General features: G+C 49.8%; 3 protein-coding genes and 1 long non-coding RNA gene across 7 annotated transcripts in view; 3 read left to right on the top strand and 1 right to left on the bottom strand.

Moving 5' to 3' along the window:
* LOC128095614 (uncharacterized) overlaps window positions 1-33,811 on the bottom strand; it is a 39,412-nt gene extending 5,601 nt beyond the window's left edge. The window contains exons 1-2 of the long non-coding RNA XR_008213278.1: window positions 32,256-33,811; window positions 10,414-10,569 (exon numbers count right to left, since the gene is read on the bottom strand). This is a non-coding gene — a long non-coding RNA (uncharacterized LOC128095614). The remainder of the gene's footprint in view (window positions 1-10,413; window positions 10,570-32,255) is intronic.
* Window positions 21,593-65,126, top strand: Adgra1 (adhesion G protein-coupled receptor A1). Of its 2 annotated transcripts, XM_052714747.1 has the most exons (8): window positions 21,606-22,100; window positions 22,774-22,971; window positions 28,086-28,654; window positions 33,835-33,962; window positions 35,812-35,935; window positions 39,954-40,099; window positions 61,248-61,346; window positions 62,224-65,126. In XM_052714747.1, exons 3-8 carry the CDS (start codon window positions 28,643-28,645, stop codon window positions 63,449-63,451), a joined length of 1,737 nt encoding a protein of 578 aa, XP_052570707.1. In that variant the 5' UTR covers window positions 21,606-22,100; window positions 22,774-22,971; window positions 28,086-28,642; the 3' UTR covers window positions 63,452-65,126. The 2 variants fall into 2 exon arrangements, with proteins under 2 accessions (XP_052570708.1, XP_052570707.1); XM_052714748.1 differs by lacking the exon at window positions 28,086-28,654 and having other exon boundaries at window positions 21,593-22,100.
* Window positions 65,127-80,257: 15,131 nt separating this feature from the next.
* Kndc1 (kinase non-catalytic C-lobe domain containing 1) lies at window positions 80,258-130,181 on the top strand. 3 transcript variants are annotated; one of them, XM_052761687.1, is made up of 31 exons: window positions 80,258-80,886; window positions 86,692-86,890; window positions 87,602-87,660; window positions 93,312-93,458; window positions 93,837-93,954; window positions 95,314-95,838; window positions 95,956-96,050; window positions 100,352-100,466; window positions 101,142-101,213; window positions 101,338-101,399; window positions 106,704-106,862; window positions 107,341-107,418; window positions 107,967-108,060; window positions 108,658-108,820; window positions 108,897-109,510; window positions 109,792-109,936; window positions 110,597-110,682; window positions 111,718-112,115; window positions 115,657-115,750; window positions 115,836-115,933; window positions 116,154-116,374; window positions 118,913-119,026; window positions 119,544-119,691; window positions 119,794-119,973; window positions 120,681-120,887; window positions 121,488-121,570; window positions 121,807-121,957; window positions 125,698-125,820; window positions 125,903-125,962; window positions 126,849-127,006; window positions 128,260-130,181. In XM_052761687.1, exons 1-31 carry the CDS (start codon window positions 80,785-80,787, stop codon window positions 128,489-128,491), a joined length of 5,100 nt encoding a protein of 1,699 aa, XP_052617647.1. In that variant the 5' UTR covers window positions 80,258-80,784; the 3' UTR covers window positions 128,492-130,181. The 3 variants fall into 3 exon arrangements, with proteins under 3 accessions (XP_052617647.1, XP_052617646.1, XP_052617645.1); XM_052761686.1 differs by having other exon boundaries at window positions 95,314-96,050; window positions 108,703-108,820; XM_052761685.1 differs by having other exon boundaries at window positions 95,314-96,050.
* A 110-nt stretch (window positions 130,182-130,291) lies between these two features.
* Utf1 (undifferentiated embryonic cell transcription factor 1) lies at window positions 130,292-133,848 on the top strand. Its single transcript, XM_052761688.1, has 2 exons — window positions 130,292-133,178; window positions 133,275-133,848. Exons 1-2 carry the CDS (start codon window positions 132,620-132,622, stop codon window positions 133,718-133,720), a joined length of 1,005 nt encoding a protein of 334 aa, XP_052617648.1. The 5' UTR covers window positions 130,292-132,619; the 3' UTR covers window positions 133,721-133,848.
* The last annotated feature ends 8,856 nt before the right edge of the window (window positions 133,849-142,704 follow it).

Here is a 142,704-nt window from a genome sequence, read left to right as displayed (position 1 = left end):
AAGCAGGCTGAGCAAGCCAGGAGAAGCAAGCCAGTAGGTAGCCCTCTTCCATGGCTTCTACTTCTGTTACTGCCTCCAGGTTCCTGATCTCTTTGAGTTCCTGCCCTGGCTTCCCTTGGTAGCAGACTAAATAAATAGATCCTTCCCTTCTCAAGCAGCTTTTGGTCATGGTGTTTCATCACATGGAAACCCTAAGACAATGGGCAGAGGATGGATGGGGAGGTGAGGGGGAGTGGATGGATGGGGAAGTGGCGGGGGAGTGGATGGGTGGGGAGGTGGGGGGAGTGGATGGATGAGGCCGTAAACGCACAAGAGGAGATCAGTGACTGCTGAGGTGACAAGGCAGCAGGTGGGTGAGAACAGGAGGGGAGGACAATTGTCTCCAAGGAAGACGAGGAGCCCTAACAGCTTATTTCATCCCCCAAATTAATCACACCTTTGTGAACTCAGACACATGGGAGCGTGTTTTATTATTTATTGTTGTTATTGCTATGTTTCACAAGGAATGTTTCTTTACATTCAAATATTGGGTAAAACATAATGAAGTAAAATATGATATAGCTGAGTTGGTAGAGTGATTGCCTAACATGCAGGAAGCCCCGAGTCTCATTCCCAGCACCACATAAAACCAGGCATAGGGGCTGGAGAGATGGCTCAGAGGTTAAGAGCACTGAATGTTCTTCCAGAGGTCCCGAGTTCAATTCCCAGCACCTTCATGGTGGTTCACAACCATCTGCAATGAGATCTGGCGCCCTCTTCTGTGTACATAATAAATAAATCTTTTTTTTTTTTTTTTTTTTTTTTTTTTTTGGTTTTTCGAGACAGGGTTTCTCTGTGTAGCTTTGCGCCTTTCCTGGGACTCACTTGGTAGCCCAGGCTGGCCTCGAACTCACGGAGATCCGCCTGGCTCTGCCTCCCGAGTGCTGGGATTAAAGGCGTGCGCCACCACCGCCCGGCAAATAAATCTTAAAAAAAAAAAAAAGGCATAGTGGTGCACCCCTGACGTCCCAGCACAGGTCCAGAGACATCCTCAGTCACATAGCAAGTTCAAGGCCTGCCTGGGCTCCAACAAGCAAACAAGCAAATCTGTTAGCTCCTGAGTAACAAGGAATTACAGGCATTTAAGGAGATGTTCTTACTCCCTCACATTAGCTCAGAAAACAGGCCTGACAGAGATGGAAACTCTCCACACAGCCATGGGGACTTGTGAGCCAGCCTGCCACAGAGGACCAAATGGGGCTGCAGAACGTCCGTGAACGCTCCTCACTTCGTGCAAGTGCTAAAAAGAAAGGGGCTGAGGCAAACGCAGGAACAAATGATGGTTGTTCTACAAACGTTTCTTCAACAAGGTCAAGTATCGTAAACATACAAATTAGTTTAACATAAACAAACATGTTTGGGAATTCCTCAGCTACTGTGTGAAAATTAGTCTGTCTTATGCAAAGAAATTATAGGTTTAGTGTTTCCAAAAATAGTCATTACTAAATGTGCATGTAAAAGGTGATGACGGCATTTGGCTAGTTCTTGTGGTTCACACAGTCCACGGATAGGCGGGGATGGGTGGGTGTGAGAGACATAAATGTGGAAAATGTGGACACATGGACACAAGGACACGAGACAAGCCCTGTGCAGTTGGAGGCCCTGATCTTCATCAGAGCACAGGAGCAATAGAAACACCATGGCTCCTGTTCTCCTTGCTCATTCATGGTCCCTTAGAGGGTGATAGACATTGCTTCCCTGAAAGAAGAGCCCTACCCAACTATGTTGGGTCATCTGCCAGCTGACCTCTTCCCACCAAAGAACTAAACTTCACCAAAGCCAGCAGATAACTGACTGTCCAGTGCTTACCTTGGCGGAAATGTGAGCCTAGCTTTAGGACAGACCACTGGGAACAATGATATACTGATCCACGGGATGGATGGAGGTCAGTGAAACACACTGAGTCTCATGTACTCGCCTGGAAGGTGGACTCCAACCTTAAAGGCCCAGCCACCGTCTGCCCAGCCTTGAGACATACTCACCGCATAAACACTCATGTATGCAGCTCTGTTGGCAGTGTGGATTGGCATGCCTTGGGGCCAGAGGGTTATTCAGCTCCCTTGCCTCTTCCTGGAATCTGGAGACACCTCCACAATGCTCTGCACTCTGGGGTGGACATCTGTATGTGAATGAACATCCAGTCCAAGCATGCATGGTCACAGCTGGGCTAGGGATCTCAACAGACCGATCTCAGGCCCTCAAGCCTAGTGATATACCTACCCACTGACAGAGTGGCCCCACCTGTTTCTGAGAGAAGTAAAATGGCTTTTGCCAAAGTTGGTTCTTCTTCATGTCTCCATATATCCTGTTTTTTACCCACCTTGTCAGCACCTCCATACTCTTGAGATGTCCAAGATCCTCTTTTTTCTTTTTCCCCCCTGTCCCCCCGTTTTCTGGTTTTCAAGACAGGGTTTCTCTGCGTAGCCCTGTATGTCCTGGAACCTGACTAGTCTTGAACTCAGAGATCTGCCTGCCTCTGCCTCCTGAATGCTGGGATTAAAACTTGTGTCGCCACGGCCCACTTGGCATCCTCTTTTTCTAGGGTTCAGTGTCCCACTCTGAAGCCATGGTTCTGCCCCTTGGCTAGACCCAGGCTGGAAGATATTGACTGTGGTGCTACAAGGTTACCTGAGGTCAGGGAGTGATAACAAAGACATGGCAGCCCCCTGCGTCCAACCACTGCATGGGTATACCCTCCACACCTCACCCCTGACCTTCAGCACAAGGCTGCTGAGACCAGTGGTCACCTCCAGCTCTGGCCCAGGCTTCAGTGGAAAGGATGAGAAGTCTGAAGTGTCTGGCGGGTTCTTCCAGAAAAGGTAGTGGACCCAAGTAGCCCGAGCTTGGGGAGGAGGGCAACGGTCATTTGCGAGTGTGACTAAAGTACTCATTAGCCATTTCAGAAGAAATGAAGCCAAAGGGCTTTGCAAATACCTGGGACTCAGGGAAAATCTCTGCTTGGAATGGAACATTCTAGCTGGTGAGGGGGCTGGCTCAGGTGAAGCCCTGAAGGTGCTACAGAGAGGAGACCTGCCAGAAACGAAACCGCTTGCAGGGGCCACATCCCCCAGGTGGTACACTCTTTCCACGTAGTAAACAGCAACTAGAAGTGACAAGGGGCAACCACGTGATAGAGGCCTCAGCTTCAGTTTGAGCTCTGGCAGGAAGACATATGCTATATCGACCCCCATACCACTGCGAGCCTGCAGAAGCTGACTGGATGCAGAATGTGTGGAAGAGAGAAGATGCTGAAGCGTGGCTCAGATCCTCTCTGGTCTTTTTCCAGACCTGCGCATGACCTTTAGGTGCCAGGGTCCCTACAGGGAAACAACTGCAGAACCAGCCTTCAGCACTCAAGACTCCAGTCCCTTGGGGATGGCTCTCTCATCCTGAGACCTAGAGATGAGACTTTTCCTGGATCATCAGGGGCCTTAGCTCCATGAGGCAACAGAGTCCTTAAGCCACTGGCACTGTCCAACCTTGGGTACTGTGAACCCCACTGCCTGGCACCTCAGTGACACACTAGGAGGTACTATAGACTGAAGGGCCATTAGATTTGGAGATATCGAGGCCAAAGCTGACGTTTAAAGGCCATTGTGAGGAGCTAGATCGTGCAACAGCGGAGCTGACTGATGCATCCTGTGCGGAGGATCAAGGTAGCTCTGTTCATGACATCCAAGGACAAAATTTCTTTTCACTCCTGCAGCAGGAAGAGAGGAACAGGAAGGGGCTGAAGTAGGCCACAGGTCACGTGGGCTGCCAAGACTTGGGGAAACCCAGGTGAATCTGAGACAGGCAGGTTCAAGGGCCTCTGGAAGGTGTGTGTGTCACTGCTGACCCCCAGCCAGATGAGGCTGCCTCCACGGCAGTAGAGCTTCAGGTCAAAGCCCAGAACTCTTGGCTTTCTCCCTCTGCTTACATGGAGCTGGGTGGGTTCAATGACATGAGTGAGTAACAAGGTATGAGAAAGGATGCTCTCCTTCATCCTCACAGGCAGAATACCTAACCGGCTTCATGTGAGTATCAGCTCTCACTGTTGCCCTGGGAACAGCCAATGAGGAGTTCTGACGTGTGTCATTTTAAAGATTGTCAGCCAGGTGATGATCTGTGTAGACTACAGGATGACATTTCTTGACCTGATCCTCCCCTGAGCACTAGAGATGTTGTCTGGGGTGGGGACCACTCAGGTGTGATCTAACAGGAAGTCCTGGATCCCACTGCACTGTGTAGCCATTGTCAATCCATTCTCCACCCCAGGCAGCTCCTTCAGATCAGAATGCAGCAAAGCCTCCTCTTTCTGAGCATGGGAACAAATTATAGTCCTGTGCAGCCCAAGCCTGGGCCTGCATTTCACACCTGCCACTTGCCCAGGCTCTCCAAGGCTCCTGGGAATTCTGGCACTTTATCCTTTTAATTAACACATGGCTACTATGACCTTCTGTCACTTAGTGAAGCTGATCGGGTGTTCCCTCAGGAGGCACAGGAGAGTGGCTCACTGCTGGAGATCACCACAGCACTGCTGCCGGATGGCTGGTTTTCATTACCATAAAACCCTTCAGTGACTTTTCATCATTTCAGACCAAAACCAATAAACAAATTCGCATATGTCTAAGGGGCCCAATCCAGGGTGCAGCACATTGTGACACAGAAAACCCTGGAGGAGCCCAGCCGTGTCCTTCATTGTCCTAATCTAGGAGATAGCAGTCTGGACTCTATTCCAATCCCCAACCCTGATATCTACAGCTGAGACATGGTGACATAGTGACCTGTGGTTTGTCCTGGGCAGGCTGAGCAGTGCTCACACTAACCATGCTTGACCCGGGCAAGTGGATCAAGTGTGCATTACTTTCCTCGTTGGTGTGGTAAAACACAGAGTAGAAACAATTTAGGGAAAGAGCGGTTCGTTTGGGCTGACAGTTGACAGGGTTGGTCCTCAAAGTGTGCAAAGCACGGCGGTAGAAACGGCTTGCAGCTGCTGTTGCAGAAGCAGGAGGCTTCTTTCTCACAGCTCGAGGTACTGGGAAGCAGGGAGAAGGGGCTGCTGCTGCTGCTGCTCAGCTGGCCGCCTTCTTTTTCCCTTTATGTCCAGTCTAGGATCCCAACCCACCAGGTCTAAGATCCAAATAGGTCTTCCCTTAGTCCTCCCTGGGAGCACTCTTGCAGAAATGCCCAGAGATGCGTCTCCTAGGTGATTCTAAGACCAATCAAGTCAACAATGAAGAGTAATCCATCAGAGATGGCTCAACTACGTAAGGAAACAAAGAAAAGAAACACACTGGACGTTTTCTTAAATCACTGAGAAATTACTAATGCTTCTAGGTGCCCTGGCCAAGGATGTTTCTATTACCCACTGCAGAGTAGAGAATCCCACGACCTGGTTCCACCAAGAGAACCAGGTATTGAAAGGGCAGGCAATTGCCAATGCACAGGCCTGGAGATAAGATAGTCTGTCTTTCTGGGCCCTGTTTCTACACTGGCTGTATAGTGTGAACAAATAGATTCAGCTCCCTTTTTCAGACAGGTCTGGTTGGGGGGAGCAAAGCCCCTCTCACACTAGGCCAGACTGAGGGAGGCCAAGAAGGAAAGAAAAAGGAGGAGGGAGGAGGGAGGAGGGAGGAGGGAGGAGGGAAGGAAGAAGAGGCAGCAGGATGGAGGGGGAGGAAAGAAGACAGGGAGGATGGATGAGAAGGAAAGGGGAGATGGGAGGAGAAGAAAGAGAGTGAAAAGGAAGAGGAAATGGGGAGAGAAGGGAGGAAGAAGAAGGGGAAGTGGGAGGGAGGAGAGGGGGAAAGGAGAAGGAGGTAGAGGAAGAAGGACCAGAGAGGCGAGGACAAGGAGGGGGTAGAAAGAGAAGGACCAGAGAGGAGAGAACAAGAAGGGGGTAGAGAGAGAAGGACCAGAGAGGAGAGGACAAGGAGGGGGTAGAGGGAGAAGGAAAGGAGAAAGTGGAGAGGAAGCTGAAAGAGATGAGCAGGAGGGGATGCGGAAGAGGAGGGGAAATCAGGGCCCTGGTTCAGTCTGCACTCTCTAGATCTAAGCAGAGAGCCCCAGATTCAAGAGCCCCTGCCCACTCCAGGAATGTCACAAAAGTATCACCACGGGCACCAGTTAGGACTGAAATGCAGGTGTGTTGACTTCGGTCACATCTCTCACTGCACACAAGTGTGCATCGCCAAGGGTTCACCTGGCCAGCATGCACGGGGGGCGGGGGGGGGGGGGGAGCGGGGGGATACTTGGGAACAGACAGATTTTTTTTCCATTTTCAAAAGTATGGTATGTTTTTTTTCTTTTCCTTTCTTCCTTTCTGCCTTGCCTTCCTTTCTTTCTCTCGCTCTTTCCCTCTCTCTCCCTTCCTTTATTTTCTTCCTTTCTTTCTTTTACATCCTGACTGCAGTTTCCCCTCCCTCCTCTCCTCCCAGTCCCTCCCCCACCCTCCCCTCTGCCCCATTCCCATCTTCTCCTCCCATTTCTAGTCAGAAAAGGCCAGACCTCCCACGGATGTGAATAAAGCATGGTATATCAAATTGCAGTAAGAATAAGCACCTTCTTTTGTATTAAGCCTGGGCAAGGCAATCCAGTATAAGGAATAGGGTCCCAAAAGCCAGTAAAAGACTCAGAGACAGCCCCTGCTCCCACTGTTAGGAGCCCCACAAAAAGACCAAGCTACACAACTGTAACATACATACAGAGGGCCTAGGTCAGTCCCATGCAGGCTCCCTGGGTGTCAGTTGTCTCTGTGAGCCCAGGTCAGTTGATTCTGTGGGTTTTCTTGTGGTGTCCTTGACATCTCTGACTCCTGCTATCCTTTCTCCACCTTGAGAACAGATAGATTCCAGTCCCACCCAAGGACTACAGCCACATTTTTTCTCTCTCTCCTCCAATAGATAAACCACAGGATTTCTGCTCTATGTCTATTTTCAGGGCCCCTAGAACATTCAAACCTGGTTAGCTCCTTCCTCAAGCCTACAGGCCTACAAGAACATCATCGAACTAGGTTGTAGAGGCCAGAGCATGTATCAGCTGATATATGGAAGGTAGTTGATGTGATAAACACCACAACCAAAAGCAATTCAGGGAGGGAGAGGTTTATTTCACCTCACTGGTTACCGTCCATTACTGATGGAAGTCAGGACAGGAACTCAAGACAGGAACCTGGAGGCAGGAACTGAAGCAGAGGAGACCATGGAGGAACACCGCATACTAGCTTGCTCCCCATGGCTTGCTCAGAACTACCTTTCTTATACAGCCCATGGGGTGTGTCCCTTTCTTTTACCTGCCCAGGGGTGGCACTAACCACAGTGGGCCGGGTCCTCCCACATCAATCATTAATTCAGAAAATGCCTCACAGGCTTGCCTGCCAGCCACTCTAATGGGGATATTTTCTCAGTTGAGGTTCCCTTTTCCCATGTTAAGTTGACAAAATGCTAAGACAGAAGGCCACAGCAACAATGGAGAAAGTGACCCAGGCACTGGTGAGAGCCTCACAATGTCCACCCGAAGACCAAGCATAGCGCATCCTGACAATCAAGGACACATTGAGACTTCTCCTAGGAGTAAATACAGAGCAGTGTCAACAGAGGGGGTGGTGTCAGGAGGTGGAGGCAGGGGACAGTGGGCTGACTCTCAGAAGATAATTGGATCCACCACTGGTGAGGCCTTGAGGCAGGGTGGGAGCCGTGCTGCATAGAGCTGCGAGAGCCGAGGCAGACAGGAGCTGAAGTGTAGCCTAAGGGGCTCAGAATTGCCCACAAGAGGTAGGAGACTGTCCCACTGTGGCTGCTTCTACAACCTCTTCGTCAACTTCCACACCAAGAGCCAGGTCTATGTGTGTTTGTTACACCTGGTTGAGAATTTAAGAATCATAATATCACATTTGCAGAGCTGCACGTCATGCTTTTCAATTTTGTTTCCAGTTGAATATTGTCTTCCCGAAAGCATTCTCCCTCACAGACTGACATTAAGCAGGAGTGACGGAGAGCTTTTAGACTTCCTTCCTGCTGTACCCATTCTGCCTGTGCTCTGCAGCTACCTGCCCAGGCAACAGGGCCCAAGAAGACTGCTCAGAAATGGGCATCTCTATCACCAGAGGCCACAAGCCCACCTGAAGAAACAGCTCCTGGGAACAGTGTTTTTTAAGTTGTATCCCATACTCATTGTATACACTCCGCATCCCACCACTTGGTGACAAATCCTTCAGAAAATAACCCCATGTTGGTCCAGGGCCACTGGGTAGCCAGTGAGCCTCCAAGAGGCAGGCCAAAAGCTTGGTCAGTAAGCACTCTACATTAACTCTGTTTGGCAGGATGTGGGAGCCGTGGGCACTAAAGGTTCCCTCAGAGACCAGGGCTCAGGCTGCAGAGCTGAGCCAGTGGGGACAAATCTGTCACCCCAGCAAGTGGCCAGGCTACCTCAGAGACAAGAGTGCAGTGGCCTATCACACACACTCAGTTTTGTCATGACATTCTCAGGATTGATGTTCATTGGCAGAGAAAGTGGTACAGGAAACATAGACGCCACAGCCGCCCAAATCTCGGTCAAACCTCCTTCTCTTCACAGACTATTTTGAAACAAACCCCAGACATTTCATCACTGTCTATAAATACTCATCATGATAGCAGAAAGGTAACGGCTATTTTGTAAACACAGCCGTGATGGCACTACCCAACACTCAAACTGCCAGAAAGTTCCTTTGTAATCAAGCGTGAAGCTTGCTTCGGGCTGTCTAGACTGCCCTAACCTTTGCCCCTACATCTGGAAGTGGACACATTGTCCAGGATCCTCTGGCCAAGTCCCTTTAGCTTTCATTTTCTGCTGGAGAACCAGGCTAATCGGTCTTGCTGGCACCCCATCTTGGCATTGCAGTGACCTCTCGGCCTTGCCCTCCGACCCTGGTTTCACAGTGCCATTCCATTCCTCTACACCAGTCACTGTTTCTTGGATGTTTTTTTTTTTCCTGGACAGATTTGGAGACATGAGACCTCAAGCACTGGACATTGCAGTGGGGGCAAGAAAGGAAGGGAGGGATTCAAGGACCTCAGATAAGGACTCATCGATTTGGGGATACTTGACGTCTCCTGGGAACATAACTACTGCGGGCCGCAAAGTGAGCAATGGGGAGGTAAATGCATCCTGGTCTGGTCCCGCTGGAGAAAGGTACAGAAGGGTGAGCCCAGGATCGAGGAACTGGGTCCTAGGAGGTAACGGGAATAGGGCCTGAGCTGGTCCATCTAAACTCTTTGCAAACTCTGTGTGAACTCGGAGCTGAGTGGCCATCCTGGAGCATAGAAGTTGCTCGGGGAACCCCATCAGATGTTGAGAGCTCCAGGATGTCGGGGGCAGCTATTCATTCACACCAAGTCCTCAAACTTAAAATGTTGTTTAGGGACATTTTCCCAGTAAGAGACACTTGTAATGCATTGCTCGGGGGCTATGGCAAAGGAGAGCTCCAGGGTGGGCTGGGCTTGTGTAGAGTGGATCTTCAGAGATTTGTTTCCTGCACAATCAGATCACCTCAGCCTAAATATACGGGTGAATCAAGTGTCACCACAGCTCCAGGAACTCATCAAATATCCAAGAGTCCCCTTGATTCCCCATTTCTCCCAAGAATGGGATGGGTCCTCAGAGCTCTGATTCTGCACTCACCTGGAGGAATGTGGTAAGGGACCTGCTCTTGGAGTCACAGAAGGTCTGTAGTAATAGCAGGGAGCAGGCTGTGACCCCTGCCCAAGACTCTCAGCAGAAGCCTCCAGCAACTGTCCTCTGTGACCAACACTTTATCAAAAGCACTGTGCACTGCCCTGCCCAGACCCAGCCAGCCTCATCTACCCTCCTCAGATAAAGGTAGGGAGCTAGCAGGAGCCACCCACCACAGCATGGCCCTTTGGGGTGATGATGCCTCAGGTGCTGGAGGAGGAAGGGCAAGTGCAGCCCCTTTCCTCCCACCTGCCAATAGCTCAGATGATGAGGGTGAGGGACACAGGAGCGCCTCTGACTCCTCACCCCCCACCCCTGCCTTCTCATCCCTACTGCCACTGCCCACTTCCCTTCCTTGAGCTCAGCAGCGGTTCCTGGTGTCTAGGTTCCTGGGGACCCTGCTGCTGGGGCACCAGCTCACCAAGATCAAGAAGGAGGAGAGTACACAAGACTGTGGCTGCACCTTCTCTCCCAGCAGCTCCATCACTCACCACAGCTTTCTTGGTGCTCACTGGAAAAACTGTTGAACATATGGTGTGACCGGTCAAATATTTGGAGTTTGTGAGATGTGTTTTAAAATTAATGAGGATTTTAACTTTTATTAACTTCTAAACTTCAAAATACACCAACTTAGGGGGAAAAAAAAGAGTTCCCAGTCATGTGAAGCCAGCTCACACTGACCTGTTTTCTGCCCTGTAGTCCTTGGAATTTCACTGAGCTCCCATCCTTCACTGTGACAAGACACCCTAAGGTATCAACTTAGAGGAGGAAGAGTCCATCGGGCTCCTGGTTGCAGAGGTTTCAGTCCATGGCCACTAGAGTTCACTGTCTCTGAGTCTGTGGGAGACAGATAACGGTAAGGAGAGCAGCGCAAAATAGCCCCATAGCAAAGAAGCAGGAGCAGAAGGAAAGAGGGAAGAGAGAGGAGAAGGGGCTGGGAATAAGCCACACCCATGGGTACCTTCTCTTTTTTCCAGGATCCACCCCCATGTTTCTACCACCTCCCAACGTACCAGCCAATGATGACCTTATCAGTGGATCTGTCCATCAGTAAGGTCAGAACATTCAGAATCCAGTCCCCGCCCCATCCCCAGACATCCCACCTTTGACCATGGGAACCATGCCCCCATGCGCAAGCCCTTGGGCACATTTCAGATCCGAACCCCTGCACACACTGCACCTTGGTTTGGTTCCATTAGCGCACTCTACCAGTCCTGCCTCTAGGGTGGGAGCACCAATGGCTTCTCTTACAGTGTGGCAACCGCACGGCTCCTAAGAAAGCTGGATCTCTTAGGGAGAGTTTGGTATTGCTCCACCTCTACCGTCACCCCCCATGGCACCCTACAGGGTGTCCCCATCCAGTGGGACATCCCTCCTCAGTCCTGCCTTGCCACCTTCATGGCTGTCCCTACTGGTAGGTCCCGCCATTCTGTCCCCCAAGCCCTACCTCTGACCACTCCCACACTGTTGGAACCTCCTGCACAAGCGAGGGGTGCTGCTTCTGCTCCCGTGACATTTACTTTCCCCTTATTTCTTGACTTTTTGCCTGGAATTAGTTTAATTGTTTTTCCTGTCCCACTTTGTAGCATGGGCAAATACTAGAGTGAACTCAATCACCAAAATAAGAAGTTAACTGAAGAAAAAAAAAAACTAAATGTCTCCACTATAAATTTCTCATTTTTATTGTTTAAGCTACTTTTATTGGGTTTTTAACATGGCAGTGAACAGGAAGAAAGTAATATCTGAAAATATGGCAGCAGAGCATGGGGTGAGCAATCATCATCCACCAACTGACCAGCCATGACTGTACAGACATGGTCAGTGCAGAGGACTCCCATGCTGGCACAGTTTTAAACACACACACACACACACACACACACACACACACACACACACACACACACTCAAACCCATAAGTTCTTCTATTCACACTCACATACATTCACACCTATATGCTCACACACTCATGCATACTCGCACACACTCACACAAACACATACACATGCATACTAACATCCACACTCATAGCCACATGATTCACCTCCATACACGCACATTCCCATGTTAACACCCACACGCATTCATTCACACCTGATGGCACACACATATGAGCATACTCTCACACATGCTTGCACACTCAGATACGTTCCCATACTCCTAATAACACCCGACTACACATAATCCGGCCTGCATGTTTATGAATGTTCATGCACAAATGGTGCACACTCATACTAGTACACTCACACTCACATGCTCACATGACTCACATATACACACACTCAAATCTGCACTCTTAAGCACATTCACACACACACACACAAGTATATTTATGTCCTCACAATATGTGTGAAAACACACATACACGCTCACTGTGATGACTAGTTTTATGTCACAAGCTAGAGTCATTTTGAAAAAAGGAACCTCAATTGAGAAGATGCCCTTACCCGACTGGTCTGTGGACAAGGCTGTGGTGCATTTCCCTGACTAAAGATTGATGTGGAAGGGCCCAGATCACTGTGGGAAGTGCCATCCCTGGGCTGGTGTTCTGGGGTGCCATAAGAAAGCAGGCTGAGCAAACCACAAGGACCAAGCCACTAAGCAGCACTCTTACAGGGCCTCTGCTCCACTTACTGCCTTCAGGCTCCCGCCCTGAGTTTTTGCCCTGGCTTCACTCAGTGATGGACCCATAAGCTGTAAGGTGAAATATACTGTTTCTTCCCAAAGACGCTTTTTGGTCACAGTGTTTTATCATGGCATTAGAAATCTTAACTAAGAAATGAGTACCAGGAGTGGAGTATTGCTGTGACAGACCTGACCGTGTTTGGGGGAAGACTGTGGTAGCATCTGAACTTGGAGCTGTAAAAGCCGTTTAGTGTTCAGCACCCAGTGGGCTTTTCTGTGGCATCTTGGAAGAATATTGAGACATATGCAGACAATGGGGACCCAGCTTGTGTCATTTCGGAGGGAAGATTTGAAGGCCTCTTAAATAAGACTCCACCAGGGCCATGTGTGTGATGTTTTAAGAATCTGTGTGTCTAGTCCGTTGGAGCTGAAGAATCTGCTGTGATTACCAAGAGACTAGCACCATGGGAGTAAAACCTTAACTTTCCTAGGGCAATTGATACTGATCAGCTGAGACTGGGGAATTACTACAACTGAGAAGAGACCAGCTTCATTGAGGTAAAACCATCTGATAGTATTTCCTCAGGCTCAGCACACAGAACCTGTGGTCTAGGGTAGTCACGGCTGCATTTCATGGGGGCAGCTGAAGTTGGTAGTCACTAGATACTGGTTTTGAAGGCATGAAGGGGTCATGGAGAAGAGCTGAGGGTTGGCACTGTGTGGCAGGCTTAGAGTCCCCAAAGACATTCCAGGAGATGTTATTAGTGAAAGTGCGTCCCAATTGCAGCAGGAGACTCCAGCATTGCGGAGCTGTCTATAGCACAGAATGACTGCTCAGGACAGCAGCAGCAGTAGCCATGGAGTGGAGCTAGCCTGAGCTACAGAACAAGCTGTGTATGCTTCAGGTAACAGACTTGAGAAGTGGAGCTAGCTATCCAGGCCATGGGAGCCTAGATGATTGTGAGTGAATGCCAGACATGGGATACTGGGTTATTTACACTGTTAGAGTCTGACTTTGCTTTGTTCAGATTGAGATTGTATCCTGTTTCTTCCTTCTTGGAATAAGAAAGTATTTAACTTATTTTTTATTTTATTTATAGGGGTCGATTGGGATTTTTGAAGAGATTTTGGAGTTTTAGAGACTATGAATATTTTAGAGACTTGAGATATCTTGGGGAGGCTTTGAACACTGAAAGTGCCTGGGTATTTTAAAGGAACTGTGCTTTAAAGGACAGTCACAATCATTTGTGTTTTCTATTGTGATAGTGATATTAACATGCCGTCTTGGAGACAAACAAGAAAGGAAGGGTTCTAGTGGAATAGTTATTTCTCTGGGTGTCAAGTTGACAAGGGATCAATTGTACTGGCTAGTTTTATGTCAACTTGACACAAGCTAGAGTCGGTTTGGAAAAGGGAACTTCAATCGAGAAAATACCACCACCAAATTAGCCTGTGGGCAAGCCCATGGTACATTTTCTTGATTAATGATTGATTTGGAAGGGCCTAGATCACTGTGGGTGATGCTGCCACTGGGCTGGTGATTCTCGGTGCCATAAGAAAGCCAAGTCAGCAAGCCACAATAAGCAGCACTCCTAGAGGCCTTCTGCTCCAGTTCCTGCCTCCACGTTCCTGTCCTGAGTTCTTGCCCTGGCTTCACTCGGTGACAGATCTGTAAGTGATAAAGGTGAAATAAAGCCTTTCTTTCCTCCCCAAGTTGCTTCTTGACATGGTGTTTTATCACAGCAATAGAAACTCTAACCAAGACACTCACATTCACACTAACATGTACATACACACTCATATACATTCATACTAACGTGTACATACACACTCATATACATTCATATTTATATGTTTGTACACATTCATGTTCATTTACATTCCCACTCACACATCACACACTCCTATATGCTCATACACATTCACACCCACACACTCATATGCACACTTGTGCATATTCACACTCTAACATTCACTCACACATTTATTCACATTTACATGATTACATACATTCACACACACATTCTCATGCACATTCAAACACATTTGTGCATGTTCAAACACACATTTGTGCATGTTCATACTCCCACAACCACACAATTCACACTAACATGTTTGCACAAACCCACATTTGCATGCTTACGCACATTTGCACTTGCTTGCTCATCCACATTCACACTCATGCATTCACATACATCTGTATTTGCACATATGAATATACATCCACACTTATACTCACCTATTCACAACTATATACATTCATATACTTACACACATCCACCTGAGCTTGCAAGTTTTCACACTAACAAGCTCACATGTTTGTGCGCAGTAGCGTACTGGCACACCCACAAACTGGCTTGTGTGTTCAGGAGCTCACTTGTATTCAGGTGCACTTGTACACACTTGGACTCTGAGACACATTTGCACACACTTTCACACTCAATCATTTGAGCACACATTTTCTTAAACACATTTACACAGTCTGCTCATACATTCTGGCTTCTTCATTTTCACACATACTAACACACATATTCACACACAGTACTCATGGTGTCTGTGAGGAGAGCTTACAGAGCAGAAGTACTGCCCTACATAGTGTGATTTGCTGGCCGCTCCCCAGAGTGGGTATTCAACTGCCTCCAACCCATCCCTGAGCTGGATATTTAAGATCTTCCAAACTTCTGCTCTCACCAAGAGCTCAAAGCACGAATGACTGCCTGGAAAATTATTAGATATTTAAAAATATAATGATATTTTTAGGCTTAAAGATATTTCTGAAACAGAGAAAGAATTATTTTACAATGTAAAGAAGTAGACGACTGCCCTGGGTTGTGCCAAAATTGCTAATACTAGGAAAACCAGTGACTCAGAAACATTAATTTTTAAATAAATAATTACTTTAACAAAATTGCCAGGTGGAGCAACTTGCTTTCCACCACAGCTAATTTAGTTAAATTGCTCTGGCCCAACTGCCAGAGGACACAGCAGGAGCCCCCCCCCCTTCCCGGGATAGGCAAGCAGATAGCAAATACCTGTCACACTGATGAACAGTCCAGGTAGGGTTTGGCCAGCAGCACCCAGAATGCTTAGAGGATGGAGGCTTCGGGCTCCAGGCTCCAGCTATAGTCTAGCTGCTAAATGGAAGGTCTGCGACAGGAAGAGGACCTTGGGCATCAGACAGTCTAGTCAGCACCATGGACAGTTCCTGAGCACCCAGACACCTAAGAGGGACTATCCTCTGCCTTCCAGGACAGATGCCCTGTCAACTGGATCTGGGCCTGACCTTCATGTCATCTTTATGCCTGACAGTGGCCAGAAAAGAGGATGGATGAACTGGAGAGGTGGGATGGAACAGGTGGATGAACTGGAGCAGGAGGAGGAGGAAGGCTGGGAGGAGAGTGTGTAAGAAGCTTGTCCACTGAGAGGTTGGGGAGGCATAACACGCCCTGCAGTCACATCCACTCCTGGAAGGGCTGCAAAGGTGACTTCTGCCCACAGCACACTACCCCCCAACACCCTCACCCTAGAAGGTGGCATCTTTTCATAAAAGCCATGCTGTTGGCTCATTACTGGGGTCTGGAGACCAGAGTGGTCCCTGAAAACTTAAAGCCATCTGGGTAACTGGATGCCTCTGTTCCATCTTTAGCTCACATTCGAGATGAAGATAGCAGTAGAGAGTGTGGTTGTGTTGCAGAAAGTCCCAGCAGGTCTGGCTAGAAATGCTGTGTTTAAAAATGTTCCTGAGGAGCCAGGTTAACTCCCGAAAATGGAGGATACTGGGGTGCCCCACAGTGCTGCAAGTGCCTGGTGTCTGTGTGCCTCACTAGCTGCCACAGTCATCGCAGCTATCAGTCTAGCCTGTGAGGACAGGCTCTGTGTATTGCTTATCTCCCCCTGTGATTAGCTCTTATTGAAATTCTGTGCAGAGCCAGAGGTTTCTGCAGCTCCTGGGAATCGTCCTCACCCTGTCTGTGGCCACATGTCCAGGCCACACTTCAGTCCTGGGAGATGAAAGGTGCTGGTGCTAGCATGTTTTGGTGACAGGTGAGACTAGTGTCCTCCAACAGGCACCAATGGGTCTCTTATTTGGAGACCCAAGTCCGTGTACAGAGATTTATCTAGGCCATCCATGCGCATGCCCAGAGCTATCAGGGGTCAGGGCAAGCAGCTAGAGATCAGACTGTACGTCTGTTTGTGCCTCAAGGTGGGGGTGGCAGGTGTGCCTTGGTACCAACCGAGGCAGCTCCTCTTACCTTCCAGAAGGAGCTGGGTATGTCTCCAAGGGGAGGGGATACATGGATCCTGGAAAAGGCTGTGGACTCACTTCGTGGTGTGGCCACTTTAGCTCCCTTGCTCTATACTCCTCCGGTGCTGAAGACACGAGTCAGCAGTGTGCTAGGGCACGGTAGACATGTCCCATCAGTGAGGATTCCAGAAGGCTGTGTCTGAAGCTTATGAGGCCTCAAGGGATAAAGTGAGGGAGTTGAGAGCCACAAAGTTGTATCATATCACCCATCACCATGACAACTAAGAACAAACCTGCTTCTTACTCTCTCCCTCAGATACATCATTCTATGGTTCCCTAGTGCCTGCAGAATAAGCAAGATTTCCGTGCCCAGTCCTCCCTCTACTCCTGGGCCCAGTGTACCAGGCTCCCTGTCTGGAGTATGGGTGGGCTTGGTGGGCAACGAAGCCATGTATCTCTTCTGGAATCTACCATGGAGTTAGCAGGAATGGAGAGAAGCTGCGTGTGTCCCAGGATATCCTGCTGCCTCTATGATCTTGGTAGAATGAGGCAGGTTCTCCACAGGGCAGCCTTGCCAGTGTCTCCCTCTTCCTGCCAGCAGCTCTCCAAACCTCCCCAAAAACCAAAGGGCCCCAGGGAAGGAGAGTGGCCTTCTGAAGAAAGAGGAAGGGTCTGAAGCTGAGGAGGTGGAGCTCAGTGAGACACCAGGCACTTGGGGTCAGGGGTCAAAGTGAAAACTCCATAACCTGCAGTCTTCACAGCTCCCAGACCAACAGGGCCTGAACTCTCTTTGCTGCAATCTAAACAACCCAGGGTCCCGCATCTGCCCAGGAGGCCTTCTAGGTGCCTGCGAAATGCCAAAGTGTCTGTTTGTTACCAAGCAGAAGCTGCACGTTACCTCCTTGTCCTCCAAAGCTGTGATGGGGGCTGGACTGGCCCTGGGCCTCTCAAGGGTCCAACTGTGCTTTGTTAAAGAGCCAGCAGCAGGAGAATACTGGAAATTGGTGATTTCATTATTTGCTTCTCAAACTCATCTTCCCTCGAGGTGAGAATGAGTTTGTTGGCTTGAATCTGTTAGGAATGGTCTGTACAGATTCAGACTGATGCTGTGGGGGTTGGGGGTGGGGAGATGGCTGGTTTCCACAGCAACTCAAGAGCCTTTTTAATTCTGCTCTGCAGCCCAGATGCCGCACACGGAGAGGCCAGGGCCACAGTCCCACCCCCTCCAGGGCCAGGCTGCATCCCCCAGAGGCCACTGTTTCCACATCTACCTGTTTCCCATTTCAGTTTCTTGGTCCCCACAAAATGGCTGGGAAGCCCACAGCTATCAAGACTCAAGTACTCGGAAGAGCTGCATCTAGCCAGGGCACCAGCAGTCATCCAAGGCCATCCCTATTCTAAGATAAAATGTTTCTTGCAAGTACCTTGCCATGTCCTTGGTAAACTCAGCCACTCTGAGAGAGGAAAGATAGTCTTGATTCCACCAACCAGGTGCATGACTCAATCTTAGCCTCTTCATCAGACTGTTTCCTGTTCTCCCACTAATAGCTTGCAGATTCCTGAAGCCAAACAATACAGAAAGAAGCCTGGCCTCCTGCGGTCCTGGGTTCTGGATGTTTGGGTTTCCTGTTAGCCGCTGCAGGGCAGCCAAGCTTTCTCCTTCTGAGCAATAGGGTGGGCTGTAACCCATCTAGACTCTGTCCCTAACCAGGCAGTACTCGCAAGTCCATTTGAGTTTGACAAGAACTCCCAGCTGCCTGCAGTCAGCATACATGTCTCTACGACATCAATAAGCCAGGTTCAAAGGCTGCTGGGAAGGCCACAGCTTTGATTGAGATCCTAACACTTCAGAGGAGGCCAGAGCCACTAGCTCAGTCTGTGAGACTGGCTGGATGATCTCACAGTCCAAAAAACTAACCTCTCTGGAAGAGAGGCAGAACCTGAGGGCACTGAGGGAACCGGAGCTGTCCATCAGTGGAGAAACCTAGGATTATGCTTTAAACAGGACACACAGGCTTGGAGCCTCTGTACCTTTATTGTCCACTGACGCTCCTTTGGAGAGGATATCAGTGGTAAGATTTGTGGCAGGAAGCAGCTGAGCAGCTAGGCACTGTCCTGTGCCAGCAATGGTGGGAACCTAGGAGATGTGACCAAGTCCTGAGGACATGTTTCCTGGGATAATGGCCCCAGAGCCAATACAGCCACAGCTTGTCACATACAACCCATAAGCAGGACATCCTCTCTCACAGTTCTAAAAGGTTGGAAAAAATAAGAATAACACGTGAGAACTGTGTATTTTTCCAACGTTGGCACCCAGCCAGCCCTTTGCTGAGAACTTGTCTCCACCAGCAGGGTGGAATGCTGTGAGGAGGATCTGGCCTGTGGAGCCTGAGAGAGGTGCTGTCTGGCCCTTTATGAAAGTGGCAGCCTGGTAGGATGGTCCATGCTGTGTCCCCACAGGGGCTGCTGTCCTGTCACAGCCAAAACCCGTGGAGACATTACACAGAGGAGACTTTGTAGATGCTGCAAATGCTAACCAGCACTTGCTTTTTACTCCACGTGAGGAAGATGGCCCTGGATGACCAGGTAGGATGACCTGCCTGGCAGTGGACAGGCCTGAAGACTGCAGCTGAGGTCTTCTTGAGATGAAACCTTTAAGGACAACACTACCAGCCTGTGCTGGCGACTCCAGACAGTCATTTATATCCCTGCTGTCCTGTGTGACTGTCATAGGTGCAGAAACTCCCATCTTCTGCTGGTGTCTCTTTGAGCACTAGCTTGGGGAACTTTGATAAGCAGAATGTGCCTTGAGCAAAGACCCCCACACGGGGCAGAAACTGGCATTTCCCTGCAGGGAGGTATTTTACTTGTCCTCAGTGAGGGCCCTTGTTGCCTGCATCCTAGTGGCCTCGGATTAGGGGTTATTTCAGCCCTCCTCCTGTGCTTTCCTCTGTGACCAGTTTGCGGAGTTAGCAGGTATTCTGAGATGACTGTATCCATGATGCCCAGAGGTCGGGCTGTGTCCCATAGCCACACTGAATCCACGCAGCTGGGGGTGCCCAGAGGAGCAACCTAAAGGAGGGATTAGGCTTCATGACCCATGCAGGCACAGACACTTGGGCCCATGGCAGATATTTCCCAGCCCCCCCCCGGGGGGGGGGCAGGTTCCTAACTACAGGGTAATTTACATTACTCCAAGTGAGTGTTGAGAGACAAGAGACCAGAGGCTTGAGCCACATGGCCAGGCCTCCTTAAATAGAAAAAGCAGCCCCATAGCCAAATACGCTTTCAGTAAGAGGCAAGTGTAGCCTGTCTAGCAAATAAGACAGGGTGGTTCCCAGAGCAGCAGCAAAGGCTGGGTGGTAACCAGAAACATACCTGACTATGCCATGACTCCGTTTCTCCATCCCATAGAACAGTGGTTCTCAGTCTGTGGGTTGCAACAGATATCTACATTATAATTCATAACCAGAGCAAAATGGCAGTTATGAAGTAGCAATGACATAATCTTATGGTTGGGGGTCACCACCACATGAGGAACTGTCTTACGGAGTCACAGCATTAGGAAGGTTGAGAACCACTGCCATAGGAAAACTCTTCTGTGTTGATATAGAGCATGAACCACCACGTAGGTCATCATGGCACCTCTGTCTCCAGGGCCACCCCAGAGATCGGCTCTGAAGTGATGCCCTCCTTGGGCAGCTCCAACCCTAGGCCCTGGCACAGCTGCAGAGGGGCATATGTGGGTGGGTGGAAGCCATTAGTCCAGTGCCAGTATTCATGAAGCCAGGTGCTGGGCTTTGATTCTGGAAACTTCAGCTAGGGCCCCAGCACAGTACAAGCACAAATTCTTGGTTATGGCCACTCTAGGAAGAGGCTGGGGGACATCACTCAAGTTGTGCATAGATTGAAGGACCAGTAGCCTGTGCTATTCTGCCTCTCCTGAGGCCCTGGGCCACCTGTGATAATTCTGGAGCCATAAGCAGGAGATAGGTGTCAGAGTCCACTCTGGTCCAGAGCCAGCACACACGCACACCCCATACTGCTTCCTTATCTACCCACTTGACCATGACCATCAGCCAGAATCTATCAGGGAGGGACCTTGGCTGGCCTCTAGTCCCTGGAGAAGCCACTCTGAGAGTTTAGAACACAAGAAGGTCTCCACAACTTATAGGGTGCTGAGCAGGCAGAATCCCCTCTGGGTCTCAAGTCCCTTTATCTGAAGTTCAGGGTTCATCTCAATGTTCCCACTGAGCTCTGGGACAGAGGACACTTGACCACACCCCACCCAGAGGTTACACACCACAGGATGTACAAAACCAAGAATTACAATGTCCCTGGATCTAATTCTGCCTTCAAGATTCTTAACAATCTCTCCCCCGGGAACTCTAGCTTCCAACCTGGGGACCCCCTTGGAGTAGGCAATAGCTTGAAAAGCAGAGTAGATGGGTGGGGCTGAACCAGAGTGGCCCCCAGACAGGTGTCTCCCAATCACAGTGCCATGCCAACACTCCCCAAAGGGTTAACCTTATGAAAAATCTAGACCTGATCCTGGTCCTCGTCTCAGGCAGCAGCCTGGGTCAGGCCATCCCACTACAGTTGAGAGCCTGGGCTCTGGCCTCTGACAAACACCGCTGTACACTTTCCTTCACAGTGCTCAGTTCTTTTGACCCGGGCTGGGAGAAGGGGTTCAACATTGGGGTTAGGGAAGACACTTCCTGCCCAGCCAGGCCCTGTCCACAGGCAAGACCAACCCTGCTGACTCATGCTCAGATAGACTTCACCCCAGTTTTGGCACATTTGGATTTGAGAAATATTTTAATACCAGGGTTGTGGAGATTCTTCCAAAATCAATTTCCTTTTTCACCTTCCTGTTCCTGGAGCCCTCAACCGACAGCGATCTCTTTTAAAAATGAAGTAACATCATGCTGTCCTCCTTTTGGGGGAAATGCTTTAATGTGAGTTGTCTGAATCTGTTGGAAGCAAGCAGCAAACCCTAGTCGGTTGTCTCTTTAAATCGACTCTGCAGTGTGACGGGCAGCGGGCCGCCGGGCTGGGAAGAACCATTCCCGCTCTGCCGCAGGGAGCCAGGGCACGGCGCTGCCGCGGTCCGCGCCTCCCCCAGTCCCCATGGTTACAGCTCCTGCTTCCCGGCCGGTCCTTCATTCCCCTGGCTGCTGCTGCAGAAATCAGGCGCGCAGGCGGCTGGCGTCCCCCAACCCAGAGCTGGAAACTGCCTGCAGAGAGCGCATTGGATGCCTGCTCTTCTCGGCTCTGACTCACTCCCTCCGGGTGCAGAGCTCCGTCCCCAGCGCAGTGCTCTGACCACAGCCAGTCGCCAGGCTGCAGCTCTGCAATCTGTTGATAACTCCACTCGCAAGCTCCAGTCGAATGCCTTCCGTCACAGAAAGCTGTTCCCTAGCACGAGGGACATGCCACATCTCGCCTATGAGAAGCAAGCGTGAGACCTGTGCCTCTCCTGCTGCCTTTACCAAAATAGGTGAGAAGTTGGGTGGCTTCCTCCTGGTGTCTGAGAAGGAAAGGGGAGGGGTGGAGCTTCTGGCCAAGCTACTGGCCCACCACAGTGTCCACTCATGAGGGCCATTTCTGGGGCTATGAGGGGTTGGACCACTCTTGCTGTTGGAAGGTGGATTCTGAATAACTTTGGGTAAGTCCAGGGCTTAGAGCCCTTGCAAGACCACATAGTTCCAGCACGGGCAAGAATGTCCATGTGGGAGACACTAGCCCTCAAGGTCTGGCCGTGTCAAGTAACAGAAGCTTCTGCCAGCCAGGTCTGCTGGGCACTGAGAGATTTATTCAGGTTTATTTGATTCTCTTGATTTAAATTGATAATGTTGGTCTGGCTTGTGCAGCCTGAAATAACCAAGTGGCATTCTTATGTTGGGATGGTGAGCAGGGACTACTCAAGGGATGGTTTCTGGCTGCCAGAAGGCAGGTTTCCTCCAGAGTCCCAAAGCTCAGATTGTCACCACCTTTCTGGATGCCTCAGACGGAGCCTGAGCCAGGGACTCCAACAGGCTGGCCAGGTTGATAGGAGCCAGAAAGGGGCGAACTTGGAAAGGGACTGGGTGCTCCCTGAGTGTACCTGGGTACTGGCCTGTAACGGGCTGGGAGAGTCCTCCCTTCACTCCGAACGGGCATTGTCTTTGCAGGTGGGTCAGCCTGCAGATCCCCAGCCATCCTGTCACAGTCACTCTGAGGTCGCCTTCTCAGGAGCTCCCCGGGGACTGCTGTTTGGGACTTGACCTTCCAAATGGCCATGGAGGCTAGAGGGGAGAAGGGCGCAACATAGTGGCCGCTGCCAGCAACCCCACCGGTGCGCTTGCCTCTCTAACTCTGCAGGGCTCATGGTGAGTACGCAGCCCAAGGGGCTAACAGCTCAGGGCACCCTGCGTCCACGCCAGATCAAGCACTACCACCTCTGCTAGGTGGAGGAGGCCTGGCCGGGGAAGTCACTTACAGGGTGGTTAGGTCGTTAGCAACTGTCCAGCCTGTGCTCATTCCTGGAGTGGGAGAACTCTCCGGGGCTGGTGCTGAGGGCAGCGGGGTCTGGCTGCCCTGGGTCTCTGGCTGCCTGCCAGGGTCTGTCTGCTCACTGGCTCACTTGGTGCTGTTCATACTAATTAGCTGCAGGCACACGGCAATGTCGGATCATTTAATCAACAGAGTGGCATCCATCCATGGGGCTCTTGTCCATGCCCTGGGAAACCTTGTCTTGTCCTAGACAAGGTTCCCTCCCACTCAGAGGGGGCCTCAGTCAGGTCACCAGGCCCTTCCTACTGTTCCTGCTCCTCAGAAAGTCCAAGGGCTTCGGCAGCTACAGCCACAAGAGGAGTGCGAGGGTGTTTCTCTCACTAGAAAGGGGTAAGGGCAGTGTGGTCAGCGGGTTGGAACAGTGTCCAAGACATGGCGGGGCCCTTCCTGAAGGCTCCCACAAGCTTTTATTGTGGTTGCTGCCTATCGGTCTCCAGGAAGGCTGACAGCTGAGTAAATAATGCATTGTGTATGCTCCTAAGGGACAGCTGACAGGGCAGCTCCGGCTGGGGTGCGTGCCGAGAATGCCAATGGCCACCAGGATAACATGTCCATAGCCCAGACATGGGCATGGATGCCTCAGGGCAGACCTGTGTGTCTCCCTTGCAAGGAGCATTCTGTCTGAGACACTGTCTCACTTGCTTCTTGCTCCATTCAAAAATGCCCCGGAAGAGAAACCCCTGATGCCCAAAGCCACATCACTTCAGCATTGGTGGCTGAGGCAAAGCTTGTGTCCACGCTCTCTCCTGACCCCAGCAAGGTTACCTGTTCCAGGCACTGGCAGCTCTCAAAGGAGAGCAGCCTGGGCTCAAGGGTACCTTGGCTTCTGACTCTCTCTCCTGCTGCCCCCAGGTGCCACACCCAACATGGCTGTCGGCCCTAGGTTGGAACGGTTTGTGGCTTTCCTCCTCAAACTCAGGATGTTTGCAAAATGGAAACCTGCCCTTGGCAGATGATAAGTAAACTGATTGGAGCTTCAGGAGGCATGGGTGTTTGCAGTGCCCACCCTGTGGGACCCACTGGGCAGAATTAGCTGCCTAGCTCAGCCCTGCCTTCCCCCACTCCTTACAAGCCCCTGGCCCTTGCCTACACTCATCTCCCTCGGCACAAAGTGCCTGCCCTCTGCAACCCCTGCCTCCATATGCAGGACTCACAGCAGGGGCCAGCAGCCCCCGTAGGGAATCTCTGTTCTACACGAGGGCCATGTCAGACTTCAGCAGCCCAAGGCTGCCCATTTAAGAGCTTATACTGCAAATGTCTCCTTGACAGCTTGGCCCAGAACCTATGGGCTTTCGTGGGTTTTTTTACTTTCAACTGATAGTTTACAGATTAGAATAGCTGAGAGACACAGAAGGTAGACCACCTGAAGTGCCACATCTTCTGTACATCCACAGACTGTGGTGCAGGTGCTGGGCAATTCACCTGGGACCCAGGGACAGAATGGTCAGTGGTTCTGAGACTGCATGGCCTTAGCTGATACTCCATGGCTACTGGAACTTCCCCAACACATGTCCAGCAGTGAACTGCCACCTTCCTGCTCCCAGGCGTAAGACACAGCCACATACCCTGGTCTTCTGAACCACATACCAGGGCTTAAATGAGCCCTGGATTCAAGCCTCCTTCACTTAAGCCATGCCATACTCCTCCTCCTAGACATTGTCTTTGTCCGATCCTCCCTATGACCATGTCCAATGTGGAAAGCCAAGGGCACCTCTGTCCTTCTCAGGGCATCTGTGTCACAGAAGATAACAAACTCAGAAGCAAACTAGCTTATTTCTACAACAGGTACTGCTGTTTAATTCCAGCAGACACCCAGACACGGTTGGTTTTGCCCTCTGTCACCTGAGATTCTCACAGTTAGCACCAAGAAAGCAACTCTCAAAGGGAACAAAGTGATACCTGTCAATGACAGGGAGAGTGGTCCAGCACCTGCCTTCTCTCTGCTGCTCCTTGAGAGCATCCACATCTGGGGGACAACTAAGGCACTTTCCACGTGCATAGCTCTTGTTTTCTGCCAACTAGAGGTGAGGAACTAAACAGGGTAGACTGATGTGACAGCCATATTCTGTTGTGGGGAGGGATGTGTGGTATAGAATAGTGTGGTACAGAATGTGCATTGTAGAATGGGGTGGGTTGGGGTGTGGGGTATGAAATGGTGTGGCCCAGAATAGGTGGTGTAGAATGTATGGCATATAGTATAGTATGGAGTCTGTGGTATACAATAGTATGAAATGTATAGTATAGAATGTGTGGTGTGGGATATATGTTGTAGATGTGTGGTGTGGAATGTGTGATGTGGGATATATGGTGTAGATATGTGATGAGGGATGTGTGGTGGAGATGTATGGGTGTAGAATGTGTGGTGTGAGTGTGTGGTATAGAGTGGTATGGATTGTGATGTATGTTATGGAATGGTATAATATAAAATGTATGAAATATGTGATATAGACCATGATTGTGTGGAATGTGTGGTATGGATGGGGCTGTAGGTATGTGGTGTGGGATTTATAGTGCACGTGTGTGGTGTGGGATGTGTGGTGTAGGAGTGTATTGTATGGAGTGTGGGATATAGAATGTGTGGTAAGGATGTGTGTTGGAGACATGTGGTGTTGAATAGTGTGATGGGGATATGTGGTATAGAATGATGGTGTAGATATGTGATATAGAATGTGTGGTAGGGATGTGTGATGTTGACTAGTCTAATATGAGATAAATGGTGTAGAATGTGTGGTGTGGTGTGAGATATATGTCATAGATCAGTGTGGTATGAAATGTATGGTATGATTGTGGTATAGGATGTGTGGAATAGACTAGTGTAGTGTGCAATGTGTGGTGTGCAAGATGTGATACACAATGTGTGGTGTGGAATGTATGATGTGCAATGTGTGGTATAGATGTGTGGTGTAGAATGTGTGGTTTGGGAAGTGTGGTGTGGGATGTATGGTGTGGGATTGTGGTGTGGAATGTGTGGTGTGGGATGTGTGGTGTGGGATTGTGGTGCTGAATCGTGTGATATGGGGTGTGTGGTATAAAATGTGTGGTGGGAAGCAGAGTGGTATAGTATGAGATATATGGTATAGAATAGTGCAATATTAAATGGTGTGGGGTGTGTGGTATGGGATGTGTGATACAGACTAGTATGGTGTAGAATGTGTGGTATAGATGTATGGTTTGGAATGTGTAGTAGGGATATGTACTGTGGGATATGTGGGGTTAAATAGTGTGATGTGAGGTGTATGGTATAGAATGTGTGGTATAAAGTTGTATGGTATGGGCTGTGATGGGTGGGGTATAGGGTGTGGAATGTATGGTGTGAGATGTGTGATAGACAAACAGTGTGGTTGTGTAAACTGGGAATGGTGGGTCAAACCTATCATTTCGAAATTCAGGAGGCTGAAGCAAGAAAACTGACATGCATCTGAAGCCAGCCTGGGCTGCATAGCAAGACCCTGTCTCAAAAACAAGAGAACGGTGTGGTATAGAGTGGTATTGCATGAGACGGTATTCATTTGGATGGTGTGTAGAATGATGTGGAGTGGATGGCAAGGAGTGAGATGGCAAGGAATGATATAGTCTTGGGAGGTGGGTTATTGTAGAGTGCCATCATGTGGGATAACATAGGATGGAATGCTGTAGTGTGGGATGGTGTAGTATGGAATGACATGGTGAGGAATGGTGCGGTGTGGAGTTGCATAATGTGGACTTGTGTGGTATGGGATGAAATGGGGTGGTTTAGGATGATGTTCTTTGAAATAGTATGACTTAAGATGGTCTGGAATAAAATAGCATAAAGTAGGGTGGGGAGGATTAAGGTGGCATTATGTAATGGGGTACTCTGGGATGTCATAGTGAGAGAACCCATGGGTGGGATATAAGAGTGTGGTGGGAAGATGTGGTACCGGATAGTGTGATGTGGGATGGCAGGGAGGGGGTGACATAGTGTGGAATGCTGGGATGCGGTGTTGGTTCCTGGATCCCTGTAATTGTCATATTTGAGTCTAGCTGGTCAGGTGCTACTCTAGTCTGTTGGTTGTGACAATGCCAGGGCTTTGCATTGTTCTAAGCACTATTAATAGCAGTAGCAACCACAGAGGTTGGAACTTTCACAGAGAGCTCAGTTGGCCCTCACTTGCTGTGGCCCAGAGCTTACCTCACTGCCATTGGATGGTCCTTAGCCACATTTGACAGGGACACAAGGCCTCGCCTAGTCCCTACTTGAGGTCAAGGATCCAGATACATGATAAATTCACAACGCCCTTTGTGTCTGCTATTTCCACATTCAAAAAAGACAAGAGAGGAGACTAAAGACCAAGGAAAGCCTAAAAACCGGAGTTCAATCCCCAGAACCCACATTCAAGTGAAAGGAGAGAACCAATACCACAAAGTTGTCCTCTGGCCTCCACATAAGATCCATGGCATGCGCATACCCACCCCCATACACACACAATGATAATAACTGATTAAATCAGCAAATATACAAGACATGACATGATTTCAAATGCCGAAGGCCCTGGAAAGGTGTCTAAAGGGTAAGCCCACAGACAAGCCTCAAGGTCCCCCCACAGTGCCAGAGGGTCTCAAAGGCCGGTGGTGGGCACTTTCAGATGCACAGGGGAAGCTTTACCTGTGTGAAGTCAGCTCTGGGATCACGGGTGAGGGGATGTCTGTAGCTCTAAGCTATGGAAAGTATATGAACCTAAATGTCATGGGTTCATTTCAACCTAGCCTGGCTGTGGTTCTTAAGAGCCAGCGAATGGCCTGGCCTGGCCCTGCCCCACCCCCCTTACAGGCAGCCGGAAGACGGCTGTGTTTATGAACAGCTCAGAACTTTTGCTCCCAGGGTTTGGTGGGGTTTTGTTTTTTGATTTTCATTTTATTTGACTTGGTTTGTTTCTTTGTTTGTTTTCCACTTTCTTTTGTTTATTCCAAGGTCTAAATGACTAGAAATGTCTCAGAGCTACCTTCCTGTCAGGTAGAGCTATTGCCATCTACTCAACTTCCCCTTAAACGATCCACACTGAGAAAGTAACCAGCAGCCTAGAAGGAAGTCCCCATAGTACTCTTCAAAATGCCTTTCTTCATGATTTCGCCATCCCATGTATCCCCCCTAAAAAGGAAATCACAGCGGACTCTATTCACGGACCATCCAGTTGGCGTTTTGAGCATTACCTTCTGCTTTTCCCACGGAAGGCTGATCGATCAATAAGGCCCAGTTATCACTGAAAAGACAGGCAAGGAAATGCATCAGGCTCTAGCGAAACCAGTCTGGGCTGGCACAGACCCAGAAAAGAAAACAGAACCAAGAAGAGCAAGACAAGCAACCAAGCCGAGCACGGGGACTCACATGGGCGATTCCAGCACTTGTGCAGCTGAGGCAGCTACAGAGTGAGAGACCCTGTCACAAACCAAACTCAAACAAAACCACAGATGCAGATGAGGAAGACTACCCCGGAAAACTAAGTAGGAAGAAGAACCGAGGCTGAGGAGATGACCCAGTGGGTAAGACAACTTGTTGAAACCCAAGAGCCTGAGTTCAAACCCCACCACCCACATAAACAGTCAGGTATGGCCACGTGCTCCTATAACCCCAGTGCTGGTGGGGCAAAGACAGGACTGTTAGAGCTAACTGGCCATGAGGCTAACTCCAGGTTCAGTGAGAGATTGTCTCAAAGAGACGGTCACTTGACAGCCTCCTCTGGCTTCTGCACACACACACACACACACACACACACACACACACACACACACACTAGGCACATACTTCTGCATATACATGTAGGCACACATCACACTCACATATAGGCACACACATGCATACACACTGACATACAGACCCACAAGAAAATTTAGCGGAGGGAAGGAATGAGGGAGGGAGGGAGGGAGGGAGGGAGGGAGGGAGGGAACAAACCAGAAGAGGAACCAGAAAGATCCAGCTGCTCCCTCTATTCGAAGCTCCCAGGTCAGAAAGGAAGGAACGTGCCTTCAGACCTGGCATTGCCAGGTTCAGGAGATTCCTTTCCACCTGTCACTGTCTCCAAGAGCTGTCACATTACGTGATTGAGTTCTTGTCCCCCTTCCCTCCTTTCGTCTGTCCTGTGTAGCTTCCTGGCTCGTTCCATTGGCAGAACAAGCCTAAAAGATACATCAACTAAACTAAAATGAAAATGTGAGAGGAAGCCATGACTTATGGCAGGAAACCTGTTGCTGTATGTTAGGGCAGATGTGTTAGTCGCTGCTCTATTGCTGTGAAGAGACACCATGACCAAGGCAACTTTTATAAAAGAAAACATTCAACTGGGGGTTTGCGTACAGTTTCAGAGCTTTAGTCCATTATCAGTATGGCAGAGACCGTGACAACAGGCAAGCATGGCTAAGAGCTGCATCCTGATCCATAGGCAACACTGGTTTTGGCATGGGACTTTGAAACCTCAAAGCCCAGCCCCAGGGACACACTTCCTCCAATAAGGCCACACCTCCTAATCCTTCTAATCTTTTCAAATATGCCACTTGTTGGTGACTAAGCCTATGGGGGCCATTCTTATTCAAACCACCACAGTGGGGATATTCATAAGACTGTTGACTGGGCAGCCATCTTAAGAGAAAGGGACTCTGGGATTTCCCAGTGAGCAGAGACATGTCCACAGTGGCTTCTGGAACAATCAGTCCATCCTATAAGCAATGCACATGGTTATGTTACCTGGACCTAGATAACTGGGGGCAGCCTTTAGCCATCATTGAAATGCACCCTGCCTCTGAGGGTTCTCTGGGGTGGCCCTTCTTCTCCTGCTATTGAATCTCCCACTTCTTTTCTTACTTAGTGCCGATAGCATCACCCAACAGTTCTGGGGAACAGGCAGGAAGTGTTACCCAGTGGTCAATGAACGGAAAGGGGAAGCTCGACTCTGGAGGCTTGCAGCCTGCTGCTCTAAGGTCTGGGTTTTTACTAGGCTTGCATTCTGACAGTGAAGTATTCACGCTGTCTTCAGAGAAGGGAGGAGACTTCCAGGAATCAGGGTGCTGCCTCTTTTCTCCCCTGACTTGGTTACATTCGGATCTGTGACAGCAGGGTGGGTGTATCTGTATCATTATAATGAGATTCTAATGAGCTCGGCATCCTCTGGAGTGTCAACATGACCTCCACACCAGACCTCATTGATGTGGAGTTCTTGTGGAATGAGAGGGGAAACTGGGTAGCCGGCAGCCAGGAGCATGTGGATATCAGCATGCTAGCTGTTGTTTGCTGGAGCGAGAGACACAGCTGGACAACAGGCTTTGGTCATTTGAGAGCTCTTATGTGGTGACCTGGGAGCCAGGCTCTGCTCACCATCACTGCTCCAAAGAATGTTCTGGCTCCACAGCTGCAGAGGGACTCTTTGTCCTCAAGCCAGGCAGCTCCTGCCTGACCCCATGTCAGATCACTGGAATCTTGCCCAAGGAACATTTGCACAGTAGACTCCTTGAGAGGAACTTGCCCATGTGTGAACTTTAAAATATGAAATGCATCTCCATTTTGCATTGCCTACTTTGAATTTTAAATGTCACCTCTAAAAATGCAGAAAGGCACTGCTGATCGTTCTGATACAAACAAGCAGGAAGCCAAGTCAAGTCTCACTTCTTACCAAGCCCATTGGTCATCCCCTGGCTCATCCTGTCCCTAGTCTCTGAAGTCTGTCTTCACATAGGTGACTCCACCCCTTCAGGCCTAGTCTCCCAAGCTTACAGAGCCACTAAAGGGTTAAAGGCCACCCCTGGGAATATACAGCTGAGACTGAGCCCCTCAGCCCAAAGTTCTGTGACCCTTGTCTCGACGGCATCCTTCAAAAAACATCAGTGCGCAGCAAGCTGGCTCTCTGAGCATTCTGTCTGCTACGTGGAGACAGTCCTGCTTTTTTATTTGGCCGCCCATGAGGCTTTATTATGTGAATTCAAGCCATGGATAGGAGTATCCAAATGCAGGTGTTCCTGTAGGGCCTGGGGATGAGAATGTGGGACACTGCTCCTGACTCAGAATACCAGGGATGCTGCAAACACTGCTTCGGTTAGAACTGAGCCCTCTGCCCTCCATGGCTGTCCCCAGATCCTTCCCATCACAAGAGTCTGATACTGTCAGGAAGGCACCCTGTGACATCCCCACACCCCAGATGCACAGTGACAATGACCCTGAGGAGGGCCATGGAAGACTCGTAAGCCACAGGCCTTCAGGATCATTGTAGAGTTTTAGTTCCAGGGAAGAGACCTAGATGCAAGGAAAGAACTGTGCTGGAAAGCTCACTTGCTCTCTCCCTCTCGTGCGCTCTCTCTTTCTTGCTCTCTCTCTCTCTCTCTCTCTCTCTCTCTCTCTCTCTCTCTCTATCTATCTATCTATCTATCGCTATCTATCTATCTATCTATCTATCTATCTATCTATCTATCTATCTATCTATCTCTATCTCTATCTCCCCTCACTCACTCACTAGTAACAATGTCCAAAATGGATCCAAATTCTAAGACACCCCCCCCATGAAAAGACCCGTGTGCACAAGAACCTGGAGATGTCAGCTGAACCCATTTGAACCCAGAGCTCTTAGAGCCCCACGAGGCACCCCACCTTCTAGTAGCACAAGCTCATCAGGTGTGTGGGTATCCTGATCTCACCAGCAAGCGTGCTTTCCATGACTCAAGAGCTGACTCCTGTCTGACAGGAAGCAGCTGAGCCTAGACAAACAGAATAATGGCCTTGGTGCTCACAGGGGCTGCAGAATGTCCTCTCTCAGTCCATAGCAAACACAAATACCCTGCGGACAGACCACCAAGGAAGGACATGTGAGCTCCCTAAGAGAGCAAGTGTCCTGGGGGAGGAGGCTCTACACTGAGTCTGGGACCCTCTGCTCAACACACTATAGGAAGCAGCTAGCCTTTGAAGTCAGGGGCACTCAGGCAATCTTAATGAAGGCTCTTGTTTCTTAGAGAATGAAGTAGACTCTAGCCATGTTCCTAAAAATACCCATGGGCAAATGTCCTAAGTATGCCATGTAACTGAGCTGAACCACCAGACTAGATGTTGGCTGTCCAGGAAGAAGGGGCCAGTTGAAGACACACTCGTTGGGGAAACAGTACTCACCCTCTTCAGAAACTCCCATCCCGTGACAGGCGCCTTATCCTCACTCAGGCATGGCTCCTCCTGCAGTTGATGCCGGCTAGCATTTCTAAGGCTTCCTGGGGCACAGATGTATGGTCCTATGGGGCATCCTTCCTTAGCTGGATCATCCTGTAGATATCTTGACTGTCGAGTTCCCTTCCTTGGGCCCTGTGTGGGAAGTTTCCTAGTCAGGAGGGTAGGATATGATGGTGCCCAGTGGAGAGCACTACAGTGTGCCTGTACTAAGGATAGCTTTCCAATGTGTTGTTTTACCTCATTACAGCAGCTGCGATTTAAACTACTAGCGGCTGGCTGTTAAGGCCGTAGCCTGGGGGGGGGACTTCTGTAGCCCCAAACAATGGTGATTCAAAGGCTAGGGTGAAAACTCATGAGCTCAGAGATTTAGAATAGCAACTGACTAACTCTTCGCTGGCATCCCAGAAGCTACCCACTTCCACACTGCCCCAGCTAAAACAACACCCACATTAAGCTCCTCCCTGCTACTTCCGGTCAACCAGTTGCTGACCCCACATCTCTGGGCCCACGTTAGTTTTATTCTATTAATGCAAATGCAACACGTCTTTACATAGCGTGAACAAATGTGAGACATCTTTGCCTGGTTTAAACAAATATTCCACAACACTAATGTCTCATTAGGAAATCATTATCTGAGAGGGACACATGGCATCCCACCCATTAAACCCCATGTCTTCTAGAGAGTTGTTCATGTGTTACCCATGTCCACACCCGCCTCTCAGTCTTCTGCCCTGCACTAGCTATGACCCAGAAATGTGAGACATATGAGGACACTGTGGACACTAGCCCTGGCTGCCCACTGACCAGGTGTCTCTTCAAGGTCAAGCAAAGACTTGACCCTCTTGCCCTAAACATAGGAGCAAGGACACCTACCCCCAGGGCCCCAAGGATTTCTAAGTGTTCCCATTCCAGACATCCATTCCTCTGTGTTTCTCTACCACAGGAAAGCCATGCTTTCATTTGAATTGTGACCTTTAACCTGTTACTACAGTTCTGATACACAGTAAAGTGGGTAAAGGTGGAAAAGGTCCTGAGGCCATACCTACTGTTCATAACAACTTCTCTCTCTCCATCTGCTCAGGTCAATGCCACTGTCTTAGTGCTGCTGAAACATGGTGCAGAATTCCCCAGGGAGCCATTTAAAAGCATAATGTCAATGAATGTGGGGTGCAGAAGTGGGCTGGGGAGGCTGAGTGTTCTATAGCTTCTCTGAAGGCAGCAGACATGCATGCATTTGAAGCTGGTGACATGGATAGAAAGACGGCTAGAGGCAGGTGTGGGCACTGTAGAAGTGGTACCTCTAGGAGCTGCTCTCAGAGTCATGGGAAGATGCTCTCAGCTGAGCAGCCCTGGGAAGACACCAATCCCAGGTGAGCTCCTGGGATACTATGCCCTACACCCTGCACAAGTTAGCCACTGAGCAGAGTGTCTGTCAGCTACCAGCCTGACCCCTCCTGAGATACCTGACAAATCACATAAAGAATCCTGGCCATATCAGTCACTCAAGTCTCGGCTTCCTTTCCAGGATTTGAAGACTGTTCTCTCCCTGCCCCAGTACCCAGGGGAGTTCCTGCACCCCGTGGTGTATGCCTGCACTGCGGTCATGCTCCTGTGCCTCCTTGCCTCCGTCATCACCTACATCCTGCACCAGAGGTAAGGGAGCCTACCTCACCCTACCTGGAACAGTGGCCACTAGGGCATAGTACTGGAGAAAACCCAATCCTTCCCTCCTGGGTCTCTGGCCTTCTTTTTTCGTTGTTAATTTATTTTTATTTTATGTGTGTGAATGTTTTGCCTACATGTATGTATGTGTTCTTTATGTGTGCTTGGTACCCAAGGAGGCCAGTAGAGGGTGAAAGATCCCCCTAGAACTGGAGTTAAGAATGGTTATAAGCTACTATACAGGTGCTGACAACCGAACCTGAGTTCTCTGAAAATCAGCAAGTGCTCTTAACTGCTGAGCCATCTCTTTAGCCCCCTCTGGACCTTCTTTTACACCTTTTTTTTTTTTTTTTTTTTTTTTTTTTTAGTTTCTCAAGACAGGGTTTCTCTGTGTAACAGTCCTGGCTGTCCTGGATCTTGTTCTGTAGCCCAGGCTGGCCTCGAACTCATGCAGATCCTCCTGCCTCTGCCTCCTGAGAGCTGGGATTATAGGTGTGTGCCACCACTGCCTGGCTCACTGGACCTTCTTAATAGCAGCCTCTGTGTTCTTGTAAAACTGTGAAGTAAGTCCATCCTGAAATGGAAGCATGCTGGCTCCAGCATCCTAAGAGGCATGGTCAGGCTTGCAGAACCTTGAAGTCTTTTTATTTAGTGAGAGCCTTCTAGACAGAGGTCTACTTCTGAGTTCATTTCTGGCTGCCTATGTCTGGGAATGGGGATGTGTGTGACTGCTGTGTGTCTGAATTTCTAGAAGATGCACTAGGACATAAAAGGAGGGGATCCCAGCCATAGCCACAGCCAAACCCATAACCAACAGTATGAGTAATGCCTAGGCCTGGTTCACAGCCAGTCACAAGTGGAGGCTTGGTAGGACAAGGTCCCTGTTGTGGGAGAGGTTTGAATAGGTTCAAAACTGTTCTTAGTCTATTCTGGCAGCTCTAACAAGTTACCACCCAGTGACTGGTTGATAATAATGGATAAAGTAGAAATTGTTTTTTCATGGTTCTAAAAATTAGAAGTCAAGAGTGAGGGAACAGAGCAGGTTTGGTGTCTGATGAGAACCCATGTCTTGGTTCATGAATAGCGCTCTCTCTCTCTCTCTCTCTCTCTCTCTCTCTCTCTCTCTCTGTGTGTGTGTGTGTGTGTGTGTGTGTGTGTGTGTGTGTGTGTGTGTGTCCTCCAGTGGTATAAAGAGAAAGGCAGCCCCTAGGGGTCTCTTTTATAAGGCTCTACATCTGTTGGTGAGAGCTCTTCTCCAACAACCATCCTCTAATGCCACCACGCTGGCGGTTAGGTTTCTACAGGGATTTTGAGAAGCACGCTCAGACCACAGGAGCTGTAGGAGGAGACTTAGACATGTCCACAGCCATGATGGAGTCAGAGCTATAAGCTGAGCAAGGCTGGCCCTGCCCCAGCTGGCTAGGTAGAGCTTTAGACACGCTGGTGACTATGGACATTATCATAACCAAAGGCAATCATACTCTTAGTCACTTAACCCGGTCCTCTCTGTGCATCAGACATCTTCTCAGAGATAAAGCTGACGTGGGAATCAGGAGCATGACTTCCCCCTCTGAGTCCCTAGACAAGTCAGTCTCTGTCAAATGGGCAGAGGGGTAGAAACTCTACAGAAGCCTTTCCAAGCATTGTACAAGTGAGAACCTGCTGAGGTTCTCAGCTGAGGACAAGGCCTAGTTGTCTATCTTTCCCGTGGTCTGGTCCTTTGGATGGGTTGCCCCCAGTCCGACTGAGGGATTACTGTTCCCACTGTGGACAAGGTGTGGTATTTCCAAGCTCTTCTCTGGACCAGTAGTTTTTAATGTGAAACCTCTGTCTCCCACAGTGCCATCCGGATCAGCCGGAAAGGCCGGCACGCGCTCCTCAACTTCTGCTTCCACGCAGCTCTGACCTTCACAGTGTTTGCCGGCGGCATCAATCGGACCAAGCACCCCATCCTATGCCAAGCGGTGAGTGCTGCCTTCCCTATGCTGAAAAGCAAAAGTGTGCATGCCAGCTTTCTTACCGAAGTGGAAACGAATGTTAATTTGCTTATAAAATAATATCTTAGTGTGTGTTCAGCTGTTGCTCCTGGAGAGAATATTGAAGCTTCTATAGTGGGTTCGTATTATAATCCCACTTCATCTGAAAGCAGGTTGTTTTGCTCAACATTTGGCCATATGAAACAATTTTGTTTTTTACTACAGCAACTTGTCTAAGGACTAGTGAGCCATATACCTAGACATACACTGTCCAGAAAATGGTGATCTTCACAAGAATGGGGACATGATGCCTTTCCTGAAGACCAATAAGGCAGGACCCAGGGGTGGGCTGAGTGAGACCTTCCAGGTGCTAACCTCACATTGCAAAGTAGATCTGCCAGCTATAGGTACCAGTGGCAGCAGAGGCTCTCTCCTCACATGAATCAGGCAGAGCATCCCTCTTTCTTAGGGAGGAGGGAGCTTTGAAACACCAAGCATGGAAAAGAATAGCTCAAATCACAAGGCACATCATCTTCACACATGTGGCCTGGTTTGACTTGCTTAAACGGGAAATAGAAATAACCTGTGGTCCTCAGCTAAAGTGATGCTAGAGAGCCTCCTTTCAAAGTCAAGCCCAGGACTGCCCTGTCGGGTTGTGGCTCTGGGCCAAGGAAGAGAGCCATCTGCACCCCCAGTAAGGAGTCTGTGTTTGTCCTGCCCCCAGACCTGCTCCACACTTAGGCTCCATGAGTGAGGCCAGGCAGGAACCCAAGGACCCAAAGCAACTTACCAAAGACCTTGGTGGTTTCTGTCATTTCATGGCCAACAACTTCCCTGCACCATGGGTTCTCAGGTATCCCTAACTGTTGCAAATTCAGCAAATAGCTATTGGCTGCTGCAGAAATGACCCCCAACCAATACCTGAAGACCACAGGACCCACATTAATGACAATAGCCACACTAACTGGCTCCTCTGTAATCCCGCATGGGTAGCTAGCTGAAGGTGAGGCTTATCCTGTGGATCAGCGGGTTAAAGGCTGTCCCCAGAACAGCCTGGCTAAGAGAACACACCCTCCTACCTACCTGATTCCCACCCAGACCCACCTAGCTCAGGGAAGCTTCAACCAACTCAATCACTGCTACTTTGTTTCCCTACACTGATACCATTTGAGGCTCGGAGTGTTCTGTGAGCATGACACCCACACCTGAAAGACACAACCCGTGCTCTGGTCCTCTGGGCACCAAATGTGTGACTATGTGACACATCCAACCCCAGCAAGCCAGGCCACTACCCAGGCCTGGGCCAGACAAGCAGAAGAGACAGTACCACATGCCTGAATGGAAGGGAGAGAAGACAGCTTCCTCCATTGCTGCCTCTGTTGAGCTGGAAACAGCCACAGTGAGGGCTAGGAAATCCCACTCACTCCTGTTATAAAAGCCTGTCCAGAAGCCATCCAAAAGGCAGTTGAGTGGGTCATTATCTTTATGTCTTTACTCTGATACCAAGTGCTGCACAGCTGGGGCCTGCTGGCCACACAGTCCATTGCAATCATCTTAGTGCCTCCATGAAGTCTGGCACTGGCCCGAGGCTCAGGCCAGCCCCATGAAGCCCCAGGAGGCAGGCGTCGTCCATGGCATTCCAAAATTCTACAGGTGCAGGACCTGGAAGAGAGGTTTGGTAGGTGGGGACAAATGGGCCTGGAAATATCATCCTCCAAGCTAAGATCTGTAAGGGTCATGCTCAAGTGAGAAATCCTTAGTAACAAACACTGGGACTCCAGATGATGGACAGGTCCCTGTGTGCTAGAGTAGGATGGACTGCAGAAAGCTGACACCGTCTGGTCTCCTGTGGCTTTTCCTGGAGTGGCCAGCCTCTATCCATCCCTCACTTGGCAGCATACCATCCAGGCCCAGGCAGTGTTAGGGATGTGGGACCAGTGGAAACATATCTGCCAGGCTATGTTGGGAGAAGTTACGGACAGCAGACTAAGGAGAGAAAAAAAAAGCCACAGGCAGATGAGCTTTTGGAGACACAGAACCACTTCAAGGGCAGTGGGGAAGAGGGAAGAACTCAGGTAAATAAGAGCTAAAGGGTGGGGACCTCAGTTCCCACAAGGCACTCCAGGTGACAATCTCCACCACACCAGGACATTTAATTCCCCATGCCTATAAGCAGAGGGGAGGTTGTCTATTGCTTCTGAGGCCCCCCTGAGCTGGAAGCCAGGCTGGTTTTAATCAGCAGCCTGGTAGGTCAGGAGCTGGCCCAGCTCACCCAGCACGATTGCTCCCTCACCTGCTAAGAGGGAGACACCTGAGAGGAGCAAGCTAAAAGCTAGATCACTGAAAGCTAGATGTGTCCCCACATTGACTAGCAACCAACCAGGTGACTGAGTAGAGGAGTCCCAGCCCCTCCCCATCCAAGCTCAGCATCACCATAGAACAACCAGGAGAAGTGGTCCAGAGCTCTGGATGGCTGGCAAGAACAGACAGTTGTCATGGCAACAGAAAGATGACCGTGCGTCTCATTAAAGTACTAAGTGACATCATAAACAAAGCAGACGGCTGCTGTTAGTCCCACATAATGAATGTGCGTCAGTGCTGGCCCTGGGTCCGGAAGCAAGGGAGGGTGTCAGCCTGCTTCTCCCTTTCAATAGCACATGCTGTCTGGAAGCCAGGCGGCATCTCCCTTGACCTCCCTGTGTGTTCTGCCTCAAGTTGGTGTTTAAGAGACAGAGCCTCCCTTTGTACACCTTCTCCTGCTCCCTGATCATACAGCCTGGATGAGACACAGCTTAAGGAAGGAAGCAGCCAGGCCTCCTCTCTCTCTCCTCCTAGCCGGGCTCCCTCCTACCTCAAGGCCCCGGGCCAATGCTTCAAGGCCAAAAGCAGGAGCCCTTCTGAGAATGAGTCTGACATTTCTGTTTACATATGACAATGACAGCCACACTCCAGACCTTCCTTCAAACCATGACTGCCCTCCCCTTTTCTGGTTGCCCTTGCCCTGAACTCTTAGATGGCAGATAGCTCTTGCCACCCAGGTCCAGGACCTCCTACTCTCATCCAGGAGGGGTGAGCCCAGTGTGCTTAGGATGTTCATATGGCCCATCTCACCTGAGCAGCAGCGAGACCAAAGGGAAGGCTGAACTCACAGAACATGCTGCACTGTACCTACGAAGCCATCTGAAACCATAAACAGTTCTTCGATCTTCCTACCCCCCACCCCGCCCCAAATCCTCATCAATTATTACAGCATTTGCTCATAAGTAAAAATTGAACTCTGGATTTGATAAATCATTATAATGGTGCAATGTTAGCTTTATTCAGGAAATCTCCATATTCCTTAAACATTTATGTCCTTTCCGATTATAGCAATATTTTACTTGTCATTTCAAAATGTCAGGTTATTACCTCAAAGGTAGCCTTATTTTATGGAATCAGATGGAGATGAAGCAGTGCAGAATGCGTAATTAGCCAGCGTAAAAGTGCTGGATGGGACTGGCTCCAGAGGCTGTTTCCATAGCAATGAGTCACTCTGACGTGCAAGAGCGGGCTATCATCATCCCTGAGGTTCCTTTCCTTAAATTCAATGCCGCAGTGAGTACATGTTGAGAGTCCTGCTGTGCAACTGTGCCTGCCTTCCACTTGGGGGCCCCAGAATGGAGCCAGAGTCCACAAGCAGGTGTGCATACCAGGACCCCTACATAAGGATGGCATAGACATCCTCCTTCAGAGCAGGGACCAGTATGCAAAACCACGAGCTTCCCACAGGTTCACATGCACAGCCAACAGCTGAACAGTTTCAAAGCCTTGGCTGCCCCTGACACATGCCCTACCTGTCCTCCTGGTGGTCTCATTTTTTTTAATTGTCCCTAAACAGTTGCAGAGTAGCTGCCAGGGTTCAGTACACTTACAGCACAGGAAGTTTGGGCTGCACACAAGGAGTCTGCTGCGCTGTGCTGGGGCAGGTGGCTGCAGGAGGTGGCTGGCTGACATTCTCCCCTCCCAGGTGGGCATTGCACTGCACTATTCTACGCTTTCTACCATGCTGTGGATCGGAGTGACTGCCAGGAACATCTACAAACAGGTGACCAAGAAGGCCCTACCATGCCCAGGTGCAGACCAGCCACCGTACCCCAAGCAGCCCTTGCTCAGGTATCCAAGAATGTTCATGGGCCCCTCCACCACCTGAGCCCAAGGAACCCATGACCCTGGACATACCTGTTATGTGTCCTGTAAACCTTCCCCACCAGACTCTGGGCTGGAGATGATCTGGCCTGCATAAGTGACCTGAGGGCTGGACAGAGCTAGGAGGTGGCACAGTAAGTTGGGGGGGGGGGTCTGGGGGCAGGAATTGGGTGGCACTGTGCCAAATATGGGGACCAGGGGTAACATGGGATAGTAGAGCAAAGTCCTGAGGTAAGATGGGTTCAGCCATGGCGTTGAGGCTAAGATAGGGGCAAAGACCCAAGGTAGGTAGGCCTGGGGCAACTTGAAGGGCAGGGCACTGCCCATGGTATCTCTGTCTGGAGCTTGGCTGGCCTGGGGACTTGTGTCCCTATACTGCATGGGACACTGAGCTGCCCAGTTACTGGTAGAAGGTCCCTCCATGCCCCCTGTGGTGACTATACATGGTGACTGGGCATTTGTGACTTCGGTTTACTTCCTGGTCTCAGTGACACTAAGGTATCTGCTTTTAACTAGTAGAAAACCTTTGCACATTCTAGTACTAATTTCATAGTCACTGTGCACTGACCTGTTGGGACCCTGTGGATGTCCACTACCCTCTCTCCTTGGGGAGAATTCTCAGCAGACTTGGAACCATGCATATGCTGGGGTCATGGAAATAGCCCTCAAAGACAAAGACACCAGGATGGTTATTTCCCTCTTTCCAGGGTCAGAGACAGAGAAGCCACAGGACTAGCCCATCTAGGAAGTGACTGGAGCCCTCTCACTTCCCCTAGAAAACAGCTGTGCTGCGGAGCAATTGAAAGCTAGACAAGAACATGCCTATAACCATAGTAGACAGAAGTTAACAATAAGAGACCCAAGGCTTGTCACTTGCTTAACACCAACCCCCCAACACTTCAGTCAACAAAAGCCACATTCAGAGTAGCCTGCCTGGAGGCCCTGGGCATAAGTGCCACCCTACATAAAGCAGGCCTTACCTGTTCTGTAGACCACTGAGGTTCCACAAGTATCCTTCTTGGCCTACCAGGACCTGATGTACTAGGATGGACCATGGTGCTGGGAACCCAGCAGCCCTTGGTCACTGGCATGTCTGACCTTTCCTGTCTTCCCTAGTCCCTGCCCCCATGGCTAGCTATGGGCTTGGTATACATACCTACCTGTAAGTGCACACCCTGTATATACATATGTAGGTATGTACCCTCTGTATACGCATGGGCACACCTATCCACAGGTACATAGCCCCTGTAGATACATGCTGTCCATGTACGCATGCATATGCATGCTTTCCACAGGGTCACACTCTACAGGTTAATGTCATTTGGGGGTGCAGGTTCAGGGATTAGGAGGGGTGTCTGTTTCATTCTCCACTAAAGGCCTGCTTCCTTCTGCTGACTTCTGATCCAGCCTGGGGCTGGTAAGGGAATTGCTGCACCTGGTCCTTCTCAGAGAGGCCAGGGGCTAAGGAGAAGGAAGGAGGGAGCCTTTCGTCTCAGACCCCATGAGGAGCCCTCTGATGCTCGATCTTGATTGTTAACTTTACTGAACTGAGAGATGCCTGGGACCAGAGAAGTACATCTGGGTATGAGTGTGAGGACATTTCCAGAGATGACCGGTATGTGATGCAATAAAGAGGAAAGGCCCACCTTGTATGTGGGCGGCAGCATCCAATTAGACTGGGGACCAAATGGAGTGCCATGAGAAAAGGAGGACCCCAGCCAGCATGTGCAAGCCTCATGCTTCCTGAGAGAGCACATCTATTTTGGCTGCCATGGCCCATGGACACCAGACTCCATTTTCTTCAGCCTTTGAATGTAATCATACCAGCGACTCTCCAGGGAGCTTCCAGGTTTCCAGCCCCAGACGGAGGCATCGCTGGTCTCTCTCTTTCTAAGGCTTCCAGCCTTTTAACTAAGCAGCTAGGGATCTTCTGCTCTCCATCATGCAGACAGACATTGTTGGACTACCCAGCCTCCACCGTATGAGCCAATCTAACGAATATAGTTATAAAATATATATGCATATATATGTATATATATGTATATGTATATATCCTATTGGTTGTTACTCTAGAGAACACTGGCTGGTACACCCTTCATCTCTGGACCAGAAGCCTCTAACATGCCTTCCTTGATCCAATATCTTACTCAGGTGTCTCTTCCTGGGACACTACAATGGGCATCTCCCTGGATTTGCATCCTGCTCTGGTCCCCAAACTCCTAAGTGCATATCAGCATGCACTGAAATTAGTTCTAGAGTCCCGAGAACTTCACAGTCCCAGAAAAGAAGAACCCCAAAGTGCCCACCAGATGCATGTCCTGTTTAACTACTCTCTGGACAGAATACCTGTACCCCTTCTTACTGGCCACCACAGGCAGAACAGTCAGATCCCATGGGTACAGCTAGTGAGCTCTGTTTCCTGTGTGCAAAGACCCATGTGGCCAGCCTAGCCTGCAGGTTTCCAAGAAGGGGTACTAAGAGAGCCGCCCAACGGGCTTCTGGGAGAGCCTAGGACACACTGTTGGAACTTTCCACACTTCCAGCAACCTTCCCGACCCTAAGGCAGCATTACCATCTCAGTGTTCTAAATATACTCCCTGCCCAGCTCGGTGGAGACACACCCACCTTAGGGAAACGTTGTAGTGAACTCCAGCCACAGAAGATTCACAGGACTTAGGCAATGAGTACTGTGCAAGCCTGAGACCCTCTGTCTGAGTGCCGGATATGATGCAGACTGTGTCACTGGTGACACCATGAGGACAGAGGGTTCTGACTCCCTAGAGCCTCCACATGTGTGTTAGTGCTGTTTCAAGGAGAGAGGGGATCCACAGAGACCCAGAACAGAGCAGCTGAGTGGGCCTCATTGCCAAGGTTGAAACCAAGTATTTGCTCCTCAGTCATGACCGAGGTTGGTAGTTTCCATGACAACAAAAAAAGACTAGACTCTCAGCGGGGATTCTGTGACTTTAGCTAGTGATTCACCTGGTCTCATCTCCCCTCTCTCTCTAGATGTGCGTGTGACCACACGAATGTACACACACATACACACACACACACACACACACACACACACACACACACACAATTAAGGGACACCCTGAGAAACCCATGGCCAGCCAAGCTCTTAGAGAATGGCCCCTGGATATATGGAGAAACAGCAACTCAGGTCTCTTCCTCAACAGTGGGGTGTCTTGAAGAAGGCATAACTAGCCCTGCTGCCAACAGGATCCTGGCTGGGGCCAGGCAAGCAGATGCTCAGACATGGAGTTTATGTCCCAGACACAAGTCATCAAAGGCCAAAACCCCATGAAGGGACAGGTCAGGCATTCACACCAGCTCATAGCCCTGTGCCAAAGATGAAGAGCGCTGGCCCTGGGCGGTCTGTCAGATCTTTTCAGTTCAGCCTGCAGTGAGGGATGATGTGGCCTGCAGACCATGTAAGGAAACATTGTCATTGTCACTGGACCGACATCTCAATTCTACAGACACAACCTCCTTTCCATGTATGGAAATCTTTGATTTCCCCCTATAGTTCGCAACACCGAAGTCTTGGGCCTCCTTGTTTACATTTTTTCCTAAGTCTATTTTTCTTTTTAAATATTACTATAGCTAGATGTTGTGGCCCGTGCCTGTATTGGCAGAACTCAGGAGGCTAAAGCAGGGGGGTTATCAAAAAAAGTTAAGAACCAGCTTGAGATACTTAGTGCATTCCAAGCCAGCAGGGATGGCAGGGTAAAAATAAGAATTTTTTAAAAAGTTACTATAAATTGAGACTTTCTTAATTTTCATTTCTAATCAGCCCATGCTTGTCTATAGAAATACAATTGGTTTTGTGTGTGGATCTTGTTTCCTGTAGCTTTGATGAATTCTCTTATCAGTTTCAAAGGTTTTGCTGGTTAATTCCTAGGAGTTGTGTGCATGCAATGACTGCGTCATTGGTGCCTAGCAACAAAGCTGCTCCTCCCATGCCAGTCAGAGTCCTTCCTTTTCTCCTGTCTGGCTGACTGCTCTGGCCATGACTCCAAGCCAGTACTGGCCTTCTCCCTCCGCTTAGTGTAGCGCACATCCGCTAAGTTTATTGAGCGTTCTAAAGAACCAGCCTTTGGTGTATCCGCTATCTCTATTTTTTTTTTCTTGTTCTGTCATCTCTGCTCTGTCCTTTCTTCCGTGTGAACGGGTTTGTTTTGTCCTTCTTCCTAGTTCCTAACCATGTGAAACTGGGGGATTAATCTTTCATTAAAATGGCTGTTTCACAGCTGTAAGTTTTCTTGTGTGTGGCGTTGCTGGGCCCCCAAAGCATAGTGTGTGGTTTTTCATTTATCTCAAAATAGTTTCCGTGTTTCCCTAGGATTTCTTCCTTGGTCTTTGGTTACTTAAGGGTCTTGTTTTCACGGATCGTTAGATATTAGAAAACAGGAGGAAACTATCTGGAAACTTGTGGAGATTTTTGTTTTAGTGATCATTGGAATCAAAAAGTCCTGGCTTGGTCACAGAAGGTGGTGAGGTTTTAGCTGCTCAGACTCTGTGAAGAGATCTTTGCTACAACCAACAAACGAGTCTCATTCCTTTATCATGTTTAGAAAATTCTATGTGTGCCCAATGGCTCTGCAGCCAGGGAAGGGGCAAGACTGGACTGAGAGTAGGTGACTGCCCATCTTCCCTCCCGGGTAAGTCTAGGCTGTGCCTGGACTAGCCTCTTCCGGCTCTGTTGGAGCGGGAAGGGGAGAGTGGGGAGTGCAGGTGTGTTGTCACGTGCTCAGTGGGAACTACAGCCTCTAGAAAGTATCTGGTGTTGAGGACCCTGATCAGAAGTCATCCAGACATCATGCAGTGGGTCCAGAGCTCTGATAGGGGTCTCTGGCCCAAACCCAACTGTAGATTTAGTGGGGATCACATCCCTTCCTTAGCCCTATCTTGAGCCTCTGTGAGTTAAGAAACCACAAGTAACCAAGAGAAACGTTAGGGAAACCCAGGAGCAGAAAGTCTTGGGAAAGAGAGTCTTAGGACCTCAGCTAGGGAACTAGGGGTCTCTGACAAGCACAATCCGGCTTTGCCATTGAAGGGAGGGTGACCTTGAACAGGCCTAGCACATGGGCAGAATGGGGCACATGCTGAAGAGAAGTTTGCTGGGAGAAGGAAGCCTGAGGAAAAGCTGAGTTGCCTGGTTGAGAGAGATAGCAGGATTGGGCGTAGCCCACCCAACTTCTGAAAGATGCTGTGCCAGCACCCCCAGCCACCTATAGAGGGCCTCTGCTGATGTGGAGAAACCCAGCATAGCCAAACATTATAGCTGCAGTTCACAATGGGAGATCCACAGCCAACCACCCTGACTGGCACACATCAGTATAACACCCACACACATGTACACACGGAGGTCACTACCTAATGAGGCCTCCTGTAAGAAGCTATCATATAGCTCAAATGTGATTTCAGGCACAGGTCTTTCCCACAATCTACTTGGAATTCTCTCCTTGTAGAACTAAGACTCCCCACAATGTCTGTATGGGACCAGAAATCCATCTCCCGGCGTTCCCATCCTCCAAAGGTGTCCAAGACTTTTCCCCTACTGATGTCTATGTGGAAACAAAAACTCACCCACAGTGTTTACATGAGACCAAGATCTCCCTATATGTCTATGTTGACCCAGACCCTCCTCAGTATTCACATAGGACCAGTTCCACCCACCTCATGTTCCCATGCAACTATGACGTACCCCTCTGAATCCAAATGGAAACAAGCTCTCCCCTCCAGTGTACGTATACACACACACACACACACACACACACACACACACACACACACACACACACACACACACATTATCCTCATGGGATCAAGACTTCTCCCTATGTTCACATTGGACCAGGATCTCTTCTCCAGCCTCCACATAGGACCAGGACTCCTCCTCACAGTGTTCACACAGGGCCAATATCTCCACCCTGCTGTGCCCAAGACCTATACTCTTCAGTTCCAGATAGGACCAAGATCTATCTCCACCCAGTGTACGCAAGGGACTAGGACCTCTCCCTAGTGTCCACATTGGATCAGGATTTCCCCCAGCACCCTCAAGGACCAGGACCTCTGTTTAGTGTTCACAAGGGGCCAGGATCTCTCTTGCTCTCACTCTTGCACACCACACACACACACCACACACACACACACACACACACACACACACACACCTCACATGGGAACAGTACATTACCCTCTATCCAGCACCCATGGGGGGCAACACCAACCCCTCCATTCCACATGGGAGTAGGACCCACCCCCCTTTCTCATCGTCCACACAGGACCAGACAAGGATGACCTCTTCCCTCTTCATTTATCAGAGTCTGGCATCAAGTCCTACTCATAACTATCGACACTCTGGGTGGTCACTCATCAGAGTCTAGTGTCATTTGTTGACTTCTCCTGGAATGAATCCCTTCCAGTCTGAGTGGGGTACTTTGAAGGAATGCCATGTGTAAATTATCCTTGTGAGGTGTGAATGACCAGCAGGGTCACTCATCCTTGTGAGTTCAGAGCCCTACAGTCACATGTCACCAAGAATAAGCCAGAACTCAGGACTCCAAAGCAGCCACCATTATGAAATGGTACCTCTTCATAGAAGGACAAAGGACAGAGCCTACAAGTACATGAGACCCATTAAATGGGGTCAATGAGAACCAGGAGTGGGTGTCTGGTGTGCAACTTTTCCAGGGAGGATGTTAACAAAGGTCCCTTCATCACGGGTAGGACACCAACAAACCAAAGAAACAATTCCACTGTGGCCTAGCCTAATGAATCAGCAAGCTTACTGGGGTCACTTGGAGAATCATAGATGAGAGGTTACTTATAGGAGCATGGGTGACTCAAAGGCAAGAATGTCACCAAAGCCCACCTAAGAATAAGTGAGGACTCAGAAAAGAGAGGGGCTCTCTCTAGAGCTACCTGAACAATCAGAAGTCAGCTCAGCCCATTTGGAGTGTTCCTGGCAGTTGTTATAGTTTATATAGTTTGTGAATCTTGTAAGTTTCAGGAACTTCCTGAGCCTTGCAAATTTTGTTTGCTTCCTGAGTCTTAGGACCCTTCCTCCAACCTCCAGGAGGAAATGTTTAAGTTCAGAGAAAATAGCTAGTAATAGTCTCCTAGATTTTCCTGGGGTCCATGGCCCACTCCTTCCTCCATCAGTGAAACATGTTGTGTCTCCATCTAGGAAAGCTGGCTCAATGTTTCACTCAAAGTTCTTTCTGGGTCTAGTGTCTCAACATAGCCTTGAGGCCCCTGATCCTTAGGAAGCACACTGACTGGCAGTGTGCTGCTTGGCACACATGATGTTACTCCATAAACAGCCTTGGGAGGCTGGTTCTGCAAACTCAGTGCTGGGCACGAAGTGGCCCTGAGTAGACCACACTAGGAGCCAGGCTCCAGCTAAGCGCTGGCTGCCAGAGCTACCCTCAAAGAACATCAGGAGGCTAATGTCTCTTGCACAGGGAGTATGTCCCCCAGTGAAGACTGGCAGCCCTCCCCATCTCCGTCTACATGACTACACAGAGCCTTCGCTCCCCTAGAGAGCTGCTGCAATCATCTGTCTCTAAAGATACAGTGAGAAGAGTGAAGTTGGAAGAGATTGGGTGAGAAATATGCAAACAAACAAGTGTGAACACTGTCCCCTGGGCTGCGCCTTCCTACACAAAGTAGGGGTACAGTAAGCCCCCCCGCTTCTGGAAAGTCACATTTAAGACTTTACATCAGAGCTCCACAGGACTTGCTATGTCCCTCAAGTCTTGGAACCTTAGTCAACCCACTACCCTGTTCACATCCTTGTTTAACTAGTGATCTGAATAGCACAGGACAGAACAGCGATCATAGTCCTGACACGCAGTCACTATGTCAGGTTACACCTGTCACCACTGGGGGACGGTGGCTGAGACCAGGCCTGCTGCCCACCTCAGGTACCTCTCACCCAACCCTGATGCTCTGCCCTCATTTAGAGATGGTCTCTGTGGACACATCTTGCCACATTTTTTTCTACCCTCCATCAGCCTGAGGGAAGCCACTTCTGAGGCCCATAGAATATCTTGGGGTGGTTTGTAGATGCTCAGGGGTTAGTTCCCATTTAGCTAAATGTGATTACATCCTAACTGCCCGGTCTTTTCTGCTCCTTCTGGTGGCATCTCCCTCAGTAGCACCCACTATGGTAGGCCCACCAGTGGTATTTCTGTTTGGAAGGAAACTCTCACAGCCACATGAAGATTGTAGTCAATTTCAGGAGCCAGCCTTGGGAAATGACCATTTGTTTCCTCCCACACAATGAGGAGAACTCTGCTGAAGCCCCAAGGACAGACATGCCAGTAGAATGGTTCCCTGGGACCCTCATCCAGTAACCCCTTCTTGGGCAACAGTAGCAAATTCTGAAACCTACCATGTGTCTCTGACGTTCTCATTTCTAAGCACCAGCCGGGCCTGATCTGTGCACAGAACCCGGGACCCTGGAAATGGTCAACAGGGCGAATCCACCTACTTCTCCTGCACTTGGATCTCACACTCAAGTTCAGTCTACAGGAGGACTGTGCTGCAGTGAGCTGTGGTCTCATGCAGGCAGACAGATGCCAGGCAGGAGACAGGGGCATGACTAAACCTCCTCCTTGGGTTGTCTACTACAATACAGACTGTGGGGTACCCTGAGAACCTGACAGGATGCCAAGATCCAGAGCTAGGGGACCTCTTATAAAGGTAGCAGCCTCTATGGCCTGCTATGGGGCTATGAGCACCCAATAAAACATTCCTCTGCTGCCTCTCCTCACAGGTCCTTGGGTGCCAAAAAGGCCTTAGAGTTCATTTCCTGGCCCAGATTCCCAAATGAGGAAACTGAGGTGAGAGAGGCATGGAAGCTTGTACACAGCCATAGTCAGGCTTTCAGGATCTTGCGCCCCACATTCTCACGTCCACAGACTCTGGCCGTATTGTGTCTCCTTACCCAGATAGTCCAAGGGCCACACAGTATTTATTGACCTCCTCTCATTGTCTGAAAATGAGCGGGAAGACCAGAGAGAAGTCTCTGGTGCTTCCAGGAACCCACTCACAAACTCCACAAGATCCTACTCCGCATCCCTGTGGGGACACAGAGGATTCCAGAACCTTGGCGGACAGGTGAAGCCATGGCAGGTACCCATATCCCAGAGCAATCCTTGAGTCCACACATGGGAAATACATCCTAGAGCAGACTTGACTCAATAATAATATACATTCTCATCATGCAAAAATGATCCCATAGCCCAGTGTATGGGAACCCAATTCTAGGAAGTCCTAGGGAATGGTGTCTGAGTGTTTTGGTAGGTCTCATTACACAGTTGCCTTTCTGAACAAGATGTCACAGTGCCACTTGCAGGTGGCATCTGGTCTCACTCTACACTTGATCTCCATGTCTTTGTCTCCACCTGTCCTCTCCTTGTCTAAAGCACCTCCCTCCATCAGCATTGGTGTGTCGGATGCACCGCGGGTACACATGCATAAATAGATCTGTCTGTACATATGTATTATATATATACACATGCATATAAGCCTGTGTTTGTATGATGTATACATGCCAAGTGTGCACTGTGTGCTGTACAAATGCCATTCGTGTAAATGGTAGGCTCGTGTTGAATACAGAGTGTGCCAAGATTGTGGCCGAGTCTGAGCCCTCTTCCATAGTTTCTCAGGATTCCAGTAGTACATTTATTCCAACAGGTCCACCATTTCCAATTGGCAGCAAGGTGACTGGAAAGGCAGGGACACAGGCCGTCTTAGTTAGGGTTTCTATTGCTGTGGCAAAACACCATGACCAAAACCAACTTGGGGAGGACAGGGTTTCGGCTTACAGCGTGTAGCCCACATCACTGGGGACGTCAGGGCAGGAACTCAACACACGGAACCTGGAGGCAGGAGCTGATGCAGAGGCCCTGGAGGAGTGCTGCTGACCGGCTTTTTCCTCATGACTTGCTCAGCCTGCTTTCTTATAGCACCCAGGACCACAAGCCAGGGGTGGCACTGCCCATAGTGAGCAGCCCCCACCCCGTCAATCCTCCGTCAAGAAAATGTACCGCAGGCTTGCCCACGGGCCAGCCTAATAGGGGCACTCTCCCAGCTGAGGTTCCCTCTTCCAAAATGACTCCAGCTTGGGTCAAGTTGACAAAAGTACCACCGGCTGGACCCACAAAAGACAGAGGATCACAGCATAGGAGGGCAGGCTCAGCTACCCAGCAAAGCCTCCTTTGGGAGCTCCGACACATCACCGGCTACGCTCTTTCCCTTCTTTTTCTTTTTCTCCCAAGCATATGAGGGAGCACTTACAGAGATGGACGAGCAGGGAGGAGCGGCCTGCAGCCAGGAGGAGTCTCCGTGCCTGTCTAGCCCCGACTCCCTCCAGCCTGATTTTAGAATGCCACATTGTCTGTGGTTTGCCACCCAAGTTTACATACACTGGTGTGCCTGAACCTGAGCTGGAAGCCCTGGAATCATTTCATTATTTTATTTTTTTATCATGGTTTTCTCCTGCACGTTGTTCTTTAGGGTCCGTTACATAACTATCCACAACATGGCTCACCATTCGGTCTCACTGTGCAAGAGACGGATTTGTGTGATGCTGCGGTTGGTCCAGCCCCACTGCCTCCCACACTCTCAGGCTTCCTGGTCCCACCTCCCTATCCACGAGGCTCTCTCTCTCTCTGTGACCCTGAACTGCTATGTCTAGAGGGTAGCCTTCTGAGGCTCTCTCCCTCTTCCTTTGACAAACTGGGGTCTGATTAGTGCTTCATTGAGACTCAGCTTCCTCCTTCCATTCTGGGAGCTGTCACTAGGAAAGGAAAGGAAAGGGCCTGCCCGCCCCCCCATGCTAGATAATTCAAGCTGCACGTGCACTGTGTCAGGTGGGCTAATGATGCAAAAGAAGTCCAGAGTCATCAGGGGCCCTGTTGGTCAGGGCTGAAACACTCAGAAGACAGAAGCCTCCCTGCAGAGGGAAACTCCACATATCAAAAAGTGATCCTAGGTTGGCACAAGAGAAGGTTCCAGAAGAGATTACATCTTCATAGCAAGCCAGGAATCAGACCCCAGTGAAGAGACTATGACTCACTCATGAGGTCTACCTACCGGCAGTCAGGACAGATGGGTAACCAGGAAGAGACAAGACAGGCATGGGTGCAAAGGTCGATGGTCCAGACAGCTAACACTGAATGAGGGAGGGCTCCACAGTAGTCCAGCATCCACCCTGGCGATGGATGCAAATGCAGCAAGAAAAGCCACGGCCTGGCCGAAAGGCACCTGCAGTGGCCTCTGACGCCCTCTGCTGACAAAATCTGATAGTGCAGGCAAGCCAGGAAGGACGTAAAGACACCTGAACGTTGTGGCTGTGGTGTGTGAGGGCTTGGAGCTGGAACTCTGCACAGGAGGAACAACCTTCCCAGCCACCGGCTGTGAGTAATGTCTCCCCTCTGAGGAGATCAAGGTGACACTGGAAGAACCAGTTTCCCAGGATAAGATCTATAGGCACTGCAGAGGCAGTGGTGGACAGTACTGAGTGACCCTGGTGGGACACAGCAGAGTCTCCGATCTCTAAGTAATGATTGGGACTCTGGGGCACTACTTCTCTCTGGCTCCTCTGGGTCCTACATCTGTAAAGGAAACCGTAGGTTTGCCTCAGAGAGAGCAAATCTGTCATTCTTGTCACATTGCTGCCAGGAGTCTGCCACATCAAGGGTACCTTGAGGCTGGAACCTGTAGACATCATGGGGAATGTGACTGTCTTTCCATTCTAAATGGGCTCTCAGGCGTCCATGTTCAGAACCAGGGCTTTCGGAATCATAGAAAGAGCAGAGCATCCCTGTGCATGACGTCATGTCCTCTGGCTAGAGCCAGGCACTGACGGGCCTCCAGTGCCCAGCAGCAAGCTCTGAACAGAACCTGTTTTGAGTGTCTCTCCAAGCTCAGCTCACTCATGAGTTTTCCTACTGCTGTTAGGAACAAGGGTGCTCTCCTCTCAGCAAGTTGTCCACTAATGTGAGCCACTACACAGCATGATGACTCCTACATGCTGGAGTCCCACATGGTTGGTTATCTGCCCCTTGACTTTCTGAGGTTACAGTCTGGAAGTTCTTGCGTATTTCCCTTCACACCAAGCCAGAACAACTCCCCAACTTTCGGCCTTTCTTTGGCTCTTCATTCAGTTGGTGGCCAGACTTCCTCCATGACGGCATCATACAAATGAGGCTGCTTCATGGGAAACCATCTTCCCTAGCCCTAATGTTCTAGTTTGGGGCAGGTCCTCATTTAGTCACAGAGAAGGCCCTCATAGCCCCACGCCCTGCAGAGTCGCAGAAGCAAGTCTCCACGGATGACTCATTTGACCAAGAAACGTGAAAGTCCTGTGACAACAGACTCAAGACCCACCCATCAGCAGCCTGTGCATGGAGGCACTGTCTAGCAATATGGGGTCAGTGAGGTCGGTCTCCACCTCCATGTACAGAACAGTGATGTGTCAGAAGCAAATTCTCCGGGGGATACAGGAAGGAAGACTGTAGAGGTGGCTTGTCATGGATGAGGCACGGCATCTGAGGAACAGCCTGGACAAGAGTGCTGGTAGAAGATTTCAAAAGGGTCAGGGGCTAAGTCTTGAGGGACTGCAGGCTTCTTAGGCATGCAGCTCAGTGGCCTCTGAGGTCCTTGTCATTAGACTGAAAACACTACCTTACAGTTGGGATTTCTTGTTTCCTAAGAAAAACCATGATACTTTCTGATCAAGTGACACTCCCCTACCCTCACCCCCTTTCCACTCCCCATCTCCCACTCCCTACCTCCCGACCCCCTTCCCACCCCCCACCTCTACACATGCGCTTCTTCCCAAGAAGAGAAGGGCCTCTGTGAGAAGAGATTGGCTGTCCTGTCTCTAGGAGATGGGGCTAAGCCTGCCCTGTGCAGGCCAGGGGCAAAGGCGTATAGAGAGGAGGAAACTCCTATGACCCACTGGTCTCGCCGTCTCCCTGGGAGCCACAGGAAGCTAGAACACCTGCAGCTTTAAGTGTTGCTGGGCAGGAAGCCAAGTTGTCACCAAGTGTGACAACATGGTTAGTTGCCTGTGTCTAGGGGCAACTCTTCTGGATAATAGAGTTCAAACAAGGTCTGGTGGGTATACCAGGGGCCTGGGAGGGGAAGAATCCCATGAGAAGGGAGAAAAGGCCAGAGTCAGAGCCAGATGGGGTCCTCAGCCTGGAATGAGTCTGTGGAACTGAGTCTAGCCTGAACTAGTGGCTAAAAGGAAATGGGTCTTTCTAGATGCACCTTCTGGCTGCAAGGACCACAAGACTCTGATGGACTCTGGTGAGTTCCATAAACTCCAAAACCAGAAGGGATTTTGATGGGTTCAGGAGATGGGGTAGGGTCAAATCTCAGCCCACCTGCTGCAGTTCATACTCCAGAGCAGACTCCCACCTAGCCCCATGTAGCTGCCTCTCATGGTCCCAGCACTGACTTCAAATGAGTCCCTGTGAGAATGGGGCTCCTGCTGTCTAGTGGTATTCTGACTTGCTTTGTGTGGCTGTGATAAAACCTGACCAAAGCTGGGTTGTGCTGGCGCACGCCTTTAATCCGAGCACTCAGGAGGCAGAGGCTAGCCTGGTCTACAAAGCGGGTTCCAAACAAACAAAATAACAACTCCCCCCCAAAAAAACACTGACCATAAACAGTGTGGGGGAAAGGGTTTATTTGGCTTACAGGTTACAGTCTATCAACCAGAGAAGCTAAGATGGACCCCTGGGGGCCAGAAGTGAAGTAGAGAGCCCAGAGGAGGAACGCTGCTTCTTGGCTTGCTTACTCTGTCTCACTCAGCTACTCAGGCCCACCTGCCTAGACATGATATTGCACACCATGGTCTGAGCCCGCCAACATCGATTAGCAGTAAGAAAATGCCTCTGTCTGGGCGGTGGTGGTGTGCACGTTTAATCCCAGCACTCAGGAGGGCAGAGGCAGAAGGAGTTCTGTGAGTTCGAGACCAGCCTGGTCTACAGAGCTAGTTCCAGGACAGCCAAGGCTACACAGAGAAACCCTGTCTCAATAAACCAAACAAAAACTTCAAAGACATGGCCACAGGCCAATCCGATCAAAGCAATTCTTCAGCTGAAGTTTCCTCTTCCTCTTCCCCGATGACTCTAGGTTTGCGGTAGGTTGACAGCTGAAGCTAACTATGACAGGTGTGCTCCACACCCTCCAGAGAATTCCACTGCGGAGGCATTTCCTGCTAGGACAGTGGCCTTCTTCCACCTCATCCCAGCAGTTTGTGAGCCTTCCCATATGTACAAAGCTGAAAGTCAGTTGCCCCACTATCCAACCACCAGTCCTGTGCTGTCACCCTCCTGAGGCTATTCCATCCGTTCACTCTCTACAGTCCATCCTCCTCCATCCATCCATTCCATCATCCTTCCATGGTCTAGCGATACCCACCTGGCAATCCAGCTTCCCCCCACCCCACCCCACCCCACCCCACCCCGCCACACACACACACACACACACACACACACACACACACACACACACACACAAGTATGCTGCAGACCTCGCATATACAATAAAACTGTTCGGCAGTGTCTGCTCTCAGGGTTCCCCACTATGTGGAACTCACTTGTGCTGAAGTGAGTAATGCTTATACATGCTCAGTGAGCTGCAGCAGATGCAGGCGGAGAACTTGACCATCCACCTAAGTAGCCATCAGAGCCTATGCTGTGAAGACTAACTTTATGGGAGGCTATGCATATCATGGTAAACCATGAGTGTATTCAAGGAGGAGGCAACCAAGAGGAGGAAAGGGGTGATATCCACGAAGTGTTAATAATGGCCTTCAGCCATCAATCCACAGGGTGTTGCTGCCTGAGACTGAGGAGCCTCTGGGGACATCCCCACAGGAGTGTGTCCTCCTGAAGATGGAGTGGCCTCTATGCAAGCTGTGCTTCTAGCAATCTGCTGTGGTAGCTGCCTACGTCAGGCACATGTGTGAGCCTTTCTTAATCACCTGCCACTCTATGATTTATCTACTCACTTGTTTTTATTCATTTTGCTTTGGGTTTGACAACTTTCACAGCCAAGTCCCAAAAGTGTTCTCGTGTCTGGCCCTAGGCACCTCTGTGAGGGGTATTTTTTCATCACACACTGACTCTGCCTGGCTTAGTGCCTAGGATGAATAAGACCACTCAGGGCTGGAGTGTGGCTCTGTGGTAGAACATTTGCCTAATGTGTATTCTACCATCAGAGCACACAAAAAAGAGAGAGAGAGAGATACACAGAGAGAGGGGGGGAAGGAAGGAAGGAAGGAAGGAAGGAAGGAAGGAAGGAAGGAAGGGAGGGAGGGAGGGAGGGAGGGAGGGAGGGAGGGAGGGAGGAAGGAAGGAAGGAAGGGAGAGAGAGAAAGAGAGAGACAGAGAGAGAGAGAGAGAGAGAGAGAGAGAGAGAGAGAGAGAGAGAGAGAGAGAAGGAAGCCCACTGCAGTGTGCAGTCTTTTGAATCAGACCTGGTTGGCTCAGAAGGTTTTGGATTCATGTGAGGACAGATACACAAATCCATCGTGTCAGGAATCTGGGTATACCAGGGATTCTTCTGGATCCTTCAAATGGATCTGAATAATCTAATCACTTACACACCCAGATAATTCTAGAATCAATTTTTCAACTTTTTTCTTTTGGTTTTTGGTTTTTCAAGACAGAGTTTCTCTGTACAGCCCTGGCTGTCCTGGAACTCACTCTGTAGACCAGGCTGGCCTCAAACTCACAGAGATCTGCCTGCTTCTGCCTCCTGAGTGCTGGGATTAAATGCATGTGCCACCACCGCCCAACTTCAATTTTTCAACTTTTACAAGAAGAAAATCTTCTGGGACTGTGACTGGATGTGTTCACGCCATTTAATGACATCTTTATTTTATTTCTCAGTGGTTCCCTGTTTTCACTCAAATATAAAAATGTGTGTGTGTGAACCCTGTACCTTCTTAAATGTACACACATGTCCCACAGATCTTGCCGAATTTCTCATGCAGTCCATCTCATCATCTACAAATAGAAACATGTCTCTTCATCCTCATCTGATGCAAGTCTTTCCCAGGTAACTTTTATAGAAAGTGGAAAGCTACCTTCTTTTGATGGTTGGCTGAGTTTGGGAGTGAATACATGCTATTTCCACTAGATGCTTTTCCGGGTCCAGTTAATGGCCTCACTGTGTCCTCCATACGCCTGATATGTTGAACTACTTTGCAACTATGAATGAATAACAAATCAGTCCAGAGTTGTGAGATCAGTCTTACTTCTAATAAGTGCTAACACTCATTTACTTATACATTACTGAAGAGTTATTACCAAGTACTACAGGTCCGAATAACTGACCTCTTCAATGTCTGTGTCTGGTTTTGACATCAGGTCCCACTGGCCTCAACTCTGAGCAACATTTCCCTGCCCACCTCCCCTCTTTGCCATCTGAACAAGTTTGTATAATACACTACCAGCAAGCCCGCTTATACAGATGTTAAAACCTGGGTTTTTTTTTATTAGACAGAGCACAGTAAAGTTTGTTTTGTATTGTTTTGTTTTGTATTGTATTGTTTTGTTTTGTTTTAGTTGGTTAGTTGGTTGGTTGGATGGTTGGTTGGTTGGTTGGTTGGTTGGATGGATGGATGGATGGATGGATGGATGGATGGGTGGGTGGGTGGATGGATGGATGGATGGATGGATGGTTGGTTGGTTGAGGGGGGTTGTATTTTGGTTTCTTGAAACAAAGTCTTGCTATATAGTCCAGGCTAACCTTGAACTTTCAGAGTTCCTCCTGTCTCTGCCTCCCAGAGGAGGTATGTGCCATCAGACCCAGCAAGATTTTCTTTTCTTTTTCTGTGAAATATATTTTGATGACAATTTTTCCATCCCCAACTTCTCTCAGATTCTCTCCCAACCTCCTTATATATCCAACTTTGTTGCATATCTCTCTCTGTGTCTTTCTCAGAAAAAAAAAAAGACCAAATGAAAATCAAAACAAACAATGAAAAAAAACAATAAAACTGGAAAAATGCCGAAACAAAATCAAACAAAAAGTCCACCAAAAAAAAAAAGAAGAGGAACAGGGTTTTGTATTGTCCAACAATATATTCTTGGGCAAGGGGCCTGCCTGGAGTGTGGTTGATATACCCAGTGACACTCTATTGGAGAGAATTGATTTTCCATTTGCCTTCCAGTATCAATTCCAGCAAGATTGTCTAATGTTTTTGGTTTTTATTTTTTTCCCAAGGAATAGATCCATTTCCTCAAAGTTACTGAATCTGTTGGCATACAGTTTTTCATTATACACCCCTTTAATTCTTGCAGTGTGTCTACAGGGTGCATAACAATAACTGTTTCTTAAGATTGGGAATGAATCTTCTCAAACAATCGTTTTAATTACTTTATTATCATTATTGTGTGTTCACAATGTGGGGGGGGGGGGATAAACAAGCCATGGCATGTGATGGAGGTCAGAGGGTAACTTGGAGGAACTGGTTCTCTCTGTCCACCTTTATTCGGGTTCTAGGGATCAAACTTGAGCTTGCAAGGCAAGGAAGGTCCTTTGTGCACTGAGCATCTCATCAGCCCTTCTTCTCTCTTTACTTAATCTAAGGGTTTACAGCTTCGCTGATTTTTGCTGTGGAGGAGCAAGTTTTCAACATTTTTCTCTGGTCTTTGTCATCTTCATCATGTGCGGACCTTGGAGCTACCTTGAGCTCTTGTTTTTCTACCTTGTTGGGGTAGAATTTTAGATCACTCAATTTCAGATCTTTCTCTTCTTTCTAATGGAAGATTGGAAACTCTAAATTTACCATTCAGCCCTGCTGTATCTGCAGCCAAGAAATTTCTGTATGTCATATCTTCTTTGGTATTGTTTAAGGTGCTTCCAGATCCTTTATGATTTCTTCCCTGTTCCATGAATGATTTATAAGTGTATTGTTAAGTCCACAGTGTTTGTGGTATCTTGGTTATAATAATGATATCAATTTTTCATCTAATTTATTTGTGGTTCTTGAATATGCTTTGCATGATCTCAAATCTTCTGAATGTTTGAGTCTTTCATGGCATATAACTAGTGAAAAGCCCAAACACACTGAAAAATGTCATTGTTGTCATGGTGAATATGCTATATGCACTGAAGGAGTGCCTATAGGGTACCAATGTTGTCATGGTGAACAAGCCACACAGTGGAGAGGGATGTGTAGATACCACAGTTGCCATGGTGAACAGGCCACATATACAATGAAGGAGGGAATATGAATGCCATTATTAACATGGTGAATAGACCACATACAACAGAACGGGATGCCACTGTTGTCATGGTGATCAGTACATGCACAGTGGAGGAAAGTGGGTGCTTACTGTAGATGCCAGTTTTTGTGGTGAACATGCCACAGGCTCTGGAGGAGGATGCAGAGATACCATGGTTGAGAGGTCACACACAGCAGAGGAGAATGTGAAGATGTCATGGTTAACATGGTAAAAACACACACTGGAAGAAGATGCATGAATGTTATGGTTGCCATGGTGCGTGGGCCACATGCACTGAATGAAGATGTGTGGGTGCTACTCTCATTTGGGTGAACAAGCCACACATTCCGGAGAATAATGTGTAAATGTCACTGATGTCATAGTGAACAAGCTACCATCACTGGAGCTGGAGTACACTGGTGACGCTGTAGGGTGAGATGTGTTACAAGGAGCCTTGAGGTCAACTTTTTCAAAAACTGTGCCTATTGCCTCTAAATTCCTCACTGGTTTTTGGTTAGTTGTTCTATCTCTTGCTGAGAGAGGGAACTTTAATGCCCACTATAATTTGGGAACTGCTGCTTCTCTATGCCTGACAACATTCGTTCTGGTATTTTGAACCCTCCTTTGGTCTCTACTTGGCAGTTGGGCTGCGTCCCTGGCAGAGGCAAATGTCATGTCTTACCCAAGTCTGTGTTACTTCTGGCTTGCCCGAGCCTGTTTTCCCTCTGCCGCTGGCCCGGCAGCCTTCCTGGGCTTACAGCAGTGGTTCTCAACCTTCCTAATGCCACGACCCTTTACTACACTTCCTCATGTTGTGCTGACTCCCCCACCCCACCCCACCCCGCCCAGCCATAAACTTATTTTTGTTGCTACTTCATAACTGTGATTTTGCTACTGTTAAGAATCGTAATGTAAATATCTGATACACAACCCCTGGGAAAGGGTCATTCAGCCCCAAATGGGTCATGACGCACAGGTTGAGACCTGCTGGCTTACAGGAAGAGGCTGAGGAATGGCTGCTCCCATAGGTCCACTTCCAGCCCCACTCCCATCTCTTCTACTCTGTGCTAGCCCCCAGCGGGTCTTTCTTTTTCTCTAGTCTGGCAACCTCTGCCTTGAAGTAGAATATTGAGACTGTTAAAATGTAACTCATTTTTCACTCAATTGGATTGTCTCCATTTTTTTCTCTTTTCCGCCTCTTTTGTGATACTGTTTCCATGTGGTTTCTCTTCTTTCATTCCTCCTTTTCTTCCTGCTTTTGTGTTGTTATGATATTTTTATTTCAAACTTAATATATTAATTAGCTTCTTTCTCTTAGTGTCTTGCAGCCTCCCCAGAGATTAACATGCCCAATCTAGTCACAATCCATGTAAAATAGTTGTACAACGTCACATAAAACATCTGGAGATGTCTTGAAACTCAAGACCGCTCCACCTCATCTTTTATGGCATAAATACCACATGTATTACCCTCCACCCCGTGTTATTCATGAATTCACAAAATGTCAAACTTCTCTGTTTTAACACTCATCAGTATTTTGAAGAAGTTTCCCTAATTTTTTTTTCTTAATATGAGTGCTCTATCTCCATGTGTCTGCATACCAGAAGAGGGCATCAGATCCCACTATAGATGGTTGTGAGCCACCCCATGGTTGCTGGTATTGAACTCAGGACCTCTGGAAAAGCAGCCCATGCTCTTAACCACTGAGCCATCTCTCCAGCCCCTAGTTACTCTAATCTTAGCATTCCTTGTATTCATCTTTCCTGGGGACCAGCTTCCTTCAGTGCGGCATTCCGCTACCCTGAGGGACGTCATGTGACCTTCCTTTAAGTGTCGTTCACCCAAGTATATAAACTGTTGTTCTTCTTTTATGAAAGGGCATCTCTGCTGCCCCTGTGTCATTTTCTTTGTTTTCAGATAAGGTATCGCCACTAGCACTAGCTTGCCTGGAGCTTACCTGCTAGGCAGCCCAGGCTGGCCTCAAACTTGTGCCACACTGTCCACTCAAGGCGTCTATAATGGCAGCCACTTTCTCATGGAAATCCTCTCTGAGCTGGCCTTGAGGTGGCCCCCACCATGGCTCATCACAGTGGGAAGCTATCAGTCACGCCCCATATATCAGAATCAGTGTGTACACAGGCTAAGCCTAGGACACACCTGCTCAATGGGGTTGGACTCAAATAGGAGCTATCCAGTGGGCTGAACACTGAATCACCCCCAGTGGAGCTATCTATCATCTGAGGCCCATGGAGGGGAGGTCGGCCCACGCCACAGCCTACTCCTACCAGGGTGATCAGCTGTCCCTCCAGGGATAGCTCAAAGGTGAGCATCTCTCCCAACTGCTACAGAGGGCTAGGTGAGCCAGGCTCCTCACCCTAAAACTAGGTCTAACAATTCACTGGCTCACTGATCGCTGAGCACTGCAAACAGGGAGGGAAGGGGTATGGGTTGGGCTCTGGCTAAAGACAGGTCCAAAGGGAATCCACCTGGGCCACCACTCAAGATGGCACTTTGGGATAAGGATGCCCCACTCAACACCCTCCAGAACCTCCTTGCCCTATGGATACACTGCCTGTACTTCTTCATAGCTATCCTGCTCCCCACCCAAGGTTCCACGAGGTCCCACTGAGTCCGCAGATTCACCGTGAGCCCCTGCCAGCCAGAACCAAGCAGGAGGAGAGCAGGCTCCCCCGCTGGACATGTGCTTGTCTATACTGAAGGGTGCCATGGCCATGGAATCCAGCCACCTCCCTTTTGCATCAGGGAAGGGGGAGGACGGCCTCATTTCTCTAGGAGGATCTGGGCTATTCCTGGCAAGTCAGCCTTCTGATCTCTGGCAGGTTCTACCTCATCAGCGGAGGGGTCCCTTTCATCATCTGTGGGGTCACAGCTGCCACAAACATCAGAAATTATGGGACCGAGGATGAAGACATAGCATAGTGAGTATTCACTACCTGTGAGCCAGTGAAAAGTTGGGGGCACTGCCCAGCTCCTCCTGGGGTCATCCCAGACACTTGAGGAATTCGCTGACTTTGTGCCTAGGCCTGGGGAGGGCAGAGAAGGTGCCCCCACAGACATCTGTCATAATCAACCTTTGTTAGTGACTGTCCTCCAAGGTACCTGTGGTAAGGCAAGCCCTTGAGGTGAACTTACTGCCTTGAGCCCCAGAGGACCACTCTGTTGTGTCTCCCCGACCTCTGTGTGAGCAGAAGGCCTTCTCCCAACACCCTCAGCTTCCCACTGACTCTATTTCCTTAGACCCCAAAGGCCTGACCTTTTATTTTTTTATAGTCTGGCACCAGATACCAGAAGGTCAGCCAAGCATGGCATACCCCTGGAACAGAGGCAGACCTAGCCCCACCCCCACAGGTGCCCAAAGCCCTGGTGGGACCTTCATCATTCTCAGTATCTCCTCAAGACGCCAGCATGTCCAGCCCTCACTCAAGCCATAGTGGGCCCCATGCCCTGCCCATCTGAACCTGCCTCCGCCCACTCCCTCCTTACCCAGGACAATTTCCGGCCTCCCTCAGTGGACCTCCTTGCCCCATCCACCCCAGGCCTGCCTCTATCTCACCCCCACCCATCTCCTGAGAACTAGCACACAGAGTTAACCAGCCAGCTGGCTCCAAACACTCATCTAGACTGCAGTTCTGTCCCCATCAACCCAAAGCTCATGGCTGAGCAGTCTCTGGTACCATTTGTTTCCTTATCACAATTAAAATACTCCCTCGTAGGAAACCCCCTTCAGTCCTGACGGGCGGGCTCCCCTGCGAGTACTCCAACCACATACCCACACTTACCTGCTTCTCCCTGCAGCTGCTGGATGGCCTGGGAACCCAGCTTGGGTGCATTCTATGGGCCAGCTGCCTTCATTGCCCTGGTCACCTGTGTATACTTCCTCTGCACCTATGTACAACTGCGGCGTCACCCAGAGCGCAGGTATGAGCTCAGAGAGCGCACTGAGGAGCAGCAGCGGCTGGCAGTGCCAGAGAGTGGCCATCGCCATGGGATGCGTCCCGGCACACCACCCACCTGTGACGCCCTGGCTGCCTCACAGCTGCAGAACGAGCATTCCTTCAAGGCCCAGCTGCGTGCTGCCGCCTTCACATTGTTCCTGTTCACGGCCACATGGACGTTTGGGGCCCTGGCCGTGTCTCAGGGCCACTTCCTGGACATGATCTTCAGCTGTCTGTATGGCGCCTTCTGTGTGACGTTGGGACTCTTTGTACTTATCCACCACTGCGCCAAGCGGGAGGATGTGTGGCAGTGCTGGTGGTCATGCTGCCCCTCCCAGGGAGATACCTCCGCCACCAAGCCCAGTGCCCACCCGACGCTCGATGCCAATGGGGATGCTCTGGGGCATACAGCCTGCCTGCAGGACTCACCATGCCCTGGAAAACTCAGAGGCTTTGGCCATCCACCAGCCAGCCACTGCAAGATGACCAACCTGCAGGCTGCCCAGGGCCATGTCAGCTGTCTGTCCCCTGCCACCCCTTGCTGCGCCAAGATGCACTGTGAGCAACTAATGGAGGAGGAGGCGGCCCACATGCACATGGCTGAGGAGGACACCTTCCCGCACGATCACCACCTGCACGACCCTCATCTGCACAGGTGCCTCAAGGGCAGAACTAAGCCCCACTACTTCAGCCGGCACCAGGCAGCCGCAGCTGAGAGGGAGTATGCCTACCACATCCCCTCCAGCCTGGATGGCAGCCCCCACAGCTCGCGCACAGACAGCCCTCCCAGCTCTCTTGAGGGCCCAGTGGGGGTGCATACATTGGCCTGCTGTGCCCAGGTTGATCCCTTCCCCTTGGTCAGCCAGCCTGAGGGTGGAGACACAAGCCCTGGGCTCTATGGCTGTCCTCCACGGCTGTCCCCAGGCCCTGCCCACTTGGAGATGTTAAGAAGGACACAGTCCCTGCCTTTTGGGGGTCCCAGCCAGAATGGGCTGCTCCAGGGTGATGTTCGAGAAGGCCTGCCATTTGGCACTGATGGGACAGGGAACATCCGAACAGGACCCTGGAAAAATGAAACTACAGTGTAGCCAGGTTGGGAACACAACTCCCTCACCAGTGCCACCATATGTCCCTGGAGGAGCTTCATCAGAGCAGAGAGTGGCACTCTGCTGTGTGAGGTTAATGGGCTGGGAGGGTCATCAAATGACCAAGTGGTTTAGAAGTGGTTCACGTCCCTCAGCCATGATCTCTTTTATTGTGAAAGACCCATCAGGAGAACACCGGGTCACAGTCACCTCCACTGGTTCCAAGGCTGGAGGTAACTCTCCCTAAGCTTGTCACCTGCTTTCTGTTTATAGCACCTTCCCTTGCTGCTGGGAGGGAAGCTGGGGGACCTCCGCAAAGACTCCAGCTGGTGTTCCTGCCTTTGGTCTACGTGTGCTAGGTTTTATGCTCACACTGGGCAGTTTCCTGTCCCCTGCTGTCCTTGTGTTACCTCACACCTGCATCTTCACTGGGGACCACCTGGTACCATTGCCTGCTCACCACCTGCACCCATATGGGACATGGCCCTGGCCTGATGGCCTGAGGGCATCTTGGGTGCTAGAACGGGCCTGCTGTGGAGCTATGGGGAGAGGAAGCGGCCAGTGGCTGTGGTCTTTAGAGAGCTGACTACAGTCTCTCTGAGCCTGTGCTTCTGAAAAGATGCCCAAACACTTTTCGATGGAGACCTGGCTTTGGAAGTCAGCCACCGTCAGACTGGATTCTGTTCCAATGTGAGCATGTAGTAATCAAGTTCTCTGTTCCACAAGGAGGGGCTAACTGGGGTGTGATGGTCATCACAGATGAAAGCTTCTTTCCCTTTTTTTTTTTTTTTTTTTGTCGTTTTCATGAACATTTGAGTACAAAGCCCCACCTCAAAGAATAGATGTCAACAATGAGCCTTTTGTAAAAGCAAATGTCTTGTCCGAGGGGAGGTCCTCACAGAGGTGAGATTTGAGAGCCCATGTGTCCAGAGATGCCAACCTATGAGGCTGTCCACCTGTCCTCTTTCTCTTCCCAATTGGTGGTTCATATGCATACACATGTACACACACACACACACACACACACACACACACACACACACACACACCATACACACCACATATTCATACACATGGATGTACACCTCATATGTGTAAACACACATGCTTATACACATTTACAGTTACACCATGCACACCACAGACATGTGCATCCACACACCTGCTCACCACATACGTGCATGTGCACATGCCTGCACACCACCACACATGCATACATACTGTAATGCCCACATATAGACATATTGGTGTTCATATGCACCCACAAATAATTAGTGCATTCATAGCCCTGAGCACTGGGTTCCTTGGCATATGTGAATGAGTCTCTGTGACTTGCTTCACAGAGCATAGCCTTGCAGATAATGAACAGGGCATTGGAGGCAGCATATTCTGCAGCCTGTGGTGGGCAGTGCCATCTAGAGGCAGACACTCAGTATCTGAGTAAGGAGACTGGCAGGCAGATCTGACCTTTACAAGCTCCTCTGTGATGATGTCCCTTAAAGCAGCATTCTGCACCCATCCTCCAGGTGGGTAGCCAGGGACCACCAGGCTGTTTCAGCCCCTTTCACTACCAGACTTCTTTATCTGCTTGCGTAGCTGATGTGTGCAGAACCCACCATGCTGTGTGTGTACTGTAGATTCAGACCATCCAGAGGAAAATACAGTGTTTTACATTGTTTGTCCTTGGTCAGGCTGGTCAATAGCATTCGTGTGTGTTTCTCGGTCTTAACAAGGAAGAATGGTGCAGGAGAGGCTGGGGCGCCATCCAGGCTGCTCCCCTGGGCCTGCCCCTCACATCTTTTCTTCCATGGTGCCTCTGGAAGAACAGGGACACCTCTTCATTCAACCAAAGACATGCAGCCTTCAGCATTAAATATTGAACCTTGCCATGCTTCAGCATTGCTTCAGAGTCATGAGTCCACTTGGACCAGTACTGCAACAGACTCCGGTTATGTCCTGCTGGGGGTGTATGGCGATCTGCAGCAAACCTGCTTTTTAGAGCCCTCGACTCCTAACCAACCTCCCTTAGACCATGAAACGTTTCTATGCCAGCTTCGCAGGCTTCCTTTGCCATGACCCTTCCTCCTTTCATGAGAATGCACATGGCCAACGTGTAGGTGGCCGTGCTGTGAGTGTGCACATTAGTGTGCGAATGCATGTTCGTGTGTGTATTGTGTGAGTTGGGAGTGGGTGTTTGCCAGAGTCACGTTGCATGTCCATCTGTATGGAGTGTGCATGTGTGTATGTATCTGTGTGTGTGCTTTTCACAGAGGTAGCGTGAGACACCCCCCAGCCTCTCCCTCCAGCCTCCCTGCACTGCTAAATATTTCATGAGGTTAGAACCTCACCACACGGAGCTGTTATGACAACGTAAATCACTGCTGCAGTGATTCTAGCTATGGAGGCTCTGCATGCCTGGAGGCCAGCAGTGTTTACTGTGTCTCCCACGGGGGTACTCCACGGCCAGACAATCTCCCATCTGCCTGCTGAGGTATCAGCACTGCCTAGGCAGATCAAGGACACCTCTCGGATCTGGGAATGAGTCACCTCTGCAGGGGCTTTGAGCAGCTGAGAGGCCCCTGAAGCTCCCAGAAAGAAGATGAGATGGGATCCACATTCCAGCTGTCTGAAACGGTCAGACGAGACTGAAACATGGGAATACAGGAGAGGCTCCGGGCCCTGTCTTCAAAGGAAAGTCAGCTCAGAGGATGCAATGAGGCTGCCGGGGGTGTGGGTCTGGGAGCAGCCTTGGCTGGGGACCTGTGGATGGATCCTTCATTCTACTGGTGCAGATAGTCGCAGGTATTTCTTAGTAGCGCCTGGCAGAGGTGTCCCTACCAGTGGCTGCACTATAGGCAGCCTTCCAAGTCCTACCCACTTGCCCCCTGGCTCTCAGTGTTTCTGGGTAGATGCTGTCAGGACCAGCACAGCCACAGCCTACAGCAGGCTCTGAGATCAGCGGAGCCCTCTGCAAGGACCACAACCCCCAGGGCAGCCCCCATCATCACATTTACTCCTCCATGGTGTTGGTAGAATTTACAGCTGAGGTCAGTGGCCTGGGAAACACCTTCATTGTGTAATTTACTTTCCACCAAAATGTCACCTGTTGCTATTACCACTGGGACCAAAAACTGCAGACAGTAAAGCAGAGTGTTTGGAATCCACAACGGATTCCAGCTCTGCATCCACAGCCCAGGGTGTGCCCAGTAAGGTAAGGACGGAGGCTAGAGAGAAAAGAGACAGAAAGAACATGGGACACGTGACTTAGTCAGAGCCTGGGCCCAGTGAGGCTTCTGGGGTAAAAGATAGAGAAACCAAGTGAAATGATCTCTGGGACAAATGAATGATCACCTGAGTGTGTCAGTTAGCCGGAGGATGGATAGAACAGGAAGGTCCTGAGATCCAGACATGAGAGAGAAGCAAATCCCTGGGGCCTCCACTGATAAATGATGTTTTCACAGTGGGTCAGCGAGGCTACAGTAAGGACCAGTCTTCATTTCATGCCTCCTTGGTTTGATGTCTGTGGTCCCAGATGGAGTTTAAACAGAGTTAGCACCCAGAGAGCCAATTCCCACTACTCTGGGATTACTGTCCAGGCCTCCTACGGCTGTAAACCACATCCTTTCCATTCACCAAGGCCCGGACAGGCACTGCGTGCCTCCATCTTGGGGTGTTCCTGTGGATCACCTGGGACCATGGGCCCCTGGTTGACTACTCACCCACTACTGATGTGGGTGCTTAGAGCAGCGACATTAAGTTCCTTTTTAAACCTGGTCTGCAAGATTTGATGCTGCATAAATATCAATTCAACTGTGATATCACATTCCTGTCCCCACAATTCAAACTCCAGCCATAACCAGCCATGGGGCGGGGAGGCAAGCACTGCAGTCAGGCCTACGAACCAGTCTCCATTTCTGTCCCAACAAGACAGTCAGTCAGTTGACTCAGACAGAAAAGGCTTGGTTTGACATGTTACAGTTACACGATGCACACCACAGACATGTGCATCCACACACCTGCTCACTACGTACATGCATATGCACATGCCTGCACACCACCACACATGCATACATACTGCAATGCCCACATATAGACATACTGGTGTTTGTATGCACCCACAAATAATTAGTGCATTCATAGCCCTGAGCACTGGGTTTCTTTGCGGGAAGACCAGGAGACCGTGGATTTGGGTCCTTGGTGGGGGTACCACACAGCATCAATAGACATGTTGAGGAACACGTAGAAGAACCAACAGTATAAATCACACCAGGAAGAAGGACCAGAGACCCACAATCCCTCTTAAAAGCCTGTCCAAGGACTTAAAGTCTTCTCATCCCACAAGGACCCCTCCTAAAGGTGCATAGCAGCCCCCCCACCAGCACACCTTGGGAAATAAGCCTTGACACGTGGAGTTTAAGGCAGACCTATCCAAACCACAGCAAGAACACAGCAGCAAGACACCCAGAAGGCAGGCCCTTCCCTGAGAGTCGGTGTCCTTGGCCTGTCCTTAGTCCAGATCCACCTGCCTGAGAGAACGAGGGTGAAAAGAGCTGACTCACCAGGGAGGACGGGAGGAGGCCTCGTGCCTGTGGCTTGCTTTAGAGAGGATTCCTGGCCCTGGCCCAAACACATAGCCCTGTGTACCAAGACTCCCAGAAAGAGAGGCAGGCTAGTGGGTTGTTGTGGGGAAGTGTTCAGAGAGGATGCCAGCAGGACAAGGAGACATGGCCTGCAACGTGGCAGGATGAGTGTCACCATCAGAATTCACCTCTCTGTACCCTGGAATGGTGAGGTTCTCCACTAGTGCACTCGGGAAGCACCTAAGAACTACTGGATAGGTCAATACCGTGTGGTCTTTGTATTGTGGGAAAGAGGGAGTCCAGCCAGGGCTTGGGGGAGCTGAGCCTGGAGTCTCTAAATCGCCATCATCTGCATCGTCATGAATGATGTCTTGGGAGGGGACCCGGGACAGAGGCTATTTCAGGTAGGTGACCCTGGGTGGGAGGTGGATGAGGGAGAGGGCTTCTAGACAAGGACATGATACCATTACAGTTTGGGTGATTCAATCATGCAAGGCCAGTCACCGGCATCAGACGGTCTTGTTCAAAATCTACCCAGTGTCACTTTATCACAGCCTGGGAGGAAAGATGGCAGTCAGGACTACCACAGTGATGGAAAGCAGTAATTCGGCTCTGAACACTCCGAGTGAGGAGAAAGTGAGGCCCCAGAGCAGGAGCCCAGAGTCACCAGAATGTACCCTCTATGCTGGTCACCAGGATTAGAAGTGGGAAGGCTCAAACTTAACCAAGTCAAATTTCCTCCGGCAAGGTTGACGGAAGTCGGGTTCTGTGGCAAGAGTGTCTTGGTGACTTGAGTCATTTGGTGGTACATGACCGCAGGTACCCTCAGCAGCTGCCCTGTGCTGGGAGGAGACATGGGCTGCAGAAGATGAGGCTAATGAGAAAAGCCCTCTTGGGGGCAGGTGAAACCAGCGAAGACAGGTGTTCAAACTCACCCTGTCTTCTGGTCTCACTGATGCCCACCATCCCACACCCATTCTGCTTGTACTCCATACCCCTCCAACCCCACTCATGTCCCCCACAGAATCCCACTCCTCCGGGAGAACTGGGAGGAGGGGGTACAAAGAGGGCTGATCTAGGCTGCCAAGACACTGGGAATCTGGGAATGAACCCATCCCTTTTTATGGTGGTGCAGCCACACATCAAACCCATCACACTGAACAGTTTTCCACATTCAATATTATGTGTGTCACTTACCCCTATAAAAACTATCTGGCACATGGCATCAAAAAAACAGGGGATGGGAAATAAAAAGCTTTTGTATAGAATAAAGAGGAAGAAGAGGAGGAAGAGGAAGAGGAGGAGGAGGAGGAGGAGGAGGAGGAGGAGGAGGAGGAGGAGGAGAAGAAGAAGAAGAAGAAGAAGAAGAAGAAGAAGAAGAAGAAGAAGAAGAAGAAGAAGAAGAAGAAGAAGAAGAAGAAGAAGAAAGAGAGGAATGAGCGAAGGACCACACCTTGGCTCAGGCATTCAGAGTAAGCCTTAAAAACCTACCTGAGATACTGGGGTAACCACAGGACTATGGGTATGTCTTGGCATAATGATCACCCTGGAAGCAGAATCAAGACCAAGAGTATTTTTCTTATATAATTTAATTTAATATTACATATCAGCCACAGATTCCCCTGTCCTCCCTCCTCCCGCCCCCACCTCGCCCTCCCCCTAGCCCACCCCCTATTCCCATCTCCTCCAGGGCAAGGACTCGCCTGGGGATTCAGCTCAACCTGGTAGATTCAGTCCAGGCAGGTCCAGTCCCCTCCTCCCAGGCTGAGCAAAGTGTCCCTGCATAGGTCCCAGGTTCCAAACAGCCAACTCATGCACTAAGGACAGGTCCCAGTCCCACTGCCTGGGTGCCTCCCAAACAGTTCAAGCTGATCAGCTGTCTCACTTATCCAGAGGGCCTGATCCAGTTGGGGGCTCCTCGGTTATTGGTTCATAGTTCATGTGTTTCCATTCATTTGGCTATTCGTCCCTGTGCTTTTCCCAATCTTGGTCTCAACAATTCTCGCTCATACAATCCCTCCTCTTTCTGGCCAATTGGACTCCAGGAGCTCCACCTGGGGCCTGGCATAAGAGTATTTTTTGAGACCTAAGCCTCGGGCATGCTCAGGGTGCCTGGTCTCATAATGACACCTAAGCCTCTAGGCCTGCTGAACCCACTCCTTTCCACTGCTGCACTGGCTAACAAGCCACTCACTCTACATGTCCTTAGACACAGCATCTCCTGCCCTGCATGGCAGGGACGTCCACATACACACAGATTCACGGAATGAGAGGAGAGGGAGAGGGCAGTAAGACTCCACCTAAGTTCCTAAGATCTGACATGAAGCTAGTCACCTGGACACTAACTAATGCCCTCTCCTGGGAGAGGCTGAGAGACTGTGTGGACACCATGTGGACACCCCAGTTCTAGAAAGCAAGGCGTTGGAGGTAGGTGCTGGTAAAGGCCAAGGTTTTACCTGGGGACACCATGGAGGAAACAGCCCACCCTGGAGTCAGCCCAGCTTCTCCTGGAAACAAATGATGTGTCAGAGTTCACACATATACACATCATCCAGAGGGAGCCCAAGGCCACCTAGCCATGAATTTCTCACCAGAAGGCCAGGGAGATACCCAAAAAAGCCACAGAGTCAGAGAATGACTCTAACCCCAACTTGCAGGCACTATGGGCTAGCTGCCAGAGAATGTCCCTTGTGGCAAAAAGAATTAACTGAGACATAGGTCTCAGGGGGAGACAGTACGTCCCTGTAGTTGGCTGGGACAAGGATGCATTGTCCTGTCTGGTCTTTCTCAGGCCTGGTCTGGGAACTACCCACTGTGACATCTGGGGACATCTACAGAGGACAATGTCAACTTGAGTGGGGAAATGGACCAAGTGACCCATGCTTTTCCAGAGTATATTCTAGCTCCCCACCCCCAGTGTTCAGTGGAAGCCACTGGACTTGAGCCCCAGAGTTGGTCAGGGGTGGCACCAGGACTGTTAAGCATCAGAGCAAATGTAATCATAATTAGAATTCATATTTAATATAGATGGAGAAAACGCTGCAGCTGAAGCACAGAATTGGTCATGGAGAGTTGTACTTACATCTTTATCAATATCTACATACCCTGTTGTCTTACTCAGTGTTCTATTGCTGTGAAGAGACACCATGACCAAGGCAACTCTTGTAAAGGAAAGCATTTGCTTGAGGCTGGCTTACAGTTTCAGAGGTTTAGTCTGTTATCATCATGGCAGGAAGCATGGTGGCGTGCAGACAGGCCTGGTACTGGAGAAGTAGCTGAGAGTTCTACATCTGGATCCACAGGCAGCAGGAAGAGAGAGACGCTGGGACTGACTTGTGCTTTTGATCCCTCAAATCCCACCCCCAATGACACACTTCCTCCACTAAGGCCACATCTACTCCAGTCAGCCCACATCTACTAATCCCTCTCAAGCAATGCCACTGCCTGATGACCAAGCATTCAAAAATATGAGCCTATAGGGGCCATTCTTATTTAAATCACCTCACCTGTTAATGAGAAATGTAAATAGAAGGATGTAGAAGAATTAAAAACAAAAACATGATGGGGCTGGAGACATGGCTCAATGGTTAAGAGCATTTGCTGCTCTTGCAGAGGACCCAGGCTCAATTCCCGGCACCCATATGGCAATTCACAATTGTGTAACTCCAGTTCCAGGAGATCTGACATCTCCCTCTGACCTTCATAGGCACCAGGCACACATGTTGCACACGTAGATACATGCAGGCAAAATGCTCATAAATATAAAATAAATAATGTTTTTTAAAGTGAATAAAAATGTAGTATTAATATTAAAAACATGAAGTGTTCCCCCAAATTCATGAAGAAATGTATTTCATAAAGATAGAAGATAACTTCAATAGGGAAATATTATAATTGAAAATTGTGGGGGCTGGAGAAATGGCTCAGCAATTAAGAGCACTGGATGTTCTTCCAGAGGTTATGAGTTCAATTCCTAGCAATCACATGGTGGCTCACAGCCATCTATAATGGGATCTGAAGCCTTCTCTGGCTTATATGCACACAGAGCATGCATACTAAAAAAGTACATAAATAAATAAAATTTTTTAAAAAGAAAATTGAGCCAGGCTATGGTGGTGCACGCCTTTAATCCCAGCACTTGGGAGGCAGAGGCAGGTGATTCTCTGTGAGTTCAAGGCCAGCCTGGTCTCCAGAGTGAGCTCTAGGACAGCCAAGGCTATATAGAGAAATCCTGTCTCGGAAAAAAAAAAAAAAAGAAAAAAGAAAAAGAAAACTGTACATTTATAACTAATGGATCATGGCAGACTCAGAGTAGGAACTGTCCAATTCTAGTCACAGTAAATGGTTTTTGCATACCCTTCTCAGCTCTAAAAGACAAGCAGACTAACCATTCATGGTGGTGTGTGCTTGTAATCCCAGCACTTGAAAGATTAAGACAAGAAGATTGTGGGATTGAATCCAGTCTGGACTATATAAACTGATCTCACCTCACAAAAGAGAAGACGGAGAGAGGAGCCTGGAGAGAGAGCTCAGCTGTTAAGAGCACTGGCTGCAGAGGACCTGAGCTCAATCCCCAGCACCCACACGGTGGGTTACAACCATCTGTAACTCTTGTTGCAGAGGCTCAGACACCCTCTTCTGGCCTAGGCACTAGGCACACACATGGGACACAGACATAGGTGAAGGCAAGCAAACACTCATACATATGAAATTTTTAAAATTAATCATTTTTTTAAAAGAAAGAGAGAGGGGAGGGGAGGGGGAAAGAGGAGAGAAAGATTGAAGTCAGGATATAGAAACTCAAAACTGTGATCAGCTAACTTTGAACTACTGGCATACAAAAAACACTCAGACCACATACCACAGTAGAGCATATTTTGAGCTGTAAACAAAGTCTTAATTATTCTCTGGTTCTCACTCTCCCTCTGGCTTTTCCTCTCTTATATACTTGCATACGCATGGTTCACATACAATCAGGCACACAAACATACACATAAACAAAAATAAAAGATTTTTTTTTAATTTTGGAGAATTTCTTTAAAATAGGGTCTTATAGGCTGGGCAGAGGTAGCACACGCCTTTAATCCCAGCACTCGGGAGGCAGAGCCAGGAGGATCTCTGTGACTTCAAGACCAGCCTGGTCTACAGAGCGAGATCCAGGACAGGTTCCAAAACTATCCAGAGAAACCTTGTCTCGGAAAAAAAAAAATAGGGTCTTATATGTCTCAGACTATCTTTGAACCCACTATATATCCAAGACTGGCCTTGAACTCCTGATCCTCCTGCCTCTAACTCCCACTTGCTGAGATTATAGGCATGCACAACCATGCCCAGCTTCAAGTAGTCTCCTAACACAATGCATTTCAGCTAGATGTCATTAACATTGAGGTAAGCAGAAAACATAAGTTTGGAAATTTTGGAACATATTTTGACTAGAATAACAATGACAATGTAATACATCAAAACTTATCATGGTGAAACTCAGAGGCAATGAGCAATGGGAGAGAGAAGGAAGGAAGGGATGGGGAATGGAGAGGAGGAGGGAAAGAAGTTGTAAATATGTAAGTTATGCACCTGCCTCAAGAGAAGCTAGAGTAATTAAGAGCACTTGCTGTTCTTGCAGAGGACAGAGTTTGGATCCCACACTGGGCAGCTCACAACACTGCCTATCACTCCAGTTCTGTGGTTTCTGGGCTTCCACAGGTGGGCTTCCACGGGCACCTGTGTATACATGGTCCACATATAATCAGTCACACACATATACATAAATAAAAATAATTCTTTAATTTATAAAGAATTTCTAAAATAAAAATTAACCCAAATTAGGAGAAATTAAAAAATAAAGAATATAAAATGGAAAACTAAATATATGTTATATAGTCTTTAAAATATTAATAAAGCTGGGTGTGATGGCACATGCCTTTAATCTCAGCACTTGGGAGATGGGGGCAAGCAGATTTCTGTGAGTTCAAGGCCAGCCTTGTCTATAGCGAGTTCCAGAACAGCCAGGGCTACACAGAGAAACCCTGTCTCAAAAAACAACAACAGCAAAAAGAAGCACAAGCTATAGACACCAGGAGTCACAGGGGGCTGTCACTACAGATCCTACAGATGAAAGAGAATGGGGTGGAGACACAGAGAATGCATAGAACACATAATCATACATCAGCAAGTTTAAACAGTTGAGTAAAACAGAAGAATTCCTAGGAAAGAATATAACAAAATTGTCTTAAGAAAATATGAGAAAAGGCAGGCGAATCTCTGTGAGTTCGAGGCCAGCCTGGGCTACAGAGTGAGTCTCAGGAAAGGCGCAATGCTACACAGAGAAACCCTGTCTCAAAAAACCAAAAAAAGAAAATATAAGAACAGTTTATAACTATTAAAGAAATGACTCTGTAATTTGAAACTTTCACATTAAGGAAAATAGTGTCTTAGTCCAAGTGTCCAGATGGCTTCATCAGAGAATTCTACCAACCATTTAAGATGAAAATAATATGAGTTTACAAGAACTTTTCCAAAGAACAGAAAAAGAAGGAATCTATCCAACCATTCATGAGTAAGCATAATCTTCTAATTAAATCTGACAAGGACATTATAAAAATACAAAATATAGGCCAATAAAAGCAAGTACAAAAAGCCTACACAAAATATTATTCAACCAAGTCCAGCAATATTGGGAAAGATAGCATATCCTAATCATATGGATTTATTCCAGAAATATATAATTAGTTCAACAGTAAGCATTTGTCAGTATAACCCAAAACATTAACAGAACAAACGCGAAAACATAATCATTTTAATAGGCACAAAACACATATTTGGTGAAATTCAATGCCCACTTATGATTTTTTAAAAACACATTAGTGGGGGCTGGAGAGAGAGCTCAGGAATTAAGAGCACTGGCTGCTCTCCCAGAGGACCCAGGTTCAATTCCCAGCACCCACATCGCAGCTCACACTGTTCCTAACTCCAGTTCTTGGGAATCTGACAACCTCTTCTGGCCTCTGTAAGAGCCAGGCATGCATGTGGTGCATAGAAACACATGCAGATGAAGCGCTCATATACAGAAAATAAAAATAAATAAAACCCTTTCATAATGCACTAGGCAAATCAGTGGTAGACAGGAACTTCAACTGTTAAGCGGAGTTACAGAAACCCACAATAAAATTATACTTCCTGGCAAAATAGAAATCTTGTCTGCTTTCACTCTGGGAGCTCAACAAAGACTGTTATTACCACTTCTCCTCAATTATTGCACAGGAGGTCTTGGCAGGAACCGTAGAGAAAGAGACACATGATGAGAATTACTAGTGAAGAACCCAAACTCCCTATTCTCAGAGAATACAATCACTTGCATAGAAAATCAGGGCAATCTACAAATCAAAATTAGTAAGTAGGCTTAGCAGCCGGGTATGGTGGCACACACCTCTAGTCCCAGCATTGGGGAGGCACAGGAAGGCGGATCTCTGAGTTTGAGGCCAGCCTGGGCTACAGAGCAAGTTCCAGGACAGCCAGGGACACACAAAGAAATGATATCTAAAAAAACCCACCAAGGTCATTATTCAAAAATGTAAAAACATACGTTGCTTCTATAGGCCAACACAAAACAGATTTTTTTTTCTTTTCTGTAGTACTGTGGATCAAACCCATGGCTTTGCATGTGGTAGGCACCCACTTAAAGATTTTTTTTTGCAATAAGACCACAAAAATATCAAATACCAGCAATAAATATAGTTAAAAATGCACAAATCCCTTCACAGGAATCTACAAAATGTAGTCAAAAGGACATAAGGAGACTCTGAATACTCAGAGAAATGTGCATGTTCCTAAGGCAGAAGACTAGTAAAAATTTATAGTCAGTTATGGCATCACATGACTTTAATCCCAGCACTATAAAGAGAGAGGCAGGTGGATCTCCATGAGTTCAAAGGCAGTCTGATCTACACAGTGAGTTCCAGGACAGCCCAGTCTGCATAGTGAGATCCTGTCTCAAAAAAAAAAAAAAAAGCACCCGCTGCACAAGGTTGGAAACTGGAGTTTGACCTCTGGAACCCACCTAAAGGTGGAAGGAGAGAACCAACTCTACAACGTTGTTCTGACTTCCACATTGTCATAGCATGCAAGCTTTCACACACAACACAATGATGATTTTTTTTTTTTAGAAATATTTGTATGTAATCAGACCCAGTGCAAACCAATCAAATCTCATGTTTCTGAATCACATAGCTAATTCTGAATTATCAAATGTGGCCAAGGAATTCCTGTTTGTTTGTTTGTTTGTTTTGTGTACTCTACTGTATGTCTTTAAATGTACCACATGTATGCAGTGCCTGTAGAGGCCAGAAGAGGGCATCAGAGTCCCCTGGAACTGGATTACAGATGCTTGCTCTGCCTGGTGTGGCTCCTGGGAATGAAACCCTGGTTCTCTGCAAAAGTTCTCCTAACTGCTGAGCCACCTACCCAACCTGTGGCCAAGACATTCTTTTAAGAAACATAAGGAGGAAGGGTGAGTTTTGTGTATTGAGATTTCTGCCATTGTGGGGACAGAATGGCGCTGTTTGACAGACAAAATAAAACACTCTTGATTCAACAAAATCAAAATGGGAGAGCTGACAGCAAAGAACTATTCTCAATAAATTATGCCCAATCCATCGGAGGAAAAATACGAAATTTAACACATGCATCATGATGACTTGCCAGTTCATAAATACAGTTTTGTTTGTTTGTTTGTTTTTGTTTGGTTGGGTTTTTTTTGGGGGGGTGTTGGTTTTTGTTGTTGTTGTTGTTTGTTTTTTCCAGAGCTGAGGATCAAACCCAGGGCCTTGCGCTTGCTAGGCAAGCGCTCTACCACTGAGCTAAATCCCCAACCTCCATAAATATAGTTTTATCCCAAGCCAGTGCATATGTGCAAAGAGAAATCAACAAAAGAGCACTCCCAGATCCTGTTCATGCACCCTCAGACCCTCAAGTGATATGTTCATGTCCCTGAATCCAATTCAGCAACTGTAATGAACAAGTCATTGACAAACAACTGAACCTCAAAAACGTAATATAAGAAAGGCCCCTCACCAACGCGTCCACGTTACCAACATAAGTCCCAGTTACTTATGTTGGTAATAAAATGGGCAGATGAAAACACTGTGAGTGATGACATCAGCTCATGGTGGAGAAAACACAAAAAGAAACAGAAACATGGAGCACAGGTGTGTGTACCTGGGTGTGTCTAGGTGGGAGTATGGAGCACAGGTGTGTGTACCTGGGTGCGTCTAAGGTGGGAGTATGGAGCACAGGTGTGTGTACCTGGGTGCGTCTAGGTGGGAGTGCGTCTTCCTGTCCTTCTTGCCTCTGCTTTCCTGTCAGTAGTTTCTTACCACAGGTCCACATAGGGACCTAGGCTTAATAAAGCCTCCTGGTGTGAGAATCACACCAGGTTCTTAGGAATGTCCTCCTTAAGGCTTGCTTCAAGGGTGAGCAGCTGAGCTGGCGACTTCTGTCCTTGTGTGTGTCATCATTTCCATCAAGGCTACAAAGGAATAGATGTAAGCTATGCACCAAAGCCAGTAAGCAGTGCATTCCCATAAAACGGATCTATGGTCACTGGAAACCAAAGTGAAAATGCTGGAGGGACGGGGTCAGAAAATTATAAGGTATCTATAACAAAAATTTAGGAATAGAAACATGATTGTAAGATGAAGTTTGGGCAAAACTAGATGCTTGCAATGAGCCTGGAGAGAAAGTGTCTCGGGAGTTCTGACTAGAGGAGCGTGTGCTTGCAGGGTCTCCAAATGATTGATGGTGGGCATCCAAGCCTCTTTGGAGTTTAGATTCTTGGAACATGTTTATAAGAATGACTAACAGTTTTGTTTTCAGAATATCAATATTTACCCCACACCAGAGATTATATTCTTTGCATTTTTATTTAAAAAAAAATATTGGCTTCAAAATGTACACGTGATATGACAACTTGTCAAAATTCTTATCAGAAAAAAAAAAAATGTGAGCCAGACTTTGAAATTCCCATCCCACCTGCCACCACAAGTAGCTGATCAAGCTGAGTGCTGATCAATGCCATGAAGCAAAGGCAGCCTTTGTCGAGTGGAGAGACGGGGTCATGGGACAAGATAAATCCTGATCAATGTCTGAATATGACCTATCTGGAGCAAGCTCTCTGAAGAAGAGGTCACAGTCCTGAGTCCCTGGTGAGGGGGGTAGAACAGGAGGAGGCCAAAGGAGGCAAACCCCCAGGCCGCCAGGAAAACGGCTCAGGCCAAGAACAGCAGGAGGCAGAGTTCTCCGTGCAGCAGACGGTCTTGCAGGGAAGAATGTTGGAACGGACGAAGAATGAGTAGACCAGCCAAAACCGGAAGAAACTGCCTGTCAGGAAGCCAGAGTGCATCAAGTCACAGCTTGGCCCAGGGACCTGAAGTTACAGTCATCACTTTTACAGAGTTCTGACTGCCTGGGATAGGCGCTAGGAGGAAAATGCCAAGCATATGTTAGGCACACTGTATAAGCAGGGAGCGACGAGGGGAAGCCATTCCCATGGTCTATTCCTGGAGTGAACCTCCAGAGGCCCCTTGGACATTCAGGTACCATCTGTGCTGCTCATCAGCTGATAATGTGGACTGCCCATTCTAAGCTCGCTCTGACCTCCAGCATTATGTCCTCACACAACCTTAGTAAGCACCTACAATATGCAAAGCACTGAGAACCGGGACCAGTACCATAGCCTTCCCCTACAGGAAGCTCACTATAAATGCACATATTCGGGCAGATGTTCAGTGTGAGTAACAAAACGTCCAGCTGATAAGGGCCAAACACCATAAACTTTCAGGAAAGTAGATGGTAGTTTAAAGAGCGACAATAAGTCTGAGCCCTCCAAAGCCTCCTCCTCACCTCCCACAACATTCATTCTCCAGTCCTACAAAGGAGCCATGGGGTTACTCAACTTGGAAGGCAAGGGCCTGATGAGCAAGTTCAACCGCTGTATCCAAGGCTGAGTCGGCGCTGTATTCAAACTTCACCCAAGTTAGATATACTTTTTCCTGAACTAGACCGTGTGTCATTAGAGCCAGGAGTTGTACAGTATGACCACTCCGTGAGTTTGGGGTTATCTCTGCCCCATCCAGACAATGTTAGGTCTTTTCCCTAAACCCAGAGCTCAAGGGCACCAGTGAAGCTACCTGATAAAGTCCCACCTCAGCCACCACCAGGCCCTGGAGCCTCCTCTTTGTGGTCATATCTACCTAGGTTCTCCAAGAAAGCATGGACTCAGGGAGGGGGAGCACAAGTTTGGGGGGGGGACGACCAAGTGAGGGGTGCACCAGCTTAAGGAGCACAGATAGGAAGAACATGGACAAGAGGGACGCACTAAGCTACAGGGAGCACTGACTAGAGAGAGCACAGGCTGGAAAGCATAAGCTGTGGCCTCACAGATTTGGGGAGAGCACAGGCCAGGGCAACACAAGCTGGGGGGAAGGGTAGGTGAGAAGCACCAAAGCTTGGACAAAGGAAGGTGGCAGCTTCTCAGCCCCCAAAGCAGAGGACAGAGGCACAGGGCTCATTTATCTAGACTCCTGGGACAGGCTGCAGCTAGCACCCAGGGGTGGGAGCAGGGTCTGCTGACCACATCTGCCCTCCTTCTAACCCCAAACACTGTCGGAGGAGTGAGCAGGCCAGGGCAGCACACCTGCGAGATGTCTTTTCTCCCGCTCAAGCTTCCAGCACCCTCTGTCACCTACTCTGGCTACAAGCTCATGAATGGCCAATAACTGGAAGCCTTGAGAATGTGTCCCGACCTGCACTTGTACTCTTGGACTTTGCGTGACCAGTTGCAAGCCCACCCTCCTTCACTCAAGGAGCACATATTAAAGTGTCTACTATTGTACCTAGCCAGGCTAGGCTCTGGGGATAGGGCCAGCAATGCAAGGGGCCAGGCTGACCTGCAGTTCTTCAGGAGCTGTGGCCCCTAGTTCTGCTCCCTAAGGTTGGGGAGACTGTCGGAAACTAAAACACTCGCTTGTGGAAGGGGATCCATGCCTGCCCTTGGCCAAGTTTGGGAGAGCCGTCTAGTCCTTTGCTGTGCTTGGGGGTGAACACCTGACTCCCTGCGCATCACAAGGCCTGACCAAGGGAAAGGCTCTAGGAGCTGAGGAACCCAGTACCTGCCCCAGACTCCCTCCCGCCAGCGGCCACTAGAGGTGACTGCAGCAACCCCGCCCCTGGGCTAGGTGGGGCGGGAACTGCGAAAGTCCTGGGGCCTGGTGTGGTCCAGGTGGGCTCAGCCCAGGTACCCTCTGTGCGTCCAGGTGGGTGCAGACCCCCCGGGCAGCCGCTGGGCGGAGTGGCTCCGCCCCGAACTGTCACGGACAGCGCAGGCAGGCGGAGGGTGCACCCCGGAGGCTGACGTAGTCGAAGACATCTGCGGAGCCCAAAGTCGGCCCTGGCCCGCCAGTGACCACGGCCCTCAGGGCGCCACCCCCGGCCCCGCCCCAGGCGTCCCCGCGCCACCGTTTGGCGACACTGCGGCAGGCGGCCGGCGCGTTGCCATGGCGGCCAGGCGCGCGTAGCTGGCGGTGCCCAGCTCAACCCGTCAGGCACAGAGGCGGCGGCCAGCTTGGAGGGGATCTACCGGAGAAAGGACCCGTCGGAGAGGGGATCTGATCCAGAGGAAACCTGCTGGGGAGGGGATCCCTGACCGGAGCGTGGTCCAGGGCCGGAGTTCCAACCTGCGCGCAGGCCCTGCTGAGCGCCAAGATGCAGGCCATGGACCCAACCTCTCGGGGCTTCTACGAGGAAGACGGCAAGGACCTGGACTTCTACGATTTCGAGCCGCTCCCCACCCTGCCGGAGGATGAGGTGAGATGGTCCCAGAAGCCCGCCTGCCCCTGAGGAGGGGTGGGAAAGAGGAGTCGGGAGAACACAGCTCTCCGGCAGCATAGATTCTGGCCCCTACATAGATTCTGGCCCCTCGGGTAGCGACTGCTAAGGGTTCCTGTCCTCAGCCCCACCCGCCACAGAACAGCTGGAATGCTGTACGGGACAGCAATGGAACTGTCCCTGCAAAAGTTGGCTGCTGCAAGGGTGGGTTTCTGGTTTTAATCCTTGGACAAATTGGGGGCTGGGGATCCTGGCAGTTTGGGACAATAGGTACACTCCTGACCTCCTCAGCAGGCCTAGTGCTAAAGCAAACGAGCTTGGGAATGAGGAATGAGACCCCTTCCCGGTGTTGAGAGTGCTTCCTGCTCTGGGGAACCTCCACCTCCCAAGTCCCCTGAGAGCTTCTAGTCCAAAACTGGCTTGGGCTACACAGATCCCCTCCTGGCTGGGAGAACCTAGGTGCCCCGCCCCCAGGTTCCCAGGTGATGGTCATGCACAAACTCCATGTCTTGGAAAGACACGGCAAGCAGCCCCCCAAGACGCTCCCAGGGGCACCTTGACCTCCCTCAAGAACCTTTGGGGGAGATCCTTCCAAGCCAGGACCTTTGGGAAGACCTTTCCAAGCCAGGCTCTGGAGTCTGGAGTCCCCGTGGAAGAATCCACCATTCTTTAGCCCCTTGAAGACACTGGTGCTAGAGACCCTCCATCTGTCTTTGCAGCTGGCCTAGTCATCTGATGAGTGAAAGTTGGCTAGAACCCTCCTGAAGCATAAGCCTGGGGTCTGCAGCACCAGGCCCTGACAGCTCTTCCATTCCCCTTCCTGGAGCTCTGAAAGGATAAAAAGCCATTGCTCCTGCCTGCCCCACCTCCAGGGCCCTCCGAGTAGTGCTGCCCCCACCCTGAAGTGGCCTGGATTTGGTGCAATTGAAGGCTGCAGAGAGGAGAGGCCCGGGAATAAATAAACCTTTGGACATCTCCCTGGCTTTGATGGGAAAAAAAGGGTGCCCTCCGCACACAGCCTTCAGAAACTGCTGGAGGACAGGACGTGTTCTAGGGTATCTGTGGGAGCCTCAGCCCTCGGTCAGCACCAGAAGCAGATCTGACAACCCCTCCTGTACCTTTTTGTATCAGCCACTGAGCTTGGAGGGCTCATTCAGTGCCTGGCATCTGAAGCAGTGGTACTAACAACACCTAGGTATTAACAGCACCTAGGTCCACAGGTTGAAGGTGAGCCTTGCACCCAGAGTGTGATCTGTCTACCAGGACCTGACACCTTCTGTACTAGGAATGTCCTCAGTCCCTCTGTGTTAGAGAGTTTCCATATACACAGTGTGTGAGATCTCTATCCTCTGACCTCAGGGAGTCCTTTGTGTGAACTGGAATTCCCCCCTTTCAGTGGCATTCAATTGGAAGTTCAGGTGAGTCCCTTACCTGAGGAAGAGTGCTACTTTTCTTCCTATAACACAGGAGAGGGCTGGCAATGGAGCTCAGTTGTAGCATGCTTGCCTAGCATATACGAACGAGGCTTGGGATTCAACACCCAGTGCCGTAAGAAAACTGAATAACAAAAACTTATTCTTTAAAATAGGAGAAGAGTCTTTGGGGACTGGCCTTGAGCCAACACAGTCCTTCGTCTAAGAATACAGCTGAGATCTAGATTTCATGCTTCCTGCAGTCAGCTCAGTCCCCATTAAGGTTTTTAAATTCACATCAAGGTCACATGACTCTACCTGGCATGGCCCTCTTTATCTGGTTGCATTTGAAAGCTGTCCAGAGGGAAGCAAAGAGTTAGGCTGCTACCCATCCTGAAGCTCACTCAGTGCTAGAGAATCCCTTGGGGTCATGTGTGACCCAAGCCATGACAGCCTTGCAGGTGAGGTGAGGCCAGATCCAGGATACATACAATACAGAGTATATAGGACATCAGATTCTCTCTACTACAGCTAAGAAACTGAATCCAGTAGAGCCTCCAGGGGCCCCTGAATATCTCTACCCTGCCATGACCCAAAGAAAATCCAAATGACTTGGGAACATGCTGTCTAACCTCTTGACAACTGGTAGAGTGCTAAACATGCTCACTGAAAGCCTTACCATGACCCCCAGAGATGATACGCTGGACAGTGGCATGTATGTGCAGGCCCCTCCCTCCGTGGTGAGAGTGGGAAATGCCTGTCCGAGATCATCTTGGCATTTTCTTGTAATGAAGAGACCAGTGCCTACATCCCAGCAATTTCTCCAGAGAAACATGGCATAGGAACAAGTCATTTGCCTATGAGAAAAACCTACTGAACACTTACAGCTCACTGTGAATGGACCAGCATGTCCCACTACATTGTGGAGGGTGAAGCCATGCTCTGTCCCTGGCTTCATAGAAGAAGACCCTGGCTGCACACTAAAGTTGTTCTGACCAAGAGCTATGCAAGGTGGAAGAGATGGCCTTCCTAGGATTCAACACGGAACTTCAGCCTTTCTGGACATGGAAAGTGGAATCAGAAACAAACCAGTAAGACAGAGCCATAGCTGCCAGAAAGGCAGGCATACACCAAGTGGCTGTGGTTGAGGGCCCAGTAGTGCTGGTCAAGAGGTAGGTGATATCATTGGTCTTCAGGAATGCAGAACAGTACAGGTTTGGTGATGAAGATGACAACATTGAGTGTCAGCGGAGAGTTCTCACTGTTTCCAAGCCAACCAAATGCCTCCCAGAACCTTCTGGTGCTGGGTTGGCCTTGGGGACTGAAAATGAACAGGGACCCACAGCAAAAATTCTACTCTTAGAAAGGGGTTTTCCCCACAATGCCATTAGAGCCCATAGAATACGTTTCCAAACAGGCTCTGAGCAGAAGGCAGCCTAAAACCAGAAAAGAACCCTGAGCCAGCAGGGTGGGCACTTGGGGGCAGACACAGCCCACAGAACACCTTGCAAGCTCCTGCCTCTCTGTTGAGGTTTGGCTGCTCACAAGCTGAGGCTGCCAACAAACGCTGCCAGCGTCAGTTCGAGTTTTATGTTGGCAGGTCCTGTTATGATAAGCTGAAAAGTTAATTGGTTATAAATGTACTTGAAATGTGCGCAATGACCCCTGGAGTCCCTGTAACCCAGCTCCGAGTCTGTCTAGGGGAAGGGGAGCTCATGAGTGCATATACGCCCTTAAGCAGGGCATTCTGAGGTAACCAGATAAGAGCTCTGGAGCTCAGGGATCAGCTAAAGTGTCTCTGCCTGGAGCATATTCCCCAACCCCCAGGGTCTCATCCCTTCCAGTCAAGATGAGGTTAAGTCTGCATCAGCACACTGCAAGCCGAGGATTGATCTTCCTGCCTGCAGGGAAATTGCATAGGTGACCCCCACCCCACACTCTCAAGTGCCACCCTGATAAAGATGGTGAGGGGCAGGCTGGACTGTGAAGGAACTTCTCACCCACCGAGGACCTGGGCCTATATAGGGCAAATAGAGCCACTGAGTTGGCTGGAGATCAGGCCATCAGCTGATCTCCATGGCAAGAGCTGGAGGAGCCTGCAAGGCCTGGAGCTTGCAATGCCCAGGTCTGCGTGAGACGCTTAGTGTGCTTGGCATGGGAACGCCATACAGACCCACATCTACACGAGTGAGCTCACAACGCTCACAGGAGATCGCCTCCGCGATGGCCCCTGGACATGATACTTTGTGGAGCCAAAGTCAGAGCCCTGCAGCAGACTGAGCATATTTCACCGGGGACTGAGCTGTGTGGCAGAGACTGGCTACCATATCTCCAGGCAGCACCTTAAAGACGCTAATGAAGACACACAAGGCAGACTCCTTTCCATGGGGCGAGCAGGGGGAGGGAGAGGAACCAAGATGAATTATTGGAATTGGAATAGAGGGGGGCATAGACTGAGGTTGGGTGGCTGGTGAGTGACATCTGAGTCCCTCCTGGTCTGTCATCCTTGTCCCTGGCCCATTAGCCAAAACTTTCCCCTGCCCCTCTCCAGTGGCATAGATTTGGGCAAAAGATAGTCCTTTCTCATGCCTGGCAAGGCTGGAGCAGTTGTAGGTCCTAAAGGCAGGTGACTCTGGGGTCTAGAATTCAGGCCTGGGGTCCCTCAGCTCTTAGCGTGGAGCAGCACCGACAGGATCTGCAGCTGTGTAAATAGACTCTGACCTGAGGGTGGCATGTGTGAAAGGGCAATAATCCTGGCATTGAAGAAGGCCTTGACCACAGCCAGAAGCAATGACTCAGGGCCCAGGGGGTTCATCCCAGAATCATACAAATGACCCTGGGTTCCTGCTTTCCCAAGTTATATACCCCTAACACAAATGGACCCTGAGGGACGCAGGTCTTCAGCTGCTTTCAGGTCTGACCAAGGCTCCCCCTGTCCCTTCCTACTTTCAGGAGCATCTTCCTAACAGACCTAAGTAGGAGGCAGTGATGTAGGCTGCAGGATGGCCAAGCAGCATGTCTGGCAGGGTTGCCTTCTGCTGGCGGCACATCCTGTCATGGCTGTGAGCAGGCAGGCCTGCTGGCCAGCATGAGCAGCAGCAGTGGGGTGCCGGCAGGCCCTGCCGTGGGACTGAGACTGACTCAGACTCATATCGTGAGCTGGCTTCGTTTCTCCTACATGGCTCAGCCCCACGGGGTCTACAAGGTTGTGTACTACCTCGCACATGTGTCTGTGTAGGCTTGCATGAATATGTATGGATAAGCATGTTGCCCTATAATGTACACTGTGCAGGCACATTCCTGGGTGAAGGTATGGAGGGGTGGTGTACATATGTGTGTGCAGTGTATGTGTGTGCCTCTCCAGCCATGTCCAGTGGGCATCCCTGGGAGCTTAGGTTCTCCTGAGTGCTAAGGGATCCTTGGTACTACAAAGAAACCACAGACTTGAGCCCTGGTTAGAAAATCAGCTTAACCGTCAGGGAGCTTCTGAGAATGAGACCTCACCAAGTCCCACCTTGAGCTCCAAGAATGAAATGGCCTGTGAATATACAGGGTCTAACACCCACACAGAACCTAAAGGCTCAGGCCAGCAGCTTGAGACTCCTGCTCTTGATTTCATCCATTTGCCTGGTTGCTTGGTTGGTTGGTTGTTTTAATCACTCTGCCTTCTCATCTGTGATCTGTGATCATGGGGATGCCTTACAATGTCAGCTACAGGCAGACACCCTTAAGAACTATCGTTTGCCTGCACTTGAGCAGCCCATGTCCTGGGGTCACGGCCAGAGCTGGAGAAGCCAAGGCTCTGCCTCTTCTTCACCACCCCACTCCCCTCTGATAAGGGGTATCCACATCCTTTGCCCACACCAGCCCCCAGCCCAGCTCCCAAAGAAACTCCCACCCACTCTCGGAAGTGGGGAGTACACAGACGCATGAACTCAGGAGATGACAGGGACTTGACAGCATCCAGGCAGGAGGCTTGCAGTCTAAGATGTTTGATATAAAAGAGTTCAGGTGTGTGTGAGCATGCGTGGGCAACTGCGGCTGTGCTTGTCGGTGTGTATAGCAGCGTGTATTATTATATGGAAGTGTTTTTGCTAAGTGTGAGTGTACATATGTGAAGACAAGTATTAGTGAATGTGTGTGCCTGTTCTGGGCAGCATACTGGTGGTTTCACCAAATGCTCCATGGCTGTGACAGTCAAGGAACAGCAGAATGACTGTGTCTGGAAAGGGCCTGACTTAAGATCCTTTTCCTGACTAAGTGAAGTACCGCCACGACTCATCCGCTTCCCTAAAGCATTATGCTCAGCATGGAGTACGAGGCCCTTCCTGGGGCAGCCCTCTGTGGACTTACACCAAGCCTGTCTTGGCAGGAAAACGTGTCTCTGGCTGACATCCTCTCCCTGCGGGACAGAGGTCTCAGTGAGCAGGAGGCCTGGGCTGTATGCCTAGAATGCAGCCTGTCCATGCGGAGTGTCGCCCACGCAGCCATCTTCCAGACCCTGTGCATCACACCTGACACCCTGGCATTCAACACCAGTGGAAACGTGTGCTTCATGGAGCAGCTCAGTGGTGAGGAGAAGAGGGGAACATGGTCAGGGTGGGGGATACCCAGTGCAACACAGAGGAGGTACCTTGAGGCTGGGTGTGAGCACCAAGCAGCTGAGGCCCTAAGGGAGGGACCAAGCCCTGGGTTTTCTTGGGAATCTGATGGGATCCTCTGTTCCAGGCAGCACAGAGGAGGAAAGGCAGGCTAGATGTTGAGTTTGGGTGGCCCCTGTAAGCCCCACCAGCCTAAGATTGCCATACACTCCCTCAGGGAGCCAGAGAGGTGCTCAGCCATGATTCTGAGCTCTATTCAGGCCTTCCTCAGAAGAGGATGTCTGGGTCACTGCCTGCCTTAGGCTGGCACTCCTGGCCTGCAGGAAGATGATGCAGGGGCCTGAAGATGAGACTTATCTGGCCAGGTAGACTGGCCACCCCTGAGGCCCCTTCCAGGGTAAGTTTGGTTCTCTCAAATTAGGAGGCCAGCGCTCCTTTTTCAGGAATCCAAACAAATTCCTTTTCTCCTTCCACTTTGGACCTGTTATGGCTCAAGAACGGTGTATTATTGCTTGGATGCCCTTCCTTAGGGGCATCAGCCTGAGCAAAGGGGAAGAGCCTCCAGGGGATGCAGCCTTCTCCTGGCTGTCCCAGGAGGCCTCCAAGGTCTGAGCTCCGGTAGGTGGGGTTCTCTCTTCACCAAAGGATAAAATCAGAATGCCTTCTCTTTTCTTCTCCAAGATGACCCCGAGGGTGCCTTTGTACCCCCAGAGTTTGACCTGACAGGAAACACTTTTGAGGTAAGCTCTAGTAAGTGGTGATTCTCCAAGCCTTGCCCTCTTCATCTTTGGGGTGACCTTTATTACAGTAGTCCTGTGGCCTTAGTGTAGTAGGTTATCCCCAGTGAGGTGCTGCCTTTGGGGCCCCCGCTTTCATCCTTAGTGGCTACTGGAAGACATGTGGGTGTTCAGGAGCCGTGGCCTCAGACATCTCTGTCAGGGTTGGTACTGAGTTCACTTATTGCAATGTCAAATCAGATGGCCTCTGAGTCTTACCAGTGACTCGTGGGAGGAGCCAGAAAAGGCTATGGGTATTCACCACCTTTAAGAAATGTCTCTGGGGACTGGAGAGATGGCTCAATGGTTAAAAGCACTTGCTGCTCTTGCGGAGGACCCAAGTTTGGTTCCCAGCACCCACATAGTGGCTAACACCCTCTTCAACTCCAGTCCCAGGGGATCAGATGCCTGCAGATGTTCACTGTGGGAAAGAGTTTGTTTTATTTTGTTTGAGATGGGGTCTGGCTATATTGCTCAGACGTCTTAGTTAGGATTACTATTGCTGTGATGAAACACCATGACCAAAGCAACTTGAGGAGGAAAGGGTTTGTTTAGCTTACACTTCCACATCATAGTCCATCGTTGAAAGAAGTCAGGACAGGAGTGCAAATGAGGCAGGAACCTGGAGGCAGGAGCTGATGCAGAGACCATGGAGGGGTACTACTTACTGCCTTGTATATCATGGCTTGCTCAGCCTGCTTTCTTACAGAACCGAGGCCCATCATCCCAGAGATGGCACCACCCACAACGGGCTGGGCTCTTCCCCATCGACCACTAATGAAGAAACTGCCCTACAGTGGGAACTTATGGAGGCATTTTCTCAATTAAGGTTCCCTTCTTTCAGATAACACTAGCTTGCCTCAAGTTGATATAAAACTAACCAGCACACCAGGCTAGTTCACAACTCCTAGATTCAAGTGATCCTTCTGCCTCAGCCTTCCAAATGCAAGAGTGAAGTATGCGGTACCACACCAGCCCAGTTTCTCAGCAACAACACAGTCACAGTGACCAGCGCTCCTTCCATTGTTGATGTATTCTGCATCCTTAACAGACTTCCTGACCTTGAAGTCAAACAGAAGTTCACTGACATTCTCCACCAGGAGTTTCAAAGTTCTAGTCTTCACATTGAGTCCATCAGAAGCTGGTTTCCTCAGCTTCACTAAATTGTGATTGACAAACCAAATGTGTGTGTTTTCAGTGCACAAGGTGATATTCCAATATACGCTGATGCTTAGAATGACCCATCAGACTAGTTAACGTGGCGTTCGGGTTTTTTTCATCTTTTTCTGTGGATGGATGGCCATTTTCCCAGCTCTGTTTGTTGGCTAGCTGTGGTACACATACAGCTGCCATCCACTGGGTTTTTACTTTCAGTTTTCTGTTCCTTTGTTAACTTTATCCACTTTAATATCAAAACATCTTGCTACTATTCATAGCAACTTCGAGATTCTTTTCATTTTTTTTCCCTCTTGATCAAATAAGTGTTTCTTACTGTTTCCTCCAGGGACAAAGCTTATTTCCGGTCCAATCCTCAGCAAGTGCAGCATCTAGTGATTAGACTCTAGTCTATGGTGGATGTGCACAGATCACCCATCCTGTCTTGGGGAACTGGTTACCCTGATCTAACCATATAGATGGCACTGGCCTTGGCCACATGAGTTCCTATCTGTTCTGAGCTTATCAAGGTTTACCATGAACACATATTTCATATTGTGAAATATTTCTTTTGTCCCCTTGAAATGATCATGTAATTTCCTTCATTGAGATGTTATGTGTACGTTTTTGTGTCCTAATAATATCATCCTTTCCCACTTAGGGAAACCCAGTCTGGCTATCTCTCCTAGGCACTGTTGATTCTGAATGATGCGTCTTATGGGTCTTCCGGGATTTTGATGGGCAGCTGGTACTTTTCCACCCTACAAATGTTTCTGACCAGCACGGGTTTCAGGATTGCTCTGGGCTTGCCTCTTTGCTCTCTTTGTACGAGAATGGTATTATCTATGCCTTGGAAGTCTGGAAAGTCTCATTGAAAAGGACGTTGGCTTCCTTTGTGGATGATTTCTAACTATCATCAATTTTTAGTGGTTATAACATTGGCTTTGTTTGTGCTACAAGAGGTTTTTTTTTTTTTGTTTTGAGGGGTATTTTTTGTTTTGGTTTTTTTGGGGGGCGGGGGTTGGTTTTTAAACTACAGCAAAAGAGAACACACACCTAATGGGCTGCTGGTGATGCCCTTTTGCATCTTTGTGCTGTCTGCAAATTTCCTGTTTCCACGCGCTGCTGGACCACTCTTCAGTTTCTCTTTCTTCCTGCTGTCGGTCTAACCAGAGGCTGTTTACCTTGTCCGTTCTTTCAGAGCGCCCTCTGCATCCCCTGGTTCTGGTTCTCTCTTTTCTTTTGTCTGCTTTGAGTTCAGTGGCTGTTTCTTCATTTCAGTGGGAAACTCGGCTCGTCCACCTTCATCTTCTGTATTTCTGGCTGTGAGTCTCCCTCAGCATGTGAGCTCTGTCATATCATGTTTGCTTTTTTTTTTTTTTTTTTTCCTCTTTCTACCTCAGTACAAGAGTTATTCGGGTTGGGTTTCCTTTTTAGGAAGACATATACACAGAAGGCACACATGTAACCCACGACTTTTCAAAAGCTGAGATCTCTCTGCAGCCGGTATCCAGAGTCGTCACAATGGGAAACTAACACCCCCACGGTGATGGTCCAACCACACGGAACAGAGATGTTGATCTCGTCCTGGTCTCCTGCTTCCTGTGGCTAGACTCAGCAGGGCTGGCGAGAACTGTCAGCAGGGTGTAGCCACTGGAAAGCGTCCATTCTCTATAATCCTTTCTTATTTCTGAACACGCTGGGACTTTTTAATGCATCTTTGTCTTTTCCCTTTGACTTTCTGGCTCAGACAGGCTGTGGCTGAAGCAATGGTCCCTACACACCTACTTGAGAGTGTGTACAGGCTTCCTTTGTTCTGTGGATTCTTGTGTTCCTTGGTTGGGATGCAGCCATTTCCATGTAGCTCAGGCTCATTCATCCGTCTGTCTGGGTCTTCTGTGGCATCCATTCTGATTTTATTTATTGACTTACTTAGTTACCCCAGTAATCATCAAAATGCATTGAAATCTGCTCCTCAGGACAGGTGGATGGGGCTCTTCCTGTAAGGGTGGTGTGTTCCCATGGTTGCAGAGAAAGTGACCACTGAACCTGAAAGGACCCCAAAGAGGGGTTCCCCTGGAGGCTTAGCCTTGTGGGGAGGGGATTTCCTATGGATTCCTATAGAACACCAGTGTGGTTAGCCAGGGTGGAAACAAGAGGCTGGGGGATGTATGTCAGAAGGGGCCCCAGGTCTCTGAGATTCTTCAGTTCCCTGGATGACCAGTGACTTCTTAATGTTCTGCACACAGAACAGTCGGCCCTTCCTACCTTACCCTTATTATGGAGAGGCTCTGCATGTACTGGGAAGTGTTCCCATGTCCACTCCGGGACATATGGCCCTAGCATGAGTCAAGATGTCCAGGGTTTCTATTCTGCTTCAGATTAGCTTTACTCTGGAACCTTTTGCTGGGGCCTGCCAGAAGTCCTAAGCAGTTTTAGGTGATACAGTGACAGAAACACAGGACCCAAGTGTGTGTCCTAGACAGCCTCACTCTGGCTTAGGTACACACCCTCTCTGGAACCTTCTAGCACCAGCTGCTCCCTGCACTGTTCCTCTCTGGCTCTTTGAGATCTGCCACTACAGACAGCCTTGGGTCTTTGGACTATTTCCTGATTGGTCTCACTTTGGACAGAGGTTGGCTGTTGTGACCAGGCTGGTCACCTGATCACCCATGCCACCTGCTGCCCCAGCAACAATAGCTCCACCCCACCTTCAGTATTGTTTAATCCACCCAGACCCTCCTCCTTTCTCCACCTGACCTGGGCTTCTTTTCACTACAGAACCGTCCCACTCGCCATTCTCCACGATCTCCCGACAAAGGACAGACACTAGGGAGCATCTCCCCCAGTGCCCCCCCATCCAGGTATCCACCTTGGACCCTCTGTGTTCCCAACACCATCTAGCCACCCCTTTTGATCCTCTCCTTTTCTGCTACTGAGACCAACTCCCCAACACATGCTCTAGAATCTCCCAGGCTTGTTGTGACCAGTCTTCTCAGAACTGAGTATGGTCAACCCCCTTGTCCAATACCCCAAAAGGCTGCCTAGCTTCCAAAAGTTAACAATCCCCCAGCCTCTGCGCTGTCTCCTTCTCCACATTCAAAGGCCCCTTTTTTTTGCCCTTGTCACTCTGATGGGCTCCTGCGGTACCAGCCAGGATGGCTCAGTACTGTCACCTGTCACTTGCTTGAGACCACAGTCCACACAGAGGCCCATGATGATAGGAGATTATGAGTCGGGGACCTGTGATCGAAGCTGAGATGAAACAGGTATCCTGGTTTTCATCAAGAGGCTGGAGGCCTCTGCAAGCAGGTAGACTTCAGGCTACAGACTTCAGGATGAGTTCAAGGGGAACAAGGAGCTGGGGAGGTGGCAGGGCGGCGAGTGAGCACCCGTTTGAAAGATAAGAAAGCCGATACTCACTGGACAGGAGAGGCAGGTCTACAGTCCCCTCTCCTCACCCGTATTCCCTTCACAGAATGGAACGGACCGATAAGGGCTGGAAAGGCAATATTGGTCAGGGCACTCAGGCTCCCAGCACTGACTGAGAGTGCAGCAGACAAAGGCCCTGAGCAGAGTGCACACAGCATGGGCTGAATCCAGAGCAGGTGCACATGAGACCTGGGCCTAAAAGAACAAAAGACTCCCAATGTAGGAAACCAGCATACAGCCCAAAATAAATGAAGTCCTTTGTACCAACAATTTCAAGGTAGAAATGTAACTTAAGTGTGTATTTGTAATAGCAACAAAACCCACAGGAACCCAGCAATTACGACAGCAGGATTTTTAAGAAATAGAAAAATAAAGTAAATCAACATAACGATTTACTTTGAGACATCTCGTTGTCCCCTTAAATATAGATGGTTATTTGTGAATTAAAAGTTAAAAAAATGAATAAATAAATATTCTGACTACACATCTTGATTTCATTTTGTGCACAGACTAAAAGGGGAGCTAGCAGGGCAGTGGTGGCGCATGCCTTTAATCCCAGCACTCGGGAGGCAGAGGCAGGTGGATCTCTGTGAGTTCGAGGCCAACCTGGTCTACAGAGCTAGTCCAGGACAGACTCCAAAGCTACAGAGAAACCCTTTCTCGAAAAACCACACACACAAAAAAATAATAATAAAAAAAATAAAAGGGGAGCTAGTCCTTCTTGAATAGCATTGACTTCACACACACACACACACACACACCCAGGGGAGGCCTTCCACACTCCTGGTATCCCAGTCTTGTACAGAGCCCGCCCTCACTCTCCTGTGCACAGATAGAGCAATGCCAACTTTCAAACCAAAGAAAACTCTTCTTTCCTCCTGCTCACTTCCTGTTTGTGAGAGCAGGATTTCTATACCTTGGGCATTAGGCCCAGGCAGCATGCCGACCATAGGAATGGCAGACCTGCTGGTCTTGGCAGGGAAAGCAGTCACTTGCAGGGCAGGTACTAACACTCCTTGGTACCACAGGCTCACATCTACTCCCTGGGGGCCACACTGAAGGCTGCCCTGGAGTACGTGGCAGAACCAGAGCTGGAACCCAGGCTGAGCCCAGACCTGGAGGGACTGCTGAGCCAGATGCAGGCAGAGGACCCCAGAGACCGGCCAGACCTGGAGGTAAGCTCCCAGCTAAACATGCACACTGCATGGACACACAGACAGCACAGACCCTGTAACCACACTGGGGTTCCTTGGCTAGAATATGGAGGCACTGCATTCTGTTGAAACAGAGGCCGGTTTCTGCTTTACGTTTTGTAGTAAAAGCTTTCGGGGACAAAACAGTCTTCTTTTTTCTGCCAGGATGTATGCCTTGTTTTTTTTTTGTTTTTTTTTGTTTTTTTTTTTTCAAACGTACCAGAAAGTGCATGTGGGAACAGGTGGCCTGAGCTGGGGGTGATGGGTGCCATCCCAGAACTGTGCAGTTGGGTGGGTCTCAGGAGGACAGGCCTCCTTCTTGGTGAGCTGCACACCTGAGAGGCACCCTGGCACTTGCAGAGCATCATAGCCCTGTGCGAGGATAAGATGCAGCCTACGTCCTCATGCCGCCTGTGCCGTAGTCTCTCAGCCATCGGAAGAAGGGTGCTCTCCATTGAGTCCTTCGGAGCATTCCAGGGTAAGTGCCACCACCTATGGCTACACAATGGATACATGGATACGTATACATTCATACATGTGCACAGGAGCACATATACATCAACACAACCACCCACAGAAGTATGCACATACAGAAACACGAACCCTTCCTCATGTTCACATGTTCTCATACACCGTATAAACACCACACTCACAGTCGCACACTTGTTCAAATCCAGCACATGTGTATCCCATGCAAACAGGCTCACATGTTTATACCATTGCATACATAAATATACAAATGCCTATTTATGGACTGGAGAGATGGCTCAGAGGTTAAGAGCACTGATTGCTCCTCCAAAAGTCCTGAGTTCAATTCCCAGCAACCACACGGTGGCTCACAACCATCTGTAATGAGATCTAGTGCCCTCTTCTGGCCTGCAGACATACAGGCAGACAGAACATTGTATACATACATACATACATACATAAATGCCTATTTATACTACATACTACATTGTAAGTGTGCCCACTAGTCTACACATCCACATTCAAGTACACACCACATACATGTGCACATGTGCATGCTGTGCACACACTGGCATTTTCAATTTCAGCCTTAGTGACTCCAGCCAGCCTTGTCTGGTGCACTTGCCTCACCACATGCAAAGCTGTTGCTGTGTATCTGGAACTTATCACACATAGTCTCAGGACCATGCTGGCCTCCCCAACCAGAGGGCCCTCCCTGACAGGGAAGCAGCAGTGTTTTTTTATAATACCGCAGCCCAAGTGACTGCCAGCATCACCCCAGCAACAGCAGAGGGTAACTTCTGAGTACTGAGTCACAGACAAAATAGTGGGTCAAACAGGCAGCAGAGTCGCTGTGGCAGGTATGCAAAACTTTGTGCCTCAGTGTGTGTGTGTGTGTGTGTGTGTGTGTGCAAGACTGTGTGCTATAGCATGTGTGCAAGACCATGCTGCACGCTGTGTGTGTGGAAGACTGTGTGCCCCATGCCTGCCACCAGATTCCATTTCTCCCCTTAGGGAGTGGCTTGTGTAATCACAATAGAAAAATGAGGAGCTTTGGGATAAAGCAATTAGACAGGCAAGGGCTGATCCCCTGGGAAGCTCAGCCAAGAGGGAGACCCAGAAGCCTCCGTCCAGAGGCTCTAATTGGCTGAGTTATGTGACTGTAGATCCTGGGAACCTCTGGAGCCTATGCTAAGGGGAGGAGTGGGAATCTGGGGATACAGGACAGGTAAGCCTGCCCTGTGAGACTCTGGAGAGGGTTCTGTGGTGATGAGTGGGGCAGAGTCAGGGGTGGCTCTCGGAGTACCACTCTTAGCACAGACTCCTGATCCAAACTGACCTGCAGTAACCATATCCTGCCTCTGTTCAGACCTCAGCGAGAACACATGGAGAGGAAAACCTGCTCCAAGAAATGTGGGACCCAAGAAGGTGCCAGGAGACCTCAGCGCTGATCCAGAGGCACTGTCTTCACCAAGGGGCCTACTCCAGCCTCCTGCCTCCAAAGACGCAGAGCAGGAGGCTGGTCATGGTCCCAGAGCCCCCTCTCCCAAACCACTGCTAGCAGCCCCCATGAGAAATGGTGAGAGCCCAGGACAGGAAGGGCTGGCCAACCTTGTCCTGGATGCCAGGTGCCCCCTGGGCGAGCTGGACAGAGACATCCTCAGGCGAAGCCGGCTGAAAAAAGCTCAGACATTTCCCAGGCTACTTCAGGAAAGCACAGAGGCCAGCACCCTCTGCCTGTCACTGACCAGCTCAAGAAACCAGCTGACCATATCTGAGTTCTTCCCCCCAGACCCCAGGAAGCTCTTCCTGGAGGGGAAAAATGGCCTTTCTGGCTTCAAGGCACAGTCCAAAAGCAGACTTTGGCCAGAGCAGGAGCCTGGAGTCCAGCTGGGTAAGGCACCAGGTGCAGGCCGCAATCCGCATAGGAGTCCAGGAGCCTCAGGACCATGGGAGGCTTCAACTCCTAGCCAGGGACCTGTAGAGTACACGCCTTTGCCCTGCCCTTTAGACCCTGGAGATTCAGACCATGAAGGCCAAATATCTCGGAGTGAAGAGGGGATTCCAGGAGGATCCGGACAGCTGGAAAGTGCAGCCAAAGCACAGGTATGTGAAGTAGGAGGGGGTCAAAGGCTGCTTCTCCTTAGCCTTAATGTGCAGCTCACAGAGGACCTGCCCCGCCCTGCCTTCACTCTTGACCAACAATTGTGTCTTTTGGACTCCATATTTTTGAAGAGAACTTCAAATGCAAATTGGGGGAAGGTCTGGATGTCACCCCCCAGGCATGGGTCCCCAGGTCAGAACCCTCCCTGTGGCCTTTCCAGATGTGCCAGTTTCTCTCTGGACAGCCTAGAAAGCACCAGCTTCCTCAGCCCGCATCCACCCATGTATAGGTGCATCCCCATGGTTCATTATCTTCCCCAACTGAAGTAGACAGCTCCTAGTGATGCTGCTTCAGGAGCCCAATCACTTCCCAAGTCTTACCTCAGACTAGGTTCCATGAGCTTCATACTTCACAATGGATGAAATCCTAGTGCATAGGCCTGCAGGCCAGATCTGGACCACAGCACTGAGTGTGTTTCCCCCTTGGCTGTTCAATAGGTTCCTCAAAGCTCTGTGTCCCCATGTGTTTCTCAGAGTGAGGACACCTGAGCCAGTGGCCCAGTACACACTTGTCTATCAAGAACCATCAGCCCTATTTCCCACCAGGCTTTGTTGCCCTAAAGGATAGAGTGTAAGGCAGGTAACTCTGTGGTATACATTATCATTTGTACACTGATGAGAGCTTGAAGAATTCCCATGGCAAGTGTGGTCACTTAAAGAGATGTCTGGGGTAGGCATGGTGATGTAGATGATCTATGTTGTCTGGGCCTGTGATACTCACATATACTCAGCCACCATCTCAGGATTTCTCCACAGGGTACAGCCGCCTTACAACATCATCTTCTAGATGGATAAACAGAGACTTGGGTACTGGGTAGCCTGTGGTAGCACCGCTAAGGAGAAGAGTTGAAGTCTCTGGCTTGCAACAGAACAGAGCAGACCAGCAAGCCTGGCTTTCACCCTAGCCATCTGGTCAGCCTGCCTCAGAGAGAGTATGCCCAGGACCCTCCAAACCTCAGACTCCTATGTAGGGATGGCCCAGAGCTGGGAGCCCTCACCTTAGTTTCAAGGCTTGTTCCCCAGGATATAGGACACCACCAAAAGCAGAACAAATGAACTGGTAAGCAGAGAGCCACAGACTGAACTGTCTAATATATCAACCCTTCCTGTGCAAAGAGCCAGTGGATAGCATCTCAGGTGAAGGCGACGGCTAATGTGTGTACTTCTATGGTGACCTTGTTCCCAGACCTTCAGGTGGTCTCCACAGGCAGGAGCTGTCTTGTAGGCTCCATTAGTTCTTTTCACTTGAAGATGTGTTAATAGACACGTAATCACAAATTTTACCATCTTAACCACCTCTAAGTGCATGGCCCAGTGTATTAAGGACACTCACATGTCACTATCTCCGGAGGAGCCTTTCTCAACCTGTGTGTCATGACCCCTTGGGGGAGTCAAATGACCCTTTCACAGGGGTTACCTAAGACAATCAGAAAACACAGATATTTACATTATGATTCATAACAGTAGCAAAATTACAGTTATGAAGTAACAAGTAAAATAACTTTATGGTTGGGGGTCACCACAACCTGAGAAACTTTATGAAAGGCTCGCAGCATTAGGAGGGTTGAGAACCAGTGCTCTCGAGGTTTTCCATTTTCTACACCTGAGCTCTGCCTTCAGCAAGCACTGCCTCCCTTCCATCCCTATCCACAGTCTTACCATTTTCTATACTTTACACATACAACCTCATGTGTGAAATCAAATGCTTCTGTTCTGTTGTCTACCTTATTTCATTCCCCATAATGTCCTCAAGATCCATCAATACTCAAACTGCAGCATTTCCTCCTCCTCCTCCTCCTCCTTCCTTCTTCTTCCTCCTCCTCTTTTTTCTTCTTGTCTTACGGTGCCCAAACGGTCCTGGAACTCACTATGGAGCCAAGAATGAGCTTGGGTTCTTGGTGCCCCTGCCTCCACTTCTCAAATGCTGGGATTACATGCGCCACCACACCCAGCTCCTGAACGTTCTACTGCTCTGGGCCGTGCCCTTAGTGCTGCAAGCCGCAAAAATATACAAAGCAGAATCTCAGCTGGTTATGACAAAGCTAATACCTGGAAGAAGCCAAGGGCCTTCCAGAGGTCAAGCTGAGGCTCAAGGAGCCTTGGTGATATTGGCTTTTGATTATCAGTCGTTTTCTGCTCTGAGTTTCTTGTGTGCTATTGTAGCTTTTCCATCATTGATTGGGCACCATTTCCCCTCTGCTAAAGGAACATTTAGATAACCTTGTGCGCTGACAGCTATGTTCAGCCAGAACCCCAGTTCAAGCCTCCCTGTAATTATCGTCATTGGCAGCATCCGGCCAGGTCCATCCCCAGATGGAGAAAAGTACCTTATCAGAGACACCTCTCTACTCTCTAAGAACAGACTTAAGCATCCAGACTACCTGTTTGAGAAGACCTGGCGGATGTGCCAATTAAGCTTAACTTCCTCCTATCCCAAATCTTTCCTCTAGTTCCAGATCTCCCTTTAACTATCACCAGAGGCATCTAGCTGTACATGGGTTGCCTAGCAACTGAGCACACCTTCCCCCACCCTGCAGAAAAGCAGCAGATAGCTTGGACAGATAGGAGCCACAGGAAAAAAGAAGACAGTTTTATTTTTTCCCATTGACCTAGCAACTTATAGATTCTTAACATTTTCTACCAATCACATTTAAGACTATAGTTGAGCACATAAGAGCCCTCTTCTTAAATATTACCTAAATTTAGCCTTTAGTTAATTCATTAGTCACTTCCCTTTTGGGTTGCAAATGATAATTAACAATTACTGCCCCTCTATGTGATTCTTATCACCCCTCTCTGTTGACCCTGGAAACCTAGTGGTCACTGCCTGAGGGAAATTCTTACCTGCCTTTATGACCGCATAGAATTCAAGCCTGGTGACCTTGCTTGACCAGAGGATTGATTGCTATTGTTTGGGTTTATAACTGGATTCCTGGGAGACTTGGGAGGAATGTAGAGACCTAGAATGGAAAGGAATAAGGAGGATTTTGACCAGAGAGAACCTGTAGACGAGATGGAAGATGAGGAAGAGTCAGATGGGGAAGTACTAGCTGGGTAAGAACAAGATGAAAAGGACCTAGATGAGGCAGAATTAAGACGAGAGAATTAAGATAGAACTTAGAGGGAGCAGTAGACAAATACAGAGAGAAATCAGGCAAGAAAGGAGCTAGGCACGAGAACAGAACTGAAGCTGTGTAATAAGGATGTTATGCCAGAGGAATTAAAGCAAGTAGACTATAGAGCTCCGTGTGCTGAGATTCTATTTCCCAAAAATAGTCCTCGCTGTTTGTAGCTCTCTCTCCTGAGCCCCTGGGATGTATAATGTTAAGGCTGGTCCCTCTAATATTATACAAGACCTTAGAAATAGTTAAAACATTAAGTTTTATGCTATGTATTTTAAAACACACACACACACACACACACACACACACACACAGGGAAGTAAAACTCTTCCTTTTAAAGCTTGAACAATACTATAATATTCTGTCCCATGAATGGACCACATTTCTTCTTTCTTTTTTTCCCCCCTTTGGTTTTTTCAGACAGGGTTTCTCTGTGTAGCTTTGTGCCTGTCCTGGAACTCACTCTGTAGACCAGGCTGGCCTCGAACTCACATAGATCCGCCTGGCTCTGCCTCCCTAGTGCTGAGATTAAAGGCGTGCGCCACCACCGCCCGGCTCTTCTTTCTTTTCTTTCTTTTTTTTTTTAACCTTTATTGTAATTGATGTGTATGGACATTTTGCCTGCATGTATGACTATGAGCTACTGTGTAGGTGCTGGGAATTGAAAGGTCCTCTACAAGAGCATCAAGTGATCTTAACCACTGAGCCACCTCTCCAGCTCCTGGACCACATTTCTTCATCCATCCGTGGATATTTGAGCTGCTTTCTCCTTTTTGGATCTGGTGAATGGTGCTGCCTTGAACTGGGTAGTCCACTCCAGTTTCCTTTCAGGTCTTAGGGATAACCCCAAAGTGGAATTGTTGGACCTTAGAGTGATTCCCTGTACTTTGGCTAAGGAACTGCCATCTTTTCCCACGGCAGCTGAACTATTCCACGGGTGAGGGCTCCAGTTTCTCCCCGCACTCACCCACACTCGTTTTGAATTTGGAGAACTTCTCCAGTTCCTTGCATAGGGGATGCTGCATGTGGAAACTGAATCACTAGTCACCTGTCACTCTCCGTGGAAACCCTTCCGTGGCACCAAGTGGACTGAGTGTTCTTATGTGACCGTCTCTTCCACAGGGCCTCTCCCTGCAGGACCTTCTGTCTAAACTAGGCCGGCCCTTCAGGGAGTACGAGCTGTGGGCCCTGTGCCTCTCCTGCCTTAGCACTCTGCAGACACATACGGAGCACCCAGGTGATGAGTCACCCTGCTCTGCCTGAGCCCTGGGCCCAAAGGCTGGGGAGGGAGAGAGGGGAGTAGTAAAATCCGTGCTGTGACCTAGAGGCGGTGGCTCAGTTTGATCCAGCAACGTACCCTAGGGGAAGCACCTGTTAGCACACAAGGGGACCGTGGAGACAATTGCCTAAAATGCAGTTCTAAAGCTAATAACTCCCTCCCCCAGGAGTGAGGGAAGGGCTCAGGATGCTACACTAGTTTGTGACCCTGCATGTTCAACCCTGCTGAATATAAAAATGGACAGTTCATCTGTGCTCTCAAAATGCCATGGGCAGTAATGGAGGTAGCATCTGAGGGGACCAGGCTGCCACCCTCAGAGAAATACTGTCCAGACATAATATGCTGTTAAGCCATGACTCTGAAGAATTTGAAGAGCCCAACCTTCTTCACCCAGGCATTCCCAGGGGCAGAGCAGTGTGGACCGTGTCCCCAATCATCCTCCTGTTTATTCTTAACTTGTTAAGGATGATATGCCCCAACAGTGTTCTCAGGAAGCCTGTTAGGATGGAAGGCCCTCCAGTGCCTGCCCAGTCTTGACAGGTCTCTCTGAGATCTCTGTGTGCCCCGGAGTCCCCTGATGTTGGCGAGGGAGCTGCCCACATGCAATTGCATCCTAGATCTGCTCTGTTGCAGCCCGCCTGTGCCTGGACAACGTGCTGGTGGCTGAGGATGGGACTGTGTTCTTCGGACCACCCCCTGCCAATGGTACACACGGGTCATTCTCGGGGGGGGGGGGGGGGGGGGGGGGGGGGGGGGGGGGGGGGGGGGGGGGGGACTAGAGATGCCTGCCAAGGTGGGAAGGAAAACCAAACTGTGGTTGCTCTTCTAGGCTCCTACAACTCACTCTTCCTGGCTCCCGAGGTGTCTGAAGAGAAATTGGTAACGGAGAAGGTAAGCGAATCACCTCTCGCACCATCCGCGCCCTTTGCTCAGTTGGTCGCAGTACCAGATGGCCCAAACGCGGCACCCACCTCACGTGTGGGGCTGCTGTGGCGACATTCACTGCAGTCCTCTGAGAGTGCCTTGGGACCCTGGGCGGGACACACTCCTATCCCTAGGGCCTAGACCCCGCTGCCACTAACAGGCTAACAGGCTTTTATAAACTTTAAATGAAATTAACTAAATTACGCTCAGAACCTGGTGCAAACCGCCACCCTGGAGACCTGATTAGCTGATCCTCCTGGCTTTGGCTCAGCTGGTACTCGGCCAGGCGGGGACCAGGTCTCTTGAAGGGACGCGGGGAAGGACAATGTAGAGGGCGGAGCCTTGAGGGGGCAGGGCGGAAAGGTTTTGGGGAAGGAGTGAGGGAGCAGGGTGGTACCAGAGAGGACAGAGCAAGCACAGTGGTTTTTCAACCTCACGTGCTGGACCCTGCTGCTAGAGAAATAGGCCCTGGGAAACTCCGCAGAGGCAAACGGAGCCTTCCCGAGACCAGGCTTTCTAGCCAGAGGGTCCGGAAAGAGACGCCCTGCCTGCCTGCCTGCCTGTGCCTTCTGCTTATGCAATGCACAAGGGGCCCTCTGGCCGGCTGAGACCGAGAGCTACAGAGGTGCGTTGGCCTTGACTGCTGATGTTGAGCATCCACCCACGACAGCTGCGGGGGAGCTAGACCCATAGCCATTTGGACAAGAAAAAGAATTGAGACCAAAAAATTGAACATGCTTGCCTGAGGAGCTTGCCCTAGAAAATCAAGCATTCGTGTCATCAGAATTCTGGAAGGAAAGAAAGCGATGGGTGAGGCAGAAGAGAGTAATCATGTAATGAATGAAAAACACCCAATTATGGCAAAACACATAAGCCTACACATTCAAGAAACGGGAAAGAAAAAGGAGATAAACTTGAAGAAACCAAACGTCAAGTTATAGTAAAACCTCTGAAAGCTGAAATCAAAAGAGAAAAGAGAAACGGTTTATCTATGTGCAGGGGAAACAGTTCAAATGGCAGCGAGTTCTTTCCGGATGACCTTTCACCTGGAGTCTTCTGTTTTGCAAAAGACCTTTTTTTTTGGTTTTTGGTGCCTGTCCTGGAACTCGCTCTGTAGACCAGGCTGGCTGGCCTTGAACTCACAGAGATCCACCTACCTCTGACTCACGAGTGCTGGGATTAAAGGGGTGCACCACCACCACCCGGCTCAAAAGACCTTTGTATCAAGATGCTCTCAGGAAGAAAAAAAAAAAAGAACTAAAAATGTATCATAGGTAGTAATCGTGCTGTACTTCTTTTTTTAGGTTTTTCAAGACAGGGTTTCTCAGTGTAACTTTGGTGCCTGTCCTGGAACTCGCTCTGTAGACCAGGCTTGCCTCGAACTCACAGAGATCCACCTGCCTCTGCCTACTGAGTGCTGGGATTAAAGGTGTGTGCCACCACTGCTGGGTTCGTGCTGTACTTCTAAGCAGCATAAAGACTGGGCTGGCAAGATGGTTCAGCACTTGCTGAACAAGCCTAACAGTGCCAATTCAAGCCCCAGAACTCAGGGACTCTGGAGAAAACTGACAGCAGAGTTGTCCTCTGACTTCCATCCACACACTATGGCAGGCACTCGTCCACACACACCATCAACACACACAATAATAATAAAGTGGGTTTTTGTTTGTTTGTAAGTATGAAGACTGGGTTGACGAGATGGCTCAGTGGTTCAGAGAGTGTGCTGCCCTTGCAGAGAGAGTATCAGAGTTCTATTCCCAGCAGCCCCAGAAGTGGCTTGTCCTTTAACTCCAGTTCCAGGGCATTTGATAACCTCTTCTGGCTTCATCAGGCACTGCATTTATGTGTGCAAACACACCTTCACACACACACACACACACACACACACACACACACACACACACACACAAATATTAAAAAAAGCACAAAAACTATAGCTGAAGAAATAAGACTGTAGACGGCACTGTTTATGTAGAATCCTAAGGAATCTACTATTAAAACAAAAAACCCTCCTAAAACTTAGAAGTGAGTTTTGCAAGGTCACAGGATACAAGATAAACATTCAAAGGTAATTATAGGGATGGAGAAATGGCACAGCAGTTGAGAGCACTAGCAGTCCTTGCAAAAGACCCAGACTTAATTCCCAGCATTCAAATGGCAGCTCACAACCACCTGTAACTCCAATTCCAGGGAATCCAGTGCTCTCTTCTGGCCTTAGGAGGCATTAGACATTCATGTGGTATACATACATACATACATACATACATACATACATACATGCAGGCAAATCACTCATACACATCAAATTAAAAATAAATATTTTAAATGTCAAAAAAGGCTTAATTTTTTAACTTTTGTAAACACTGAACTGGCAATTTCCCAATCACATGGCTTCAGTTGGCTGTGGACTTTGCTCTTGGACTGTCTGTAACCTGACTGTCTGGAATATCCCAACTATTCATTAGTGAGCCCATGGCAGCTAGAGGTTGGCTGTGTAAGAGTATTTGAATCGTGGGAATTATAAATGTCATACATTGTGGCTCAACTACTGTTTGGTTTATCAGCCAGACTATTATGGTTTGAATGTGAAGTGTCTTCCACAAACTGGTGTGTTAAAACACTTGTCCCAGGTGGTGCTGTTTGGAGAGGTCCTTGAAACTTTCAGGGCTGGAGTCTGGCTGGGGGCAGGGGTGGAGTGTGGCTGGGGGAAGTAAGTCACTGGAGACAGGTCCTCAGGGCTGTCCATACTTTTTCCTGGCCACTATAATACGACTGCTTTGTCCCACATTACCACCTCAGCCAAGGCAGACTAACACCTCTGCAGCTGTGAGCTTAAATAAACACCTTCTCCTTTAAGTTGTGTATGTCAAGTACTTATTTTATCATAGTAACTTTAAAAAACAAAACAAACAAACAAAAAACTGGTGCAGGCTGGAGGGATGCCGCAGGTTAAGAGCACCGGCTACTCTTCTAGCACCCTAGGTTCAATTCCCAGCACCCACATGACAGTTCACAGCCATCTGTAACTCTAGTCCCAGGAGATCTGACATCTCCTTCTGGCCTCGGGGGGCCCTGCACTCTCATGGTGCACAGGCAAAAACAACAAAATCCATTCACATAAAGTTTTGAAAGTTAACCTAACACTGGTGCCAGAGAATGTGAGGGGTGTTGCTCTCACTGCCTGGGAAAATGGTTCTAAAGCCTTGGGAATGGTTTGTGGACATTTGGAAACATAGAATGAAGCAGACTAGAGAAGCTCTAGAAGGCTGTAAGCAGAGCTCAAAGGGTAATTCTGGTGAAAGCTCCACACACTAGCAAGACAGAGGTAGTGTGCCTTTTATCCCAGCATTCTGGAGGCAGAGGCAGGTGGATCTCTGAGTTCGAGGCCAGCCTGGTCTACAGAGTGAGTTCCAGGACAGCCAGAGCTACACAGAGAAACCCTGTATGGAAAAAGCAAAAAAAGGGAGAAGGAAGGGGGAGGTGGCGGGGAGAAGGAAGTTAATTTAAAATGCTGATGAAATGCAACCAGAAAAGGCTGGGTGCATATGGTTTCAAGGGGGAAGAAGACCACTGGGAATTGGACTGGAAGCCACTTGTGTTCCATTCTGGCAAATCACTTCGGCAAGAGAGTGAATTGAAAAGTAATGGACTAATTACTTCTGTGGGGGAAATTTCAAGACACCACTAGTTTAGATTGTGGCAATGACTCTTGTTGACTGATTTTAGCTAGAATTTACAGTGAGAATTGGGATCAAAAAGTACAGTGGAAAGGTTTGAGACATTTGCAGTTTGCCCCTAGTAGAAGCTTCTGGAAAGATGGGGCCAAGGAAAGAGATTGCCGAACCAATTACAACCATTAAAAAGAAGACAAACACTGGAGCTGGGACAATGGGGACATGCCTGGAGGGAATCTCAGGAATGGCGGGACTCCTCCCACTCGGACCAATTGTAAAGGCTTTTGTAAGACCTCTCCTGTAAGGACAAAGTGTTTCCCTGGTACTCCTTTGGTGGAGCTCAGCCTTCCAGACTCGCATGGTCCAAGTGAGTTCGGCTACTGCTCCTGCGGACAGCAAGTCTGGCGTCATCCACAGAATGCTGGTTCCCCGCCCAACCCCCACCCTGCAGAGAGCGCAGTTACAAGGGCCCTGGAGGATCAAGGGAAAGCAAGGCAAACAAAGTCAGGCAGGTCCCCGGACGGGATGGATGCTTAAAGCTGTGAGAGTAAAGCCTGAACTGCAGGGGAAAACGCTGGCATGTCGGTGATGTCAGACATGTATAATGTCCCTTTTTCTTGTTTTTCTCAGGTGTTGATCACAGCAATGATAAAAAACAGCTAATCGGTTAGCAAAACTTACTGCACTGTGTGGCCTAGGAGCTAAAAAAAAAAAAAAAACTTCCTCCACTCAAGAGTTTTAGTTTTATCTGATTGTTTTGAAATTGGGTCGCCCAGGCTGGCCTTCAACTCTCTGAAATCTTCCTGCCTCAGCCTCCAAAGTGCTAGAATTAAAGGTGTATGTCACTATCCACTATTATGCTTCACACTGATGTTACTTATTAAGAAAAGGGCTGGAGTGGTGTACGCCTTTAATCCCAGCACTCAGGAGGCAGAGATAAGGACTCTGTGAGTTCAAGGCCAACCTGGTCCTCAGAGAGAGTTCCAGTAAAGCCAGGGCTACAGAGAGAAACCCTAACTCAAAACAAAAAAGAAAAGAGCGAAGAAAATATCCCAGGCACATGTGAGGAGCATGCGTTTGCCAAAGGCTGCTACAGATGATTCAGGAGAGCAAAAACTAAGGAGAGCATCCAGTATGAGCCACTGACTACCTGAGAGAACATCTTAAACCCTGTGCTATGCACCCTTCTATCAGAGAGACAGAGTGAGTGACCGCTCTGTGAACTGTTAAGCATTTGGCAGCACACTGTTAACTGGGAAGGAGTCCCAGCTGGGCAGTTTCTAGGTGATAGATAAGCAACTGGTCCTCAAACTACTGAGTTTTTGTCCTCATGAGGAAGGAGACTGCATGTCCTACTGGGACCTGCAGTGTCTAAAACCCAAACAGAATGGGGGAGGAAGCCTGGTTCTGTGAAACATGTAGATCTCCCAGGCTGTGACCCTGGCCTCCAGGTAACTAGGCAAGGAGGAGCCCCAGGCACTGATTGAGCAGGCTACTGATCTGAGGGACTGTGTCCTGGGGTGGGGGCAGCCAGGCCTGGTGATCTCCTCAGCCCCACTGTTACTACCTCTTTCTCCTCTGTCCCTCCATCATCCAGGCCTCTGTATACTGTGTGGCTGCAGTTCTGTGGACGGCAGCCAAGTTCAGTGTACCCCGAGACCATAAACTGGCCCTGCCACGCAGGCTCAAGACACTCCTTCTGGATATGGCCAGACGCCATGCCTCGGAACGGCCATCTGCAGCCGAGGCCATCAAGGTAACTGCTATGATCAGGCCTTTTCACAGTCTCAAGGGTTAGGGTGGGGGACAGTAGGGAGTTCATGGCCACGGCCTGGGATGCTGACGCTGATAACCACCATTGTCCACAGAATGCCTCTCACCTGTATAGGCAGCATGCTAAGGATTGCCACATCTTGTATGTGATCCTGATCCAGCCCTGCTGTGACTCTGTCATCCCACCCTCTTTCCCAGTGCCTGCCACTCAACTCCCCAGTATCAGGCAGCCCATGGCACCCCCAGAGTCCCTGTTATCTGAGACTCTAGCTCTTCAGTTTTATTCACAGCTGTGACAGGAAATCTGGACACCAGGCTGCCCAAGACTAGGATTACACAGAAAAGCACTGAAGGTCTCAGTCACAAATGTTCCCTACAGAATCAGGAGAAATGGGGCAGGCGCCACAGAGCCAAGGCCTGCCCTGCTGGACTAGCCTGGAGGGATGTCTCCTTTATTTCAGGTGTGCAGCAGCTACCTCCTTCAGCGAGGCATGGACAGCAGCAAGATTCTAGCCCACCTGCGGGCATCCACCTGCAAGGCAAGACAATGCTTCCCAAACCTCACAAAGGACTCCTTCCTGCCCTCACTTGCACTCACAGGGACCACCTCCCTGCTTGTCTCCAGCTGCCTTGTAGACTTAGAGGGAATCCAGGGAAGAGGCAGTGACCAGCCAGCAGCCTTCCCAGCAGACCTGTTCCCTGCACAGTGCAGGCACTTTATCAGGAAGACTGCCCCCTCTGTAGTCCCCCTACAACCTTTACATAGGGACCTGTAAGCCCCTAACTGGGAGGGAGATCCAGAAGGGGTCCGGTCCTGAGGACTACAGGTAGCAGTGGGCAGGAACACTGGGCTCTCCGGCAGGCTTTGGGGGTTGGTTCACCATCTTCACGTTACCTAGAAACCCACCACAGCTTCACTGAAAGGGCCTCCGTGGCTCTGCCTCTGCCTGTGCCAGCTCCCCCAAGCCACAGAAATCTCCTTGAACTAGCCAGGAGGCCGTGTCTGGTGCCTGTAAAGCATATATCCATACTATGCCTCCTCAGCCCCAGTTGGCCCCAACTGACCATTTATGACCTTCCACCCCAGGTTCACCCAGAGGAAGAGACCATCGGTCTCCAAAATGCCTTCTCAGTGGTTGAACTGAAACCTCCCATGGAGCCTGCTCCTGAGAGTAGTCCAGGTAGGCCTGCCCAAGCCTTCCCACTCATTGGCCCCTGTATCCTTTAGCCACAGCTGACCCCTGTCCTCCATCGTAGTCCTGCCCCGAGTGGACAGTTGCAACACATTTCACCCATAAGGCAGGAAGATCAGGTCAAAGCATGCTGCTGTCCACCCTTGGCCTAAGCCTTTTCTTCCCTTACTGAAGACTGGCACCTGCAGGTGCTCTCTGTGCAGCTAGCCCCAACCTTCCTTCCGCAGTCCACATCATCATCTATCTGTAAGCCAGTGGATAAGAGACCCCACCTTAGCAGCATCACAGCCTCCTGGCTATGGCCCTGTCTCCTCACTATAGCTCTTCGCAGGCACTGTTACACACACCTTTAGGCTCCAGGGCTAAGCCTAACATAGGACAGCCTATGGACATCTGTGGTTCCCGGCTGCAGGGTCACTCAAAGGTATCTGCTGATTCCCCCCGCCCCCAACACACACACACATACACACACACACACACACACACACACACACACATACACACACACACACACACACACACACACACACACACACACACACACACTGCTCCTTCTCCTGTCCCCCAACTACCTGCTGTCCCTAGGCTTCCTACAGGTCAGCAGTGATACCAAGCTTGTCGCTGTCCCAGGGCCTGTGCCTAGTCTACCCCCCTGCTGCAAAGAAGCCCGTGAGCTGCCAGCAGCCTTCACCTCTGAGGCCACTCACTTTAAGCCCATAGTCCTGGCTCAGGACACGGGTGTTGCCAGGTGAGTGTCCCCACTCCCTGCTAGCAGTGGTCCCAGGCATAGGTGGCCCCTCCTGAGTTCTCATCTCTCTCCACAGAGACCAGTTTGCCTTGTCCTCAGAACCAAATGAGAAGCCCAAAGTTGGAAATGGTCAGCTGGACAGTGAGGGGACAAGAAAACAGGCATCCCAGGAGCATGACGAGGACACTGACCTGAAAACGGCTGACCAGCTACCACCTGGTCTGGAGCTGCAGGGAGCAACTCCAGACCCTGCTGGTGACTCAGTGCCCCACAGATCAGCCAAGGAGTGCTCCTGCCCACATGGCCCTTCTTTGGCCACCCAGCAAAAAGGAACATCAGGGACACCCAGCTCTCCTGCCTCTTCCCTGCCCCCTGAGCACAGGCCAGATGGTCAGGGTCCACTAGGAGTCACTCTGCCCTCAGGGTCCACCTCAGCCAGCCAAGGCCCTCAACACCCTGGTAAACCACCCAGAGGCAAGGCGGCAGTCAGTTCCGGCAGCCCTAGGGGCCCAGATGGTCATCCTGAGAAGCCTCGGCCAGCAGATCGCAAGCTCTGTCCATCCAGTGTGGATACCTCATCACCCCCTAAGATGACAGCCAGCCCCTCACTGCAGGAAGCCATGCGGCTCATCCAGGAGGAGTTTGCCTTCGATGGCTACCTGGACAACGGGCTAGAGGCCCTGATCATGGGTATGAAAGCCACTCTGGAAGCCCAAGACAAGGGGGAGGTTGAGGGAGGCAGACCCAGTCCAGAGAGCATCAGTATGACGGGGACTCAGGGGTCCACACATCTGTCCTGCTGAGGTCAGTCAGGACAAACAAGGGCAGCTTCCAGCTTCTATCATGTAGGAAGAGAGCCTTGGAGCCCATACCCCTCCAACCCCAAAGCCCTGAGACCACCTCCCAGTGATCCAGTGCAAGGGAACCAGAAAGCTTCCTGTGTGTAACCTGACCCATCCTTTGCAAACTAGGGGAGTATATTTATGCCTTGAAAGACCTCACCTTTGCCACCTTCTGTGGTGCCATATCTGAGAAGTTCTGTGACCTGTACTGGGATGAGCAGTTACTGCAGAACCTCTTCAAGGTGGTCAATGGGCCAGCCTCACCCTCTGAAAGGTCAGTATCTGGACCCAGTCTTCCCCTTCCAGAGTTCTGGGCAGACCAAGCTACCAAACCCTGTTGGCTCAGTCCTGATGGCCACCTCATTCACTCTGGCTGCCCCAGAACAGCCCAGAGCAACTCTATGGTGCTGCATGTGTTTGTTGCTGGTGTTCATGGTTGGGGACAGGGGCAGGAAGGGAAGGAGCCACTGGTGACTGGAAGTTCTACCTTTTAACAGTAAGATTGCAGTAAATAGCCAGGCATGGCAGTATACATTTGTAATTCTAGTACTTGGAAGACAGAGGCGTGAGCATTGCCGTAGTTTGGAGCCAATGGAGTTTACATATTGAGTTCCAGGTCAGCCACGGTCATATAGTGAGACCCTGTTTCAAAAAAATATATAAACAAACAAACAAATAACCACAGGCCAACACAGCTTGCCCTATCCTGAACCCAACCCATAAGCATTTACACAGCTCTGAAAAGGGTCTCTGGACTATACCCAACATCTTTCAAGTGGGGTACTATGGAGCCAGTGCCCAGGGGTTCCAACACCAGGGGAGGACAGGGTCCCATCCTATTCCAGCATGCTCAGATGACTTTCCAAGCTGGTGTCTGTCTGCACAGGCCTCAGGCCTCATTCCAATGGGGGCTGACTGCTGTTCTCATTACTAGCACTTCTGAGGAGCCTGGATCCCAGCCAGAACACTCACCCAGCAGATGCTCAGTGTCAAGCAAAAGGCCCTCACTGCATGGACTCGGTAAGAGACATGGCCTGCATCGGGAAGACAGGCAAGAACTCTTCTCAGTAGGGTCCCCTGGATAGCTGCAGGAACACATCTACTGCCAAGGACAGCCCCTGTACTGGGAAACAGACCTTGGGGCCTGGGCTGTCGGGGGAAGTTTCCCATCTTTGCACTAGCCAGCATGATACTGGCTGTTCACATCTCCTCTGACAGTAGAAGCCACTTAAATACCAGAGCTGGCCTTCTAGAGTGTTAGCCAGAACCCAGATCAACTTAAAACTCAAAGAGCTGGGCCTAGGGGCACACGCCTTTAACCCAGCACTTGGGAGGCAGAGGCAGGATGATCTCTGTGAGTTCAAGGCCAGCCTGCTCTACATAGCAAGGTCCAGGACAGTTAGGACTACATAGAGAGACCCTGTCTCAAAAAAAAAAAAAAAAAAAAAGCCAAAGACCTCAATAGTCAGTCTGAGGAAGAAAGGCAAGCCAACCATGTTGGGGTCCCTAGGGACAAGTGCAGGGCTGGTATCACCTGGGTCTGTCTACTAACTGTGATAAGACCATGGTGGTGGCTTCATCCCTATTTAAGTAAATCAAGGAGCAGGTGGTGATCGTGTCTTGGGCACGAAGTCTACCTGCTCCTGCATGGCCAAGGAGCCAGAAGGCTGCTCACACAGAGAGAAGCTTCTGGAGTTGCCAGAGTTTCCAGTACCCTGACAGGTTTGTATGTGAAATGTATGTGTGTGGCTGAACTAGGTTTGATTTTTAAATGATCCAGAAGATCAGATAGGACTAGAGGGAACATGTCTGGTTGGGATCAGTTCTGGGGAAGGAGAAAGTCCAAGTCCAGAGAAGTTTGAAGCAGGGTGAGTACCTGAGGGAGCTGGCCCTGGCTAAGCCTGTTTCTCTACAAGCACTTTGGTGTTCCCCAGGTCCCCCTCTGGTTCCACCTAGCACATAGTTGTGGCCAGAGTCCTTCATGAAGGTGTCTGGGTTTCCTCCACAGTTGAAGGCGGCAGTGAACTACCCACTAACCATTATCTTTCTCTCAAGGCAAGGCGAAAGTGGGCAGTGGGGGGCCCTGCTCACCCACAGCACTATCGGATATAGACTCCAACACGCTCTCTCAGGGAAACTTTGAGGTTGGATTTCGGTCTCAGAAGTCAATAAAAGCCACCCGAGAGCAACAACCAGAGGCTGAAGTGGATGGGCAGCCAGGCCCAAGCCAGGAGCCAACCAGCAATGCCTCCGACATGGTGGCCCGGCTAGCCAAGTCTGAGGACGGTGGTCCAGCTGTGTCCCCAGGGGCAGCCGATTTCCAGAACTGCAGCCCTGGCTGGTCCAGTGCCTTCTATGAAGCTGACTGCTTTGGAGCCGATGTCTACAACTATGTGAAGGATCTGGAGAGGCAGAAGGCCAATGGGCACACAGAACTGGAAGCCCAGAGTCCAGTGAGTCCAGGGAATTTACCCAGTGCTGGTGGGGAGGGCATTTGTGGCCTTAGGAGCACCATGGGCAAGGAGGCTTTTGCTTCCAGGCCACCTAGGCCTAATGACAAGACTCTGAGAACACCCTCTCCAGGCTGTATCTACTCTATCACTCTGGTGGCCTGACTCCCTTTAGCCTACATTAGAGGTTCTATACTGTGGACACATGTTTCCACAGCTGGGAAGTAGAGAATGATTTTTCTTTCTCAATAGCTGTGTCTGTGGCTCCCGGATGACACTACTCAGGGAGGGGGGGGTCACTTGGTCTTTGTGAGTACGATAAATGTTGGGTTAAGTCTCCTGCAGATGGTGGCAGGTACAAGAATCTCTTCCGTATGGGGTCTTGACCCTAGGTGAGAGAAAACATCAGAGGCATCATACCTGCAGCAAGTTCAGGCTGGACTTGGGGTCGGGGTGGACTAGCAAGGGTTTCTCTGGCAGGTAGCACCAGGAAAGGCCTGGCCAATAGGGAGAAAGGATCCTGATGTTAGCAGCCTGGCCAGCACGGCATATAAAAGAACTCTGATGGCCCTGGAGGTGCTGCATGTGCAGGCAGGCCCGTTGCTGGGAGGAGGGAGGGAGGGTCCGTAGCCTGAGCATGGTTATATAGGCGGTGGATGTGAATACAGGCATCTCCACACTTCAGACAGGCAGTCCCTGCCCCCCAGCATTCTGGCCTGGTTCTAGGCCTTGCTTCTCCTGCTGATCAAAGAGGCCTTGCTTTTCGACATTTAGGGGAGTGCTGTGGTTCAGTTCATCTTCATCTTTTTTTTTTTTCTACAATTTTTGGTTACTCCACTTCCTTCTGATTGTTGTTTTATATGTATATCCAATCAATATTCATCAGCCTTTTCCCAACTAAACCCAGTAGCCCTCCTGCTTAAATTATTCCTTAAATCCCTCCCCCCCCCCCCGCCCCAACACACATACACACACAAGGAACCAAAGTTTTTTAAAATTTTGTAACAAATTCAGGGTCAGATGTGGTCATAGGCAGAAGCTGAACTTATACTGCCCTCACTACTTAACTTCGATCTTGTGACCTGGTCAGCCTGTGCATCTATCACAGTCTGAGTGTCACAGGGAAGCCAACATTTTCATTGTCTTCTCCAGCATCCTGTATGTTGCGTGATTTTTAGGTCATGTATATTTCTCTAAAAATTACTCAAAACAGTCCTCAGAGAACCTGATTGCCATCAATATCAAGCAAAGTGATACTAACAAATGTTAAAATGAACTACAATCCAAGGTTCTTGACACCAACTTCCGTGAGTTCATACGAGCCTCCTCTGGTTCCCTAATGCCTCAGTGCTCACAAACCATCCCTAGCAGGGTATGGGGATCACAGCAGTGTATGAGTGGACAGCTATGGAGACCCTCAGACCTCAGGCCCCATTCAAACCAACAGACAGCAGATTACAACTTGGAACAGGAACTCACCCTCCTGCACTGCTCTGAATCTTCATAGTCCTTCATTGACCAGATGTCCTAGATGTCCACCAGCCACTGGTAGCTACTGATTATTCAAACAGTGGCCCACATGACTGAGAAAGTGACATTGTCATCTTAGTTTTACTAATCTGGACATCCCTCCAGGTGGGGAGCCCAGGTACACAGGGTGGGTAGCTCATAGTGCATCCCAAACCTGGCACTGATCCATGCTCACAGGAGAAACTGGCTGGCTGTCCATCCAGTAGAAACCAGATTTGTAGCCAAGATATCTGATGCCAGAGCCCAGATTCTTCTCTGGAACCTGACATCGAAACTAGTGTCCCAGCAGTTTTGGACAGCTAGAGAAGCATTTAGCTGGCTTTCTTATCAAGAACAGGCCTTAAATGGAGACCTTGTGTAGTTCAAGCCAGTTTTCTCCAGTTTCTTTCTGTGGATTCACACCATTCACCAGGCAAGGGTGAGCCCTGGCTAAGTAGATTCACACTCTGTCAGCAGTTCACTGGAGCAGGACCCAGAGGTCCTAAGCTTCCTGGCTTCACGGTGAAACCACAAAGCATATACATTCTGCTGAAGCTGTGTGCCTTCCACGGCTTCCCAGAGCCTGGACAGCACAGCTGCCAGGAAGAGCTGAGGTAAACCCTGTCACACGGCCCAGCCAACCTCCACAGTCCAGCTAGTGGGCTCCTGAAGCAAGACTGAGGGGTGGTCATCTGCACATTAAAGAAATTTACACGACCAGGCTTCTTAAAGCCTAACTTAAAAAGAAAGACACAGTGACCATCCCTGTCTGCTTCCTGACTGTGGATGCAATGTGACCAGTTACATCTTACCCTTACCATCAAACCTTCCCTACCGTGATGGACATATACCCTGGAAGAGTAAACCAAAATAAACTTTCAAAAAGGAGGAAAGGGGAAGGAGAAAGGGAGGAAGGGAGGAGAGAAAGGAGGGAAGAAAGGAGGCGGGCTATGGACCAGCCAAGCATGTGGTACACACCTGTAATTCCAGCACAGGGACGCTAAGACAGGAAGATTGTGAGTGCAAAGTGTTGGTGAACTATACAGAGTGAGTTCTACACCAGCCTAAGAGACATAATGAGACCCTGTCTCAAAGAGCAGAGAAAAGAGAATGTGGCTAAAAGCCCGAAGGGAACCATTCAAGGAAGGTATGCAGCCCTGGGGTAGATTCTCCTCTCTCCCCACAGTGCCTTCAGGCACATGGAGGTTAGAGGTCCTGCAGCCTGTGGATTCACACAGGGAGCAGACGTCAGAGCCGCAGCTCACTTCCATGAGGTACAAGGACATGGCAACCACACACCCAAGCCCACTGTCCATACTGTCATCTGTGTGTCCCCCAGAGCCTGACAAAGTGAAGGGCCTGGAGAGGAGGCTCCTGTGGCCACAGAAGGAAGGCAGCCTACCCTGAGCCCAGTATGAGCCAGGCAGGCTGGAGACAGTAGAGGGGCCTTCTGGGCTACACATGTGGGGCCTGCCTTTGCTTACTGAATCAGCCTCTGTCTCCATAGACCCTGAGTCTGCAGCTGATCCCCCAAGAGCAGGGAAGCCACAAAGAGGCTTGGCCCTGGCCCTTTTGAGTTGGAGTCTAGAGAACTCTCTAGAAGCAGCCAGGTGGGACCAGCATGGTGGGTGAGGAGGATACCTCAAGAGATAGACACATCCTAAGCCTGGCCCATGTCTCAGGAATCAAAATAGGCCCTAGGGGGTGATGGGGCATAAGGGTCTTTACTGGGCCTTCCCTTCGGGCAGTCAACCCATGGGTACTGGTAGGGTCGGGCATCCTTGAGGGATCATCCACCAAGTGCAGGTTTCAAGTGAACCCCCTGGAGCCCACTTTTAAGGTGCTTCCTCATTTATTTCCTTTGTCCTTCTCACATCAACCAAATGGCTCCAGCCCTAAGACACTCTTGTTCTTCCTGTGGCCGCTCAGGCAGCTCACCAGGCCAATGTGCCTTCTGTGTCTGCGTCTTGTATGGAGGACAAGTGGTACCTGAACCCACGGTTGCTCTGGCTTCACATACTGTGCTTCCTCTTAGGAGCTGGAGCAGCAGCTCATGATAGAGAAAAGAAACTACAGGAAGACCCTAAAGTTTTACCAGAAACTCTTACAGAAGGAAAAACGGAATAAAGGTAACACTGGACAACCAGCTCCCTGCCACAAACCAACTACTCTGTGGCTCCTGGAAACCATGTGCTGACTCTGTTCTGCCCTCAGGCTCTGAGGTAAGGACCATGTTGTCCAAACTTCGAGGACAGCTGGAAGAAATGAAGTCCAAGGTGCAGTTCCTGGGCCTGGTCAAGAAGTACCTCCAGGCAAGTAGCCTTTCATCCTGCCCACCCCTCTTGGATGAGCCTGGGCCCTCAAATAGGTTTCTTTCAGTTGTTCTATGGATCAAGACACTTTAGGTCACACACACAGGCCCTGTGCAAGGGCTCAAAGCACTGAGAAGCCCTGCCACCCCTGAGTCAGTAGCAAAGTGACCCATAGACAAACATCTAGTGGTCAGCCATAATTCACTTTCTTTCCCTACAGGTCATGTATGCAGAGCGCTGGGGGCTGGAGCCCTGTGCTCTGCCAGTGATTGTGAACATAGCGGCAGCCCCCTGTGACACGCTGGATTTCAGCCCCCTAGACGAGTCTTCTTCTCTCATCTTCTACAATGTCAACAAGCACCCATGCAGCGGACGGCAGAAGAAGGCTCGCATCCTGCAGGCTGGCACACCACTGGGACTCATGGCCTACCTCTACTCCAGGTGTGTCAGGTGCCCCAGAAGGATCTTCTCACCCTGGGGCACAAGATTTTGAGAACAAAGAGGAGAAAAGCAAGACAAGCTCTGTCTGACATGGGTTGTGCAATTATTTAGACTTGTCAGAATTTAGTCTGGCATGTGTTAGCTTCCATCTACGGCAAGGCCAAGCTGCTAGCCAGAGCAGTCTGTCCCAGTCCCCATGAGACCCCCTCTGGCCCTGGTGCTGGGTCACGGGGTGTGGCCAGACAGCACTGTGGGAGAGCCTGGGGCAAGCCGCAGGGTTAAAAACAAAACAACTGCCGGGCGGTGGTGGCACATGTCTTTAATCCCAGCACTTGGGAGGCAGAGGCAGGCGGATCTTTGTGAGTTCAAGGCCAGCCTGGTCTACAGAGCGAGATCCAGGAAAGGCGCAAATCTACACAGAGAAACCCTGTCTCGAAACAAAACAAAAACAACTCAAACATGATCATCTCTGGGGGCCTCCAAGGCACCATCTGGATCCAAATCACTAATCCAAATGCACCATAACGGGCACAGAGCGCTATCTGTGGTACTGCTGTGGCCTCTGTCTCTCTGAGTGTGAGCACTGCTTCGGTGACAGCCTGAGAACTAAATGCTGAATGCTTGCCCCTGTGTCAGGAAGAGTCCTCAAATCTACTCACCTGTGCCCAGGGTCACAGGGCTGTTCATGGGACTTGGGACTGGAATCTCAACCCTTCCTTCCCCTTCCCCTCCAGCACCATTCACCTGCTTCCCTCTGCCCCAGCCTTGCCTTGTGTCTAGATAATTGAAGCTCCCTGCAGTTCACCTTAATGGCCGGCCCTATGCCAAGGCCTGGAGCCAGAAAGGCCATTGACACCTCCATAGTCCTGATATAACTTTTAGAGTTCTCTTTGAGCAAGAGGCTATCAACTTCAGACATGATTGGCAGGAAGCCTTGGGAGAACAATTAGGAAACAAACTTCCCTTTATAGAAGTCCAGGCCTCCTGGGATATACTTGATGTGTGCATGTGTAGTAGACATGCATATGCATGGTGTTTTGAGATATTATGTAGATGAATGTACTGCACATATGATGTACATGCACATAGCATGCTGTGGAATATATGGTGTGCATAATTGTGTGTGTGTAGTGTGAGTTTAATGCATATTGTATGCATGTCATGTGTTTATATATACATATATGGAGTATGTTGTCAGTATTATATGGTGTATATAATATGTGAGTATGTATGCATGATGAACATGTAAAAATGAGGCCTGGTAGGTACTGGGGGTACTGTATAATGTGGTATATCTGATACATGGGTAGATGTATGTGTACTAGTGGTGTGTGACACTATTCTTAGGGAGACATAAATATTTACTCACCCCAGATAGGGAACCAATGACAGACTAAAGTAACAATATCATCAAAGTCTTTTTTGGTAAACCAAAGAGTTTATTGGGGTTACATACAGTGATGTGGGTGAGGGATTACAAGAGCATGGATGACTCAAGGGCCGCTCTATCACTGAAAGCTCACCCCAGCATGAGTAACTATTCATGAAAGCTAGAACCCCTGAGCTCACTGCACGACTTACAGGCAAACCAAGGTGTTGGTCTCCTCTTCTCAGGCAGCACAGTTGGTCAGAGACTGTCTCTTCCATACAGGAGATCTTAGCCCCAGGCAGCTCAGCTGATTTGGGTCTCCGCAGCAGTCTTTACTGCTTATATAACTTAGGGAAGGAGAGGCTTCTGTGTATCTGGTAAATTTCAGGGACTTCCTGAGACTTCTGAGTTGTTTACTTGCTCACAGTGAGCCTCTCTTTAGAACATCCTCAGTTTAAAGAGCCTCCCTTTAGAGTGGGTGGAGGTGTTTTCTGGCGGATGTGAACACATGTGTGGGAGTATATGGTGGGTAGCAATACTGTGCAGTTTGGTACGTGTATGCTTATGGTCTGTGATGCATGTTTGAGCAGAGAGCAGTGGAAGGCAGAGCCTCGTTGTTGAAATAAACATTCACAAGAGGGGTTTTCTCAGCTCTAAATACTCTGTGGCCACTGTCTCTACAAGACAGGCTGGGTGGGGGACTGCTTAGTCCCTGGCTTGAAATATGGCCATCAGTGTCTGAGTTTAAGAAACTCAGAGAGGTAGACCAGTAACCAAGCTTTCTTGATCTTGGATATGATGTCTTCCACCCTGAAACTCCTCTGTGCAAGAAGTCTCTTGCTAGGACCCCTCACGCTTATGGTCACTAGTCATCAGACTGCCCAGATTGTCAAAGAATCACATTTAGGGCTCCTGTTAGTGGCCCTTGCATGAGGCTTTCTGGGAAGCACCTACTCTGGGTAGGGATGGTCAATGAGATGTGACAACCCCCAACACACACACACACACACACACACACACACACACACACACACACACCCTGAGAGGCTGCACACATATTCACATATGCACTTAGAACATATGGGCACACCCACTCACTGCAGGGCAGGGTTGCAGGGAGGGTCCCAGCTGGCCTAGACCCAAGGCCCAATACCACATTCTACCCTCAGTGATGCCTTCCTTGAGGGCTACGTCCAGCAGTTTCTCTACACTTTTCGGTACTTCTGCACACCGCACGACTTCCTGCACTTCCTCCTCGACCGCATCAGCAGCACCCTATCCAGGTACCACCGCATGGGCTCCTGGCTGATGGGGTGGGATCCCGGGCCACCTTGTTTAGCCTGTGAAGGACCCTGACAGGGATGAGGATACAGATGAAGTGTTCCTGGGAAACATTAGGGCAAGAGGGAGGGATCATGGGTAAAGGAACCCAGCTGGAGATGGCAGCTGGAGTCTATGTACTACGGTGGGGAAGAACACTGGCAGGGGCCTTACTGCTTCCAAAAGAATGGGGGGGGGGGGTGCGGGTAGCCATGGCCCAAGCAGGAAGACAAGAGAGAGCCAATCTCACCAGCCTGACAAGGATAGTCCAAGTGGAGAGAACTGTGAATAGTAGCTTCCTGCCACAGGGTACCCAGGCCACCAGACTGGGGGAGGAGCACCAGATTGGTGACCAGAAGGGCAGTGGACATGGCTGTCCTTAACCCTCACCTGGACTGTCATCGCTTAGACTCTCCCTGAATCCCTCACCCTGCGCATGCCCAGCTGGGGCCTATGCTGAGGCTTACCATCTGCCTCCAGGGCTCACCAGGATCCTACCTCGACCTTCACCAAGATCTACAGGCGGAGCCTCTGTGTCCTGCAGGCCTGGGTGGAAGACTGCTACACCGTGGACTTCATAAGGAATGCGGGACTCCTGGGACAGCTGGAGGACTTCATCTCTTCCAAGGTGACTGCTGCACTGGCCAGCCTGGTCAGCCTTCTGGGACCTGGCAGAGCAAAGCACTGCCATGCCCCAGGAACAGCACTGACACCCCATGCCTCTGCCTAGATCCTGCCCCTAGACAGCACTGCCAAGCACCTGCTGGGCCTCCTGGAGGTGGGCACTGAGCGGCGGGCTGACAGCACCTCTCGAGGTGCAGACCTAGAGGATCCTAAGGAGGCAGAGGAGGACAGCAGACCCTTTAATGCCCTCTGCAAGAGGTTCTCGGAGGATGGCATCTCCCGGAAGGTGGGCACCTTTCCTGGGGAGGGCTTCTCTAGACAAGAATGCATCCTGGAAGACATGGCATGTGCATGTATACACATGCAGAAACAAGACACGCATGTACACATGCCCACAGGCAAGTACACATATAGATATGTATACACACACGCACACACACACACACACACACACACACACACACACACACAAGTGTTGCTTATTCTTTACCCAGGTTCTTCCCTGCTGGGCTGGCAAGTCCTGCCCTGTGGAGGGAAAGCCATGAACTAGCAGGGTTGACTCTATCCTAGCCAGGGTCCTACTGTGACTCCCTGAACTCACCTTCCCGATCCCCAGGGCAGAGGCCTGAGAGGGGAAGAATCCCCTGGGCCCAATGAATGGTCTTCCCACCAGTACATGGAGACAGCCCCCAAATCTGAGTAATGTTGTTCATGGGTGGTCTGTCCAAGTGACCAGGACAGGAATCCTGCCAACAAGCCTGCACGGAAGGGATTTACTCTCTGGCTTGAGCCAGTCCGAAGAGTCCTAGATTGGACCAGCCTACCCTCACTCTGCCCCATCCTGGCCTGACGCACTCAGCTTGGAGGGGGGCACCTGTCTTTTTGTTTTGTTTTGTTTGGGAGCTGAGGATCGAACCCAGGGCCTTGTGCTTGCTAGGCAAGTGCTCTACCACTGAGCTAAATCCCCAACCCCGACACCTGTCTTATTTGCAGAGCTTCTCCTGGAGGCTTCCCCGGGCCAACGGGCTAGCGCTGCCACACCATAAGGAGCGCCAGTACACCATTGCGTCGGCCCTGCCTAAGCCCTGCTTCTTCGAAGACTTCTATGGCCCCTATGCCAAAGCCAGTGAGAAGGGCCCTTACTTCTTGACGGAGTACAGCACCAACCAGCTCTTCACTCAGCTGACACTCCTGCAGCAGGTGTGTGGGAACTGGCACCACCAAGAAGGGGACACAGACCTCTACATTTGGGCCAGCTGCTTGCTGGTGTCGTGGGGTAGGCTCAGGGATAAGCTTGGCGTTTATGAAGCCTCAGCAGACACTTTGTAGAGGGACAGCTGGATGCACAAGCTTTGTCTTTAAAGCAGGAAGACCCAGCCCAGCAGGATTCTCCTCTCCAGCTACACAGGGTACACAGAACACCATGCACTGGGCATCTCTCTGCCAATATAGTTCCTTATGTCCTTGTCCAGCCCTAGGCACTGATCAGCTACTCCCTCTATTCCTGCCCTCAGCCCAGAGCCCAGGCCTAGGCAGGCCATACCCAGGTTTTCACCATCCCAATGTCCTGAGGCAGGTGACAGTGCTGAGTGATCCTTGTCACTATCCTCAGACCTAGCCAATGTCACAAGCCCCGAGGTGACCTGCACACAGGAAACTCTTCCAGCCAACCAACACTTGGCAGGTTGATCTAGGGTTGCACAAATGCCTTCAAAATACTAAGCCCTCTTTGGGATACTGCCTTGGCCATCAGACCTTGTGGAGTGGTAGGCCAACCATTTGCTTCCGTGCCTCTGACAGGAATTATTTCAAAAGTGCCACCCTGTCCACTTCCTAAATTCACGGGCCCTGGGTGTCATGGACAAAAGTGCAGCCATTCCCAAGTGAGTATTCACGCCTGAGGGTGGCCCTGGGAATCCTTGATTTGGAAGTTTGGTGGGAGGGCTTGCGGGGAGGGGCATTCCCCTAAGGTCTCCTTGGATGGTCCTGGCTGGAGAACACTTGGTTCTCATCCTAAGCCTTGACCTCCTCCCACTCCGCACAGAGGCCCCACAACCCCAAGGCTTGGCAGGAGGTGTTCTCACACCCCCAGGTGACATACACCATATTTTTCTTCCAGAGCCAGCTCTTCTGAGTCTCTCTCTGCCAAAACCTGCAGTTTATTCCTCCCCAATTATGTCCAGGACAAGTATCTGCTACAGCTTTTAAGAAATGCAGACGATGTCAGCACCTGGGTGGCTGCTGAAATTGTGACCAGTCATACCTCCAAGGTAGACACCTCCATGGCTCTGGGGTCGGAAGGGCCTATGGGGTTCAGCACACAGTGCTCCTGGGAGACCATCAATCCCTTCTCCGAGTGCAGGGCATCCACACTTCGTGACTCAGTGCCATAGTCTACTCAAGGCAAACAGAAAGAGTGAAGTGCTTACTAATGTCAGCAGAAACACCCAACACCATCAGCTCCTGAGTGCATGGTAGTCAGAGCCAGCTTAATACTGTCTCCTCTTTCTACTGGGGATGATCCTGATCTGTGGACTACCTGGAAAGCAGGATGTGTGAAACCTCCGGTAGGACACTGTACAGGAGACTGTACACAGTCTCTTATATATACATAGTCACTCACTCCGTTCTTCAACACACAATCCTGCATACACAGTACCTCACATTCACAGTCCCTCACAAGATACAGTCACACACAGGGGCATGGTGTAGCAGGGCAGGGAAGGAGAAAGAGAAAGAAACTGACTCATTAACACAATTCCTCACACAGTCTCTCTCACATAGTTCCTTGTACTCACAGCCCCTCACACACACAGTTCACATATCTAACCCTTTTGCAATGAGTCACATGCAACACACACAGTCCTTCGTGGACACGGTCCCTCACACACTCACAATCCCTTACACACTGCCCTTTACACAGCTATCTGCTTTCTTGTAACTATAACAGAATGCCTGACTTAAGCAAGTGAAAAGGAGGAACAATTTGTTTTACACATAGCTCCAGAGACTTCAGTCTATTATGGTAGGGACAGCATTAGGTAGCTCATGTCATGGTGGACAAGGCATAAAGTAGAGAGAAGGGGCCAGAGCAAGATACACCCTTCAAAGACATGCCCTTTCAGACCCACTTCTTCAACTATGCCTGTCCTTCCACAGTTCTGTCATAGTCCATTCAGATTTTGAATCCATCAGTGGAATAAACCATTCATTAGACTAGAGCCCTCATAATCTAACTATCAACAGAAATAGAAACATAGAGATGAACTTTACTACATGGGATGTTTCCCAGTCCAATCAAGTCAACAGTAAGGATTAACCATTATGTATTCAATGGAATACAAAGTCGCTCACACACATAATCCTCAAACTCCTTCATACACACTCTATAGCCTCTCGCACAAAAGTCCTCACACTTCCTCATGCACAGTTGTTCACATACACAGCTCCTCACACTCATCTCCTCACTTAGTTCTTCACACACAGTCCATCATAGTCCACCACAGTCCCTTCCACTCAATCAGTCTTCATAATACTCCTTCATACCCACAGACTCCCAAACACAAAGTTCTTCTGACACACAGTTCCCCACGTGCAAATTCTTCATATATATATATATATATATATATATATATATATATATATATATATGAATATATATAATTATTTCTCACATGCATCCATTCCTCCACTCAGTTTCTCTCACACTCCCTCGCCCCCCAACCCAGTTACAACACACTGCTATCACCACGGTATCTTGTCCCATCTTTGCCTGAGTCTATTCACAGATGACTTGTCACCCTAAGGCAGTGATCTTCCTGGCTAAATTGCTGGCCACTGTTCCTCGTTGACAGACCCCCACCCTACAGGACCTCACCAGGCATGTGGAATTCTAATACTTTGCTCAGTATCTGGTCAAGGTCAAGGTCCAGCTTTTGTGGGCCCAAACTCGGGTTCCCCCTTAAGTCTTATGGACCCTTAAGTCCTATGGGCCTTGAGCTAGACTGGGGATGATTCAGACTGCTCACAGGCATGTCCTAGCAGCCTAAAAGGGACTGTCTTAGTTTACCAAAAGGCATGTTGGGGAGGAGAGAGTTTATTTGGCTTACATTTCCATATCACTGTTCATCATTGAAGGAAGTCAGGACAGGAACTCAAACAGAACACGAACCTGGAGGCAGGAGCTGATGCAGAGGCCATGGAGGGGTGCTGTTTACTGGTTTGTTCCCTATGGCTTGCTCAGCCTGCTTTCTTATAGAACTCAGGATGACCAGCTCAGGGGTGGCACTACTCACAATGGGCTGAATGAACCCCACCCCTCATCAATCACTAATTAAGAAAATGCTCCACTGGCCGGCTCACAGTCTAATCTTATGGAGCCATTTTCTCAATCAAGGTTTCCTCCTCTCAGATGATTACAGTTTGTGTCAAGGTGACATAAATCTAGCCAGCACAGGGACCATTGCCTGCCTCTCAGGTCAGGACCTCCTTCCAGAATCCTACCCAGGAAGATCCATTGTCCACAGCTTCTCAAAACAGAATCCTCCCAATCCTAAAGGTCTGCACCTTCACCCAGTGAACACTCTATTACACACGGCTCTAATTTCTTCCCCTAGTCAGTACAAGGTGGGACCAAGTGGGTTCCATCCCACACAGACAGACAGAAGGGCTGATTGAGCACCAGGATGCAAAGGCTGTCTGTGCAATGCAGCTTTTTCCCTCTGCAGCAGAAAGGATGGAGACCTCAGACCACGGTGGGCACCCATCATCATCAGGACCACAGCTCCCCTAAAAGATAGCTCAGCCGCAGTGATCAAGGCTCCCCCAGCATGAAACCCACACTAGCTACACAGTGCACCATCCACACTTCTGCTAGAACATAGGAACAGAGGACTTGGGCTTCTCAGTTTGCTGTAATCTATGATGCTATGAGTTTCATGTATGGCATTAAAATGTGTCAGAGGCTGGGTATAGTGGCATATGCCTTTAATCCTAGCACTCAGGAGGCAGAGGCAAGTGGATCTCTATGAGCTTGAGGCTAGCCTGATCTACATAGCAAGTTCCAGTACAGCCAGGGCTACATAGAAAGACCATGCCTTAAAAAAAAAAAAAGTATCAAGTCTTAAACAAGGTCCATGTGATTGTGATGTACAAAGAAAGATGATGAGATTCACTTCACAGACCTCATTGTCCCTGGGCATGTTCCAACCCCAGGTACCCAGGGCCCCTCCCAGGCTGAAGTCACCCAACCCAAGGGTAAAAGCCAGAGTGACACATCCTGGTGCATGAGCAGTCCTTCTGGGTCTGCAGGGCGGGACATGAAGACATACATCCTGGGCTGTGAGCATCACTTAGAAAGATGAGAAGGACACAAAGGACCACATGACAGCTTTGCACTGCTGTCCCTTCCACCATGTAGAAGGAGCAGGGTTCAGCTGTGGATCAGGAACTCTCACTGGGAGACATAATGAAATAAGGCTGCACCATATCCTTTCAGCCAGTGAGCTTACCACATTTTAAAATACATGCTGTATGGATGTTTTACGTTTTACTTACTGCGGAGCCAAAACAATCCAAAGACTGAGTCTTATACCTATAAACATACAGTCCCAGAACATTGTTGAAACATGGAGTTTGACCAGACAGTACAGTGGGGACAACCAAAGGCATTGGGAAGAAATAGTCTGACCTATTCAGAAGATGTCCTGGGAGCCCATGGAGGCTGTCTCAAAGCTATTACACATGATACCCCCAAGCTACTCACAGGCAACACTCAGAGCTCTGCATCTATGCCCCACTTTCTTTTTGAATAACTAACTAAGTCATGAGGCTCTGTGCCTTGAGGATGGGCTATTTCAACAGGTCTGTTGTTCTTTTTGTTTCTCTGTTTGGTTTAGTTTTGCTATGTTGGTGCTGGGGCCCAAGTTTACCGCCTTGTGCATGCTTGCCCAGCACTCCACTGCTGAGCTGCACATCTTTAAAGACACTCAGCGCCATTTTCTCATTTCAGCTGCAAGTGAACTTGCTGTCCAAATTCCTGCTGATTGCAAAATCTTGCTATGAACAGAGGAACTTTGCAACAGCCATGCAGATCCTGGGAGGTTTGGAGCACCTGGCTGTAAGGCAGTCCCCTGTGAGTCACATGGGACTCAGGGGGCTGAGGGGATGGGCAAGCACACAAGGCCACAAGGGTCTCACCTATGCTTCCATCTCAGGCCTGGAAAATCCTGCCTGCGAAGATTGCTGAGGTCATGGAAGAGCTGAAAGCCGTGGAGGTTTGTACAAGTTCTTTGCAGAGCTTCCCTCGAATGACTTGCTCCACACATTTCAGGGATCTCATAGCAGGATCATATCAGAGAATGCCAAACACACAGGCTGGGTGTGGTGACACATACCTACAATTCCAGAACTCAGAAAACAGAGACAAACAGATCTCAGTGAATTAAAGGCCAGCCTGCTCTACACAGCAAGTTCTAGGCCAGCCAGAGATACCTAGTGAGACCTTGTCTCAGGCCTGCAGAGCAAAGATGCCTGCCTGCTGATTTACTTGACCGGACTGACGTCCCAGTCCTGGCTACAGGTGCAAGGGTGCAGGTCTACAAACAGATCTTGGACCAGGACATGTAGGCCTGCTCCAGTGGCAGAGAGGTGGCCTCATGAACTGACAGGCAGGAAACACAGATTAAATGACTGTGTATTTTCCACAGAGGCAGCAGAAGCCTCATAGACATTAGCCTGAGGCAGACACCCCCGAGTAGCCCCAGCCTGTGTTGTCCCTGAACTCAAAGCCGAGCCTCAACTCCAAGGGATCAGGAGAGAATGGATGTATACTCACTATGTACATATGCTCAGGGCCTGCAGGAGCTCTGTTTGGGAAGGGTGGTCACCTGACTCTTTTCTGGAATCAGAAGTAAGGAATTGGTTGTTTGAGTAGCAAAAGCTTTCAGTGGCTGTCAGTGTTTCCATGGCAGCCAGCTTACCACATCTGAACTTTTGACATGCAATCCAGAAACCTCAGGTTCATTCTGGACTGAATGTTCAGTGAGGTATTAGGGGCTCTCTAGCCCCAGGAGGACAGGTATTAACAGGGGCAGGTGGGCTGGCCCTCCTAGATGATAACTATCCATTTTCCCTGCTCACTTCCCTGGCTGGTCCCCCCAGGTATTCCTGAAGAGCGACAGCCTGTGTCTGATGGAAGGGCGGCGCTTCCGGGCCCAGCCTACCCTGCCCTCTGCCCACCTGCTGGCCATGCACATCCAGCAGCTAGAGACAGGGGGCTTCACCATGACGAATGGAGCCCACAGGTGGAGCAAGCTGAGGTGAGAGGGCTGTGACCAAAGGGGTACACAGACAAAGTCAGCAGAGGTAAGGGGCTACACCCAGTCTAATGCGTCCCACCAGTGAGCACATTCACATGCAAGGCCCCTCTGGTGTCTGCTCCTTACATCTTCTTTGGTCCCTTCTGCCCAGAGCCATCCACATGGCCACAGCCTGAAGATATGTTTCGTATCTTCTCAGAGAATGGCCTTGCTAGGTAGATGAGGCCCAGGGGATCTGGTGAACAGTGACTACAACCTGCCCAGTGCAAGATCTCCTTTGTGTGTGTGTGTATGCATATGTACACGTGTGTGTGTGTGTGTGTGTGTGTGTGTGTGTGTGTGTGTGTGTGTGTGTGTATGCACGTGGAGGCCCAAGGTCAACCTTAGGTGTGATTCCTTAGGAGCTGTTCACCTTGTTTTTTGAGACAGGGTTTCTAACTGGGACCTGAGGCTTGCTGTAGACTAGGCTGGCCGGCCAGCAAGAGCCAGGGTTTGGAAGAGTTCCACCTTCCCAGTACTAAGATCACAAGTGCCTGTCATTGCATCTGACCTTTTTATTCACATGAGTACTAGGGATCAGCTCAGGTTCTCAGGCACTTTACCAACCGAGCCATCTAGCCAGCCCTAAGATCCCCTTTTTAGAGAGTCACCGAGTTTTTAAAAAGCAAAATGAAAACTCACTAGAAGTACCGCTTATTGCAACAGAAAAGAAAGCTATGTCAGCAAAAAGGAAATTAAAGGCTGGAGGTAACGCCACAAAAGTGGTGAAGAGCCCTCATCTGCTCCTCACAACTTGGTGTACTGCAGACATGACTGTCCTTTAAAGATCGGAAGCAATGAACACACTGTTCATGAGCTGAGGTGGACAGGCGTGCCTGCAGGTGTGTAGTCCCCAGCCGGAGTAAGGGCTTCTGAGTTCCGGTCACTACCAGTACACAGAGTCAGAAGGCCCAAAAAGAACTAGAACAATCAGCATGGGCCTGGGAGGTTTTGTTTGTTTTTCCGTGTTTAAGACCTCAACTGGAGCAACCTGACACAGAGGTTTTCAATGAATATTTATGAAGGATGAGCAGGAGTGGGGGTGGGGAATGGAGAGGGTGGAGGTGGGGTGCACAGCCATAAGGAGTGTCCTTGTACAGAAAACGGACCCTTTGCTGCTGCACTTTGGGAAAGGTTTGGTTTGAGCCAATCCTGAGACCTTAGAATTGGTTGGCCAAGGTGCAAACTAACGAATCTTCTCTTTCCCCACAAAGAAACATCGCCAAGGTGGCAAGCCAGGTGCATGCATTCCAGGAGAACCCCTACACATTCAGCCCTGACCCCAAGCTACAGGCGCACCTCAAGCAAAGAATTGCCCGTTTTAGCGGGGCGGATGTGTCCATCTTAGCAGCAGATAACAGGGCCAACTTCCACCAGATCCCAGGCGAAAAGCACTCCCGGAAGATCCAAGACAAACTGAGGAGAATGAAAGCCACATTCCAGTAGCCAAGGCCTCCATCTGGGTGTAGACTCCTCCAAGTGGGACCAGACCAGGGAAGATGGGTCAGGTGGAAGGAACCCCCAGGGCTGTTTGTAGAGGCTCAGGCCCACTGAGTGCCCTGGAGAACTGTTTTTACTTCCCAGAATAGCATTGGAAGTGGCAAGGGACTAGCCTGAGGCCATCCACCGGGAGGACTGAGCTAACTCCAACCTAGCCTTATCCCCAAGGCAGGGTGGACACAAAGTTTGGTGGGCCTATTCCTGCTAGAATTTAAAAAATCAAATTTACGCCGGGCAGTGGTGGCACACGCTTTTAATCCCAGCACTCGGGAGGCAGAGGCAGGCGGATCTCTATGAGTTCCAGGAAAGGCGCAAAGCTACACAGAGAAACCCTGTCTCGAAGAAAAAAAAAATCAAATTTACAAATGAAAAGGGAATAGATTAAAAACATCCCCAGAGCTTCAGATTTCTCCTGTACCTGGGGTTCCCACCTATTTTTCAATGACCTCTTCAAAACCCAACACCCACCCACATCTGACTCCAAAAGAGCCCAAACATAGCTGCTTGCTGACCGGTGTTTTTGTTTCCACTCAGCAAGAAGGACCAAAACTATCTTTTGCACTCGGCAGCTCCAAAGGGTCTGGAACCTTCCACTGGAGCCCAAGGTTTCTAGCAATTGGTCTTGGCCAAGTTTATACTTCCACTCCATCTACAGCCAATCCTGCCAAGTCCCCCCTGGTCCTCTCAGCCTCCAGAGAGTGGGAGAAGCTGCTTCTCTGTCCCAGCTGGGCCTTCTGCCTCAGCAGTTGACCCTCCCCACGGCCTGTTGCCTCCTGCCCCCAGCTTACAACAGTGGCAGTTGACAGGGATGCTGGGCAGAGGCTCTTGGCCCCGCACACCGACAGCAGCACCAACAACGCAGGTTCACCTTCCTGGGGCCTCTGGGAGCAAAGTCCCTTTACTGCCATGTGGACCCTGAGAACGGCTGCCCATCAGCCTTCAGCAGCTGTGCATGCGCACACCCATCCACTGTGTTCCCTCGGCTCTGCGCTTTGTTAGACAGACAAAGGTGTGAGCGAAGCTTGCTGCCTCAGTGGCATCAGACACCTGGATTTCTAGATCCTCAACAGCTGGTGCTGTGGCTTTGGCTCAGTGGGAAAGGGGTCTGTTGGCCAGGAGGGCTGAGAATATGATGGAGTGCAGCAGGTGGGAAAAACTCTAGTTGTTCAGATACTTAAGTAACTGGCACCAACGGAGCCCTGCCTGCCACAAGACCAAGACTGTTCTGTACATTAGAAGTAGGGATTTTGTAGTGAAGCAGCTAGTGGTATTTCTAGGAAGCTGTGACTTGTGACCAAATGCTGGGATTTTTAATGCTGAGATGTGTTTCCTCCCATGAATTTGCTGGAGACACCAGGCCCTGCTTACACTGGATGTAAGTGAGACTGGGAGTCCTGGCCATGCACACGCAACTAACTGTTTCGGGTCTTTTCTATAAGGATTATGTTCTGTTGATCAGCGCCGACATTTTCAGATTTTGTATCTAGTGCAGGAGCTATCCAGCGCAGACCAGCATTCCAATGGTGCTGACTTGTTGCGTGGGGAAGTGAACAGGCTTTTGGCTTCAGCGCTGTTTGCATGGCGCCCTGATGTCACAAGGTACAGATTTCTAAATAAAGTCATTTCTACCAAGCTACTGCCATATGGTCCATTTTCCGAGGTTTTAAAAGCAATACCCACTTTGAGGCTAAAGTAAGTCCTTGGCTCAGCAGGGGCACCTCACCTAGGGTCTAAAGAACTTCAGTAGGAAATATACCCAGCCCAGAACTGAAAGCCATACTTCCAGATCACACCACATTCTTGGTGACATTCACACCCTCACTATCACAGTGACCAGGTCAGGGAGACTCACCTCTAATTCAGCTGTCCTCTCCAAGGCCAAGACTTCTGATGACCACAGCTTGTTTGCCCACAGCACCAATGTGGGGGAGGGGTTCCCTGCTGTAACTTGTGCACCCCAACCAGTTTCTACTGATCAGCCCATGGACAGGACAGAGCTGGCTCGTTCACTTGACCACCCATTGGGACCTCTCCTGAGCTTCCAAGGTGTCTGAGACATGAAGGGGGTGGGGAGTAACTTGCATCTCAATGTACTCATTCAGGACACAGTGGAGAGACAGGCTTAGGGCCAGGGGCTCCTAAGTGTGTTTACTGGATTGTTGTTGTTAATGAAAGCTAGCAGGTCCTTAGGGGCTTAACAACCTATCTGCCTGGTGGTTATGCAGAGGAAAAAAAATGACAGCCATTGGCCTTCAAGGCTCAGGGATTCTCACCTCTCTGGTCCCTACCCTGTGCTGAGCCTGGAGTCAGGTCTCCTGAGTACTGAGGGAAGTTGAGGGAAGCCTCCAACACAGATGGGAGTTTAACTACCCTAAAACCACAGTACTGAGAGTAAGCTCAAGATGGACATACGGTGTGTTTAAAGAGCAAAGATGATCCCCCTACCAGCTGCCTTGCCCTAGAGCCACTAGGTACCATCACTGTGGGGCTTGAGCCAGGTGATGAAGACCCTGAGGACAACTGGCTGTAACTCATAATACTGTCCCAGGCAGCTAGGCTTGGTATGGCTAGTTAGAAGCCACTCTGGCCTGTCCCAGTCATGCCTCGGTCTTTGCTCAAGCCCCTGGCTACAAATCACTAATAATGAAAATGAAACAGTAGCTAGTCTTTGCTGATGCATTGTAGCAGTGCATCCCACAGCAGACTGCTAAAATCCCAGAGGTAGTAGGTAGGATACAAGATTCCACTGATCTCTGTAAAACTAGGGCTTGTATAGCTAAACTAGCACACGGGTCACTAGGAACTCATTTCCCATCTTTATATAATGTTTCTTTTTCTTGTCTTACTACACTGGCCAAGAATTCTACACTAAGACTAACTTTGAGCATCCTTTTCTTGTTTGTTTTGGTTTGGTTTTTTTGATACAAGTTTTCTCTGTGTAGCCCCAGCTGTCCTGGAACTCACCCACTCTGAAGACTAAGGGATCAGTCTGCCTCCTGCTCCTGAGTGCTGGGAGTGCTGGTATTAAAACCATGCTCCACCGCTGCCCAGCTCCCTTTTGTTGGTCTTAACTTTGGGGGAAGAGGTGATACTGTCACCTTTGTTAGTAGATACATTTTACTATACTAAAGAGATTCATTGTAGTGTATGTGAACTAAGACTCCAATCCCAATAGCCGGCCATTGATCTCTATCAAATCTAGCATCCAAGTGGCCTCCTTACAGGAACCTGCCACTGTTAGCTAGATCAGTAAATTAGATACAAAACATGTCCATCTCCCAAAGCCCACAGCCAGATGAAAGCAGGGAAAGTAACACAGCCATGCTAATTACATGGAAAAACAAAACAAAACAAAAACACATTCCGGTGCCCTAGACAGAAAGGGTGCCAGAGTTTTGTGTTTGGAGGTATTCATGGGCTGTTTGTGGGTAGTGATTAATGGGCATAACACAAATATAAAAACGAGCTGTCCTCCTCACTCAGTCTTATTATATTGTACTTTAATTAATTTTTTTTGGTTTCTCCATTCTTTTTGTTTGTTTGTTTTGTTTTATTTTATTTTGTTTTTCGAGACAGGGTTTCTCTATGTAGCCCTAGCTGTCCTAGAACTTGCTTTGTAGACCAGGCTAGCCTCGAACTCACAGAGATTCTCCTGCCTCTGCCTCCCCAGTGCTGAGATTAAAGGCGTGGGCCACTACACCTGGCTGATTAAATGTTTTTTGTTGTTGTTTTTTTAACTTAAAAAAAAAAAGGTTTTTTTTTTTTTACACGTTCTGATTTGTGTAATGGGGCAAAACTCTGTTCTCTGGGCTAGGGCCCCTAAAGAAAGGGCTAGAAAAGGGATGGGGGAGAAAACGCAAGGTACAAGCACCTGCAAAAAGGAACTAGGTGGGCAAGAGGGGCGGGCCGAGGAGGGGCGGGGCGGCGGGACGATGGGAGGGTCTCCTCGACCCAGTTCAGACGTAGAGGACGGCGGCGTGGGGTCCTTACAGCGTGTGTGGGAGGCTCTGCAGGAGCCCTCTTTCCCGGTGAGGCTATAGCCTCAGAACACACGCACCTCCACTTTCCTCCGGGATGCTGCTTCGTCCCCGGCGGCCGACCCCATTCTCGCCACCGTCGCCAGCTAGCCTCGACGCCGAGCTGCGGCCGGCGGGGGACGTCCGGGAGACTACGTCTGATGCCTTCGCCCCCACTCCGGGCGCGATGGCGGAGCCTGGTTCGCCCAAGGCTCCCGTGTCCCCGGGCTCGGCGCAGCGCACTCCCTGGAGTGCCCGAGAGACGGAGCTACTTCTGGGCACGCTGCTGCAGCCGGCCATGTGGCGCTCACTCCTGCTAGATCGCCGGCAGGCTCTACCCACCTACCGCCGCGTGTCGGCCGCGCTGGCCCGTCAGCAAGTTCGGCGTACGCCGGCTCAGTGCCGCCGCCGCTACAAGTTCCTCAAGGACAAACTTCGAGACTCCCAGGGCCAGCCGTCCGGGCCCTACGACGACCAGATCCGCGAGCTCATGGGGCTGCTGGGTGACGATGGGCACCGGCGGGTCCGCCGTCGCCCTACGGGACCTGGACGTCCCCATCGCCGCGGCCGGGCGACCCTCGCGGTGTTAACTTCTGCACCCACATCAGTCGAGCCAGGTAGGCGCTGCGGTGCGGGCAGGAATGGGGGAAGGGCGGAACCCGGAGGTAGGATTCCGCACCGACCACTAGCGGGACCACGCGCTTCTCTCCTAGGGGCTGCGGGAGATGCCGACCCCGCTTCTGCGCTCAGATTCAGCTCTTCCACTAAGAGGTCCGCAGATGCCCGCCGCAATACCAGCTCCCCTACCCCTACGGCCCTCGGCACTCTGACTCCTGAGCCTGGCCATGCCCTCGGATCCTCCCCGCCACCAACCCACGACTACGACATGGAGGGCCCGAATGAGCCTCCTGGCCTTCCCCAGGACCGTGCTTCCCCGCAGGTAGCGCCCCAGTCTCTGAACACCGCTCTGCTGCAGGCCTTGACGCACTTGGGCGACATCTCGACAGTTCTGGGCCCACTGCGCGACCAGCTGGCGACCCTGAACCAGCACGTGGAGCAGCTGCGAGGTTCCTTTGACCAAACAGTTTCCCTGGCTGTGGGCTTCATTCTGGGCAATGCAGCCTCCGAGCGGGGCATCCTTGGGGACCTGCGCCAATAAAGCCTTATTTGTCGTCAGTTCTCCCCTCCAGAGCTGACCCCTCCCCCAGTCTACCTCGACCCCAGTTAGTGTCCCCACCCCAACCCCAAACCTAGGTTCTTAAAATAAAGATTGTGTTTTCTACTTAAGCCTGTGAATGAATTCGGATTCCACTTCCACGTCTAAGTAAGAATGGACCCCTGCGGATAGGGGGTACTACGAAGGTAAGGGAAGGCGAAGCAGCCCCACTCCCCAGGATTGTGGGCATTTCAGTGAAGGCTTGGGCGGGGTGGTACACAGTTGATACCTCTTGGATACCAACTATCTCAAGGTGCGGGACCCCGCCCACCAGGAGCGCTGGTTAACTGTGAGTGAAGCTGAGAGGGGAGGCTGGACAGGTAGTGCTGAGCGTCCCTAAAATTCTACCCTCTCCTGAGGTTTGAATACGGACTACTCCAGTCCTTGTGAACGGGATAGTCAAGAGCACAGCTCCCCAGGAAGATTCCCGTGCAGATGTATGGTCAATCGAGAGGCCCCGGCCTGGACACAACCAACAAAGCGCAGCCAAGCTGCCTGCTAGAATTTACTAATTTTAGCTTAAATTCCAATGCCTCCGGGACTAGAGAGGGTGGGGGAGGGCTCGGCCGCAGTTAGAAAAGGATGTAGCTGCAGGCACTTCACTAGCATGACAATACCTACTCTTGATTGGCTCCGTTTTACAAATTCTGGGCCCATCCGGCCACATTGTGAATCCCAGGACTGGTGCAGTCTTGCCTAAGGGAAGTCCTGAAGAGTTTGCCCAGGTGGTCCCAAGGTCACAGCTCCGCCCCTTTCTGAAGACTTGGAATAGACTTTGGCGTGCTGACTGCTGTTTTGGGTCTCCAGCCAGGTACTGGGCCCCCTCATGGGAGAGACCAACTTGGGGGGGACCCCACTCTACAATGAGCATTAAATTAATCCCTAAAACCTTATGGATAAGCCCATCCTGCAAATACCTCCCCAGCACGTACACCTGGGGGGTCAGTCAGCCACAGGATGTGGACACCGGAGGTGGGGAGCCTCAGATACAGCCCAGGTGTCTCTAAGACTCTGAAAAATTGTATTTCCCTTAGCGGGGAGGCGGGGGGGGGGGGCGGGAGGCGCACGCCTTTAATCCCAGCACTCAGGAGGTAGAGGGAATTGAATCTCTTGAGTCCAAGGCCAGGCAGTAGTTCCAAAACAGCCAAGGCTACACAGAAAAGCCCTGTCTCAATAGATAAATAAAATATACATATATATAATATAAAAGATTATATTTACCAGCAAGTGTACGCACACAAACCTTAGTTCTGGAGAAGCTGGTCCCTGGACTTGGAGTAGACTCACCTGAGGCTCTGACTGAGCTAACTACTTGTGAGCCGAGGAGACAGGAATGGATCTCAAACTAACTGCTTCTGTCTTCAAACTTGAGAGGAGTTGGTTTTGTCTGTTTTCAATGGCCTTAGGGATACGAAAAGTTTTGAGTTTTGTTACTAGGGCTAATACTTTAGCTGATCCGGGTCCCTGGGTTTTTGTTTTGAGACAGAATCTCGCTGTGTTGTCCTGTCTGGCCTAGAGCTCCCTATGTAGACCAGGTTGCTCTCTACTCACAGAGCTGCCTGCCTCTTGAGTGCTGATATTAAAGTTGTGAACTGCCTCTCTTGGCCCAATGGTTTCTTTTCTTTCTTTCTTTCTTTTTTTCTTTTTTTTTGTTTTGTTTTGTTTTGATAGAGTTTCTCTGTGTAGTCAGAACTCAGTCTGTAGACCAGAGCAGCCTGGCCTCACCTCACAGAGATCAGCTGCCCTTTCCCTCCCAAGTGCTGGGATTAAAGGGATGTACTACCACCACCCGGCCAGCTTCCTTAAGTCTAAATTTATTTAATTGCCGCCATCCCAGTGGGTGTGAGGTTCGAATCTTGTTTTTGAGCTAATGGAGTTACGAAAATGTCCTGGTCATGAGTGGGTGTTTCCTTTTCGCTCTCATCCCAGTGAAGTGGGCTTCCTGCTTGCTCTGTGCTGTAGCCTGTCAGTATAGAGTCCACCAAGTAAGACAGTTAGACCTGCTCTTTTGGGCAGTATCTGAGCCAATTAACTGGTCTCAACCTAACTAAGTTGTTGAGTACTGACTACTACCCTGAGTTGGGAGCAGGCTTCTATAAGAAATTGGGGTGATCCTTTGGGTATTTCCTTCTACTACTGGGCTGTCCCTGAGGCAAAAGCTTTGTATGTGAGCCCTCCACTCAGTTCCAGGCTAATCCCCTTCTTCACTGGTCATGCTGTGTGGACTTCCTATCCCACCCCAAATCTATGCTGTGAGGGTACCAGCATCCTGATGCTTCCTCAAATTTATGCCTAATATATAATCTGGGCTTCTGTAATGTCAGTTCTAGTGGTTCAGTATATTGTTGATAAATGAATACTTACATGTAAACAGCCTTACCAGTTTGGGGCTCATTATACCAGCAGTAGGTGACTCTGTGGTTTTTATTATGTTTTTGGTTTGGTTGGTTTTTGCTTTTTGTTGTTTTTTGTTTGTTTTTGCTTGTTTTTGCTGTGATGGAAATAAGAGGCAAGGCCTTGCCATGCTGGGCAAGAATCTACAGTGGAACTGTGTCTAGTCTTCCTAAAATGTAGCAAATGTAAGTGACATACAGTTCTTGTATGCACAGAACCCTTAGCTCAAGCCCTAACACCACCAGTACATAAAAAATCCTTTACAATTTCAAGTGCATCATCTCCAGTCTCCTGGTTCTTCTCTGTCTGAATTAATGCTTGATCTACACACGTTTCTCTGAATTATGTCAGGTATACAGTGTCCCACTAGTGACTGCTTTTGTTTGGTTGGTGGGTTGATTGTTTTTTTTTTTTTGAGCCGGGGTAACAGCCCCAGCTATCATGAAACTCTCTTTGTAGACCAGGCTGGTCTAGAACTCACAGAGATCCACCTGCCTCTGCCTCTGAGTACCGGGATTAAAGGTGTGCACCACTATGCCCAGCAAACTGTTTTTATCGTAGGAATCCTCAAATCCCTTCACAGCCCTGGGGCTACTGGCTTTACTAACCATGACATTGAATTTGGGTCTATCGCATCTGCAAAGAACACATCCTAGGGTGTTGGAGAACCTGTGCTCCCTCTTTGTATGACTTCGAAGGTACAAAGATTCCCATTTTCCCACAGTGCTCACTCCAGCATCCTCAGTGTCCACTGTGGGGCTGTCTTACTCGTGGTCACCTACTGGGATTTCTCGGCGTCATCGCCATGCCTGGTTAATCTACCTTCATCTTCTGTTTGTAACAGAGAATAGCCAGGCCAGCTCATGGCTATCACCAGGCCGTGGACACCACAATCCTTTTCTTCGACTGGCAGCCTGATTTCAGCCAGTTACACACATGTGAGCAGTTGCTCTTCCATGGAAGTTTTCTGTTAAATGAAGAGTCTAGTTATTTCCTTCCTGTTCAAGCTAAGCTGTGGGCACTTGTGCATCTGTTCTCAATGTTTCTTTTTTTTTTCTTTTTTTTTTTTTTTTTGGTTTTTCAAGACAGGATTTCTCTGTGTAGCTTTGGTGCCTGTCCTGGATCTCGCTCTGTAGACCAGACTGGCCTCAAACTCACAGAGATCCACCTGGCTCTGCCTCCCGAGTGCTGGGATTAAAGGCGTGTGCCACCACCACCTGGCCTCATGTTTCTTTATGATGCCCATGCCAATCTAAAAGAGAGTTTTACCCTGGTTGGTTCCTCTGTGACTGATCGACCCCCATTTACTACTGGTTGTATCATTTCTCACTAATGTTCAGTTACCTACATGGTTGTCCATGCAGGTCCTGCCTTTAAATGGGGCTTGGTAAGGCATCTGATGAGGCCCAAGCTCCACATCCCTCTCTGTCCCATGCGCTTCTCTGTGGTGCTTCCTGTACCCCCAGCCCATAGCTAGCCACTCTAGTTTCCTGACTGCATAGTCCCCTCAACCTTGAGGGCACAGTGTCCCTTTGCACCATGTGTGACTCTATCCTGGTGACTTTTTTTTTTTTTTTTGAGGCAAGGTTTCTCTGTGTAACAGCCCCTGACTGACCTGAAATGTGCTTTGTAGACCAGGCCTCGAATTCACAGAGATCTGCCTACCTCTGCCTCTGGAGTGCTGGGATTAAAGGTATATGCCCTGGCAATAGTGGAGAGGATGCCTGAACTGGCCTACACTGGTAATCAGATTGGTGAATACCCTATCTGTCATTCTAGAGCCTTTATCCAGTAACTGGTGGAAGCAGATGCAGACAGACATCCACAGCCAAGCACCAGTCTGAGCTCCTGGAGTTCAGTCAAAGAGAGGAAAGAGGGATTACATGAGCAGGGGTGTGTGTGGGGGTCAGAATCATGATGGGGAAATCTCCAGAGACAACTGAACCAAGCTCGTAGGAACTCACGAACTTTATTTAGACCCACAGCTGTGGAACCTGCATGGGACCGGACTAGGTCCTCTGCATACCAGAGACAGTTGTGTAGCTGGGTCTGTTTGAGGGGCTCCTGGCAGTGGGATCAGGATCTATCCCTAGTGCATGAGCTGGCTTTCTGGAGCCCATTACCTATGGTGGGATGCCTTGCTTACCCTTGATGGGGGGGGGGGGGGCACCGGCTCTTAGTCCTGCCTCAACTGAATATACCAGGCTTTGCTGGCTCCCCATGGGAGGCCTTACCCTTTTGGAGGAGGGGAGGGGGAGTGGGCAGGAGAGGGGGTGGGAGGAGTGATCTGTGGTTGGTATGTAAAATATAAAAATACTATAAATTGCTGGGCAGTGGTGGCACGTGCCTTTAATCCCAGCACTTGGGAGGCAGAGCCAGGCGGATCTCTATGAGTTCAAGGCCAGCCTGGGCTACAGAGTGAGTTCCAGGAAAGGCGCAAAGCTACACAGAGAAATCCTGTCTCAAAAAACAAACAAACAAAAAATATTATAAATTTTTTAAAAAATGTCTATACCTTGGGGAAAGAAAAGGTATATGCTACCATGCCTGGTGATTTAAGTGAGTTCTTAATAACATCTCTTTTCTCATGGAGGTCTATAACCACTAGCTACTCATCATCTCTGTCATTCATTTCCAAGATGAGATCTTGAACTTTATTATGTTTAAAACTGCTGTCTCAATTATTGATGTGCCCAGCTTTGTCATAGCACCAGTGAACCCAGTACCCGCCACTGTGCAATGTTGAGCAGCATTCCTGGCATTGCGGAATGTTCTAGAACTCACCAGAGCCCTTGGAATCTGGTCTGAATTTTATTTTATTTGAGACAGGGTCTCACTGTGTAGCTCAGGCTGCCCTTGAACTCAAAGAAATCAGCCTACCTCTGACTCCTGGGTGCCAGGACTGCAGGTCTGTACCACCAACCACGCTAAAGTAGAATGTTTTATTTCCTTTAATTCAAGGCACTCCCCACAAGTGCCTGGGGGTCATAACTCTGCTCCTATCTGTGCTTGAGGCACCTTAGATTTAAATTTGTTCCAGTACAAAGTTCTATTTCCTCCACCACAGGTTACAAGCCTGGGGCTAAAGTTGGCAAAGAGAGGCAGGAGCCAGGGCTCTTTGCTCAGTCATCTGCCTCAGAGCAGCTCCCTAACCCTTAAGGACCAAATTCACCTTCAGTACCCACCCCTATGTCCTATATCTTTGGGGAGCATCTGAAGAGTCAAGGGACGCCTACTGTCATGCTATGAGCGTGGCATCTTCTTAACGGATTGCCCATAGGGGGTCTCCGTACTGTAAGAGAGGCATGAGCATGTCATCCTGGAGGTCACACACTCAAAGGCCCTCTAAACACCAGCATGAAGAGGGGTTGGTAAGATGCTTCGAAGCCTGGGGCCAGCCAAGACAGTGCTAAGCAGCCAAAGCTTTCCTAGCACTGGCGTAGCTAGGAAAGGCAGAAACAAACCCCCTCCCAGGAGGTGGCGCTCTAATCCACATTTACGAGTTCCAGCAGGGGGCTGACTGCCCACAGCGCTCATAACAAGCGCAAGGAGCAGCTGCAGCCTTCCTCTCAGTCTTCGGAGTTTTTCTCCTGCTGGGACCGGGCCTCCCCTCACATCCTGCAGCTTCCTAGTTTGGTTGGGGACGCTTTTCAAGCTTAGCCCCATGTTCACCACATTCCCTTCCCACTGAGCCCTCCTGACAGCCCTGGTGAACTCTAGGCGCCGGTGTGCTAAACAGAAGCAGGCCCCTTCCTAAACATACAGGGAAGAGCACTCTGCCCTGGGAGCAGCTACCAGACCCCACCCCCAAAAGGCTTAGAGGCTTGGGCAGAAGGCAGCTTCTCCCTAGATGAGTATGAGGACTCAATCTCCAGAGAATCTAGAAACCTCCATTTGCAGGGGGTCTCTCCCAAGGCTGTCCCAGTTAGAACGTGGTGATGCCCACGCAGCCGCCCACGCAGCCCCTACACTCACTCCTTCCGCTCTCCACTAAGAGTGCAAAGGCATGTGGGTTTGGGGCAAGGGATAAGGAGGATCTGGAGAGCCAACGAGGATGAGTGTGGGGATGAGACTAGTGTAGAAGGTGGATAGGGAGGTGAATAGGAGGTGGAGGGTCGGTAGGCAAAGTGTGGAGGAAGAGAGGGTTAGAAAGTCTGGGGGAGGCAGTTAGAGTGTAGGAAGGACAAGCTGATCACATGAGTGAAGGGATGGTCTGGCTGGGCCAAGGACCCCTGATCTAAGAGTTGTAACTCCGGATCTTCTTGGTCCTGGCCAGCTCTTGAACTTGAGCCACACACCCCTTTAACATCTCAGCTCCCTGGAACCAGTGTGCCTCTCTTGGAGGAGTGCTGGGGCGGATTCCTGGGCCTGGAGATCGCGTCCCCGGGAGGCGGGTGTGTGTGTCACAAATTCCCTTGCAGAGCGCGTTCCCTCGAAGGGCTTTGGGAACAAGAAGGTGAATGGGACTACCGCGGGGTACCGAGAGGCGTTGGATGCAGGAGCGACTGGTTGAGGTGCGGGGGGGGGGGGGGGGGGGGGGGGACGGACGGAGGGACGGACGGACTTAAGTCCGGAGATCAGTCCCAGAATGAAGGAAACACTCCCACTCGGCTCAAAGGCTTCATAGGAGAAAGTATGTGGTTCTACTGGTGGGAGGTCAGCCGGGCAGAACCATGGAGAGACGCGGCGTGTGTGTATGTGTGTGTGTGTGGGGGGGGGGGGGTTGTTGGGTATTGTGCATTACTTGATGTGTACCTTAGGTGATGCCTGGTTTGTGTCGTGCTGGGAATCAAACCCAGGGCCTTAGGTATGCTAGGTAAGCACTCTGCCAACCGAGTTACAGCCTCAGGCCTGAAACAAACAAAATACTTACTGTGTGTGTGTATGTGCAAGAATGTCTGCCCTGCACAGCACCCTGTGGAAGTCAGAAGACAACTTTATGGACAAGGTTCTCTCCTTCTCTTGGGTTTGAGGACGGAACTCAGGTCGCCAAGCTTGAGTGGCAAGCCGGTTCGCCCTCTGAGCCATCCCACCAGCTCAGTTTTGTTTTGTTTTTGTGCTTTTGAGACTTCTTCAAACCTCCTGCATGCTGGGATTACAAGCAGGAGCCATGTATCTGGGGTTTTTATGGGAGTTCCCCACCCCCCTTTTCCCATTTTCAGTTAGCTAATTTTAGTTGTTTCCCTGAAAGCACAGTTTTCACGTTTCTTTTTATCCAACAACTCTGAGCCTGGATCTTCTTGGTGACTACGGGGAACTAGACAAAAGTGAACCAGGTTGCCAGAGTTGCCAAAACAAAATCCCACAGACTGGATGCCTTCAAAACACAGTCCTAGAGCCTACAGGCCTAGTCACCCAAGGCCACTCTGTCTGGCAGCTTACTCTGTGTGTGTCTTCCTATGGCCTTGGCTCTCCCTGAGTGCTCAGCTGTTCCCCTCTGGGGAGGACTCAGGTTAAACTGATTCTGGCAGACCCGAAACCTTGTCCAACTTTAATTACCACCTTGAAGGCCCTATCTTGAGAGAGAGCCATAGTGGAAACTGGGGCTTCATGGTAGTAGTTGTAGGGAGACACCATTTTGTCCAAACTAGGGCCCTGTAGGCTGCCTACTGTCTTGGGGGACAGCTTCTCAGGGAAGGCTTAGGGTCCCTGACAGCACTCCTGCCTCTTTCTTTTGGAAGGTGCTCTTTTGGAAGGTGCTCAGGGAGGTGGCTCAGCAGATAAAATGCTTGCCTCCAAGCCTGACGACTTGAGTCTGATCCTGGGTCCCACTTAGTGGAGAGAGAGAGAGGACCACCTCCCTCAAGTTGTCCTCTGACCTCTGCATGCGTGTGCCACCTCCTCCTCCCAAATAAATAAATAAATAAATAAATGTAAATTTTAAAAATCGGAAAAAGAAATGCTGTACAAAGGCACAGGGTGAAGCCTCATGAGAATAAAATTAGGAAACTTCAAAATTGAGGAGAGGGGGCTGGACGTTGGACAGAGGCAGGCAGATCTCTGTAGGTTCGAGCCCAGCCAGGTCTACAGATTGAGCTCCATACCAGAGGAGACTACATAGTGAGTCCCTGTCTCGAAAATTAATTAATTAATTAAAAACAGGAAAGGTAGGGGCATATGGTTTGGGAAACCGTTATGGTGCCTCACACCTGGAATCCCAGCATTTGGACAGTTTGGGCCTCTACACTTATACACAAGGTGAAAGAGGTTGAATGTGGTGGTACACACCTTTAATCCTATCTACTCAGGAGGCAGAGGCAGGTGTATTTCTGCAAGTTCAGAGGCAGCCTGGTCTACATAGAGAGTTCAAAGCCAGTTAGGGCTACGTGGCAAGACCCTATGTCAAAACAAAAGAAAAAAAGGAAAGAAAGAAATGAAACGAAGGGGCTGGAAAGATGACTCGGTGATTAAGAGCACTTGCTGTTCTTGTAGAGGACCTGAGTTTGGTTCCCAGCACGCACATGTTGGCTCATGACCATCCGTCGGTACTCATGTGGTGCATATGCATGCAGGCAAAACACTCAAGGACATAA

The sequence above is a fragment of the Peromyscus californicus genome, unplaced genomic scaffold (genome assembly GCF_007827085.1).
Source record: "Peromyscus californicus insignis strain IS unplaced genomic scaffold, ASM782708v3 Scaffold_4__1_contigs__length_199733344, whole genome shotgun sequence".
NCBI classification, from domain to species: Eukaryota; Metazoa; Chordata; class Mammalia; order Rodentia; family Cricetidae; genus Peromyscus; species Peromyscus californicus.
The sequence above is the reverse complement of the archived record's forward strand: the minus strand, read 5'-3'. Positions and strand labels throughout refer to the sequence as shown.

Bases quoted from the DNA above. Each gene is read 5' to 3' on its own strand.
- Kndc1 (XM_052761685.1), top strand. From the start codon at position 80,785: ATGCAGGCCATGGACCCAACCTCTCGGGGCTTCTACGAGGAAGACGGC. The intron at 87,661-93,311 runs GTAAGCTCTAGT...TTGGTACCACAG, and splicing joins TGACAGGAAACACTTTTGAG to GCTCACATCTACTCCCTGGG. The intron at 121,958-125,697 runs GTAGACACCTCC...TTCTCATTTCAG, and splicing joins TGACCAGTCATACCTCCAAG to CTGCAAGTGAACTTGCTGTC.
- Adgra1 (XM_052714747.1), top strand. The intron at 40,100-61,247 runs GTATCCAAGAAT...GATCTCTGGCAG, and splicing joins CCCAAGCAGCCCTTGCTCAG to GTTCTACCTCATCAGCGGAG. The intron at 61,347-62,223 runs GTGAGTATTCAC...TTCTCCCTGCAG, and splicing joins GAGGATGAAGACATAGCATA to CTGCTGGATGGCCTGGGAAC.
- Utf1 (XM_052761688.1), top strand. From the start codon at position 132,620: ATGCTGCTTCGTCCCCGGCGGCCGACCCCATTCTCGCCACCGTCGCCA. The intron at 133,179-133,274 runs GTAGGCGCTGCG...CTTCTCTCCTAG, and splicing joins ACCCACATCAGTCGAGCCAG to GGGCTGCGGGAGATGCCGAC.